At 41.8% G+C, this 144,179-nt stretch overlaps 6 protein-coding genes across 9 annotated transcripts in view; all 6 read left to right on the top strand.

The window, feature by feature from the left end:
- Positions 1-32,974: 32,974 nt before the first annotated feature.
- On the top strand, positions 32,975-35,102 carry gpx1a (glutathione peroxidase 1a). Its single transcript, XM_079509616.1, has 2 exons — positions 32,975-33,307; positions 34,162-35,102. The coding sequence occupies exons 1-2, from the start codon at positions 33,083-33,085 to the stop codon at positions 34,522-34,524; spliced, it is 588 nt and encodes a 195-aa protein (XP_079365742.1). The 5' UTR covers positions 32,975-33,082; the 3' UTR covers positions 34,525-35,102.
- A 990-nt stretch (positions 35,103-36,092) lies between these two features.
- Positions 36,093-39,783, top strand: brk1 (BRICK1 subunit of SCAR/WAVE actin nucleating complex). The gene is made up of 3 exons (XM_079511389.1): positions 36,093-36,345; positions 37,430-37,512; positions 38,753-39,783. The coding sequence occupies exons 1-3, from the start codon at positions 36,228-36,230 to the stop codon at positions 38,777-38,779; spliced, it is 228 nt and encodes a 75-aa protein (XP_079367515.1). The 5' UTR covers positions 36,093-36,227; the 3' UTR covers positions 38,780-39,783.
- Positions 39,784-40,541: 758 nt separating this feature from the next.
- On the top strand, positions 40,542-58,033 carry rbm5 (RNA binding motif protein 5). 3 transcript variants are annotated; one of them, XM_079509278.1, is made up of 25 exons: positions 40,542-40,688; positions 40,904-40,953; positions 41,606-41,795; positions 42,139-42,297; positions 42,669-42,738; positions 43,162-43,235; positions 44,358-44,441; positions 45,491-45,551; positions 45,907-45,972; positions 46,081-46,241; positions 46,524-46,621; positions 47,878-47,965; positions 49,128-49,199; positions 49,467-49,533; positions 50,078-50,133; positions 50,257-50,350; positions 50,661-50,752; positions 51,088-51,264; positions 51,406-51,549; positions 51,658-51,744; positions 53,017-53,205; positions 54,349-54,423; positions 54,543-54,646; positions 54,777-54,906; positions 57,080-58,033. In XM_079509278.1, exons 2-25 carry the CDS (start codon positions 40,937-40,939, stop codon positions 57,203-57,205), a joined length of 2,481 nt encoding a protein of 826 aa, XP_079365404.1. In that variant the 5' UTR covers positions 40,542-40,688; positions 40,904-40,936; the 3' UTR covers positions 57,206-58,033. The 3 variants fall into 3 exon arrangements, with proteins under 3 accessions (XP_079365404.1, XP_079365402.1, XP_079365403.1); XM_079509276.1 differs by having other exon boundaries at positions 42,130-42,297; XM_079509277.1 differs by having other exon boundaries at positions 40,546-40,688; positions 40,844-40,953; positions 42,130-42,297.
- A 1,137-nt stretch (positions 58,034-59,170) lies between these two features.
- LOC306929917 (uncharacterized protein) lies at positions 59,171-65,312 on the top strand (the record flags this gene model as incomplete). The annotated part of the gene is made up of 4 exons (XM_079510648.1): positions 59,171-59,455; positions 62,085-62,188; positions 63,336-63,567; positions 64,696-65,312. Exons 2-4 carry the CDS (start codon positions 62,093-62,095, stop codon positions 65,310-65,312), a joined length of 945 nt encoding a protein of 314 aa, XP_079366774.1. The 5' UTR covers positions 59,171-59,455; positions 62,085-62,092.
- Positions 65,313-84,991: 19,679 nt separating this feature from the next.
- slc38a3b (solute carrier family 38 member 3b) lies at positions 84,992-128,362 on the top strand. 2 transcript variants are annotated; one of them, XM_079509190.1, is made up of 17 exons: positions 84,992-85,254; positions 98,595-98,724; positions 99,817-99,837; positions 100,945-101,026; positions 101,132-101,247; positions 106,964-107,037; positions 107,796-107,888; positions 110,853-110,934; positions 117,098-117,180; positions 118,415-118,473; positions 119,951-120,118; positions 121,967-122,046; positions 122,497-122,597; positions 123,793-123,917; positions 125,300-125,444; positions 127,669-127,772; positions 128,204-128,362. In XM_079509190.1, the coding sequence occupies exons 2-17, from the start codon at positions 98,618-98,620 to the stop codon at positions 128,306-128,308; spliced, it is 1,545 nt and encodes a 514-aa protein (XP_079365316.1). In that variant the 5' UTR covers positions 84,992-85,254; positions 98,595-98,617; the 3' UTR covers positions 128,309-128,362. The 2 variants fall into 2 exon arrangements, with proteins under 2 accessions (XP_079365316.1, XP_079365317.1); XM_079509191.1 differs by lacking the exon at positions 99,817-99,837 and having other exon boundaries at positions 84,996-85,254.
- Positions 128,363-134,948: 6,586 nt separating this feature from the next.
- gnai2b (guanine nucleotide binding protein (G protein), alpha inhibiting activity polypeptide 2b) overlaps positions 134,949-144,179 on the top strand; it is a gene marked incomplete at both ends in the record, with an annotated part of 75,235 nt that continues 66,004 nt past the window's right edge. Inside the window, one exon of the mRNA XM_079509189.1 lies at positions 134,949-135,066. Coding sequence (XP_079365315.1) covers positions 134,949-135,066 — 118 coding nt within the window. The remainder of the gene's footprint in view (positions 135,067-144,179) is intronic.

The raw sequence follows: 144,179 nt of genomic DNA, 5'->3' as shown, positions 1-144,179 counted from the left end.
CGCACGCACGCACGCACGCACGCACGCACGCACGCACGCACGCACGCACGCACGCACGCACGCACACACACACACACACACACACACGCACGCACACACACACACACACACACGCACACACAGACAGGAGCGAGAGAATTAACATCTGTGTTGTTCCGCCTCTCCAGTTCACTGTTCATCATGCAGCTAACACAGGAATGATGTCCGAGCCTTAAAACACCCTGGACCACACTCCACACGTCCTTCACCCTTCCCTAAAACACCTTGGACAACGCTCCACACGTCCTAGACTCTTCTTTCTTCTCTAAAACACCCTGGACAACACTCCACACGTCCTAGACTCTTCCTTCTTCTCTAAAACACCATGGACAACGCTCCATACGTCCTAGACTCTTCTCCCTTCCCTACACACACACACACACACACACACACACACACACACACACACACACACACACACACACACACACACACACACACACACACACACACACACACACACACACACACACACACACACACACACAGACAGACAGACAGACAGACAGACAGACAGACAGACAGACAGACAGAGACACACACACACACACACACTAGTATAGACCCTTTGCGGTTAGTAGCTGTACACCTCATGAGGTGAAGACCAGGCAGTGACACGCACACATGCTGAACTGAGTCATATAGGAAGCTGTTGAGGAATCGCTGACACAAACACTCCACCACAGGCTTGTGTAATTGGACAGGGGATGGTGAAGAGTGTGCTTATTGATTACTGTTAGCTTTCTTTTTCACAGTCCTCTAGTGCAATATCACAGTGTTTTGGCACCCAGGAGAACGCCCCAAGCACTCCAACGTAACAGGGTCACCACAAGGGCTCCATAATCTTCATTCTACACACTGTACACTGTACTATACAATATGAGATAAGATGAGATGTAATGAACATTTATTGATCCCTGCTGTGAAATCTAGGTGTGTTGATGTTTGATTATTTTGTTTCTCTGACATTAACACTGCATTACCAATTGGCATGAACAATTCCACAAAGGTTAAGCAGTTAAGCCCTATATACTTTGATGAACGAAAATTACCAAAATATATAAGATCACAACGCGTCGCATTGCAGTGCGTTGTGAGCTTGTATATTGTCTATTTTTGCTGTATTTGTAAATATAACTAAATGGAAAATGTTTATTTTTTCTTTGTTTTGCCTAGGCCTACATGACATGGCCAGGGTTATGGTTTCCAGAAATAAGGACCATCAGTTGCTTTTGATGAAATGAATGTCACGACACAAACATGACCCTATACTACATAGTACACGGTCCAGTCTTCAGAGACAGCGAGTCCAATCGGACTAATCATGGTGGTTATTAATGCAAATTAACCACACTGCGCTAATTGCAATGATTATCCCACATCAATACTTCTCTCAACAGTGTCAAAATATGGTAGGGAAGATGCAGTTATCTGCTACTCTCAGTACTCTCACAGAAGCAACCAGAGGTGGAGTATAGTCTACTGTACTGTACTGTACTGTACTGTACTGTACTGTACTGTACTGTACTGTACTGTACTGTACTTCAATACTACTGTAACTGTAGCCCTACTACAATTTTGAGGGACTTTTACTACCTGAGTATTTCTATAATAATACAAATAAAATGAATGCTTTTACACCACTACACCTCAGGGGCAAGTATTGTATACTCATTACTCCACTACAATTATTGACATCTAGTTATTAGTTACTTTGTAGATTTGTAGATTAAATAAATTACTACAAGTAGATCAAGCCTGTACACCTGCTATTTCAAAAGATTATTAGTTTTATACATTTGAAAACTTGGGAAATGGGACATTCTTCATAATGAGTACTTCCGAGTACTTTTTGGTAATTTTCACGCCAATACTTTTGTACTTTTACTCAAGTAACTTTTGTATTCCAGGCTTCGGAGTATCCGAGTACTTCTACACTGCAGGTATTGATACTTTTACTTAAGTAAGAAATGTGAGTACTTCTTCCACCACTGACTGGAAGTAACGTTATCTCCCACCGGGAGTAAACATGTAGCCGCAGCCTGAAGCTTCACACACGTCAATAAGCAACCATGCTAAATGTGTTTCATATAGGCTGCACCTCCGAACACTGCCCTGGGACTGCTGCGGTTAACAGGTCGTGGGAAGTTTAATGCATTCACAGACACATGCTGTACTTAAATAAACGCTCTATACACTTGTTCTGCCGACATTCACGTGACAGGAAATCTGCATTCAAAGTAAACCTGAAGCTCTGAGCTCATACATGTGCATACTGTATATGCGAAATCATCCAAATTATGATTCACTCGCCCACAAGCGCACAAACCCACGCACCACATTACCACTATTTGCCATTTTTGTTGCTGTCAAATAGATAGCTATTTTGGGTGTGCGACAACAGCGTACAAAGTATAGTCTAAATCAAGCCTAATATAAAAAATAAATGAGCCTACCCATGAAACGAAGAAGTGGAACCATTGTTTATTTCTCAAATTATACAATATACTTGTGTGTATAGGCCTACTTGTGGGTATAGGCTCGCTGTGTGTGTCTATCCATAGGCCTCCTGCAACCGTTTGTGTGCGTGCGTGCGTGCGTGCGTGCGTGCGTGCGTGCGTGCGTGCGTGTACAGTATTGTGTTTGCATCCATCCCCAGGCACCCTGCAACAGCATCTTCCGGAGGGGGGGGAGCAGAATGGAAGATGAGAACCAAGCCCACAGAAAACAGCAGATCTTCAAGCTCACAGCACGTCACAGCCCACAGAAAACAGCAGATCTTCAAGCTCACAGCACGTCACAGCCCACAGAAAACAGCAGATCTTCAAGCTCACAGCACGCCGCAAATGGGCATGCTGTGAGCTTCCAGGTCTTCTGTTTGCGACTGAGCATAAAATACGCATGGAGCCAGTGTCGTCCTCTCTTGCCAGGTTCTTTGCCTTGAGGAAAAGCAGCTGCCTGTGGATAAATAAATGAAAATGCGCGGGGTATTTTTAGAGCTGTGGAACATGACTTCAGCTCCCCTCTGGTGGAACACAACAACACACTTAGCGAGCCCACGTTCTGGATGGATAAATGTTACTCATCCTATAACGCCATGAAAAGCTCATGGAATTATTCCGGTTTCATGTTTATTATGTTTATTAAAGGGATACCCCCTTTAGGAGCATGTTGAATAGGGCCATCAGAGATCAGGGGCTTAGCACCAGTCCAGAACATTACACTACATTATTAATTTGATTATTTTCGTAATATTTTTTCACTTTTTGCCGCTTTTGAATCCTACTGGCTCACCTGAGTGAAGAGCCCCCACCAGGAGGACGTGTAGAGCCTTCGCCCGAATCCTCCTCCCGCTGTTATACGTGTGTGTGTGTGCGTGCGTGCGTGCGTGCGTGTGTGCGTGCGTGCGTGCGTGTGTGCGTGCGTGTCTGTGTGTGTGTGTGCGTGTGCGTGTGCGTGTGCAGGGCTGGATTTACCACTGGGCTATATAGGGTGGGCTGCAGCCCAAGGGCCTCCGATTGAAGGAAGAAAGGGTTAGTATTGCAATCCAATTAGCCCTTCGCTAAGTCCCTCCCCAACCTGTCTTTGTCCAATAGGCACGTTAGCAGCAAGGAGACAGGTCAAGCTGTCCTCCCCCATACAGCACAGGCACCCCTGAGCGTCACGAAGATGCCAAAAGCCGCTCGTGGCCGGAGTCTCTTCCTGGTTTTTAGACAGCTGTCTAAAAACCCGGAATAGACGCCGGCCACGAGCGGCATTTTGTCCGCGCATGGAATCCTATATGTGCTTACACCCATAGAGATGCATGTTAAATGACGGGATTTCTCCATATAAATAATCGATCATTTCAGTAGCAAGAGCTTCAAAATGTCTTCTAAATCTAGTCAACCAGGCCTGCAGTATGCTATGCACTGGACATTATTTAAATAAACTAGAAATACGAGGAAATAACTTTTAACGACCACCCAACAGGAGTTTTCATGTTGCACAGTAAGACTACGGTCATTAGTATTATTGCCATCACCTGAGTGGGTCAGTCGTGTAACTTTCTCGACTTTAAGCTGTGTATATGTTCAACACCACAGCCATGCAAAATAACATTCACAGCTATGAGGTTGCGAAAGCTTGATCTGCATAGCAACAGTTGCTAAACTATTTGGATTGGAATTGGACAATCGCTTTTTGGGGTGGGATTTAGCAAAGCGCCAATTCAGGTGAGACTTGAGTTTAGTTATTGTATATTTAATTGTATTAGGGTGATTTTGTCACCTGCATGGCCGTAAGGGCCCGGGGGGCTCAAAAATTACTCTAGTCCAGGGGCCTCAACTCCTATAAATCCTGCGTGCGTGCGTGCGTGCGTGCGTGCACCACAACTGTGACACTGGTCCTCTGCCATCTCCGTTGTAAAGCCCTCAATCTTCTCCAAATCCTGAAGTGTTTGGATGGAGGGGAAGCACAAAGCCAACATTATAGCCTTTCAGCATCAGCACAGAGCATGTAATTCAGGGGCCAGTGACATTTGCAGGCTACGTGGAGTCCATGGTGTAATGACAATAATCTGTGTGAGATGGTCCGATGGATGCCTCCCTGCACCACTGCCAAACTCCCCATTCCACTGCTTGTATCGCTGATTGTCCCAGCATGGCACCGAGTGAGTCCTTCACACTTCAGCTTTATTTTGGTTGTTTTTTGTCTTCTTTTTATAGTCACGATCCGAATGAAATAATGGATGAAATACTTAAATCCTTCTCTAACTTGGAGGTGTTGATGGAGTAGCTTTAAACATCTCAATGTCTCTCTATTTGCTGTTTATCACTTTCAACAACGGGCACCCCCATTATGGGAATATCCCTAGGCGAATTAATCCAAGATTTGTAAAAGGAAAAAATCTTTTTAAAATGTCAAACATTTCAAAAGTTACTAAAATAGCCAATCTGCAAGCTCACTATAGTTTTGAGCTCGTAGCTCGACTATTTCTTCACTGTTTTGTTGTATGACAAAAGATATGCACTGAGGAGCAAAGCAATGCTCCGGGGGTTGGAGCCCTATATGCACACTTGACTGACAGTCCCTTACAAAACAGTGAAGGCTGTTTTTGCCACTACCCACAATCAAGGTTTCATTGAACACCATTCTATGAGCTTCATCCACTACTACTACACAAGGAGCCCTGGCACAGGGCTAAAAGTCACTTGAGCAGATCAGAGAAACACAAAAAGGCTTCTTCTTTATCTATGGCTATATGCCATTAATTCTCAACCTTTGTTTGTCTTAGTCATGCTCCCCCAAAAGTCAGCAAGCCCCCAAAAATCAACAGGCCCACCAACAATCTGAATGCCCACCCAGTGACGCCATGCGGCAGCCAAATGGCCTTTTTCTGTTTGCTTTAAGCATGATGTCATGTGGCGGATGATAAAAGGCGCCCCTCACTTCACACAAGTGTGAGGTTTGAGGGGCGATAGCCCCTCCTATGTCCAGCTCCTAAGTGTAGGCTATGTAACCCAATTTATTTCCCAATACAAACTTTAAATGCCATTGACAATGAATGGACAATTTTGAACACAAACATTGCGTAACACAAACATTGATGACGAAGGTTTGGGCGCAAATTGATTGGCCGGAATGAGATGATGTATGACGATTTACGATGATAAGAGCGCCCCTCACTTCACACGGGTGTGATTTTTAACCTCTTAAACCCCAGGGGGGTAAAGGGGTAAATCCGCAACATCAGAGTTGGAACCGGAGACCAATTGGGTCTCCATTGACCCGCTGAACGCTGTTCAGAGGTGGACAGCCGCTGCCCCAGGCGGCGGGGACAATGGGGCTCAATATGACGTAAATTAAACATCAAAACATTAAACGCCATTGACATTGAAGGGAAAACTTATGTCATATAATGTACGAGTAAATCAGCTAACCAATCACATGTTGGTGGGAGCGCTTGGCCAATAAGGGACCTTATGCACCTTATGTATAGCAAGCAATGTCAAATGTCCGCTAACATAAATTGATGTACGATGACAACAGCGGCGGTGGCTCAGGGGTAGAGTGGGGTAGAGTGGCTGGATGGTAACCGTAAGGTTGCCAGTTCGAACCCGGGCTCCCCCAGAGTTAGTGTCGAAGTGTCCTTGAGCAAGACACTGAACCCTAATTGCTCCCGATGTGCTGGTTGGTGCCTTGCATGGTTTCCGCTGCCATCAGTGTATGAATGTGTGTGTGAATGGGTGAATGTAATGCACAATCTATGTGTTGGATAAAGGCGCTATAAATGCACCATTTACCATTTTAGCGCCCCTCATTTCACACGGGTGTGATTTTTTTTAAATCAATGGGACCTATATAGTGTAAAATCCTCCTTAATTTAACTCAGAGAGTGTACTAATGGAACCAAATCCATTTGGTTAAGTACACAGGAAGCCCTGGCAGAATGCTTTTAAAGTCACTTGAGCGAAGAGAGAGAGAGAAGAAAAAAAAGTTAAGTCTTAAGCTTCTTCTCTATCTGGCATTTTCTTTAGCTAAGTCTGAAGGTCCCAAGCCCCCAGTACGCTGATTAGGTGCACCCCCCATCACACGCACGTACATATGTACACACACACACACACACACACACACACACACACACACACACACACACACACACACACACACACACACACACACACACACACACACACACACACACACACACACACACACCAACACCCCAACAACCTCGCACTGGACTCATACTTGACTGCTTTCGGAATTACCTATTGAATAGCTTTTGACCAAATCCCCCAAGAGCCCCCAAATCCACTTTGCATATTTGTCTCAAGGAACAGGCTGCTACAGTGTACATTTGGACCATTAACAGTGAAGATGTGTGTACTTTTTGTGTGTTGTCATAGTCACACTAAACACACAAACACACACACACACACACACACACACACACACACACACACACACACACACACACACACACACACACACACACACACACACACACACACACACACACACACACACACGTGAGTGCGCGCAAGTAATGAGCATACTTGAATAAAAAGTTTAAAAAATTGTCCACTTACTGCAGAACAAGACTGTTGGAACTACTTTTGTAGTACATGCAATTATAGTTTCATTATTTGACCACTTAAACCTATATACTTTGTTGTCCAGGTCCAGTATTTGACCCCTCCTTTTTCCCTGAATGTTTGTCTATTATGACATGCCTTTCAGTGGTTCTCAAGATGGGTTCCTGGGGACCCCAAGGGGTCCTTGAGGGGGTCCCCAGCTAAAGCAATTAATATACGTAGCTTCAGTTTAACCCTATTATATAGCTTACATTGGCTAATCAAAAATAGCCAATCTAAAAGCTCACAACGGGTCCCATCGCACCGCTTTGTGAGGATAATTTTGGGAGCGTAATTTGGACAAATCTTGAACAATCTTGAATCATCGGGAATCATTTTAAATCTTATCTTATAGAGTCCGTGGCCAAAGGCATATATCAATTTGGGGGTCCTTCACTTGAAAATGTTTGAGAACCAGTGCTGTATTTTATACTTTCATTTTCATTTTGTATGTGCTGTGTTGTTTTTCCATCAAAATATTTCAGAAGCTCCTGCGTTCCTGGGGGATTTTGGTTAGTGTTTGCTTGCATTTAATGAGACGGTGCCATATGTGCTAGACTGACAGTGCAGCTCATCTAGCAGACACGCAGTTCTGCACTCGCTTCATTAATCCAACAAGTACACTTTTCAGGAGCATGGGAAAAGAGGCTTAGATGACTATGCATTTGCTGCTTTGATTTTATTTAACCAAATGGATACCCTTTATTTAAAGGCAAAGACAGCCAGCCCACTGGATTAGTTCAAGGAACTGCACAGGTTTAGTTCATATCTTGCTTTGGAGAAGCATTGCACAATACTAGATTCTAATCGCGTAATAACAGGCCAGCATTCCATCCTACGTGGCAAGCTGGTTGTGTTATATGAAGAATGCTCAAATGAACATAGACACCATTGACTACATCAAACCTGTTTAGCATACGAGTAAACAACCACTTTGAGTTTAAATGCGTTGGATCCCCCAAACATTGCCTTGTTTAATTTGCTATTGCGCCCCTCCTGGCTCATCTTGATTCAGAGCATCAGAATGCATTTTAGATTAGATCAATCATTTGCCGACATGACATTTAACCAATGTGTGCAGAGTCCCAGCTGCACAGGGATAAAAGTCATGTTTGAGTATTTGACTGGCAAGCTCATCTGAGGCTCTTGTGAACAGTGATTAGCATCAATGTGAAAACCAAGCCACATAGGCAGGCACTTCAACAACACTGAATGACACTCATAATATGGAGTCAAATCCTCAATCTAACTATGAAGCATTTAACTCACATTGCAAAGTCTAAGTCCTGACTAATTTCAAATGAAAACGATTATTTGAGCAAAATGCTTTGCCCAATCCCTGGAAAGACTAATTAACTTTGCGACATGTTTGATAATTGAGGCCCAGTTAATGTACATGTCATTCTAATGCATTTCATACAACAGGACGGGTTAAAAGACGATCCATTTGGACTAGACTACTATATGAACTTCAGGAGAAATAACACTATAAGTGACATCTTTGTCATAAACCGTGGTAAAGGCTGTCAATATAATTTAAAACCATGGGTCTTCAACAGGGGGTCCGGGACAATCGCGCACATATTTCCCAATACAAATGCATACTAAAAAGCATCCACAAATATAGCAAAAAATAGAAGATTAATATTCATATTTTAGTGTGCCTTGGGTAAAAAATAGTTTGAAACTATACTGATCTTCCTTTGTCTCTTAGGTTGACTTGAGACAACAAAGACAGAAGTTTCGTTTTTATTTCCATTTATATAACTCTTTAATTGGTCACCTGCTGTTGTTGATACTAATGTGACAGAAGGGAATGGATCATGGTGATTTAGGAAGGATAGTTGGGATATTTCACAGCTGCTTAGTGCTTAGTCAACATAGTTGAGGAAAAGAAATAAGAAGAAAAAGCCAAATTCCTATTGTAAAAGATTAATAAATTGAAGGGTGCTACTTGTTGCAATGGACGCCATAGTAACTGCATGTGAACCAAATAACTGCATTCAGGGTTTTTCTGTTCCATTAAGTAAAATTGCTTCCATCGAGTATTTCAGCATAAAGCCCATTCCATTTCCTGACTATTCCAGTATGTTCACAAATAGCAGATCCAAAATCTCACAACATGTTGTGAGATTTTTTTCTGTGGGTTACATGTTGTAACCCACAGAGCCTAGTCCTTCCACGCACCAGAATGGTACCTCCCAGTCCCGGCAGAGTAGTTCAGGAGGAACGGATTGTATGGCCCTGGTTTTTCCCTAATGGGACTGATCGAGGGTAGCCACTGGGACGTAAGTCGGGACTTGATCACCCCGGCTGGGTCACCTGAGTGAGGGGTATGATGTTGCGAGACCCGAAACCCCGATGACCTTGGGATACATCACTGAGGATACGTCCCAGGTGCATCCATGTATGTATGTATTTTGTTTAGTTATTCTATTTATAGTGACTCATAGGAATAGACTACGTGACAACCAGGAATAGTCTGGTGACCACCGGAGAGACGGGTGGCAGCCGGAAATTAGACGGCACCCGGGAGCAGTATGGGTTGGCGCCCCAGCCTGTGTCTTCCGTGAGGAAGAAGCCCAACAAACCCATGGTGAGGCCTTTAGGAGGGCCATTCAAGCCTCAAGCGGAGCCTGCGGCACCACCAAGGGCAAGGTGGAGCCTGCGGAACTGTTGCGGCTCGAGAATCCACCATTCCTGAATAAAGTGCCTGGTGCTGGGAGTCTGGTGCAACGCACAGGGCCTGACCTGGTGAGAGCAGGAGTGGACCTGGTGAGACGTAGGAGGGGCCCGGACAGGAGTCAACCCACAGAGCCTAGTCCTTCCACGCACCAGAATGGTACCTCCCAGTCCCGGCAGAGTAGTTCAGGAGGAACGGATTGTATGGCCCTGGTTTTTCCCTAATGGGTAGCCACTGGGACGTAAGTCGGGACTTGATCACCCCGGCTGGGTCACCTGAGTGAGGGGTATGATGTTGCGAGACCCGAAACCCCGATGACCTTGGGATACATCACTGAGGATACGTCCCAGGTGCATCCATGTATGTATGTATTTTGTTTAGTGAGCTTGTAGATTTGTTCAATTTGAAATTGAAACTGAAGATTTATTTTATTTTATTTTTATTTTTTTCCCCTCCCACCTATAATGACATGCCCCAACATAAGGGACACCAGGATTAACAGTCCTGTGTGGACTGACCAACTGGTGGCCAGATCTTTGCCTGACTCTGACCATTGTCATCTTGGATAGAACGTGTTGCCATGCAGAGGTGTCACCTTATGGGCCCCAACATGTTTCATCCCTATTTGCACTGCTTTGCATGGAAATGGAAACATGTCATTGTTCACCTTGCCATGATCAGCTCACTCAACTAAACAGACATTTCTAAAAAACAAGGACAACTGCTTGATATTCAGCCCAGAACGTGTGACTCTTCTTGCCAAGAGACTTGAGTGCCCTCAAGCAAACAACTGGTCCACAGTCTGCCTTTCGCCAACCTTTAGCTCTTAGCTGTGTGTGAATGTCAACAACGCCACTGTTCCACCCCAGTCCCCAGTCCGTGTCTGCAGGCCTGACCCACCCACAGAACCTGCTGCCCTAGATGCCAAGTATCGTTGCTGTTGGGCAGAAACCTTGTATCTCCATGTATATTTACATTTTTACTCCCCCCCCTCAAAAATCAATGTCCTACTAGAGTGCTGCGCAAAAGTAGCAAAAATAGTCAAATCTCACACAAAGCATCACTTCGTAACACATTGTGAACTTGGAGATTGGCTATTTTTGCTACCCCTGACCCTAATCCTACTATAAACAAGAAAGGTGCAATTATGGGAAATTATAAGTATGGTTGCACCGACTACTTCAAGCTTTGAGTCTTCATGCATCTCCAGACCCACCTGACCGATGGGGTGTGGCGTGCTCATCACTGCCCAGAGGGAGTGGCATATGCCCATATATATTATTAGGCATATAGATCCAGGCAGACAGATGTGTGCAACAGTGGGTCTACAACGGCTATATTGCATAACTGGGTGAAGCATGCATTTCCAACTTGCATCGTTCCCGAGTCAAGTTTGTGGGGAATAAAATGAAAATTATAGGATTTATAAATATTAAACCAATGAAAAGTATTAACAAGGGCTTGTGACTAAATAATAATTATCATATTGAATACATTGGAACGTATGTTCTTTTTTCCCCATTTCCTGATGGTTTTGGACATACAAGGGTTCCACCCCGTCTCTCTACACATGACTGCAGAAGGCAAACACAGAGGCCGGTTCAATATAGCCCGAGTAGGCAAATATCATGGACCCCACCACCACCACAGGCCGACTAGAGAGAATACCATTGTGCCATGATGGCAGGTCGGGCGTGCTAAATGCTAATTAGAAGTGTATCTCTGAAAAGGTCTCACCACATGGGAGAGCCAAGGTGCCAAGCCATCACACACATGCTCTGCAGAGCACTCATTAGAAGGACGGAGGCCATTTGAAACAGTTTATGTACCTTTCAGACACTGGAGGAAAATCTGCATTTCAAACGCATTCTGTGTAATGTGGGGATTGTGGCATTCAGTGACGAGGATTTAAATTTGAGAAGCTGGCTTAAACTAAATATCAACATGTATTTGTCTTTATCTTGTTGACATTTAAAAGTGCACGCCACATGTCCCCTCTGATAGCCTAGAGCAGTGTTTTTCAAATGTTCTGTGCCTAAGGAAAACGAATAGGAAAGTCAATCTCAAGATAGACACGTGTATTCCTAGCGAAAACAATGAATCTACAAGCTATGCTATTTTCACGACTTCTGCAAAAACTGTCAAGAAATAACTTGGTGGGAATAATATGAGAGGATGACATCATCTATAATGGACAAATAATTTAAACTTCACTGTGGAATCAACACATTCACAGAGCTATGCAAGGGGTATATACTGGATCCCCAGGTGTTCACAGCGTTTTATGGCTTTGAACCAATCAGAGGAAGGTCAAGGGTCAGCCCTATATGTGAGACTGTGACCTCACCTATCAATGTAGCTTGGGTCTGGGTCTTGGTCTCAGACTCGGTCAATACCTTCACTCGGGCTATGTGAAGGTATTGGGAGTAATGAAGGTATTTGTGACCTTCCAAGGTCGTATCGCAAATTGAAGTTGTTCCTATTGTCTTTAATAAAAATGAGGTGTTAAAATGACATTCCACTGTTAAAAAAACTGTTTTTATTTAAATTAGATTTATTTTGGCAGCCTGTGCATAATTGAACACAGAAGCGTGTTCCTGGCCAGCAGCAGACCGGGAATGCACTTCTCTGAGTTAAATCTGGGGACCCGATGGCCATAGAGGTCAGAATCTAACCGTATAGGTCATCATAATGATCACAGAATAGAAGAGAACTGACCCCAATGATTGTGGGCATGTATCTTCAAGACATGATCCATCCCTACACCCCTTAATTCCCACTAACACAGGATGTCTGACCCTGTCTTCCCGACAACACCAATAGACTTAGACCAGTGCATTCCAAACGGTGCATCGAGCCACAGAGCTGCAGAGATGTTATTAAGCTTTGGGATTTTCTGACAACCACACTTTATTGTTGTAAAATATATAAAACTACACACGTATCTAGAGTACTATACCCTAAAAATATAGATTTAATGACTTTCAACCTGGGCATCCCAAATTTGGATAGGTGCATTTCTTTGTATTTGTTACAAATGTGTTTATTTGCTACAAATAGGCCTATTAAAAAAACGGCAGCATTTCGATCTTTTATTACACTATAAATGCAGGTGTGCTTTAAAATGTTCACTATAGTTTGAAAACCACTGGCTTGGCCTGCAAGTCAGAAATGCATTTTCTGCCACAGTTTGAAAGTTCCGCCTCACCACTACACTATAGCACTCCTTATTTTAGGTGCGAGTTCCGCCTCACCACTACACTATAGCACTCCTTATTTTAGGTGCGAGTTCCGCCTCACCACTACACTATAGCACTCCTTATTTTAGGTGCGAGTCAGTGGAGTTGGACCTAAAATGCAAGACAACAACTGGATACAAGAGCAGATGAGAATGCAGAGAATCAGTTTCATGCATAGCAAACTGTCCAAATACGGGCAGGCAAAATCCCATATGCATAGACGGGCACAAAACCACAGGAGGGACAGGAATACGTAATCTGAGGAGTGCTAGCTACTCACAAAATAAAACAAACTCCAAGTCTAGAAGGCTATACGAGCCAAAACTTTTGTTATGTTATCACATCACAACAGTGGGAATTAATTTCCATGAATTGCAGTATCAAAACATAATCCAAAAAACAGAAAATGTCACATTAAACAAGAATGATCAGGTTTGTAGTCTACTAAAATAAAATGGAAATAAGAGACTCTTAGCAGCAGATGAGGTATATCCACAGTCAGTTGGAAACCTTTGTTACTTTTCAGAAAAATAAAAAAAGAACCTGTGTTTCAATGGATCCAATATATTTAGTCACACACTCTTTCCAGTAGCTCAATATCAATACCACAGACAGACTTAACAACTGTTATAGGGTGCAGTCACACCACAGTTTAATGATATCTATGAGGTCTACCATTGCTTTTCAATGGGAGCAGATTTTTCCCTTTTTTTTTCTTCTTCTTTTTCAAGGTCTAAAGAAAAATAAAATTTCTTCCCATTGTAGAATCTTATTATGTTGGTATTTATTATGGGTCCACTTCCTATATCTTCACGGTCCACCAATGGTCCCTGGGCCACAGGTTGGGAATCACTGGTTTCAACAGATCTAGATTTGTCTAGTATAGGTATAACCTCTGCTTAATGCTTAAATTGAGGGTATAAACTAAAGAGATCAGAAGATCCATGTGAAATACATGAATCTATTTTCCTGGGGCAGGGAATAAATATAAATGCTTTAGAAGAATTTACACAAACACCCACAAGCAAGCTGCTTTTTTGTCACAGTTGACAAACGGACTGTGACATGGTCAAAAAATAAGACTCTGCATGTTTTGTTTTATATTCATGGGACATTAATAAAACATTAGTATTATAATACTTGCTGCTTGGACACCCCCCAAGGAATTTAGGAATATTTATTTCATTTCCCTTTTTTTAAATTTGAATTGCTGCACTTGAGGTTTTCAGCCATGGTTCCAGCATGAACAAGACCAAATAATATTAAATAAATAAATGTTGCTGTCAGCAAGAAACCTTATATCTCTTGTAGTTTAGTTTTTGTTTATTTGTACAGTATCGGGAACCATTATGTATTATAGTCCCTGCATGGGAATGTGTACAGAAACAATAAAATAGATCTATCTATCATCTCTTCTTCAAAAGAACCTCCAACCTAGTGACATCGCACGCACGCACGCACGCAAATGAAACACAGTTCCAGGTTATTCATGAAACACAGTTCCAGGTTATTTTTCATCAAAGTGTGTTTGGGGGTCACATCTCTCATGAGATTTGTTGGAGAGAACACTGTGAGAAGCATTAATTGAAGCCAACGTCTTTATTTTTGTTGGATTCTTACTTCCATTCTGACGGCTTTCATGAAAGGTACTGGACATTCTTTAAAGGTTTATCTGAGTGAGCAGGACAAACTCCTCAAACTAAATAGTCTGTTTCAGTCCGTCTAACACAGATAGATAGATAGATAGATAGATAGATAGATAGATAGATAGATAGATAGATAGATAGATAGATAGATAGATAGATAGATAGATAGATAGATAGATAATAGTTGGTGTGTGCTCCCTGGAAATTGGACTTATAATGAAGAAGCTCAGAGTGGTATTGCTTTAATGTCATTACTGGCACGGAGGAGAATCCTTTTAGATTGGAAATAATCATTCTTGCCTAACCTAAACCTCTGACTGAAGGATGTGATGTTATACTTAAGCCTGGAGAAAATTAAATGTACGCTCTGGGGTTATCAGGTGGATGCTAACTTAATTCAATAATTTGAGGAGACTTCTCGATGGCTCATGGGATTGTCTACGACAGGTTCTCAAACCTTTTCATGTCAAAGACTCCCAAATTGATTTTGTGTGTGGCCATGGACCCCATCTGAAAATATTTTGTGCAGGGATTTGTGTTATTTCTTCAAGCTTTCATTTCCTTTTTCTTTTCTTTTGTTTTACTTTGTCAAAAGAATACCTGATCTACAGTTCTACACGCTTGTGAGCTTTTAAAAATCGGTTGTAGTGGTTAAACCGTTCCTCATTTTGTTGGAGACCCCCTGGAACCCCCTCATAGACCCCTGGGGCCCCCAGGGGTCTATGAGGGGGTTCCAGGGGGTCCCCAGGCTGGGGGTCCACGGACCACTCTTTAGGAACCTATGGTCTAAAAGATTTGCAATTCATGACTTTGGTGTTCCCCTCCACCTCCTTTTATGTATTCATATGTGTTTGTTTATTTTTTTATTTAGCTTTCACTTATTTAATTAATGTATATATTTATGTAGCCTAAGTAGTTTTTGTTATACTGATTGTTGTCATTTTATTTTGTTTTATACCAAACATTTTGTTAAAAGAAATAGCTCTATGTTCTGATAGTAGCCTAATCAATCATTGGCCCCTGATAGCCTGGTTAAGGCTGTTACAGGGATCTCCCCATCTCTCCAATTCCCCATGGATCTTTGATCTGTTTCAAAGTTGCAGTGTTCCAGTTACAATTTTGTCAGCTCATATTTTTGTTTTAGCACTTCCAATTTCACTTCAGTCAGATAACTCCCAAATAGACTGATAACATTTTGGTTTCTGAATATTATATTTGATCTTGGCATTCAGCAATACATTACTACCTGCTCAGCACATTAGAAGACAACCCTTTAAGCAGGGAGATATGCAAGGGATATAGTTGTCAGCTTGCCATTATCCCGCTTATTACACGGCTACTTAATAAATTGACCCAAAAGTAAGAACAAACGAATATTTCCTTGCTTACTGTAATGAAAGTATTCCATACGTGTTGCGCTGGCCGTCTGCCCTGCGCAGTTGTGTTGATAAATAAGTGTTGATAAATAACAACAACAATAATAACAATAATAACATATTCAAGCTGCGTGGCAGGTGCTCTGAGGCTTTGATTAGACAGTGTGTTATAGAGCTGATCGGTCATTATTCAGAAATAACACACCGCTGAATTCAACGATTGACCAATCAGAATCAAGCATTGTCAAGCCATGTCATTACCGAACCGGTCTATTCATACTCCAGTTTTAGGTGATAAGATGAAATTAAAAAAACAGAGAGATGTGTTTTGGTGAGCTCACTTTTCACCGTGGCGTGAAGTCATGTTGTAGTTTTCGGTGGTCACCTTGTCACCTAAAACTGGAGAGGCCTTTAGGGAAATCAGAGCCTACTGGTGGTGCTGGGGTGGTGGCGGGAGAAAACAAATCACATACAACATTCAGTGGCTTTGACACTGAGAGGAAGTACGATGAATGAGGTGAGACGGACAGCTACTTGACACATGGCGTCACATGCATCTCCCTGAAGTACAGTAGCTTGCAGGCTACACACATCATTTGTTTATCCCCGTATGAACTCTCCTGATTAGATTAAATGTGTGTTTTGTGTTTACTAGATTGCTAGAGAGATTGGGAGACCTTGTAAGTGTACAAACACTAGCAATATGGCTGCTATCAGAATATCTATTTTCAGCTATACACGTACACTATTGTTACTGTACCAAGATAATCTCAAATGTTCTAGATGTACAGTAGAAAGAAATGTAATTGTAATCGTTATATATATTCAAGGTATATTCACTGCTATCACGGGGAAACCTCGTGAGAGATGCTTGAGAAATCGGATGCATGCAAAGTAATTCATGAACACTTAACCACGCACCACTTCGGTCTGTAAATTATGCATTTTGTCCATTTCCCATCCTTTGTGGAATGTGTGTCTGTGTACGTGCATGTGTGCATGCGTGTGTGTGTCTGTGTGGCATAGCTACATGAAGATGTGCAGACACCTACGCTAAGACTCTCAGCGATGACTAATGACCCTTCCTCGCGCTGTGACCTCCACACTGTCGTCCTTTGTTATAGCCTTGAAGGATGAGGCCCAAGAAAAGACAGTGGATACTCCCGGAGGTGCTTATCTCTAACTTATGCTTCGTCGTATGACGGCAGTGCATACCAAAAACAGCCAATCTACAAATTCCCTCAACGTGTCATAATTCAGCCCGAGCGGACCCCCTATCTATCCATCTATCTATCTATAGATTGACCTACATCGTGGAACGTTTCGTCCGGTTTGCAGTCCATTTGTCACGCGGGGAAAACAACAATAATGTGAGCTTGTTGAGGATAAACTAACCCTGAATGTGACCCCTGTCCTCCCCAAAGACAACATGGAAAAGGGAGGCTAAGAACGGCCGCCAATAGGGGGGGGGGGGGGGGGCAGAAAATATGCTGCTGAGCTCAGCACAGTGTGCAGACTGTCTCGGGAAGCTCCCATGAGTATTCATTTGTATGAAGAGAGTCTCCTTTTTTCTTTCTCTTTTAATGGGCACCAGGGTGCCCAGAAAGAAACCACAGATAATTGAAGCCAGGCTGCCAAATTCTTCCAATTAGTTTTCAACACTAATGAGAATCCCTTTTCATCGTGATCACCTGCCTGACATGGTAAAATATACAAATATATATTTATATATTTGTTTTGTTTCATCAGTCTCTTGCCTTTTGTCTGAGCACCTCATTAAATTGTCTCCCATTAGATCTGGGTCTTTATGAATCATTGAGTCAGATATTTCGAGTGGTATAAATGCTGCTGCTGGTGATATTGTAATGCTAATTGCTATTCACCAATAGCGTATCTACAAGCTCTCAACACGTCACAATGCGACTTGTTGAGAGCTTGTCAATCTTCAATAGCCTATTCAGCTTATGAGACTCAGTCGTGCGACGAAGCATGAATCAAGTGGTTGGTCTGGAACAGCAGGAGTGGGTATGGAGATGGTAGCTCCCCATCTGTGAGACCTAGAAGGAGTGCAGTGTAATTTGGAAGTCAAAATCACTGTAATGAGAGAGAAAGGGAGGGTCAGGAATGAGCAAGACAAACCAAAGGACGGAGGAGGAAGAGGGAAGTGTTATTTGAGGATGTGCATTACCGTGACAGACATTTTTAAAGAGTGGTGGTGGTGTCTTTGAAGAAGCTACTGTAGGCAAAAAGCGTGTGTACAGTTGAGAACCAACCTACAGTATACTTGTTGACCGAGGTCCCTCAGGGGCCTATACTTGACTTAAAATAAGATTACCATGGACTGTTTACCAGTTAAAAATAACGTAAATTCGTAATATAACAGGAAAACTTATTTTGGTAACGGAAGTAAGCTAATGAGTTAGTTTTGCAATTTATTAGTTTGTTACTTACGTTTCCAAAAAAGTAATCCCGTTACTATAATGTGTCCCGCCTTTTCATTTTGTTGGCAAGATTAAAAAATAAATAAAGCCCCGACTCCCCCGACTCTATTTCTCCTTCCTTATGTGTGATTTGGCCCCCAATCCCAACACGTATACATCCTGTATAAGTTCACTTAATAAATAAAACTAGTGTTGACAAGTGACTTTTATATTGAAGAGGAAGAGGAAGTCTGTTTCGGTTGTATAGCCAACAGCCATGACAGTTGTGATTCCGATGCCGGCCTGACAGGCTGTAAACAAGCAGTTTGTGGTTGTGGTGGATTAAACACTAGCCAAAGTTCATATATTTACCATTGACTTGTACACACTTGTACACACTTTGGAATTACGTTAAACATGGTAGATCCTCCGTGGTAGCGGAATTAGGTGAATACTAGTTAGTTAATTGTATAAGTCTAGTATCATCATCAACAACAGCTGCTGAAAAAAACATGAACAGGTTACAGGTACTGTAGAGTCTACAGTACCTGTAACCTGTTCATGTTTTTTTTCAGCAGCTCGCCCAGCCTGCCGTCACCCAAGCGGATGTGTGCACGCTTCTCGCCCTCAGGGCGTCTTACTGGTATAGCTGCATCTTTAAGTGTGAGTAACACTTCCAAAATCAAGCAGATGGTGCAGCTTTATGAAAATGGGAAGTGTTCAGACTGTGCATGTGTGCGTGCGTGCGTGCTTGAAGTGAGCGAAGAAAAAGCAAGGGTTAGATCAATATCTAACCCCTCGATATTCATTGACGTCAAATGAGTCATAGCATGAACACAAAAAAATGTAACAAATTTCTCCTTTTGGAATGCTGAAAATATCTTCTTCTGGAGCATGGTGTATGTGTGGGGCGGGGCATTGGCGAGGGGAGTCATTGAATGAAATGCATGTGGAGAAAAAGACAAGAAAATTAAATGACAAGAGAAAAAGCAATGCGGAAAGCAGTGGTTCCGGATGAGGGCCCACTTGAAAATCTTGAATCAGCCATTTCGGCCCATTTGACTGTGAGCTTGTGGATCAGCTGTCATTGGCATAACACATCAATATGGCTCAAATCTGCCATATTTTTTACATGCAAGTTAATGTTTTTATGCAGACAAGAACGTGTGTTAACAACAGGAAATATGTATCAATGGTGTATTTTCTTACTAGTTTGGACAATAAAGAATAAAAGTTGTAAAATATAAAAAGATTGAAGGAGAGTGGAAGAGATTAAGTTCATATTTAGCAGTGACTTCCCACCGCTCTCTCGTTGGCTGAGGGGTGCTCTAGGGATGCCGGGGGGAAATGGATCAGTGATGAAGGGTTTGCTTGATAAAGTTTAATTATGCTGCGTGTTACAGCACAGGTGGCAACACCGCGGGTAGTCTGATCCTCTGCTTCTGGGGCCAATGACATATAGCAGTGGTTTTCAACCAGTGGTCCTTGAGGGCGTTCCAGCCAGGGGTGAAAGTGGACCGGAGCGATCCGGAGCTCCGACCCGGTAAAACAATTGCACCCAGAGCTGACCGGAGCTGTCAGAAACTATATTAAATAACCTGCCTGTAAATGAGTTCGTTTGGATGAGGGCTAGGTGAACAGAAATGACACTCCAGAGATTTAGAAAATGTAGTTTTATTCTTCTTTTGCAAGCTGTTCAAAAATAATGTTCAAAAATCATTCTTCCGAAAAGAGTTTCACAAGAAAGGTAGTTTACGAAAAAGGAAACAAAAAACTTACAGACCTCTAATCAAGCCTAAGTTTAAAGCTGAACCTTTCACTGAGGGTGTGTTTAAAACAACACGACAGTCTAGCTATACTCTGTGCTACTGACTGTTCACTATAAGGGCAGAGCTATCCAGCATTGTGCCCTTCTCCTCCCTCTACTACCTGAAACTGGAATGCCTTCCCCACCCACAATCTGGGCCAAACCAACAGTCTTGAGCTCTGGTTTAAGACTATAGTTTCACCAACCTCTCTAGCCAAAATAAACACAGAAAACATTTCCCAAACCATACAGACATCACAATCCACAAGGTAACTATAATCGTGTTTTTAGCAAACAACTCTTCATTCATAATTAATAATATAAAGTTACACACACACCCCCATAAGTGGTAAGTCCCAATTAGGTTCCTCCACCAGCCTATAAAAGGATCCCCGGAATCAGCTGTGACTGTTTGGATGATCAACCCAAAAACAGGGAGTAAGTTTGGTTGAGCAATGAGCTTTTTCTTTAAATCAATAAATATATATTTCAACTGAGTTTGTCCATCATTTGTAATACATAAGGTGATTGTACTGAAACATAAAATACTGGGGGTACAAAGACATAAGTGGGAAAGTCAGTCTGTCTTTACCACACTGCCACTGTGCCACAAACGCATGTCCAAGGAGAAAACATAATCTACTAACATCAGATTAACACATTATTTACTATCTTTTACTATGAACCTGCATTTCCCATTTGCTTGTTCGTTCGTTTATTGCATCACGCATGCCTCACGCCTCGTGACATCACGCCTCCTATTATATGGTCACGTCTCATGACATCACGCTTCCATATATGGTCACGCCTCGTGACACCACACCCCCATATATGGTCACGCCTCGTGACATCACGTGACATCATGGAGACCCTTAGATCTCCATATATATATATCAGTCCAACCACTGCGGTTGCCGCGACGCGAGTCACACTTGCAAATTAACCAAGTTGGTACAACACATGGATCTCCATATGTGGAGCTGACTATCATCACTTTGATCTCCATATATGAAGATCACAACACTGACCTCATCAAACAGTAGGCATTTACCATTTATTGCAATGATATTGCATTTAGTTTGGCGGTGTGGCTCTGCTCATGTGATATTACAGATTACCTGTGCAACAACAATTAACCCTCCAGAGCTGAGCATATAAGATAAAGACATTACATGAACAACATAACAACTTTCAATTGTATGCCATATGCCACATAGATGCATATGATACATACACAGATATAGAACAATCCATAAATCACATTATAATAACAGAATTACCCATTACAGAAATACATGCACATATAGTACAACCCATAAATCACACAATCACCCATTACAGAACTAAATGCCACGGGTATAGGAGGCCGGGGAGGTGGAGGTAATTTGAATGCTGACATCTGAACAACTACTGTCTCGGCTAGTGAACGCAGAATAGTGACTGCTTAAATGGACCGACTGGTGCACTGTGGGCGTGCAGTGAGTTAGCTTGAGTGGAGTGGAGTGTAAAGAAAACTGTTCAGTGCTTCAAGGACACTAGGATACCACAAAGACATTAAACATAGGATCATCTGTAGTGTCTACTCTAAATAACATGCTATAAAAAGCACTTCCTTATTGGCTTCATATGCAGCGGAGTTTCCTTGCCACTTGAGATGGACACTGATGTTGGGCAGAATTGTTTGGCGATTGGGCTCTTGAAAGTTGTCCCTGTGTTAGCTGAACACACTTAAAATTCCAGTTATCGCACAGTATGATAAGATTTGTTGTCTAGTCCTCTCTTTTCTTCGTTTTGTCCACTGTTCTCCACTTCTCTCCATCAAGCTCAACAGGAATGAGTCTATTTCACAGCAGGGCGCATGGAGTCGATCATTATACAACATGCGGCTAACAAACAGTCCTGCCAACCCAATCTCTGTTCCCTCCCGCGGCGCTACACTGCTCTGATACACATGGGGCCATTACTGTATCTGGTGCAGAGACACCCAGCCGACCACATCACACCTGCATGGTGACAGACGGTAGACCACACCAGATCCTGTCTGCATGGGAAATGTGAAGGGTGGATTTGTTGAAGCCTGATAGGGCCTCTCTTCATCAATCGCGATGCTCCCTGCATCTACTTGTGTTCCAGATGAATAGAGGCCTGTCAACAGTGCCAAAACAGAGAGATACAACTACATGAGACATTTATTTATCTGTTATCAAACATTCACTCTATACTGTCTATAGGGCCCTATTTTGCCTGTCTTAAGTACCTGTTCTTATGACTTAACAGTTCTACTGCGTAACCCGTGTTCTCCACTATTTAATCCATGTGTCGGTGCTGCGTAATACGCTAAAACCGCTATTTGTTTAATGTGTTTAATTCGCCGTTTTTTTATAATTAAAAAAGAAAGAGCGGATTTGTCGCGGACCTGGTGACGAGGCCGTCGCGTTATGATGACGAAACCGGAAATCAAGCCATGGTCTGGTCTGAGGGGAAATGAGTTCAATGCAAGTGAACGGCTGGTTTGTTTGGACTACAACATGCTGTGGAGGCTGTGTTCGTCTCGCATCGTAATGGCGGCATGTTTTTCTCTTCAATAACAAACCATGGGACTATTTTCTGCCGGATTCTCGCTGATCAAAGCTGCAGATACTTTGGCGTATGCTCCAAAGGTAATAAGACAATCTAGGCAGCCTAGGTAGGATGCTGGTAGGATGAATTTAAAGCCCCGGAAAGTGTTAACTTAAGACTTGGAGGCGTGGCCAATGCTGTTTGGCCACTAAAAACAGCCAAATAGCATTGGCCATGCCTCCAGGTCTTAAGTTAAGTCATAAGACCTGGTACTCTTTTATTGCTATTAAGTATGAACATATTTGTGGTTCTATCTGGGCCTTACAGAGAACCATGCTGCATGGTGCAAGACAGTCAAGGGCAGATATTTTCAGCCAGCATACAAAGCAGTGCTCAACCAGTTGGTGTACGTCACTCAAACAAGTGTTTAGCTGAAAGCATAACCAGAAAAAGAAGGAAACATGAATTGTACCCTTTCATGGTGACCCCCAGAGGTACTACTTCCACACACCCCCATCCCCCACCCCTTCCTTTTTCCCCCTCTACACCAAATTTCTGCATGTCAACATCAAAAAGTGATGATGTTTTCCTATTACAGGGGCTCAGCTATACAGCTAGCTTTGTGCCCACCTCCATCAGACTCTTGAACGCCTAGGCTGAACCCCCCCCTCCTTGTTGGAATCTCTAACAAACAACCCCCCCCTTTCCACCTGATGGACTATAGTGAACGCATAGGTTGCATACAGTATATATTTAGATATTTAATTATTAGTACTTCTAGAATAGATTTTTAATATATTATGCTTTTAAGTAGTCTCTCTTAAAAAGTCATTTTTATGATCTTTTATATAGTAACTGTGTTTGTGTGTACTCTGATTTCTTGTTGTCTTTACCACTGCACAAAAGAAGTTTCAGAAAGGAAAAATAAAGTTCTTTGAAGTTTGAAGTTGAAGTTGACAGGGGTTCTCAAAAAATGGAAACTAGGACGACCCCATTTTGTGAGGGACATTTTTGGGTGACCCCACTCTTGATTCATAGTGAGATTTCGAAGATTTAAAAACAAAAGCACAAGTTTGTTTAGTGAATTAATACCCTATACTGCATCATACAAGGGTGCAAACGTGGTGAATATACGAGCTCACAGATCGTCGTTTATTTTTGTGAGCTTGTAGATCGGCTATATTCACTTTCAAATAAATTATGGAGTTAATGGGGAGGATACATTTCTCTTTTTTCAGTTGTCAAAGTGCGACAATACCTTCACCTTCCCGTGACCTTTGAGGACCTCTGTCTATAGCATATAGGGTAGCTGTAGGGTTCATGTTAAAAACCCCAAACTGGAGGTCCAGTAACTGGACCTATAAACTCTGCCCAGCTTTCAACTATCTCCCATTTCCACAATTGTTTGTCTAACAGCACGATGGCCCCAATATACTGTAGTCCCTGGAAACAAGCAGACAGGGACACACGATGACCCCAATATACAGGGACAACTTGCTAAAAACTTGCTAAAAAAAACCATCATCCTCAACTGAATGGGGGAAAAGCATCAGACTTGACAGTTTATCCTGTCCCAGTGCCCCCACTATACTGTGGAGACTACGGTTAGATCGTGAGGTGAAGAATAACCAATACTTTACTCTACTAGTAGTCCTACTGTACTTTTGACACATTTTAACTTTAATTGAGCATTTCTTATTTTTGAGTGGTGTAAACCACTCCTACAACTGGCTTTTGTGTGCAGAAAAAAATGAGCATGGTTGCTATGTTCAAAATAATTTCTGACGTAATTAAATCACACCCGGGTGAACTGGATGACCGTAGCAACCATGCTCATTTTTTCTGCACAAAAAAAGCCAGTTGTGAAATCACATCCGGGTGTGATTTCATTACGTCAGATCAGAGCTGATCATGCTATATAAAACCTTACACCACTCAGTTCACACGGGTGTGATTTTTATACTACAAATGTTCTATTTATTTTTTTACTCCACTAAAGTTATTTGACATATTTAGTTACTAGATACTTTGCATAATTAGATTAGGCTATTAAGATAAAACAGATATAGGGTTCAAACAGAGTACTGTTACTGTAAGTATATGTTGATGCCAATACTTTTGCATGACAACATTTCCACAGTGCGTGACGGTCCAGCCCTGCAGTGTAGCTGCTTCAGTGGCTCGAGAGACTGAACTTGTCCCGGTGTTGCTAGGCAGATTCATTGAGCAAGGCTATATGGGCAGATTAGCAGGGCCGTGAGTGGGGTGGGGTCAGATGTTCAGAACTGAAGAGTTCGGGCCCAGACCGCTGGCCTAATGGTCCAGGCACTTGGGCTCTGATAGCCTGACAGCTCGTTGCGGGTTCGAGTCACGTTCCTGACGCCTTTGATGTGTGTCTTCTCTCCCCATCTCATTCCTGTCCATCTTCACTTAAAAACAATAAAGGCAGAAAAGCCAAGAATAAAGAACTCTGTGGCGAACCACGTTTGGATAGGTAAGCCTTCTGAATAAAAAAAAAAGAAAAAAAGGAGTATAGGATAGCTTCACTATCACTATAATTAAGCGGCTGGTGACTGTTGGAGGAGAGTCAGGAGACACACCCTCCCAAGAACAACAAGTGGGTGTTGGGAACTGTATGATATACAATTTAGGAGAAATAAAAGAAAAACTATACAAAGCAGTTGATTTAAAAATAATAAATCACAATATCACACCCGTGTGAAGTGAGGGGCGCTCTCATCGTACATCATCATGACGTAAAATAGACACTGTGGCCCTCATTTATCAACGCGGTGTACATCCCAAATTGTGTGTACACCTGGTGTACAACACAGGTGTGTAGTGTAGTAGTGAGTCTGCTTAATGAAAGACATTCCCACCCCCACACACACAAAGCCTTTGAAAGTAACTATGCAAGGTTGTGTGGGGAAGCACAGTGTTGTGTAGTCTGCGTGCGTGCGTGCATGCGTGCGTGCGCGTGCGTGCGTGCGTTAGATGATGATCCACAGTTCATGCTATAGCTTGAACCTTAAAGCATGAGCTTCTCCCGTCCTGTAACCATGGTAACCATCTCGAGAACATGCAGCTCAAGTGCCTGTTGTGTTGAGATGTCGTGTATCTCCAGCCAGTCAACAACCGAGGACAATTAGACTGAGGACAGACGGAATGAGGACAGCAACACTATGACGTTTCTCATCCTCTCACTCTGTGCTGCTGAACATCCTCACTGCAACTCAACGGACATTGTAGGCTACATATATCATTGCTGTATATCATATTTCAACTTTTTATGTTTTTCCTTTTGTGTACTTCATCATACAAGAGTGTTGTGCGCAAAGGTTGCAAAAATATAATGAAAGAAAGTGAAAGAGGTATTGTGTGTGTACGTGCGTGCGTGCGTGCGTGCGTGCGTGCGTGCGTGCGTGCACGTGTGTGTGCGTGTGTGTGTGCCTATGTGGGATCCAAGGATCGATCGTCACCTTGTAGTGGTGGAAGGCCTTGTGTGTTCCAAATGAACCTGAGAGCGATGCCGCCGGGAGCTTCGGCTCCCGGTAGGGTCAACCATGGCGGTAAGGTTGAGGGGAAGGTGACAGACTAAGTACACAAGACATTCTGCATTCCCACCAGATATCTTGAAGTGGATTTTCTTTGTGTGTTTACCATGTTTTATTTACTGCAAGACTACAATCACATTTCCGCCTAATAAACTGTATTGAATCTTTTTGTCGTGTTGCCATTTGAGGGGAACATTTAGACAGATAGAATTGTAAAACACGGCCGGTCGACTGATAGAATTGTAAAACGCGGCCGTTCGACTGATAGAGTTGTAAAACGCGTCCGTTCGACTGATAGAATTGTGAAATGTGGCCGTTCCACTGATAGAATTGTAAAACGCGGCCGAAAACGCGGCCGTTCGATTGATGGAATTGGAAAACGCGGCCGTTCCACTGATAGAATTGTAAAACGTGGCCGTTCTCCTGATAGAATTGTAAAACGCGGCCGTTCGATTGATAGAATTGTAAAACGCGGCCGTTCGACTGATAGAATTGTAAAACGCAGCCGTTCGACTGATAGTATTGTCAAACGCAGCCGTTTAATTGATAGAATTGTGAAACGCAGCCGTTTAATTGATAGAATTGTGAAACGCAGCCGTTCCACTGATAGAATTGTGAAACGCAGCCGTTTAATTGATAGAATTGTAAAACACAGCCGTTTAAGTGATGGAATTGTAAAACGCGGCCGTTCGACTGATAGAATTGTAAAACGCAGCCGTTCGACTGATAGAATTGTGGGCAGCTCTCGTCAGCCAGCAGGACGCCAGGTGGTCCAAAACTGCGGTATAAAGACCAGCTGAAACTAACTCTGAAGAGGTGCAACATCAACAACAATGACCTGGAGTCAGCCGCAGCAAATCGGCCACACTGGTGGCGATCTGTATGTCACAATGGAGTCACACACCTAGAGGAGGAACGAACCCAACAAAGGATGGTGCAGCGCCAGCAAAGACACTGATCTAGGCCTCACATGTCCTAACTGTGGCAGGATATGTGGTTGCAGAATAGGACTTTATAAAGTGGCAAGATGACCACTGCCAAACTCCACACAGCATAAGGAAGCTACGTCAACTTCGACATCCATGGACTGCCAGAAGAAGAGAAGAGTGTGTGTGTGTGTGTGCGTGCGTGCGTTTATGTGGCCACACCCACCAGTTCATTAAGTATGCCTGGTTTTCAGGTTGGTGGCACCCTGGGCAAGACGTACGCTGAAAAGACTATCAGCGGAAGTTGCGGGATTTTAGCGGAAATATCGCCCAAGGAAATTACGTTGATGCTTTACAAATCAGTTTACATTCTCCGCGAATGAAACAAGTGTTGTGATTGGTCGGGAAAATATCGTATCCGGGGGAAATACATCTGACTGATGTTCCGGAGGATACATCCACCGATAGCTTCTCTGCCTTACGTTGTGACCAGGCTCTTCTTTTCGCAGAAAAGTAAGCCTGGGACCGAGGCTAGGTTGGTGGTGATCCACCCGAACTGAAGCCGCACCCACAGCTGTTGTGGTATGATAAAGGGGGAGAGGTTAGGGGAGGGGTTGATATTGTGATGTCACTAACGTGGTGTATTTCGATTGATTGATTGAAAATACACAGGGAAGACATACCTGTATTTCAATATTCTAACCACACCTGGGGGTCTATTAGACTTAGAGCAATGTTAACTCCATAGACACAAAGTCACGGCACTCTTTAAGTTACCTTAGCCACTGCCAAACAGCAGTTTCTCTATCTAAGAACACCCTCTGGGGGATTGATTCTGAGTTGTGACCTGCATGGGGACTGCTACGACATCCTCAGGGTTGGCTGCTGCAGTAACAAACTGAGATCATTACACCAATTAGATGAACTTAGATCACAACTTGGCTGAGACTGTGTGAAGAAGAGCTAGGGAACCAAGGCAGGCCTCAGGCAGGGGGATTGGGGGGGGGGGTGTGTATGGGTTGAAAGAAAATGTGTTTTGAAGTAGAGCAGAGAGGAGTCAGTTCTTCCATACACACACACTGTGAGCTAGACCTAAGCACTGCCACCAAGGACAGCCACATTGTTGGCCAGCTCTGGAATGTGTGAGAGATCAGCTAATGAAATGTTTTTTGTCCTGTAATAATTACACAGCCATATGTCCAAGTATATGGCATGACCTTCAGCTGACAGTCTCACAATGTCACATTGACAAGTGTAAAGTGTTATTTATGTATTTATTGTTAAAATAAGTCTACCTATCACGATAGTAATCATTGTAGTGTTTGTTACAAGGCTTCTACCGACACACCTTTTTAGTGAATAGAAAATAACATTTGGGAATCAAATTTCATCCAATTAAGAGAGATTCATACAGGATAGATAAGTTACATTGGAAGTGAAGAAACAAAACAATTACAGACAAAATGTGATTGATCCTGATTGGATGAAATTGGCAACCCACCTAAAAATTAATTAATTAATTTTCTTTCTATGAGATGGAAATAATAATAAGGGTAATAATAATACACTTTTATATAGCACTTTTTTAAACAATGTTCCAAAGTAGCAATCACAAACATCACAACACAAAAAAATATATAACAAAAAGATGTGGAGAACCCTGTTATTGAACAAACAATAATACGTTGCACCGTTGATTCTACCGATATGTTGTATCTGTCTACCTGTGTCCCTTTTGAGCCCATTGGGTTTGTTTATGGTTATGTCTGTGTAGTGATATGCAGGAGTGGGATTCGAATACCAGGCCCCCACTCGCCAAACCAACATGCAACCTACCGTGCCATATACTGCATGGGCAGACTTTAGCGGACAGCCGCGGACAGAAGAAGCTGTGTTTTACGTCATTTCCGAGTTTTTAGACAGCTGGTGGATGGAAAAGAAGCTCCACCCCCGCGGCTGACTGCCGCGACGGACAGATTCCCGGAAACGCTCTTCTCCGCGGCAGTCAGCCGCGGGGGTGGAGCTTCTTTTCCATCCACCAGCTGTCTAAAAACTCGGAAATTACGTAAAATACAGCTTCTTCTGTCCACGCATGGAATCTAAAGTGTGCTTAGGCCCATAGAGGTTCTTTCAGATGAGCAGCGATTAACGCACCTAGTAATTAATTTTCAATGAGACCCAATGAGGTCTGCTCAACAGGGGCGTGACAACGCAAGCATAAAAAAAGCCCAACAGAATCCAGGTCTAGTCAGTCGCTGCAGGCGTGTGCACGAAACAAGGTACGCGTAACACTTTTACGGGACCACGACCATGTAAATATGCTTGCGTTGTCGCCCCTCAACTTCTCTGTGCGTACAGAAAGAAAACGCAGGTCTCATTGAAATTACTAGGCACGTTAATCGCTGCCTGTTTGAAAGGACCAATGTTACGCTTGCGTCGTTGCACCCCTCTTGAGCAGACCTGGAGCATACCTGTTGTTGATCCAGGCGACAATGTCTGCGTTAATCGATGCCCGTCTGTGTTACGGCCCTTTAAACTTGGCTCAAACCAAGGGCTCATAACAAAGGACACAAAGTCAGATCAAAAGTTTACCAAAAATATAACAAAATGTATTTAAAATTGAAATCGGGAGGCCTGGGCCATGGCGGTCCACGCACCTTGGCTGGTAATCAAGTCTGGCAGTGTGCTGCGGGTTCGACTCCCGATCCCGACGGCCTTAACTGCATGACTTCCCCCCCATTTCCCATCAGCCTACTGTCTGTCCCTCCATAAAAAATATAAAATAAAGGCGAAAGCCACAAAAAAACATTCAAAATTAAAATCGGGCAATAAATCTCAGGAACTGAACCCCAAACAAGCCATGCATGAAAGAATGAATTTACACCACAAACCAATCACTGAATAAATCATGCAACAAGGAACAGCTGACACAGGGTGTGGCAGCCAGAGCCATCAGGTGATGACAGGTGTCTCTTTAGACCAGCAGAGGTCAGCAATATCACAGGCACTACAACAGAACAAAGACAGTAACATTAATGAACAGACCGATGATAGAGTATGATAAAGTATGGGTAGAGAGAGTGTATAGTGTGCCAGTACACAACACCATGCGTTGATGCCATGTGTGCATATGTGCAAGCACATAACAGTCTGAAAGTACCTTAGGGCTGTGCCCGATTGGCAGGGCTGTTGCGGACCAGGTCTTGGCTGGGGGCTTACAATCACCCCCAGTCTTTAAAACGCCCATATTGGAGTTAGAGTGACAGTCGGCTGTGGTCCGCCAGCCTCCAGTAGCCAATTTTAATATAGAATCAATAATACCAGGTACTCACTAAACAGTACTGTAAACTGTATGTCTACAGAATGAATTAGTAGGATTCTATGGTGGATATGAGCATACAGATCCTAAACTGCTTTAGTGGCCTATCCCCATTTCATCATCTTTTGTTTATTTTAGCTTGAACAAAGATAACTTCAGACAACTCATAAGGTATTTATTTCCTTTACAATGGTGGGATAAGGGATTGGATTGCACCACACGTTTCTATGGACACTCAGGGGAGTGTGCGAGATTAGGTGTAAAGGAAGATGGATCAAACAGAGACGTTTTTGTTCCTGGTAACAGATAAAAAAGTTTTGGGGGTGCTGAGGGGTTCACTCAGCGAACAGGAGGAGGTTTAAGAAAACACGCCTCACAAACATCCAGGAGATTGATCACGTTTCGGGCAGCGTCCGTGGACAAACTGGACATGCAAAGCAACAGTGGACACTAGAGCCAGACTGATATATCGGTCTGATATTGGCCACTATTTAGCCACTATTTTTGATCGGCAATATGCACATGTACAAGCTGTGAGCTTGTAGATCAGCTATTTTTTAACAGGGCTTAAAGGACCACTTCACCTATATTTAACCTTATTTCTTCATATAATCCTCACTAATGTTATAAGATGTTACAATTTATGTTTATTCATTCGCATCTCAGACGACGGCTGTGGACAGTTCAGAAAGACGAGTTTGATCATTTCAGATCATATCAGAATTCAAACTTTTGTATATTTTATTAACTTTCCAGGTTGTTTATTATTATTAGCTTGGACTGCCCCATTAATAAGCAGGTTACCAAACTGCCCACACATATATATAAATATATAAATAAATATATAAATATAAATAAATATATAAAAACTTTATTTATAAAGCACTTTTCAAAACAGAGTTACAAAGTGCTTTACATCGGAATATAAAAATGCAGTACACCAGCTTAGAGGCACTTGGTGGAATAAGAACAACAAAATCATTACTGCAGTAGGCCTACACAGAAGCAATAGAATAAAACAACACCACATAGTAAAAACAATAAAATAGATAGGGGAAAGCCTGTGTGAACAGGTGTTTTTTTTAACAGTGATTAAAAAAGAGCCACTGAGGTTGCGTCTCTCAGGTTCTGGGGTAGGGCGTTCCACAGATATGGTGCCCTGGCTGCGAAGGCCCGATCACCCATAGTGACGATACCATATAACTCTGAGGACCCCCTAGGGGCCGGTGTACAACTCCAAAGTGTGGATCGCCATCACTCCATTAAATCTGTCACAGGTCGAGACCATTCAGCTTCACTCACATAACATGCACAAAGGACAGTGTTTAAAGCTAGCCCAATGAGCCTTGACCCCAGGTTCATGTACACTGCTGGGGGAATACATCTCAAGACCTTGAGATGGAAACACCAACAATTGTCATGGACACTGTACCATGAAAACCGATTCCAGAAAAACACACACTCCAGATGTGAAAACACGAGGTAAACCTTTGGCTATAGTACACCCTATACCAACAACAATAGAACCCAATACAGAGGGAGACATTGAGGGAGTATTCGATTCTATAGGCTACTGCTCACATGATGTCTCTTGATGACAAATAATATTCCCTGACAAAAACATAAAATATAGTTGGTTTCAGAATATCAGACGTGAAAATTCAATGCATGTGTTGTGGCTCAAAGAGCATGACATCAACGCCATCTAGTGGACGATCACATGCTCTAATTAGAACAATCAGTTGAAATCCTCTGTGTGTGAGTGTGTGTGTGTGTGTGTGTGTGTGTGTGTGTGTGTGTGTGTGTGTGAGAGAGAGAGAGAGAGAGAGAGAGGGGTCAAGGGGTGTGGATGAAGGTTTGATACAAGCAGTGGTGGAGGGATTTATTTTATTTTTTATTGTTTTACATGTGTTATGTTATATGTAGGCCTAGCTATTATTGTTTATTGTTGTAGCTATTACAAAAAAAGAGTAAAGCTGCAAATAATAATTGTTGTGGACTCTGGAGTAAAAAAAAAGTGCAATATTTGCCTCTCAGATTTTTTTCTAATGAAAATAGTCAAGTAAAGTAAGTAAAGTAAGTAGGCCTACCTACAACAGCGTGTCGTTATGACAAGGCAAATATCAACTTCTTATCTTGAACGACTGATGATTCTAAACTGGCTAAACTGGCTCAGTAGGCCCGCCTATAGCCCCATATGTGCCCTCTCCCTACGGCACATATGGGGCTAGCCCGCCTACTGTTAGTTTCACTGTGGGTTGGACTTAACCGTTTAAGAATCCGGTAGATAACACAGTATCTCTTATTTTCAGTTGCAGCTAACTCATAATCTGAAACACATCACACGGCCGTCTATTTCCAGTTAATTTGTTGGAGTGGACTCGCACAACAACAACATGGCTGGAAGCGTGAAAAGGTTTTACGATCTCACCGCTAAACTCTTGTCTGGAGAAACCCTGAAGTTATCAGCTCTACAAGGAAAAGTTGTCCTCATAGAGAATGTCGCCTCCCTCTGAGGAACAACAAGCAGGGATTATGCCCAGATGAACGACCTCCATGCGCGCTACGCCGCGCACGGACTGGTTGTCCTGGGGGTCCCCTGCAATCAGTTTGGACATCAGGTAGGCCTACAGTACATTATTTTACACTAAATTACTAGTAGGCCTATACGTTTAGCAAACGATCTTAGATTTAGGTTTTGAATTGATTCAAGGAACCTGGCTGGCTGCTTGGTACTAGTAGCCCTGGTCCAGTGCTTACAGCGAGTCTCTCTCTGACCTGTGGAAGTCCCTTCCGCAAGCCCTCTAGTGATATTCTCACTCCCGTGCGCGGGTTTTCAAATCCCAGCAAATAAACAAAACGACGTAACTACTCACCGAAACAAAGCCTGCTAGACCTTGGTAAAAGGCTATTCTCGTAGCTGGGAAGCGTCTCAGGTCCCCAGCTTCTCTCTAAAATGCACTTCGTGCCATTTTAATAACGCAATGTACCCTGAATTTACCGGTGTGGGAGTCATTTCTTCTACTACGGCATTTCCGGGTTTTGCCTGCGCCGATCTGGTTGGATTTATTTTATTTAATGATTAAAATAGTGCATTTTAGATGGGGGTACCAAGAGGTGCATGCATAGTCGAAGAAACCTTGTACGAGGGCTCCTGTTAGGGTCTTCAAGGTGTTTTTGTTGACCAGTTTACCGGTTTAGACCTGATCATCAGTGTTATTTTAACTCTGACAGCGATCCATTTGGACCCTTGGTGCCCCCCTGACCATACGTTGGGAAACAATCTATTTTCTACAGTCTATCTATGGAAACAATGCTCTAACTAAGATGTACAATCTCAAAACCTAAATATCGGTTTCAAAATATGTAAACTGGCTAAGCATAACTTAAGCATGTATTATTTAAGTAGGATTTACTGTGAAGATAAATTCAGTCTGTGTGTAATAAACTGATTCTGTTCTTTCTTTGTGAACAGGAAAATTGCAAGAATGACGAAATACTCAGATCCTTGAAGTATGTCCGTCCGGGCAATGGTTTTGAGCCAAAGTTCCAACTCCTTGAAAAATTGGATGTGAATGGAAAAGGCACCCACCCCCTGTTTGTCTATTTGAAAGAGAAGCTGCCATTCCCCAGTGATGACCCCTTGGCTCTCATGGGGGACCCCAAATTCATCATGTGGAGTCCAATCCAGAGGAATGACATCTCCTGGAACTTTGAGAAGTTCCTGGTCGGTCCTGACGGGGAACCCTACAAGCGCTACAGCCGGAAGTTTCTCACCAGTGACATCGAGGCAGACATTAAAAAGCTCCTAAAGAGGGTCCAAATGACACCATTGTAAAATACAGCCAAAGAGGAGCACAAGTGCCCAGACCAGTGGTTCTCAAAGATTTTTGATGTATTTGGCCACGGTCCCCCATCTGAAATGGTCTTGTGCCAGGGACTAAGAGAAGATTTGTGTGTTCTCTTATTTTTTCTCCACAAAATTGTTCACAACACGTCACAATGCAACATGCCATAGCTGTGAGCTTGTAGATTTGCTGGCTGTCTTCAAATAGCCAAAGTATATAGGGTTAAAATGATTTTAATCCTAAATATATAGTCATTAATTTTACTGGGGACTCTCTCTGTAACATGCTCAAGGACCCCTGGGGGTCTCTGGTCCCCACTTTGAGAACCACTAGCCTAAACAATTTAATTTGTCTGTATTATATATCTGTAAATGCACGTTTGCTACTATATTAGCATTTTATCAGGTTTTGTGACATGCACTACAGTTCAGCCTGTTTACTAAATGAAGACACTCCTTGAAATGCTTTGTCTGGGGAGGGTTCTGATGATGATGTAAATGTCTGAACCTAATGTGTATTATGTGACTGTCACAAATATCTTGAAAGGGAAAATAAACACTTCATTATATGCATTGTTATTTTGTTTGTTGTATATACTATATTCAAATTGCTGTTGGTCGATGGTGGGTGCACCATTGCTCCGATCAGCACCAACACAAACACTGTTCAAATCAGGGGTCCAAGATAGTCACACCCTTGTTGTAACTAGATATCTCTGAGTTGTCTAAAATTATTAGTAAACCTTATAACCATAGGGAAGTTCAATATAGATTAAGGCTTTTAGCAGATAATATTTTAATTGTGCATTTTTCATTTTTGCATTAAGAATCATAACCAGATGGAAATATTCTCAACATCAGTCATATTCTTGCAACATCAATAAGATAGGTATCTACAACCTTTCCCTTGACATGACCTTGAGTCAGGCATAGTGTGTTTGTGTATAGTGCAGACACTGCTGTATAGGTCTACATTGGGAGGGGTCGTGACATTGATTGAGCAATGAGCCTGGAAATAATTGTCTAATGGAAAATAATTTAAATAAATAAACTTGTAGAAGATTACTATGTTTAGCTTGCCAAAAAAGGGGGAAAATACTGGTTGTATTATTAGGCTAGGTTACTCACAAGGCACCTGCTGAAGTACTGGTCTATAGTACTTGAGGAATGTGTGTGCTTTTCTGACTTCAAGTGTTTCAACATGTAATTGACTGACAAATAGTCAAATAGTGATCCAGATAACATGCTTAACCAGGCATTTATTAAACGGTTATAAATGTTGTAATACAACCTTTGTAACCTTTAAAAGGGTTATATATTTATACAACCAATATATACCGTTGTATAATGATACGTTTTGTCCCAGCTACATACCGGTATGTGGGGTTTTTTTGTACAAATTTAGAAACAAAACAAAATATTACATTCAGGAAAGTTGATGCCCAGCCACAGTGCTGTTTGCAACACCGCCGATTCTGAATTCCCTTTGCGGGTTGTACATCCGGTCTAGAACAGAAACGGATACGACAACGGTCTGTGCCTGGTCTGTGCCCGCTCTGGAATGCAGTAGGCGGGTTCTGGACGGGATATGAGCACCGACCAGTAAATAGGAACCAGCCTACTGAGCCTAGTTGTACTGTATCTGTAGGCTAAACCAAACGCGACAATTCTCCCAACACAGAACACAAACAAAAATGGCTGGCCAAGAAGACCCCGTCCAGAGAGAAATCCACCAAGACTGGGCTAATCGAGAGTACATAGAGGTTATAACCAGCAGCATCAAGAAGATCGCCGACTTTCTGAATTCATTTGGTAATGAAAACCTGTGAAGTAAAAATCCTGTCCATCTGATTCAGACACGGTGATGTGCATGATAATGCTAAGATAGCATTTGTAATGCTATTTCTACGGCCACTCCCCAGTCAGACATTACTGTGTGTTAGCCCATTTAGCTTCGGTGTATTGTTAACTCTAAGATAAGATATGGCATGGTTTAGCTGCAAAGTGAACTGCTCGTGTTTTGGTCAGACATGCTTGAAATAATGTGACGAATGTATGTTAAATGATCGCCATGTCGCATTATGCTAGTGTTTTTGATCGCCATTACTGATAAATCACAGGCCCCATCAATGGCATAACAGTTCATACAGGAACTGTATTATTTACTGAATGTTTGGCCTAATTCATTTTGATTAACGATGTCTGCATAAAGTTGCATATTTACTTTAGTGAAGTCAATGATGCTCTGTATATTATTTAGCCTGGATCCCAGCCTGATTCACTACGTTCTGTGGAGTTTGTTATTCCACAAGAATGTAATTCTAATTATATATCCTTTATCCTTTATTCATCCACTATTTTTCTCAAGTACATAGTTCTAGTAGTTCTGCCTTGTACAGTGTACACAATGATCAGACCATAGGCCTACTAAATTATACTCAAGATAAGAAAGAAGCTGCTTGTGTACAGTACACAAGCAAAATAGGTACCAGGTCTGTTTTTTTGTGAATTAAATCCTAGTCCCTACTGCTTGATCACACTACATACAAAAGTAGCAGATCTGCCAGTTTGACATTTGGCGCAAGGTGATGCGTTTTGAGCTTGTAGATGTGCTACTTTTGAATTTGAATCCTGAAAAGTATGTTTTGGACATATGAGGAGATATGACTATATCATAAAGGCTACACCTTGCCGCTGGTGAACACCATAACACATAGGACATAATTCTACCAGTACTACCTAAATTCTTCCTCACCACCTTATTTTCTATTTTTAATTGCCTGGCTACTTATATAAACACTGTAAAACAGTGTGGACTGTGGAGTCTGCTGCACCATTTCAGTGCTCATACATGTGACAAATAAAATCTTTGTCTTTGGGTTTCTTGCACACACAGATATGTCCTGTCGGTCCCGTCTAGCAACCCTCAATGAGAAGTTGACGGCGTTGGAGAGGAGGATCGAGTACATTGAAGCCAGGGTAAGTATCTTGCATATCCAAATATTAGGGGACAAAAGTCCAGAACTGAACGTGCTCTACTGTCAATAGATTAAGGTGGTCTTTACACGAGAATGGTGTTCATAGAAAACGGCACAATAAAGTATCGTTTGCTGGGGTCCCTTTAGACGAGAATGGTGTTTTCAGGAGGTGAAAACGCAACAAAGTGAAACCACCTTCCAGAGTGGAAATCTTTGAGAACGCTGTTTTATCCCTTCTCCGTGTAAACAGGCAAAACGGTGAATCCGCAAAACTTATGACATCATGGCTCACAGCGCATATGTTTATTACATTGATGCAGAGCCATATATGATATAATGGCGTTCCTGAACAAGCCTTCGTTTATGTACGGCTAATGTATTATAAAATATATACCATCCGTGGCGCGATCTGCCTGCATGCTCTGTGCTGCCTGACAGCCTGTCTGTCACCTCGATGCATTAGGCCTGACTCACACCTTTACAACGGATTGATGTATGGCTGATGCATGAGACTTATTGACTGATGCAAGCTCACAATGCATTTCCAATGGGAGTCACATGGTTTGACACAACATTTGTGTTGTATGAGGGGGTGGGGGGCAGTCGAAACACAGCCGAAAGCCGTACAACACAAATGTTGTGTCAAACCATGTGACTCCCATTGGAAATGCATTGTGAGCTTGCATCAGTCAATAAGTCTCATGCATCTAGCATCCAACAATGTTGTATGCTAGATGCGAAGGTGTGAGTCAGGCCTTAGTAGAAAGCAGGCAGCGAGCGACGGCCACAACCACGTTGTGTTCTGGAAGCAAAACCCTGATAGGGTTGCGTGAAGGGGTTCTTCTTCTTGTACGTGGGTGACTGGTCTATTTGGCAGCCCGTTACCGCCACCTAGCGACATAGCGTTTTCATTAAGTGTGCGTTCTCGTGTAAAGGGTCAATAAAAAATGAGAACGCAACGGGACTTTGACGTTTTATCTGGAGATGGTCGCCATGTAAAAAAGGCCTAAGAGAAGGACAGACGGGTGTCCACCTAGTCAGGGCCAGAGTACCCGAAACACGTCCGTTTGTCATGAGTGCTTCTGCGGTAAATAAAAAACATTCAAATAAAATTCACTTTTTGAGTGCAGACTGTTTTCTATAGAAGTATCTTACATAACAAGGCAGTCTATACTGGCAATGCTATGTGTATGTTAAATGTTATGTCATTAACAAAATCTGAATTTGTCTTTTTCTTATAGGTGACGAAAGGCGAGACTTTAACCTAGAAGTTGTCCTTTGTTGTGGATCTACCATGAAGCCACCGCCTCCCCCATGACCCCCTGGACTTCTGGGTTATTACTGTGATGGATCTGACCCTTCTTTGTGGGACCATACATGTGGATAATTTTATAATATGTGGTATATATCATCAACCTCATGCCAAACCTCACTGAAGGACACAATTCTCCACATTAATCCACTTGTCTAAGCCTTCATTGACCTCCATATTCTACTCATATGTTTCCTTTCCATCATCCTCTTTCCCTTTCTGTTCTTCCGTACTCCTCTCTTCCTCGTCTTTGCTTGATTCCATTTCATCCATCATGGACTTGATAAGAGTGAAAATGCATACTGTATATGTTTTTTGTGTATTATTTGACCCATGACACATTTCTACTGTGTACAGCCATTTGTGTGTGACATGGGTACCAGTCACTCAAACACCACCTGTTACTGTTTTGTCGCCATCGGGTGGAAACGGTATTTTTTTAGGAAATGGACAAAAGAACAGCTGATCCAATGTAGGGATTATTAGCCACAAGCTATTGTTAGTACTTTTCATTGGTTTGACATTGCTAAACCAACAGAGAATATCTGATCTACATGCTCATACACATTGTAGTGCATTGTATTAGGATGCACTGTGAGCTTGTAGATCGGTTATTTTCCACTAAATTCACGCAACACTCATGCGACAAAGTAGGCTATAGGATATTAATTTGTGAAATAAAAAAATGGTTTCCGCCTGACAGTGACAATTTGCTCTAGTTTTTGTTCAAAATAATTTTGTGCAGGTCACTAATGGATCTGGCATCAGCACAATTCACTGACCACCTTTCTTGTCTGTATAACATCTGCGGTGTCAATAACACAACGAAAGGATAACATTCCTGTGTGCTAAGTTGATCAAGTAGCTGTGTTTGTAGTTGTCTTTATTATGGACTGGCTTGTACATTGAATTGTTTGGTGATGAAAATGTTTAAGGATTAAAATATTGTAATAACCATGACCATGTTTCATAAAGTGAATATCAAGTCGGATCAAAATTATTATTTTGTTGTGTGTCTGGTGTTATTGCTTGCTCTACGCCAGTGCTTCCCAACCTTCTGGATCAGTTTCTGTAGCTAGCCACTTAACATCTGAATTGAGCAAGTTCATTTTGATGATCAATTGTGTTCCAACTTTGAACTATAAAACTAATGTAGTATAGGTGTACTTTGAGTTCCTTTTTTTTCTGTATCACAATGAAAATGATAAAATCTTTGTGTTTTGCAAATTATTTTGGGGCCCACTTGCAATATCTTCACGACCCACAGGTTGGGAATTGCTGGATGGGTTTAATTTGTGTGCAAGAACAAAGACCAAGACTGAGTTTGAACAAAACGTCATTAAAATGTGTTGGATCATCATGTGATGGCAAGTTCCATTCCATGGGGAAAAGTTTAACGTATTATTGTATTGGCCCACCTAGCTCTGGTCCATAGCCCGCCTAATGCTTCTATGATTCTGCCCTGCAGGGCAGAATCATAGAAGCATTTGGACCCTAGTTATGGCCCACCCATATAACTGCTGTTGTAAGCATTATGTTTTTAACAGTTCAAAAAAGTTCTAAAATACAATAACAATTGGACAATAAAGATGAGAAACACTGTATAATCATGTGATGTGAATCATGTGACACATAAATTAAAATAAACAATGTACCCAGGTAAGATGGCCGCCATGTGTTACCAAAATTCCACTGGATGAGTTGAATTACCCATCCTGCACCTCGCCACACTTCCAATGCAATGCATCTTGGGACGAAGAAGCTCCAGTTGTTGCGTTGTTTGTGAATAGAGTTGTCGAGGAACATTAAACAGATAACATCTACACAACATAGTACTGTTTTTATAAATAACTAAAACCAGAGCGGTGAGTTTTTAGTCAGTCTTTAATGCATGTTAAGCAGAGTTACAGTTTCTCAGTGCGTAATTTGCTTTATTATGTCGTTTTGATACGATGTATTTACTGGGAATGAGACCCTCCATTGAACAGTTTTGTGTAATTTATCTGTTGCGTTTTTACAGTGTGAGGATTGAGGAAGCAGTGGTATTTGATGAATATACTACATCGTTTCTTTCTAAAAGGTTTCGGTTTCGGCTATCTTCCAGTAACAAGAAATGGGCGCTGATAAGCGGTGAGTGACTTGAGAGAGTGCTACATTTTTGCCAATACAGTGCCATTTTGTTTCATGATAGGCTATGTAAATAATAGTTTTTCACTAGGTCGTCAGTTATGTCTTAATATGTTATTACATAATAATAATAATAATAATAATAATAATGATGATACATAAATAAAAATACGTTGCAAATTAGCCCTTAACTTTGCAGGATCAAGTGTGCATAATTTGCAATGTTTTCACCCCATTCTTAACTGGTTTGTTGTTAAACAAGTGCGAGGTAGCCTATAGGATAATTTAATTTAGTCTTTGGTAACATCATGTTTTAGAGACATTTGCGTGCGTGTGTTTGTGTGTACGTGCGCTCCAGCCTTGAGGCCTCATCCTGTTTAGCCTGTTCTTAGTAGTAGTCAGGGGGTTAAAACAAACCAAGACTGGAGACACGAGACAATGTTTACACTTTTCAGATGTCTTACTCTTACTACATTTTCAGCCAAAAATAAATAATAAATGCATTCTATTACATTGTATTGTTGAGATGCACTGTGATGAGTAGATATGATTTACTTTGGTGGTACAGCTTTGTTTTGTTTTACCTTTACCTTCCTATATCTTGATAATGAGACATGTGGCCTCAGTGACCTAAGTGCTGTTTTATTGTAAATAGGCTTGGCCGCACTGAACGTACTGGCAGGTATGGCTCCTCTGACCAGTCACATGATGACTCAGAGCGGCGCGAGAGACGCGACAGGGACCAGGAACGCAGTCACGACTCACGCCGCTCAGGAGAGGACAGACCGGACAGGCGAAGTGACCGCCACGAAGGAGAACGCCGCAGCAGCAGAGACAGTCCGGAGGTAATATCACTGGGAATAATATCACTAATCATTAAGCCTGTGATTTGTTTTTGTTTTTGACATTGAACATGTAAAAATTAAATTTCTGTGTAAAAATTGCACTGGGCAGAGATGGCAAATAACTGAAATATAACAAAAAAAGTGACTGAGATATTTAATAATGAGACAAGCTCACAGCATCGTCCTGAGCTTGTGGATCTGTTTTAAATGTATGTTTGAAAGAGTGTCGATTATCTCCAATATGCCATTATGTAATAATTGTGACAGGCCCAGTGGCATCATGTGTAGTTGTTTGTATAGCTTTGTTTTGATTACATGTTGATTCATTGACCAGTGCCCACAGCCACGAGGGAGGAAACGGCGGAATAGCGATCGATCAGAAGATGGTTATCACTCTGATGGAGACTACCCCGAGCAAGATTACAGGAGAGAGCAAGGGGAAGACAAGAAGAGCAAGACCATCATGCTCTGGGGTCTGTCACTTCACGCCACAGAGGATGATGTAAGGCTTTCTAGATCACTAATAGATATTTACAATTTAAGGCGTTTAGCAGATGCTCTTATCCAGAGCGACTAAGCGATTGCGGATAATCAGAATATACAAAGTTACACATGAATTATGGGCAATAAACAACAAGGTAAATAATAGAGGGAACTGTGATACCAGTTGCACAATGAACCGAGCATAATGGAAAGGTAAAAGAAAATATATGTTAAAGCTTAATGTGCACGGCTTTCAGGAGCTGTAGTTACTTCAGAGACTCTTAAGTAACATTCAAAGATTGTGGATTAATTGTCTGGTTTGAGAAACTACTTGTCAGTTGCATTTGATTTATTTACAGGTCTAACTTTAATGTTTGTCTTATGTTTTAGATTCGAGCTGCCATGGACCAGCTGGAAGGCCCCCAGCCAGTGGATGTCAGGCTGATGAAAAAGAAGACAGGTGAGAACCACGTGTACCATAGGGCCATTCCTTCCCCCAGTCTTTGACCATAGGGCCAATCTGCTTCCGTTTTCAGACCCGTTTTGCCATAGCAACTGAGAATTACTTTTCATGAACTGGCTTAAAGAAAACATAAGAAATGTAACATTTAAATGTGGATCTAAGAGGTAAGTGAGAGGAGCAGGGATATTTCTATTTGGAGAAAGTAAAAATGCCGGGAGTCACACTTTTTGGTTGAATGTGGTTCTTGCTGTGGCATTCAGGAATTTATGTTTCTTTTCTTTTTTGCTGTGGTAAAACTCCTAAATGGCCCGTTTTACTAAACAGGGCCTGGGTCGTGAAGCAGTTTGTGACAGTTTGCATAATATTGCCCATGGACTCTGACTAACACGCCTCCCGTCTATATTTGAATGCTGTCCCTAGGTATAAGCCGTGGTTTCGCCTTCGTGGACTTTTATCACTTGCAAGATGCTACCCGATGGATGGAGACCAATCAGGTTGCTTCATAATCGCCAAGTCTAGTTTTTGGTCTTGGGGATCTGGAACGATAACAAAAAATGCAACCAAAAAAAAGAAGTATCAAGGGAGTGTGGAGTTTATACAGATCACATCTCTGTTTACAAAAAGAAAAACTATATATAAAAAAATAATCCTGAGAGATATAAGATATGTTTACTGGATTTTACAGTTATATGCACAGCCTTGTTGCTATCAGTTTAGTTACCCATTTAAACCATGCAGTAATACAGGCCAGGAACATATTTTATTTTCCAACCTTTTAAATGTGGCCCTTAGAGAAATTACCAGTTAACATTTTAGAGTGGAACTTCTATTCAGTTTAATTCCAACTGGCAGGAGCTCGTTTTATTTTATTTTTGTTTTGTTGGGGGTTTTTGGTTGTTATCTTTGTCTATAAATAATACTGTGAATAGGACATATTTTTCCCCTTGATATTGGGTGTGGGAATTCAATCCCTGGTTTTGTCTCTTTCCACTGTATGGTACTGGCTCCACTGGACTCGACTCTACTCGTCTCTTTTAGGGTTTTCTATTAGGTGAAAGTACCTGGTACCTACAAAAGTTGACATGAATACACTGCAGACTACTGATAGATGAGAGAGAGTCAAAGGACTCCCCCTTCATGGATGCTCCCAAATACTGTTGACAAACTTATAGTAAATGGATGAATGAATGTTAATGAATCATGAATGAACAATTGCATGGCCAGGCCTACCTCATTCCTAAAATGTTAGCAGTTTGTCTTGGACACTACACTACATACATTACTTAGCACTCCTATCTGCAGTGGGAAACAAAGCAAAGTGAGTAGAGTCGAGTTGAGTTGAGCTGGTACCATGCAGTGGAAATGTGACTTTAGAGAAAGCAGTAAAAATTGTCTTATCAGGGTCACATTACACACACTGCTCCAGCTCTGTCTGGGCACTCGGGTCCCAAACACATTAAGAAAAGCCCTGTCTACACCATCATGCTCACATACACATCAAGCACCTGTCGGGAGGGTCCCTGCCCCCCTTCTCTCCCTTCCAACACTGCTTGCTCTATTGGTGAGATCCACTCCAGCCATGAAAATGTTGAGTAATTGTTGTCGTCCTCTTGCAGAAACGGCTGACCATCAGTGGCAAAAGTGTGGACATGCTGTACAGTCACCCCCGGAACAAATATGAAGACTGGCTCTGCAACACTGTAAGTTAACGTTCTGGCCACCGTATCCACAACAAACTCCCTCAAATGGCAGGCCTTTATTATCTTTGTACAATGTCCTAGGGATGCACAATTAATAATGTATCTCATCAGTATTAACCGATGTTTACTTAAAAATGCGATATCGGTATCTGCAATATAATCCACATATCTTTAGCCAATATTTTATGTTGTAATTATGTTGAATGAAAAACTGTAAAAAGCTTTTTGTGATGATTGAAGGCTGTAGATTCAATCAATGTTGTCTTGGGAAGCTTTCAAAAGATTCTGCCTGTAGAACAAATACTGTAAAAGCAAACAAAGCAAAAAAAATATTAAGTAAAAAATGAATGTTAAAGCTGCTATAAGCAATATGTCAAAATTGTTTTTTGTTTTGTTTTTTTCAGACGGCCAGCAATGAGTAAAACGCTCCCAAAAAATGTAGTCTCTGTGACACATCTAGGGGCCACAATCTGCATTCAAAGATGTTCCTAGAAGCTTTGTCATTGGTCGAAAAAAAACCCCGGTTGAAAAGATGTGTCTAGATGTGTCACAGAGACTAAATCTTTTTTGGGAGCGTTTTACCCATTGCTGGCTGTCTGAATACGAAAAAAGGTCACTTTTGACATATTATTGCTTATAGCAGCTTTAAGACTTTACAACATTAGGTTTATTGATTAGTAGGCCTAATAATCAGATAATACGAATTCACCATGTGTTTTAGAACTCTGCATGCACTCAGAATCACAGTTACTGTATAGCAATAAACCCTACTGGAATCTTGTATTGCAATATCGCCATCGATTGATGTGACCATGCAATTAATCCGTTAATAGATATAGGCCAAAATTTCAACATTGTGCATCCCTATACTGTTGAGTAGATTTATTTTTAAAACCCTACAAATGGGCATGTAAGCAGGCACAAGTGGTAAAGGTTAAGGTTTTTTCACAGGTAAGTATGGTTATATTGCGCGTAATCTAAGGCAGCACTGTTCAGGGCCTTAGTAGCTGTGTAATCAATAAAAAAATGATTTGAACGGTTACTTGCAGTGTGGCCTGTACAATTTCCGGAGGAGGCTGAAGTGCTTCAGGTGTGGAGCAGCCAAAGCTGGTAAGTAGTTCATCAAGCCAGAGGCCTCTAACTGCAGCCACCCGGACAGCCTGTGGCGCAGTGCTGAAATGCAGCTCGCAATTTCCTGTTGCCACAAGCTGTAGAGGCCCATAAATACTAATCTGTCATATCTAGGAACTACATATGGCAAATGGCACACACATTTTGTTTTGCCTAAAGGCAAAACGATAATGGAAATAACACACAATAGATCACATCCAAGATAGACCAGGTCAAATGCTAAATTAGAGTTGACTTGGGTTTTGACAGTGTGTCCCTTTCTCCCGGTTTAATTCGACTCCATTTCGGGAGTTATAATAACGTCCCTGTTTCCTTTCTGTCCTTCTCTCAACAGAGTGTGAGGCCAGCATTGCCACTGGACCAACAGAAGGCCAGACCAGTCTAGACTTCTATGGTGACAGTAAGGAATTCATTACTGTATAGACTTCACGTAACGATGGATAAAAGTTACTCATGGTTGTGTAATCATGTGAATATACACATTAATTATGGTCTTCGTTCTCTGTAGCGATCATCTTGAGGAACATTTCTGCCCTGACCGCAGTGGAGGCCGTCATGGCTGCCCTGGCGCCGTATGCTAATCTGTCCGCTAACAACGTCCGCCTCATCAAGGACAAGCAGACAGGCCAAAACAGAGGCTTTGCCTTTGTGCAGCTTTCCTCCCCTCTGGTACAATATATTCTATTATATGCGCATACAATATACGTTTTTCTATATATTCTTAAATTATATTAATGCTCCTGATTATCTTCAAGTGATGTGATTTGCTTATGCCAACAGCCAACTACATACTGTAAAATTCTTAATTGGACTCAATTGACCTTTTCAGTTTTCATAGTACTAGTACTGCCATTCACTACCGCTTTTTCTTCCTCTCATTTAAGCCTGTTTTCATGTCACTTTAAATGTGAGATGTCTAATAGAAGAATTGTCCCTCTGTCTTTTAAACAGGAGGCGTCCCAGCTGCTCACCATTCTGCAGGGACTACAGCCACCACTGAAGCTGGACGGTAAAACCATCGGTGTGGACTACGCCAAGAGTGCCAGGAAGTGCGTGTTTTCTCTGTGCCACTTCTGTTTGGTTTGTGATGTATGACGGAGTGTAGGGTGAATCAGGTCTTGACCACACATATATGGGTATTTTTCTAAATGGGTGTTTAAATATAAATGTCCACATGACCTTAGTTTTAAAAATATGACCGTACACATAAATGCAAACTGATCAACAGATCAGGAATGTGCTTCTGTGTTAAATTTGGCACAGCTGTCCAAAAAACAAATTTTAAATGTTTCACAGCAGTATTATTTATTTAGTTTACCAGCCTGTCTTTACCTAAACACATCTATAGGGACTCTGGACTACCGTAACATTTGTATACGATGTTCAGAAGTAGGTCAAAGATGGGCCATTTTGTCCAGGCGGCCCCCAATTCTGGATGGCAATACCAAGTGGCCGAATCCCGGAGCTACAGCAACTGGCTTTTCAGTCAGACTTTTCTCAGTAATGATGCACATACTTGAAATTTGTCCTCTCATCTATCCATACAAACTATTAAGAACAGTGGGTGCTATTAATACAGCACTCGCGGAGCAGTTGGTGGCTAAGTGTCTTGTTCAGGGACACATAGACTGTACAGGCCGGGGGGCCATCCGGTGACCTTCCCATTCCCCGGAGGTCTCCTTACCTACTTGGCTGCAGCTGCCCTTGTAGTGAATGACATTTAAAAATATACAATGAAATCTAAGTATGCACTGCATAAACATATGTAGCCTACACAAAATGTGTGGAAGCTAGGGGCAATCTCTAGTAATGGCTAGAATTAAGCACCATTCACATTTAGCACTATAACTAAAATTATGTGAGCATACAAGCTGACTATACGTTCTGTAAACTAGCAGTAAAGGTGCTGTGCAGTCCAGCTGTGTCGGAGCCCACACAGAGAGGTGGACAGAGTGCTGAAAGACGTATGCAATAGGATGTATGGATAACCTGTCTTATTATTAATCATAAGGAGGTCAGGTAGTGTTACCCTACCAGAGGTAATGACAGTTTAATAGCCCAGAGCTAGTGTTAGCATCTACTACATTAATAACAAAACTGACAGTGACAGATTGCATCCCACATGTCAGATGGATTTCGAATGGCTTTCAATTCTTCTACGTTGAATGTGATCCAAACATATGTCCATGACTATGGTTGTCATTATAGTTGTGGTGTGGACGCTGCCATACATTTCAGTTGGAACATTCTTTTTAAACAGTATTGAAATAACTTTACATATCCTATATCTCTTTGATTCTTTCAGGGACCTCTTGCTACCTGACGGTAATCGTGTCAGTGCCTTCTCAGTGGCCAGCACAGCCATCGCTGCTGCCCAGTGGTCCTCCAGTCAGGTACACTAGTAGGCCTTACTTTCTCCAACCAAACTATGATGCATAATCTGTAACACCAAAAGAGGTTAACACCCTGAACGCCCAGGACGAAGTTCTTTGTCCTTTCTATTAGTAACGCCCGACGCTCAGGACAAAGTATTGTCCAAAAGACGAAGTTTATTGATACGAGAACAGATCGCATGACTGTATAGCCCAAGCGCGCCTGCTGGGCTCTCCTCGGTGACGCGCAAGAGTGAGACGTCATCGAAAAACTCCCCCCCCTGTTTAGCTGATGAAAACGAAAATCTTAAAACGTTCATAACTCGCTGGTGGTGTGGCTATTGTTAGCTGCTACACACACATCAACCACTTCCGCCCGTCCGTCCGGAAAAGGGGTCCGTGTTTATAAATCGACTGGGCGCATGAATGTAATGGATTAAATAACCCTGGCCGCTTAAAGTGTTAACAGGGTCCCTAGCTACATGAGTGATCGTTAGGAATTAGACTCGCATAGTCGGACAACTACAATCTCCGAATGCTATATAGAGTCTGAAACTACACCTCCTGAAATCTGAGTAATCTGTTTCTCATTTCCGTTCACAAAAATATATTCATATACTGAAGACGGCATAATGTTTGCCGAAAAGTTGGTCTTTCAATAAAACGTTTTTTTGCATCGTGCAACCTCTACTTCCTTTACACAAAAATATCTTTAGAGGTTATTTTTTATTTCCATTTCTGCTAAGCAGCAAGCTATATATGGTTAGATGATTTATATTTATATTGGGATAAATCTGCGTGACTGTAAAGACAAAACGGAAGTGGGGAGGAGGCTCCACTTCCACTTTATCGCTTACTCAGGATAGAGCTTCCATTGCTCCAGACTGTATGACGCAAGCATTTGAAAATTGTGAGAGGCAACAGTATGACAACGCAAGACTAGTTAGGAATAGGAACCAAAATCTACCCTGTGCAATTTGTGATTTATGATGCCTAAAATGCAAACACAAATACAAATTTGCAAGTAAATACACAATTAATCGGCAAATGAAATTTGTAATCGTGACAGCCCTACGAGTGTACAATGGTTCCATTTCTACACACAAATATCAGTATGTAGAAACAATTTGGATTTGTCTCCCATCTTAGCAAATGCTTACTGAGTGTGTCATTTTACCCCTAGCCACAGCATGGTGCAGAGACACAGCAGTCAGAGTACAGTTACCTGCAGGAAGGCTATTCTCCCTGGTCACAGGTAAGTGGAGGAAAGTGGATCAAACTAAAACTGTTTTTGTTGTTGCTTTAAACACTTAAACTTATACTTGGCCTCAGGGGTCTATACTAGTTCCCCTCCTTTCTTTCCTTCTACACCAAATCTCTGTTTCTGCTAAATGTTTGCCTATTTTCGCAGAAAATTACTTTATAGTGGACAATATATTGACAATTTGACCTTGTTTCGATGGTTTTACAAGACAAATCTCTTGACATGTTAAGACAAACACGGGATATATTTTGTTGTCAGGAGTACCAGGCCTATCATCAGCCAGGGATGGTAGCAGATGCTTCCCAGGGCAACGGGATACTGGGAGGTAAGAGACACAACAACTAAAAGGGCAGTTACACATCAAGCACCATAACTATAAGGAGAATGTTGTGAAAAGTGAAAACTTAAGTGAATGGCACTGTCCACTACAGCTGTAGCGACAACATCTGTGTGGATGCTCACATGATGATCATTTGTTATGTTATGTTAGTTATGCTTGATATTGTGCCTATTACTGGCCAGACATCGTTGCTGTCAGGTGCAAACCTTGTATGTCGAAAACCGTTCCTTTTTTTATTTTAAAAACGTTTTAAATTAGTGAAAACAGGCGATCTGCAAGTGAGCTTGTACATGTGCTATTTTCTCTACATTTGTGCGAGACTCTTGTATGAGAAAGTAGGGCATTAATTTACGAAAACAAAAACATTGAAATATGGAGACAGGTGGTTTCTGCCCAACAGCAACGACATGATAAAAGAAATGGCTTTTCAGAAATGGAGAACATTTGTAAACATGTTCCTCAGTATCGTATGTGGTGCATGTGTTCTATTATTAGGTTTCTTACAGATTTCTTGCTTTCCTTCTCTCAGCAGCCCCAGGTGGGCTAGTCTACCAAACCCACATCATCGGCCAGCCTGGTGTCCAGGTAACACATGCATTGGCTTTGGCACCATTTCTTTATTAGATATTTTCTCAAATGGTTAAAAATGTTGACTAAAATGTGCTAAATTTCCACATAATCAAACTATCCCATAATTCTAACTTGCAGGCTCTGCAAGTCGCCCAGCAGTCGCCCATGCCTTCACTATTTTCCACAGCTACCATCACATTGGCATCGTTGGGTCAGACTGCTGACAACGGTGGTATGTGTGCGCTTGTTTTTAAAACATGTTCTGATGTCATGTCACTGTGCCTCTGAATTCTTTCTTTGTGGTAGCATTGTTAATCTTCACAAATTAATGGAGTGGACCATCCACCATATTCACATGGCTGCCGTTTTGCACTTAGGTCAAGTGCCACCCAGCCGGGGTAACATTTCTTCCCAATGAGCAAATAGGACGTGAGAGCAAAATGGCTGCTGTGTGAATGTAGTCAATAGTTTTGATGTGACGTTTCATTTTTGTACTTTTTGTCCAATAATGCCTGACATGTTGTTTTTTGAATGATCGACAGCTGTACCTGATACGTCCACCTATCAGTATGATGAGTCCTCTGGTTACTACTATGACCCCCAAACTGGCTTCTACTATGACTCCAACTCGCATGTAAGACACAGCCAAACATCAACATGTACACAAGAGGTCTTCAGGCTAGGCACTCCTTAGCTGAGAGAGAGATAAAGCTAGGATGCCCAAAATTGTATTGCATATTAAATGTTATGTATTTTTTTGGGAACGCCTTTGATGTCAACTTGATATGAGGCCTTTAAAACTAGCTCGCCATATTTATCTGATTGTCTCACCAATGTCTGTTGACCGTTGAGAGAATTGAGACTTGCTTGGTAGTATTCCACAGGTTTTGATTTGAAGTGCAGACTACATTACAAGCATTATTGGTGAAGATAAGTTTGAATTAACACAGTGCATTTTATTACTTTCAGTACTACTACAACCCCCAGACTCAGCAGTATCTGTACTGGGACAGCGAGAAGCAGACGTATGTCCCGGCCGAAGCTGCTGGCACTGGGAGTGACAACGCAGCGGCCACATCAACGGGCAAAGAAACTAAAGATGGCAAGGATAAAAAAGAAAAACCCAAGAGCAAAACTGCTCAGCAGGTACAGCAAAACGGAGACAATGAAATGAAATCAATAATAGATAAATGTATTCGAAAAGTCATGGTAGTCATGACTTTTCGGTGAGACCGTGTGAGCTGTTCTAGAAGGTGGTATTGAGGATTCATAATTTGTTTCCTTCAGATCGCTAAAGACATGGAGCGATGGGCGAAGGGTCTGAACAAGCAGAAGGAGAACTTCAGGAGTAGCTTCCAGCCTGTTAGTCAAGAGGAGAAGAAAGAGGCAGCGGCTGCCGACGCTGGCTTCACAACACTCTTTGAAAAGAAGGTATTAATGAATATACTGAGACCTGTTAATTGTTTTTTTTATAAACTGTTCTTCAGTGATTTCAAAGCAGAGATGGACTCAATGACTTGAATACATTTTGTTTTGCAGCAAGCAGCAGCCCTTGAAAGACTCATGCCAGAGACGCTCAAATCTTCTGAAGAAGAGCCACCAACTACTTCTGCAAATTCGTCCAAGGTGAGAACTTGATATTTTTTGGAAAAAAGAACAAGCCGTTGCCATATTATCTTAGTTATGGTCAAGCCAGGTTCAAGCTAGCCTTGTCCATATGGTCTTTAGCGATACGTCTTGTGTACAGGTAGAGTACATTTATTTTTGTTTGGCTCCTCTGACATTGTGGCAGCATTGTAACAGTGATAAAGACATCAGTAATATGATAGGAAGAACAAGCAAACATTTCAACAATTTGCTATTATACACAATAACGGCCACTAGAGGGCAAAAACATTAGTCAGCATGTAGAATGCTGTAAACATGACCTGTGCCATTGTCTTTGAGTGGTATTACTGTTTCACAAGCCTATAAAATAGCTAAAAGCTGCTTCTCCATGACATTTTTGAACAGTTCCCCCAGTTTTTTCACAAACATTTGGCCTCAGACCCCTTAACTCTTGAGTGCTTACAAATGGAACCTGTAAATCTGTGTTACGGACCTGTAAGGGTCCATTTCCTAACAATTTAGCTGGGGAACCTGTGGAAACGACTGGGCGTGGCCGGACCCCACTTTATAAAACATTGAGTTAAGAGACCAGTGTCAGACGATATAAGGGTGGGCACATAACCTAAAAAGCATCACAGATGAGTAGTCGGGTCGCCTGGTGTATTTCCATTGATTTTAAAAGGATATTAAAAAATTATTCTGGTGCCAGCAGGAAAACCAATGCAGGGACTTCAGTAATGTAATGTGCGCTGCTCTTTGTCTGGTCTTTGTCAGCACACTGACAGTGCTGCTGCATAATGCAATAGAACTGTGAGTGTTCTGTGTACTAGTACCAGTGATTCTCAACAGTTTCCATTTTTCCCTTTGATATGCATTAGGCCACAGATTCTGTAATAATTCCACAATCTCTGAATGCTACATAGTCTGTAACTACACGCGCACCTCCTGAAACTGAACGGAAGTTGTCACCTGTTTGTCAGTTAAAATAAAAGATGAAACAGAAGTGGAGGAAGGAGGTGGGTGTCCACTAGTTTCTTTAGATGTTCAACACTTCTGTTGTACAGACTGTGTATGGCAGAAGCATTGGAAATGCGATGTGAGTCAACAGTCTTGCTTATATAACTCTGAGCGCATGCAAAATGGTCCATGTGTTTCCATTTGCACGGTCTTGGATTTGCCGCAAACCCGTAAAAGTGTACATGTTTGTCCCCTGGTGGTAACCTGACCTGATGTTGAGAAACGGTGTCCTATACTGACCGTGTTGCCCTGTCCTTGCATGGTGGTGGTCAGTGTGGTCTTGTGGCAGCATACAGCGGTGACAGTGACCCAGAGGAGGGAGCAACGGAATCAGAGAGCGCCAGTGACGACTTCCAGGATAAGATGACAGACTGGAAGAAGATGGCCTGTTTGTTGTGTAGAAGACAGTTCCCCAACAAAGAGGCTTTATTACGTCACCAGCAGCTCTCAGACCTGCACAAGGTAAAGTACTTGGACGTACACGGTAAAATTGACATTATCAGTGTTCATCTAACTTGGGAGTATAAAGATTGAAGGGTCCATTTCTTTTCATTTGTATACTCCACTTTAGATACCTTTTGGGCTTGTCATAGGCTTACATTTTCTGAAATGGTAAAAATAGCACAAATAGCCACAAGCGATGGGACGTGTTGTGAATGACATTGTCCTACTGATATTGTCGTCCTAATGCCCGAGTATGTTTTCAACCAGTCCATGGTTAAAATGGAGTTTGATGTTAAATTGACAAGAGGGATGCCAGTTGGAACGATGCAAGTTGTCAGGCATGCTCACATATGGAGTCTATGATGTCAGAACATCATTGTGATGTCAGAACAAGCCAGCTCCATATATGGAGATCTAGGGGTGATCAGGTGTGATCAATTGGCTAATTTGGGCCCTGGGCAGGGGCCCTGTCCAGAGCCTGGGCAGAGGCTTTTGTGCTGGTCTGGACGGGCCAGGCACTGCACTCCCTGTGGTGGTGTGGAACGTGTGTGTCAAATTTGAAGTCTGTGGGATGTACGGTTCTCAAGTTACATGGAATACAGATGTACACAGAGACGTGGCACATTTATAGATACTAGAGAGGCACCTGTGGGGTGTGGGCACTGGCCTACTTGGAATGATGCAAGTTGGAAATGAATGCCCCACCCAGCTTGTGGAGTTCTGTCAGGCATGCCCAAATATGGAGTGTTGTGAGGTCAGAACAGGCCAGCTCCATATATGGACCCCAGGCAGGGGCCTTTTGGGGCTTCTGGACAACCGTGGGTCCGACCGACTCGACCAATTTGAAGTCGGTGGGGACGGTTCTCGAGTTAATGTGGATTACACACAGACAGACCTTCAGAGACTTGGTGCATTTATAGATGGATAAGATGTCTATAGGAGGGGGTCTAGTAAAATGAATATCAAATATCTAAAATATGTCTGGGGTAGGTCATTGTAACATCTATGCAGGCTTTTTAAGTTGCTTGCTTCAATATTTTAAGTTAAATACCTTTGAAATGAACACTGATTTGACTGCACATAACCTAATGAGCTCTAGAGGGCAGTGTTGCTCACAGGTTATTGCTGCATCTGTCCTAACTTGCCCTTTCTCCATTCCAGCAAAACCTGGAGGTACTGCGCAGGTCCAGTCTCAGCGAGGCCGAGCTGGAGGAGCTAGAGAGAAAAGAAACTGAGGTTTGCCTTAATCGATATAAAGACTTCCAGCTAATACTGTTAACTGTCTGTGTATCTTATTACAGTGATTTGAAATGACCTAAAGCAGGACATTAAAGTGTTCACTCTCTTGTGTGTAGATGAAATACAGAGACAGGGCTGCAGAGAGGAGAGAGAAATACGGCATCCCTGAACCTCCCGTACCTAAAAAGAAGAAATTTTCAGCAGCACCAGTACCAGTTGTGTAAGTTTCTCTGGTATATTGATTTGTTTGTTTCAATGACAGTATATTTGTGCTGTTCTTTCTGTCTTTGTCTGGAATTATTGTCTTTTCAATTGGCTAATAATTTTGCACTTCCTGTGTGACCCTGCAGCAACTATGAACAGCCTACCAAAGATGGCCTTAACAGCGACAACATCGGAAACAAGATGTTGCAGGCAATGGGCTGGAAGGAGGGCAAAGGTCTTGGCCGTAACCAACAAGGCATTACTGCACCTATTGAGGTAAGCAAATTAAGCAATTAATCACCAATAAATCCAATCCACTTTGTTTATAGAGCACATTTAAACAACAGTGTTGAACCAAAGTGCTGTACAATCAATAACAAAAAAATGCTAAAATACTAACGGCAAAAAACAATACCATATAGAACACATTGCCTAAAGGAAACAATTAGCCAATATTAGATTACAACGCATCACGATGCAACGTGTTTTGAGCTGTTGCTATTTTTATAGGGACAAAGAAATGATACTGTGATTGATATATTGTCGTACTTCCTCTTGCGACATCTTATCAAGTATCTACATTATGTTATCAAGTATCTATTATGTCATCAAATATATATATATTATATTACAACAAGCAGGTGATCTCTCTAATATGGATTCGGTAACGGGTACCGTCGCACATAATCCAATTTGCCCTCGTTTTTTTCTGCCAACCGCTCGGTGTGGCAGTTTTTGTATTCTTTATTTAGTTTTACTGAGAATAAGGTTAGAATTAAGTTTAGGGTTAGGCATAGTTTTACTGGGATTAAGGTTAGGAATAAGGTTAGGATTAACAGTTTAAGCATAATTTACTTAGGTTACTTTAGAATACCAGGCTGAGCAGTTCCACTGGTTGTACGCCTGGTGCAAGTTGGTAAAAGGGTGACTTTGTTGGTATTCATGGATTCCCCTCGTGTGCAAACTCGAGACACAAAACCACTGACAGCTGTGCTCAGATACTGATCATCCTATCTCAGTCAGAGAGAACTTTCAAACATGCTGCACTATTTGAAGAGGATAAACACAGCAGAAAAAGATGTGCTGGCTGGCTGGCGGAGATTATTACAATCCTTGCCGTCTACTTTACATTTCCTTGCAACTCCTTTTTCCATATGCTTGCTTAAAAACATTGCTCTGTGCTTCATAAGGTAATACAAATAAATGGAATATGGTGCAGTATAGAGAACTGCGGATGAGCTTTTTTGTCACCCTAATCCGCCCGTACATATTAATGATCCGCCCGTTATCCGACCGCATTCATTAATTAATCCAATTTATATATCCGCAACCACCCGAAATCCGCTGCAGGGATAGCCAATCTACAAGCTCACAACGCGTCGCTGGCTCGCTGCGACGCGTTGTGAGCTTGTAGATCGGCTATTTATAAGTTGTGTCACTCACCACTGCCGACAGTTCACCAAAGTTACGGTTGTATATTCCCATTTCCATGGCAACAAGGCTGCCGTCCGTTCAGTCAGTCACGTTCGCACATCGCAACGAACGTCTTTTCATGTGGCATATATCCAGCCCTCGCTCCCATGCAGTCCCATATGGCACCGAGTCCCACGCCAAACTTATATTCTTCCCTTCTGTTTCAGTTAGTTGTAAGTTTCTTTCATACTCTCAGCTGCCTGTTAGCCTAGCAGCTAGCAGCCCACTCGTTGTTGTGGTCCTTCTTAGCCAATATAGGCGTCTAATTTGTGCCTGATGGAAAATATTAAAATACTACTAACGCACGCATGCTGAGATTTTGTGCCTTTTAAAAAATATATTATAAGACTATAGATAGATAATGATATCATTAATTTATTTCCGTTTTAAAAGTTATAAAGCCTATAGATAGATGGCTGCCATTCATTTATTATTTCCAGCATTATTTCACCCGCGGTTTATCCGATATTAATTTATAATATATTGAATTGACCCTAATCCACCCTAAACTGCGGTTCACCCGCGGCAACCGCGGCTAAATCCGCCACCCGCTGGTCTCTAGTGCAGTAATATAATCGTACCAAACAGCCACTGACGTTTAAAAGGGAACCGTTGTTTGAATAGACATTGTTATTAAATCGATCATTCTAATGTTTTCACCTTTGGCATCTGGGTAAAACCATAACCTAATTCATATTACAAGCCAGTCGTTTATGCTGGAATGTAATTATTGAGCTCCGCACTGTAACTCCCCCCGTGAAAAGGTCTTTTTTCTTATTCAGTTACACAGACATTGTATGTTGAGTTACTCCTATCATCACACCCCTAATGACATGCACAGAACACCAGGGTTAAAGTTGTTAATAGATTATTTGTCAATTTATACATGCGTATTTAAAATGGTATGACTTATGTTGTCAACATGTGAAAGTGGGAATAAGAATGATTGTCAATATGTTATTATTTTATCCCCCAGGCACAGATGAGGACGAAGGGATCTGGTCTGGGAACCAAAGGCAGCAATTACACCCTTGCCGCCTCAGACACATACAAAGATGCTGTCCGTAAAGCCATGTTTGCCCGCTTCACTGAAATGGAGTAACCCCACACGCCTAACCCACAAATGGCCCAACACCTTCAGGTGCTGTTCTCCTACCCGGATGGAGCCATTGTCTTGATCGTCTTGTCTACAGCTCCCCTTCACTAAATTCACCTGTGAGAACTCTTGAGGAACTCGTGAATCCAGAGACAAGTTGATGTATATCGATGGCAGTTGAACCTTGAACTGCATGAAAAGTTCAGTTGAAGGTTCTTCCCCGCGACCCATCATGGACGTACGTACGTATGTATGTATGTATGTATGTATGTATGTATGTCCACAACGGTCCCATCGCTGTGAGTTTTCTCACCACGTGACAACAAGGGAGGCGCGCCGACAGCACGTGGCTGAGCAAGTGCCCGCACTGAGCAGCACATTGACATGTACAGTATGCTGTTGGCAAGATATGGTGGACAGAATAGTTTATCACCTGTTTTCTTCACTTGTCTTTAGCTAATTACATAATGCAAACAGACTGGCGGACGTCACTTCCAAGTAACCAGCCAAAGGGTGGCATGGCCTTTGAAAACATTATTGGTGGGTTCAAAACACATACATGTATCATGGACCCTTCGTTCTATGTTAGATCACTAAGTGTTATCGGATTGTCATCCTTGTCATCACGATTAGTTAACTGTAATGGAGAAATATTTTGTTGGAGAGTTACATAAATTATGATTTGTATATAAGTATAGTGGATTTAATCCCTGGTTTATTATACTATTAAAAACTTTTGTCTTGGCATGTTATGTTTACTGAATTGTACAGTTTCTATGGAAAACTTGTCTCATTTTGTACAAAATAAATAAATGCGATTGAATTTAGTTATCAGTGCCTGGACTTAATATTATTTAATCAGAGACCGTGCATGCCTGGCATTCATCACTTAGCTTTTACAAGCTGATTATCTGGATACTGGAGACACTGGAGGAGTGATGAATAACAAATGGAAAATATTCAATGGTGAATAATTCACATCCAAACTATTCATTTTATTTGCACTGTTCCTGCTCAGAAAAATATCTACCTTATTCCGAATAAGAATGCCGCATTATGATAATAATATTCCTGTTCTGTGAACATATGTCGACACAAACTGCTCAGTGGTTCTCAAAACTATGTAATATCAAGGACTCCCAATTTAATATGTATTTGGCCACGAACCATCAAATGAAAACATTCAGAATCACAGGAGTAGAGGTTCTATGATTTTAAGAGTGTAACTTGGTCCACCATTACAAGTAGCTCCATCTGTAATTCCAAATATAGTTGGTGGGTGGTCTAGTAAATAATAAAAGGGTAGGTGTATTTGTTATTTGAAACATATCAACAAGACTTTTGTGTGCACCCAGCTTCCACAAATATTATTTTAAATAATCTTAATCGATGTGTTACGGTTTGTTTTTATAGAACACCATTTCCAAATTCCTCTTACTGTTTCGTCTGACAATACATAAAATATAAATGGGATCCACATGGCAACAGCGTGGCTTCAATGAAGTCCAATCAGACTTAATGTGGCCAGCGTGACGTCAGTCCTCTGCTCTGTCTGACATACCGGTAGGTCTGTGACATTAAATGACTCCAAATTTGGGCACGGTTCCGATCAGAGCCCATTCCATTTCCAAAAAGTAGGTAGGCCTATAACGTGAAAACAATTATTAGTGGATATGTTGTAACCTACTAAATAGTCTATTGGCATTTGGCAGTCGGTGTGCACTGCACGAAATGTGGTACTGATGCTCAAGCGCTTTTCGAGATTAGGTCAAAAACGAACACAGACCGACAGACCCTCTTCTAAACGGCTCTGGCTGGCTCCACGTTGTTAAAATAAAATAGTGGAGGTGCTAAATTAACCCACTGGCAGTGTGCACAAAAAAAATGCGCTGGTCAATCTGTCCAGCACAGCAGTTTGCGAGATTAGCTCACTAGTCTCCGGACTCCGGGCACACAGTCAGTCAGACTCAGACGGACCGACTCACCGACCTACTGTCGACCCTCTTGACGACGGCCAGCTTGACTCCTGCAGAGCCACGCCGTAAAAGAAAAAACCCGGAAAATATTTAAACGGCAGTGACAGCGGGAGAGAAGGGTAAAACACGGGAGAGTCCCTGGATAACCGGGAGGGTTGTCAGGTATGCATTAGAGGAGAGAGAGAGGACGACTTCACGGCTGCTGCTTTTCACAAAGATTTGAGGAACTACCGTTGAATGCTGGACTGGACATAAGCAGAGGCATCGAAACAGATTTTAGGTAGGTAGGTACACACCCAGTTTGAGCTTACATTTGTATCCAACTGGAATAGCCTAAATATAGCCTAGTAACCCAATTCAAATATAATTAATATTTCTATGTTAGATTATAACCTTACTTTTAAGAAGCAGATCAAGGAAATAGTAAACAGTCAAAGGCAACTTCGAATTTCAGGCTTTTTTATTTTATTATTATTATTTTTTCCACTGATGCTGCAAATATATGCAATGTTTGCAACTGTATGATCTCACATGTCATAGCAGGCTACTGTGTAACTACCTGCGGTAACAAGCTGGAGCCTGGATATAAACTGCTATCAACCACTGCAATCTCTATGCTCTGCACTGCAATCTCTGCTCTAAAAACCCTGTATTGACAAGAACAGCCTCGTCGCTGTAACATAAGCTATACTCAAGAGTCAAGAAATACAATTTATCCCGAGAGTTTTAGATGTTATTCAAAATGTGCGTCTGATGTAGGAATGGTCATGTATGCATTTATGAACGGCTGCCCCCGCCTCTGTGTGAGTTCATCACAACATTCCACACAGACACTGCAATGCCAGATCCAGCAGCACTTCTTCCTGCATGCCGTCTCTTTTTAAGGACAGTCTACTCACACAGATGCGGTGCCGCGCCCATACAAGTGCATGCTGCATTCACAAATGTCAAGTGATGGAGACTAGCGTAGGCTACAATGTGGTGCTGGTGCATGAGGGCTGGACAGCACTGCAGCCACTACGGACGGTAGACGGTAGTCGTACCGGTACGTTATGGAATACGGACGGTGTGTCTCGTTTATATCGCAAACCTCGTAACTTTGGAAATTTGCATCAATTCATATTCAATTTAATGCAAATGAAGCCCGTCCGGCGTCCGCCGCAACACAGCAAGGCCCAGCGCCCCACTGCCAAAAAGTCTGAGAAAAAAACCCGAACGCCGGACCGCGGGAACGCGCGTAGGCTATTAGAGCTATAATGGCCCATTTTAGCCATGCTGTTATCTGGATGAAGTAGGCCTATCAGGCATGAGATTGTATATAACTCATAGTAGTAGCCAATCTATTGTTTCCCAGTGCACGTTTGGTTTGTCTGATTTGCTTGATTCATGTGATTAATATAATTGATTATAATTATATATCATTAGGCTAGCCTATTTCATTATATAATAGCCTAGATGAGTTGTGTAGAAAATGAAGCACTTTTGAATTTATCCTGCTCTTTGCCATATAACTTTTACCATGTTTAAATATATTTAAATATATTTAAGTGCCACAACTTTGTATTTCCTCCTAAATCATGATCATTGGGTATTATTAGGCTATTAAATATCAAGGAAAGCTCTCTTTCTTTCCTTTTGTTTAAGTGCATGTATTAAAATGCTGTTTCTCAGTCACACACCCCACATACATAATTAATTCCAAGTTTAGGCCTAGAAACACCCACATTATACATATTTCATGTGTGCTGCAACTTCCACAAGAGACTGATGTACTCTGCCTTTTTGGTTATTTTATTTATTTATTGAGGACACACCTTATTCTTTTCGCTACAGTGACTTCACGTCGTGCAAATAGGGGAAGGTAATATCATGTGAGTGTTTTGAAGGTGCCAACAAGTGATTGTGTGGATTTGGCTACATTTTATGGCCAGAGAGTTTCAAAAGTGAATATTTGGATGACCTGTCTTAATTTTTGAGTGGTGCAGCCACTCCGTTGACCAGCAATGTGTGTCCCTGGCTGGGTCCGAGCACAGAAATGTGTCACTGTTGCGCAGCCTAACACACACACACACACACACACACAAACACACACACACACAGACGTACAGCAGGCTACAGTATAGCAGGGGTTCTCAACACGTGTGTCGCGATCCCTCGGGGGGTCGCCAAATTATTGTGGGGGGTGCCCAAATAATAAAAAATAATAATATATATATGTATATATATATACTTTTTTTTTTTTTTGCAACTGAATGGCTGGAAAATGGAAATTAAGAGTTTACATATACGTGGTGCAGGCATAAACGTTCCTTAATGATTATATCTGGTTTCAGTATTTATATATTTATGATATATTTTCTCTATTAACGTTATTTTTGCAGTCAGTTTGTATTGGGGAGGGGGGCGAGGCGGGGGTCACGAGACATGGCCAAAGCATTTCCGGGGGTCCCCAGCCAAAAACGTTGAGAACCCCTGCAGTACAGTACAAGTACAGTACAAGTACAGTACAGCACCACTCAGTTCAACTTCAGACAGGTCTGTTTTTTATAAGATGGGTGGTTGTACAAAATAAATAAATGAGATGAGATTGAGTTTAGTTATAAGCTGCATTATAACACATGTTAAACCATAGTTTTGCGCTACCTGTGTTGTTTGCACTTTGCACCTCTGAGACAATACCAACTTTGATGAGGCGGTACTGCATTGTTTAAAAATATATTCATTTGTTTCCCATTTCCTGAAGAAAAAAATCTATTTTCTTTTCTTGGGGTCCCTGGCACAAAACCGTTTCAGATGTGGGTCTGCGGCCAAATGCATATCAATTTGGGGGTCCTTGACATGGCTGGTTTGAGAACCACTGTTATAACTTATCGATTATTATAGCGCATGTGTATTTTATGTTACCAGAGAAAGCGCAATGGGAGCCCGGTGGTGTCACAGCTTGGGGGAGGAGTTCAGCGCTCAGAAACTGCACTTAACACCCAGCAAACCAGAGCTGCTTCTCCAACCTCAGGTGAGTTAGCAGGAAGAACTAGAAAGGTGTGCTCCGCGGAGCAAGCTCTTCGGTATGAAGGGGGACATCACAGGCCTCTCCTTCCTTGCAGTCTGGAGGAACTATTTTGTTTGCAGTAGTTACTTCACAAGAAACATCACATATATAGTTGCTGTTAAACTCATGCTGTGTGACCTTTTAAATTAGTAATTTGTTGTTGATATATTCTTGACAAGTTCTATAAACACTATTAAATACTATTTCTAATCACGGCTGTCGGCCCCTGGCACTCACATCACAATGACGTAGGCACCAGAAATACCTGAAAATGTTTTTATTTATATATTTTAACGCGTTGTTGCGTTCTAAAATAACCTCATGTGCTAGGCCCCATGCAACATTCATTTTTGAGTACTGCGTCCACATAGTAAAACGCTGATAAGGAGCTACCAGTAGGTGTTTCCAAAAAAATGACACAGTATGACTTTAACTGGGCAGTTGCTTTTTTGGGTAGTATTTACAAAACGTTTGGTGCTGATTGGTCCAACAGTTTGTGAGATTAGCCTTTGAATACACACACGCACACTACAGACTGACAGGGGTGAAAATGTAATCTCTTGATAATCAATCATCAAGGAGGGTGAAAAGTTTAAGGGTGCCTGGTTAAAGACGTACTTCATCCCCAAATAACGAATGCAAGGAAAATACTGTATTTTTTTTTTAACGGTGAATGAAGAATCCAGTGATCAAGAAAATACTTGATGAATAGAAGTAAATAGCTGGCCAAGAACAACACAAAACTATATAAAACATAATTTTATAATTTCCAAAACAGTGCTCAGTGCAATCCCAAGTGTCTTGTATCCATATGCTCGGTACTTCCGAAACATTGCTTTAAACTGAAAAACAAAAGGTAATAATAATACTAATAATAATAATAATTCCTTCACTGTGTGAGTAATTGATGGGGGGTGGGTATTATTTGGCTGAAGTACATCTTTAACAGGGCCTCCAAACATGATTTAGTCAACATGTTAATAAAGCTGCATGGAGCCCAGTATCACCTTGTAAGTAATTACACATAGGGCTGGGATGACAGGATGCAAACTGCAATATGCTTTGTACAGTTTTGAACTCACCACAGGCTAATGTGTCTTCCTCCCCTCAGTGGAACATCCCACCGTGTCTCTGGCTGTTCTACCGATTCTTTATTCTGCTCTATACACTCAGCTGGTGTGTGTATACTGGCTTGCTCTTCAACACCCCCAGGTGGCTCATATGCCTCGCTAACGTTAGCTACTGTCTGATGGGTCTTTACTACCTGGTTGCTCTCATTAACCTGGTGGCAGCGTTCGCAGTCGTCAGGCGCCACTGTCAGACACAGAAGATCAATTATCCAGGTAAGATACTACTCAATATTAAAGCAAAGTAAAGTAAAGCAACAAGACATAAACCATGTATCCTCTATCTTCAACCACTTATCCGAAGATGGGTCAGAGGTAGCCATTCCAGAAGAGAACCCCAGATAGAATTCTCTTTCCCTGGCCACATTATCCAGCTCTGACTGGGGGATTCTGAGGCATACCAGGTATATATCGGGTATACCTGACGAAGACCCACACAGGTCCCAGGCCAGCATAGAAATATAATTCCTCCACCTGGTCCTCAGTCTGCCCCACAGCCTCATCTCAGCTGCATGTGTCTGGAACAGCTTGGGGAAACCTGACCAACCGGCATAGTACATAGTACCTACCTACATACATACCTATATGTACCTGCCTGCCTAGCTACCTACCTACATACATGCATACATACATTTATTGATCACAGGGGACTTTTAGTTGCCAAAGGCAGTACAGCAGTTAGAAACACAGGGCAGATATATCAAATGGGCTAAAACTGGGTATAAACAATTCAGAAATTTAAAACATAACAGCATCACAGAAAAAACAATCTTCATATGGGATGGTATTAGGATTGGTTTTCAAAGCATTGGGGTGCAGGTTTGGGGTGCAGGTTTTCTCAAGCATTCAAGCCGATTCAATGAATTTAGATTTCCCCAGATGCATGAGTAGGCGGAAATCTCTGGTCGACTATACCAGACTAAATGAAAATGTATTTTAGACGGACCGTTGTTAGCCCTCATTTTAGTTGATTTTGTACTCTACAGTATACTTGGGTGTTTTGCTAGTTGCTTTCAAATTGACATGAATATAACATGACTTTTAGATCACATCCTCGGGCACAGTGCGCTATATTAGGCCTACAATTTATGAATTAAATGACAAAATATGACATCATGACATCCACCAAACACTCAGTCCTGCTGATGCAGCAACAAAGATTGCCCTCCTCTCCCAGCTTCCTTCTCGTGAACATGGTTAATTGTGTGCTCATATGGATGCTCGTCCAAGCTGGATGCACCGTGGATGGTTCAAATCCCTAGTCTCTGTGTAATGATCATCAGCAGCAGCTGCAGCAGCATTATTATTATTCCTACTACTATTGTGAATTTGTTTTCTCTGAAGGTTCGTTGGCTGTGCTTCCGCTGCCTGGCTGCCTGGCCCGGTCTCTGTCATTGCAGTGGTTTCTGCATATCGCCCAGGGCTCCCTGTCCCTCACCGTCTCTGCCCTGTACTGGAGCGTCAGCTTCCCCGCGTCCCGCCATCCACTCACCGCTTTCAGCCTCAACCTCCACGTGGTCAATACCCTCCAGACCCTGCTGGACGTCACTTTGTCCTCCATGCCCATCCACCTCGGTCACTGCGTGTACGTCCTGATTACCGGCTGCCTCTATATCCTCTTCGTCGTGCCGTACTGGCTGGCCTACGCCAGCGACATCAGGGGCGAGGTTTACATCTACATGGTGGACTTCGGGGAGCGCCCCGCCACCCACGTGCTGATCACGTTGGCGCTGTGCGTGGTCTGTCTGCCCTTCTTCCACTTCGTCCTGTGGAACATTGGCGTGATACGGGAGGCGATGGCAGAGGACGACGGCATCAACCCGGCCAGGTGGTGGTGGCAGAGGGTGGGTGGCATCGTGTACAGCCCCGGCGCCCACTTTGACCGGGATGGTTCTGTGTTTAGAATCAGTCCCAGCAAAGAGGAGACTGCTATAATCGAACAACAGACCACCTACTATTGACCCCACCCCCCCCACCCCCAGGTACCATATGGTTACATCCTCTGCGCAATTGAAACATTTACTGAAAATTTCTAGTGAATAGGGCTGTTCACAAAGTATAACTATAACTATAAAGTTAAAGTTTTAACCACTTAAACCAAATGTCTTTGCCAAAAATAAATGATATAAAAGCTCAAAACGCGCTGTATCGCGTTTTGACCTTGTAGATCAGCAATTTTTTGGCGAATGTTCCCCCCAGTATAGGCATGCTGGGGTTCAAGTGGTTAAAAATCTCAAGTGGATGAGTTACACCACAACTACTGTATAAGGAAGACAATGGTGAAGGACTGTTATGGTTATAGTTATCGTTATGGTGTGAACGGCCCTATAGAATGAATGTTGTGGCATGTCTTACTGGAAATTATCATGTTGCATCCTATTATAAGTGTTACTGACAAATGTGTGTGACGAAGAGACTGACGCCACAAGGAGGCAGCACAATTCCTTACAATCACAGTTAAGAGTTTATCCACTTTATGGTGAATTGGGAATTTGTTTTTTAGGTTATGTGTATGCACAACACTGGTCAATAAAAAATAAATAAAACTATTCCTTTTCAATATAATACAATTTTGTGAAATGCTTTTCCTCAGAGGAAATACTGAATGTGTGCTATCTAATGTATAATATCAATGTACAGTACTATAACTCTGTCTTGCTACATGATGTTTTGATCTCTTGAAGGTCATGAATCATGATAAATAGATCATTCTGTATAGCCACGTCCTGCATGAGTCATACAGGCTATTATGTCTAACAATGTAGACTAGAGGAAGTTCTTATGCATTTTCTCTTTATTCCTTGTCTTCTACTGTTGTTATTTTAAATGTTCTTAAACCTCAGACTACCGCCTTCGATCACTATCATTTTGATGCCTGCTTGTCCTGTATGGATTTATAATACTTGGATGTATGAGTGCCCCCAACACGTGGCACTCGGTTTACACACACCTTACACTCAGACCACCACGGAAACAAGCTCTCAACTTTTATTGTGTTTATCTCCTTTTGATAGATATGTGCACTGCAAATATATGTTTATGCATATGTGTTTTGTTAATAAAGATGTCAGTCAATCAATGAGTTTCAAAGGCACTTAAATTGTAACATACCGTATGACAATTGCACCAAGGATGAGTACCACATTTTGTTTTAATGTAAAAACAGTATAAGAAATTAAGAAATATTTACCTATAGAATCTGTACCTAACTACTACTAGCCTATGTAAACCGACTAGCTAACATAACCCTAAACTTATATTGTTATTACAGTTGGATAACCCAAAGACAATAGGTACCCTAATAGGTGCTTTTAGAAAATATATGTTTGCAAACTAGTTATGCCATATTACAGTATGTCCTTTATTTTTATTTTTTACAATAGCTTACGCACAAAAATGAAATGTAACATGCAGACAGTTAGTGGAAACCTAACACTAAAAACCTCAGACCAGATCTGCACAACTAGGCTACAAGCACATTCTCAGCCTCACACCTTTTGCAAAACACTACACATGTATGTGTTTTGCAAAATACTATAGCACACTTCTCTAGTCTCTACATTAGACACAGAAATCTGACATGATGTCACTTCTTTGCCATTTCAAAGCACTGCCTTTCAAAATCAGGTGTACAGACACTTAGGTGCTTAAATGTGAACTCGCCAATCAGGCATAAGCACTGGAAAGGCAAGAGGTGAGTGTACCTGTCTCTAGAACAACAGAAGGCAGTATTCTAGTAAGAGGAGGGAGAGGGAGGATGAGAACATCCTAAAAGTGGAGTGTTGGGCAGAGGAAAAGTCTGTCCCAGGATGGCTTTGTCATTCAACAAGATTCTTCCCTCACTGTCTGCGAGAAAGAACATAGAATGTAAACAAAGTGCTACAGCCGAAACTAGTTCAATGAAATTATGTGTATTTTCTTTCTTTCTTTCTTTCTTTCTTTCTTTCTTTCTTTCTTTCTTTCTTGTACATAATTCATGCTTTTTATTGTTGTTGTTTATGTACTATACGTACATTTAGTTCTTTTCAGATTATTTTGTGTCTGTGTGCAAATTGCAAACTTTCAAAATGCATGGATGTATTGACTGATTTTACAATATTGGGAAATGTAACTATTGTATTTATTTGTATGCAGTACTGGTCTTGTGTGTTATGTTTGGTCAATATATATACACATATATATTAATGTACATCTACTACTACTAACAATATCTCTGGAAAAAAATCGATCTCAAACTATATCGTTAGAAGAGTGGAAATGTTTTTAAAAAAAGCGTTTTCGATGGAACACAGCAATGTGCAATTAATTTCAAACAGATTCAGATCATATGAACAATGTATGTGCCATACAGTGACAAAGTTGGGCTTTTATAAATTGTTGTATAGTTTTGAATGAAGTGCTTCATTTTGATAAAGATCTGAGGTGCTCTGCTACTTGTGTGAATTGTGTGTAGTGCTTAGATCAATGAGCACTGTTTTCAAAATTGTGCTTAAAGTCATACTATGTAACCTTTTTCTTTCTTTTCAATTAAACAAGTTATTTTTAGAAGCGAGTGTCTGCCCCGATGCTTGTACCAAAAATATATGTATTTATGTATTTTAATGTTAATTAATAGGCCTACAGAGTACAGACCGTTTCTGAAAAGGTTGTTGCCTTCCAAAATATCCTTACACATTATGACTTTAGGCAATAAAAAAAATTAATTCCATTCCTGCCATATGTCATTACAATGTATTGCAAAAATAAATATACAATTGTTTGTACTTCATACCATGTTAATGGACTACAGTTAATAAATCGTGAAACTTGAATGTTGGATTTGTGCTCGGAACATTACTTCAGTTAACTATTTGTGTGGAGCTTCCTTTATGTTTGTAGGCAGCAAGTTGGTCTTGCGATGGTTGCCAAATAGGCAAGACAATTTCCTCTCGGCATCAAGGCTCTTTACCTATGTCAGTGTGGCACAATATGATATTGACATGATACTATCTGACATTATACTGACCATGTATGATAATGACATGATATTGACCATGATACTGACACTATAATGACCATGATACTGACATTATACTGACCACCCGACCCAACATTCAGTAGGATGTCAAGGCTCTGTATCGACAGCCTGAGGGCATTAATCTCATAGTCTGTAATGGGTGTGAAGGGTGTGTGTGTGTTGTCCAGTCCTCAGCTATTTGAGAGAGAGGCCTTCTTTACTGTCTGTTTCTTGTGGATACTGCTGAGTGGCTCCTGGTCCTTCCAATGATCTTAACAACTCTTTCGAGAGGTTTCAGGTTGAATGATGGCACGCATCATGCCAAACCATGCTGTGATGTTGAAGGTTATTATGTGTATTCCACATAGGACCAGCCTCTGGTGGAGTTCTCACTCGAGGCATCACCAATGACCGACAGGTGTTTGCCATCACCACTTAACTCAAAGGCCAATGACTGTCCTGTCCAAAATTAGTAATCTCAGCAAGGCAAATGGCTTCTTGGTTAGAGTGTGTGACAATGTTATCACACGTAAAGATGAAATTACCTACCTAGGTTCCATCCTGGAGGCTAATCTTTCCGGTGATAAAATGGCCACCAACGTAATCAAAAAAGTCAACCATAGAACAAGATTCCTCTACAGGATCTCCTCACTGGTCAACAAAAACACCTTGAAGACCTTAACAGGAGCCCTTGTACAGGGTTTATTTGACTATGCATGCACCTCCTGGTACCACAGCACCTCAAAGGCCCTTAAAACCAGGCTCCAGACTTCCCAAAACAAACAGGCTCCTACTTGATCTAGCCCCCCGAACGCACCTCACCCCTGCCCACTTCGACAGGCTGGAATGGCTTAGGGTCGACGACAGAGTACAGCATCTTGCAATGGGTCTGGTCCACAAGATTCGATACACCACCAAGATACCCATGTACCTGTCTAGATACTTCCTTAATGTTAACGAAGTCCACACCCACAACACCAGAGGGAGTGCAACGAACCATGTACAACCCAGATTCGGCACAAACAAGGGACTAAATTCTTTTCGCTCCTATGCCACCAAAATGTGGAACGCCCTACCAACTGTCATTAAGACATGCGAATCCCTTGACTCCTTCAAAACCGCTCTCAAAGGGCACCTACGGATGGCTGCAATTCGAAACTGGCCCCCGTAAAATCTGAATCCCCCCCCCTTTTTTTCCCCCTCACTGTATATATTTCTTTTTCCCTTTTTACCTCCTTTATGATGAATTCCTGTTCTGTCTATAGAAGTGTCTATTTGTACGTCTCTAAATGTTTTGATGATTTGAACATGGTGGACCCTATTGGAAACAAGTGTAATGCTTAATTGGGTCGTCCACTCACAGTTAACAGCCTTTGTATTGAGTTTGTGCTTGAAATGTACTGTAATTCTGCAAACTGTTAATAAATTCTTCAATCAATCAATCAAAATCCTTATAAGCCCTCATTCAGACCACAATACAGCCCTCACTCAGTGCACAGCAGTCACTCAGTCCACATTATTCTACAGCGCCAACCCAGGCAGCCATGCAGTACTTGTAAGCCTTTACTTCTGTTCTGTATTGACTGAAAATACATTGATCTCAGTTGTTATACTTACTTTAACTTTGCAATATAATTGTTCTATTGTTTGAATTCTAATCGTTAATGTATTCCATTTCTTTGCTTTGTGGAAACCATGGTGAATGGGAAATAAATGCTTAAACCTGTGAAATATACTTTGGTGTCACAAACCTCTCTTTGATCGGAGAAACTTGGGTGGTCAGCTCGTATCCAACTTAACACAACAATAATATTTAATACTAATGAATACTGACCATGATGAAATGTCAGGCCCTGCCACAGGGATGCCTGCTAGGCCCTGTGTAGCGTCAAGGCTCATTCATAGTCTGGATTTTCGGTGGTGGGGTGACCACCGAATACAACATGACGCGGTGAAGAGCAAACCACCGTCCACCGCCCCAGCCCTTCTCTCTGTTTTTACTCACCACCGCTCAACGTTATTTCAGCTCTGGTGGTCACCTCACCACCGAAAATCCAGACTATGAATGAGCCTTTAGTCCGACATTCCAATAATCCAACATTACTAACCCTAACCGCACACGGAAGCCACGGTTGAGTCTTAGGCTAATAATAAGCACTAGTTTAATGTAAAATCTGACATTTAGAAATTGATGAGATGTTTTCTAAATGATATAAGCAACACACATTATAAAAATAAAGATTACATTTTAATTGTGTGTGGGGTATAGGGACCTGCATATTGGCTGGCCCCTGCTCTATAGCAACAATTCCTATCACAATATAGAGCTTTAACCTGTTAACTGAAAACTTTTTGTTTTAACACTTCCTGTAAGTCCTGAAACTGTAATGAAAATTATGAATTATGTAGATGTTTATTTTTTTGTGTTCAAAATATGTCAATCCTTCAAAAATAGCCAATCTACAAGCTCACGTCAAATCGAGACGTGTTGTGAACTTGTATAGAAGTATAACATCGAGCTTAATGTTTATTAATACAAATCTAAATTAAAAGTAAAAAGTAAGTAAAACAGCACAATATTTAGCTATCAGATGTAGTGGAGTAGAAGTATAAAGTATCAAACAGTCAAATAAAGTACTTTAAAAATGTACAGTACTTCAGTAAATTACTTTCCACCACTGTGTGTATTGCTGATTTTTCCTGAGTCACTGTTGACTAAACTTTGGCATGTATCGCTGACCCCCACTTGAACCTCGGTTCCCACCAAAGAAACAGACAACACCGTGTTGTTTGATGTTCCCCATGATAAGGCTTTAAGGGTTACTCATTTTATAAATTCCACTCCTTTATCGTATTGAATTCCTGTCAAACTTTAGCAACTTCCACCTACTGCCACACTTTTAAACCCACTGCCCAGTGTTGTAGTGCTACTTCTAGAAGTGGGGGGACGGCCCATAAGGCACGTGCGCGCAGCGCACACATGCACGTGCATGTGCGTTTGCGTGCGCAACGTGCACAGACACAAGAAACAGCTAGGGTTACAATGCTTAATCGTATCAAAAAAGTTAATGACAAGTCAAAAATCATATTTTTGCCCAAAAAATAATTTCAGACGTGAGAGAAGTGGGGGGGGATGCTCCCCCGCGTCCCCCTCCGCACTACACCCCTGCCACTGCCCCAACGACTGTGTAAACTAAAACAGTAGTTCTGCAATTTGCAATTTTCCATTTACAATTTTACAATTTAAGCATTAGCAGACGCTCATATACAGAGTGACTTACAATAAGCAAGGTAAAGCAAGTTGTAGAGAGACGGTGTAGTGCCTCAGTAAACTAGGATCACAGGTAAACCAAGAAACTAGAATCAGTCTAAACAATGCACACATCAAAATAATAAACTGTACATTGGACATTCTGGCTATACTTGAAGACCGCAAGCAAGCGCACTCATGGGCCTGGCGGCTTTCAGGAACATTTGGAGGGGCTTACGTTCACATATGCCGCGGGTTCTCAAACATTTTCATGTCGGACACCCAAATTGCATATTTGGCAGCTGACCACCATCTGTAAATGTGCCAGAGACTCCCATAAGAGAATTATTTGTGTTGTTAAAAGGTTTCAAAATATTCCAAAATAATTTGCACTTGCTCACTGTAGATAGATGGGCTACTACTGTTGGTTTATAAAGCATTTCATAGTTTAGGGCTAAAATGACTTTCTACGGTACATTAGCGTTTATGTAAAGCATTTTGAATAGCCTTGGCGTTGAAATGTACTGTACAAATAAACTTGCCTTGCCCTGCTCTCTTATCTATTATGGATGTGTGTATTCCTGTACATAAATGTATATGCTACTATAATACTGTATAAATACGCATTCCATCAGCTGGTCTGTGTGTTTGCAGACACAAGCACATAAGTAAAGAATATTTTACAACTAGAAAAAGTGCCCCTCGGGGCACAGGTCTCCACCAGGGCAGGTCAGGTTGTGGCCTCCTGGTGGCGCTATAATAGGCCAATGTGAAAAGGGTGCCATTTCTTCATACGCCTTTGATGGCAATTGGATGATTTGAGGCATTTTGTCCCAAAAATGTGTTTTGCAAAAATCAACCTGTTGGTGGCGCTATAACAGGCCAATGTGAAAAGGGTGGGATATATTCCTCAGCCTAGTAAGAAAATGTGTGAAAGATTTCACGTAAATTGCATGCTGCGTTCATGATTTGAGGCTTTTGTTCAAAACGGGGCAATCTTGCAAACTGTGAAAGCCAATTAGGATGGAATATGAAATATCGGACAGATCCGACTTGAGCACATGACCATAGAGATACTGTGTAACGATTTGTGAGATTTTTGGACAGAATCTGGAGGAGTAATATCAAAAAATGTGTTTTACAAAAGTCGGCCTCCTGGTGGCACTATAAAAGGCAGATGCGGAAAATGCAGGTCAAAGGTTTATCCTTGGCCTCTAGGGAGTGTGCATGGAACGTTTCACGCAGATGGTGCAGTTTTAGGTAAAAAATGTGAAAAGCTGCCTCATGGTGGCGCTATAACAGGCCGTTCTGGAAAATGTGGGGCAGAGGTTCATCGTTGGCATCCAGGGAGTGTGTGTGCAAAGTTTGGCATCGACCAGGTTAACGGTGCCGGAGATTAGCTGTTCACAGACGGACGGAAGGACGGACACACACACGGACGGAGTGCAAAACATACTCTCTCCCCATCCCATGCCTTCGGCCTGGTGGAGACAATAATTGATTGATCACACATAATGGGAATCACAATGGAACGGGTCAGAATAACGGGTTTTGATTTGCTGGTGGAATGGAGTGTGAATCCACCCCTCTGCTTATGTCATTCATTCTTATGGCCGGTGGGGATATGTTTTATGCCTGCTTCTGGCCAGACTGAATTAAATACATTCAGTTATCAAACATATTTATCAAACATACAAATGTTTGATAATTTCACTATTTAAAGCTTCACTATGTCACTTTCTTTTAATAAATACATTTTTATTTTCTCAAATCTGTATGGACCAGAGTACAATATCCCTTGTACAATAAGCCTATCTCACAGAATTTCCCCGCTCCCTTAATACGCCCCCTTTCGGGATTAGTGGTGATAGCGTGACGTCACTCCATAGACGCTACATGTTAACAGAGGTAATTAAGGAAGTCTACAACTTTTGTTTTCTCAAGGTAAGGTTTGTTCTATCTGTTCGAGCTGATTTACCATCTTGTTTGCTTCATAATAATATTGGTCTGTCACATTTTTACATTAGAAAATGTACTTAGATTCTCCAGAGAAAAAAACGTGTAAATGCTAATGTTAAATGACACCACTATTTACCGGAAGTGGGCGTGGAAAGCGGGCTGTGAGATAGGCCTATTGGGGTGGTTGTATTTTGTCTCCATGCTCTTTATTGAGACATTTATCATGTCAAACATCGTCTCATCTCATCTAGACACAGGATGCAGCACAAATTTTGACCTGATGGTCAAGATTAAATTCATCCCCTGAGCAAGCAGGCAGGCTCTATTAGCGCAATGGTATACATTGTCAGCACCTTTCAAGTCCTAGCTGGTGGAAGAAGAAAGTTCCATAGTGCAGCTTTAATTTATTGTTTAATTAAAAATGTATGTGAACCACATAACCTAGCTGACATCCCTATTTTCGTCAAACTTTATCATAAGTGAATGTCAAAAATGATTTGCAATGCACAGTGAGCTCATAGATGGGCTATTTTCCTTATTTGTCATACAAATAAATGGGACTTGTGGTTAAGACTTTTTTGTTTTTTTACATAATCCTGGATATCCTTAACTGGAATCTTTGTTGGCAAGCTTGAAGAAAAGTGTTATTTATCAAAAGTCAAGTTTATTTGTACAGTATGGACCTTAATCACTGTTAAGTCTCAAAGGGAAATTACTGGCCCACAATGAATAATGAATTTTAGCCTATAAGAAAAAAAATAACTATACTGTCTCTCTGCAACTGAAGTATGCGTTTACCTTGCTTATTGTAAGTCGCTCTGTTAATAAACTCAAGGAATCCGTTGGAACTCCACTCCACACTCAAGAGAATGTCCCCGCTACCACCCTTAGATCTCCATACTGTATATGGAGCTGATCTATTCTGACATTCCATATGTTGATCTGACCTGATCAAACCCTGTACACAAGACATGCTTCTTATACCCCATGCCAAAGCGCCAGCACTCGCCCAGCAGTCTACCGTCAACGAGGCTGATGCGGATTATGGTGGAAATATTTAAGTATATCTTTTGTGCAATATTCTAGTGCGAATTGAAAGCAAATGGACTGGGAGGTTATGTTGGGGGGTTCTGTTTGCCTTGCCTCTATGTACATTTTTGTCCTCTAAAGAGATCATTGCTCTCTGGGTCTTTGAGATCAAGGTCTTGACATACATTTTCATTGATCCCCCCCCCCCCCCACCCCTTTTAGGTTTATGACCTCAATTACACCCAAAACAACCTGCACTTTGAACATTCAGTAGATTTTCTGTGGTCTGGGGTTTTCTGTGTTCTGAACTTTTTAGCTGCACAATTTGTCAGCAGATGTCACTGCAGTGTTGAGGGATTTTGTCTGTCAATCATCACCTCTGCATCACCTCTCATCCCCTCTCCCCCAGGAGAGGGGTGGAATTAGTGGACGGTGACATCACCATCCACAGGCAAATCACATAACTTTTTTTGCCTAATTAAATCACAGAAAATCCACTGAATGTTCAAAGTTCCGATTTGTTTTACTGCAATTGAGGTAAAAAAAAATGAAAAAAAGGATGTCACCAGACCTTTAAAGTAGACATAAAAATATAATACATCCGTTTTGGTGCTTGTTTTGTTGATTTCTGCCACGTAATGTAAGGTTCAGGAAAAATGTTCTGAACCTTACATTTGCCTCTGTTACATAATGTTCTCTCTTATGTCCTGTAGTAGTATCCCGTAAGAACTGCTGACTGAGCTGTTATGGTACCGTTCCATTTCCTAGTCATACTCTTTCAGTTCTTGGAAGCACCATATGTATCCAAACTTCAGCCAATGAAAGGTGATCCCTCCTGGGTATTTAAACCTCTGTTTTTATAAAGGCACTATGAAATATCATTCATCTAAACAAACACTGATCTTGAGGTTGTTGGGTTTTTTTTTTGGCTCCGGTCCATGTTGAAGGCAGGTTTTCCCAGTGGTGGAAAGTAGCCTGAGTAGTTATACTTCAAAAATAGCAGCTCTACAAGATCAACATTTTGGGAGGGAAATCTTCAAAACATAATGTGCGTGGGCACGGCAGGGCACTTTAGGTACAGTAGCCTAGTTTAAGTACATTTTGATGCTAATACTTTTGTACCTTTACTCAAGTCAAATGTTGAATGCAGGACTTTTACTTTGTGGTAGGCTATTGCGACTTTTACATAAGTAGCAAATCTGAGTACTTCTTCTACAACACTGTAGGTCAGGTTCCATGTTGCCAGGGAGCAGCTGTGTCCTGGGGTGGCACAGACAAAGGACCTCTGTGTTCAAGGTGTTGGTTTGTACAACTCATCAGACAGGCAGCGGAGCATCTGTTTTGCTAAGGAGCAGGAGTCAGAGTTTGGTTACAGATGTCCTAACACATCATATACCGACTATTGATGTAGCAGGGTTTCCGTAGGCTCTCTGTAAATTCCTATATAGTGCCATTCAAGGTCTCTTCTGGAAAAAAAGGTATGAAATGGACCCACAGCCAACTGTGAGCTTGGTTATACTGTATCTGTTGGTATCCACTGTGAAGCAATGGTGCAAAGAGCACACGGTAGAATTAGGTTAGTGCACTTTAATATTGATCAGATCTATACTTCTCTATACGTCTCTTGTGACAGTCCATGGATATAATGAGTCATTACAAAAGTATGAATTGCAAAACCTTGTAACAATTTATATTTATAGCCTAGGCCAACACTGTTTGGGAACATAATGTTTGCCCCTCCAGTTGTGCAATATCTGCTGTACCATTGAGTAGTGTGCAATACACACATAGTAGTTGGGGGGGGCAATGACGTCTGTATGGGCATAAAAGGGACACAGACAGACAGACAGATTAAGAGATCTCTATATTTCGGGAACATGCCACCACAGTGCCAATATGATGTCTGAAATTCATATGGAAGCCACGCTGGTATTAAACCCTGTCTAAATGGGCGGCTGTGGCTCAGGAGGTAGAGCAGGTCATCCAATGATCCCTGGGTCGGGGGTTCGAATCCCGGCTCCTCCTGTGCACATGTCGAAGTGTCCTTGGGCAAGACACTGAACCCTACATTGCCTCCAATGAGTTGGTCGGTGTTCATTATAAATACTTTCATGGGATGGGTGTATGGAAATGATGGCATCTTTATTTTGTTTGTTCCTTGCTTCTTGGGGGTACAGTACCTGTATCGTGAGAATGAAGTGGTAGGGGATGGAGTTTGAAGAGGAGAGTCTTCTTGTCTGGGTTCAGCTTGAGTTTGAGGTGTCAGTGAGATGTCAGCCAAACATGCAGCGATATGCACTTGCACCTGCATGCCAGAGCGTGGTTTTTGATTCATAGGGGGATTTTTGATTGAGCTCATATACGCCCACTACCTCCCTTGGCCAAGAGTGGATGCCTTGGGATGAGCCGGATATATTCCATTTCCCATGCAGGACACCCAGCTTCAAGTTCCAGGTTACATTTGCTTCTCAAACGGTACTGAATCATTAATTTGAGGGACTGCAGGTACAGTCATTCTGCTTCTCAAACGGTACTGAATCATTAATTTGAGGGTATGCAGGTACAGTCATTAATTTGAGGGTCTGCAGGTACAGTCATTAATTTGAGGGTCTGCAGGTACAGTCATTCTGCTAAGAAAACTGAAAGGTAATTGAATACCGGTACCTTTCATACAGAAACACTCACGTCAAAGCAGATTAACCATTTATTGCAACAAATGGAATACAGTTTAACTTGGCGTTACAGGCTACGCTCTGGGGGACGTTCTCTGAATTTTGTCACAGCAGCATGCTAAGCAAAATCAGGGAACATTAGCAAACCCCCCATCGTTTTTGGCTAGGGTTACTAGGTTAGCCAGCCTTCATCCAATCAGGATGAGTGGGGCCTTCCTCCAATCATGATCGAGTGGGGGCGGCTTGAGTCATGCAAACTTGACACATACAACTTGAATGCATTTTAACATTAAAGCCATAGAACATTGAATCAGATTAACATTGAATTCTAGTTTACTTTAGAGCCATGCACATGAGAATTTCACTATTTAGCTTGAATCAGCAGACATAAATTCACAAGTATTTGAGTCTATTTAAACAGACCGCCTTGTTTGAAGTATGGAAGTGTGACGTAAGGATCAGCTGAGATGTGAATGAGGAACAGGAAGCTAGGCTGATTGATACAATCAGCTGACTGACAGTTGATTACCGCTGAGGCATGCTGTCAGGGTATTCAGGAGGACTCAAATGCAGAAAATAGCAGGCAACAGGCAGGATGCAGATAACTCAGTCTTTACTTAATTTCTCAAAAGGCAGAACAAAAGTCAATACCATAGGTATCACATAAAAGGCAAACAAGACAAGGCAAAAGGCAAAATCCAAAAACTGGCAGTCGGCTTCAAAGTCCAGGATCAGACAGGGAAACAGGTGGTTCAGGCTGGAACAGAAAACAGGAGTTACACTGTTTCCACACCTAAGCGCAAAACGGTCGACAGCCGCGCACTTCTTAAGCTGTGCGCAGCTTATTTTCCGAGTTTTTAGACAGCTGGTGGATGGAAATTAAGCTCCACCTCCGCGGAAGACTTGCGCGGAGGAGAGCGTTTCCGGGAATCTGGCCGTCGCGCAAGTCTTCCGCGGAGGTGGAGCTTCTTTTCCATCCACCAGCTGTCTAAAAACTCAGAAAATAAGCTGCGCACAGCTTAAGACGTGCGCAGCTCTTTAGATAGTGTGGCAGCACCTTTACGACGACAAACTGACAAATGGGGATGTTGAAGTTCACTTACTTAAATAGCCTCAAACTAATTAGAGCAACAGCCAGCAGGTGAGTAGAAACAGGCAATAGGCTGAACACTGATTGCTAGGAATGCAGGGGGGCGTGAACACAGAGGCCAGGTCTAGGGAGGATTCCTGACACATGCAAACTAAAGCTGGGCCTGTGCTTCATTTATACCTTATTACATAACCGGTCGTTATTGTAAAGTGCTACCCATTATTATATAATGATAATATTTTATGTTGGCATATCAGTACACATTAGGGGCCACCCAGGCATGGAATGCCCTGACCCCCTCCCTAAAAAAATGCAGATCACTTACATCTTTTAAACAGGCCTGAAAATCTAACTTTCAGCAGGCCCAGTGGAGAGAGAAACACATATACAGTGTTTTATTTTTTCCTGTAATGATATAGATTTTTTTGTTGTTATTGATGATATTGATTTTTGTTCATGGCATGTCTATGAGTTGATTGAGGGCCTAAATGGTGCTGGTGCTATGCCAGTGTTTGACATAGCTCTGGTCCATAGCTCTAATGCGTTTCATTTAGAGCTATGTTACTCTCAACTTCCACCGCTCACATGAATGCAGACCAGCCTCTCCTCTTTAGCGTAAATAAAAATAACGTTTTTGCTACTCACCAAAACAAAGGCGGGTTGTGTCATTAGAAAGCCTACTTTCCTTAATGGAAGCACTCTGAGCCCCCCACCACACGTATAAACGGTACTTTTTGGCCAAAAACTACTAAAGCTTGGCGACATTGTTGTTGTTGTTGTATTTATTAGACATCTACATCAGTATGACACTTGAAACAAAATCCCCCACACTGCTTCCTAGGTGGCAGCCAGACCATTGTTTGCAAGCTATTAGATGTAGTGTACACACAGTATGGATGTTTCCATAATAAGGAGAAACCCAACATTATCGCCGTCTCTTCTCTTTATGTTTGTTTACAGTAATTACACTAAGTTGAGTTCAGAAGAAGTAAAGATCCCGTGTCAAATATTCCGGGCGTGTCTTTGAACAATAAATATTTTATGTGTGTCATGATGGACTAACATGACACAGCTATTCAACAATAGTTGTTTCTGACATGGTGCCAATTTCTTTCCACGTTCATTTCATCAGGTTGTTGTTGGCACAGCCGCATGCCAGCAGCTTCTCCATTTAGTAGCAGACCCTGCATCATATAGTGACTATCCATAGATTCCAGACACATACTGTACTGTAGACGGAGGTGTCAAGGAGATTATCATTCAAGTCAGAATGTACAATGATTTTGAACTTAATCACTTAACCCATTAAGACCTGAGGCCGATTCTACAAATGCCTTCTAAATGAGTAGTTCTCAAACTGCCAAACATTCCTAATAGTGTGTGTGTGTGTGTGTGACAAAAGTAATTCTATGCTTACTGCGTTTCTGGCGGGCTCCATGTTAATTGTATGTCAGTATCACTCAAAGAATGTTTTTTAATTCACTTTTTTGTTATTATACTGGTTAGCGTCACCCTCATGCAGTATACACTATAAATTAAGCTTTTCTTTAATCAAGCTTAAAGAAAAGTGACATCAACCAGGTCATTCTCAAACACATGAATCCACCCCATTTAGGCTTCGATGACATATGGTAGGCATATATGATCGTAAAGCATTAAGAAAAGTTTAATTAAAGAAAAGTGACATCAAGCACGCCATTCTCAAACACATTAATCCATCCCATTTAGGCTTCGATGACATATGGTAGGCATATGTTCGCTAAGATCGTAATCTAAAATAGAACTTGTTAAAGCTTCAACCTGAACTCATGAATGCAATTATATTTTAATCTATCTGTATGGAGAGTAAGTAGCCTTGCCAAGACATGTGGCCCATAGATCAGGAGCCCATCTCCTAGTGGGATGTTGATTCACAGATAAATCCCATGGAAATTATGCTAGTATGTTGCAGGGATTTACCCTGGGCCTGAATCCAGCCCTTGATGCTAATCAAGGCATCAGGTACCACTTTTATAGTCTTTGGAATGTCCAGGTTCCATCCTGGAGGCAAATCTTTCCGGTGATAAAATGGCCACCAACGTAATCAAAAAGGTCAACCAAAGAACAAGATTCCTATACAGGATCTCCCCACTGGTCAACAAAAACACCTTGAAGACCCTAACAGGAGCCCTCGTACAAGGTTTCTTCGACTACGCTTGCACCTCCTGGTACCAGAGCACCTCTAAGGCCCTAAAAACAAGGCTCCAGACTTCCCAAAACAAACTGGTCAGGCTACTACTTGGCCTCACTCCCCGAACCCACCTTACCCCTGCCCACTTTGACAGGCTGGAATGGCTTAGGGTTGACGATAGAGTACAGCACCTTGCAATGGGTCTGGTCCACAAGATTCGCTACACCACCAAGAGCATGTACCTGTCTAAATACTTCCTTAATGTCAACGAAGTCCACACCCACAACACCAGAGGGAGTTCAACAAACCATGTGCAACCCAGATTCGGCACAAACAAGGGACTAAATTAATTTCGCTCCTATGCCACCAAAATGTGGAACGCCCTACCAACAGTCATTAAGACATGCGAATCCCTTGACTCCTTCAAAACTGCTCTCAAAGGGCACCTACGGACAGCTGCAATTCGAAACTGGCCCCCGTAAAATCTGAATCCCCCACCCACCCCTGTTCCCCCTCACTGTATATGTTTCTTTAAATTATTTTCCCATTTTACCTCTGATGATGATTTCCTTTTGACTATATAGTGGTGTATATTCGTACGTCTCTAAATGTTTTGATGAATTGAAAATGGTGGGCCCTATTGTAAACAAGTGTAATGCTTTATGGTGTCGTCCACTCACTGTAAACAGTTTTTGTATTGAGTTGTACTTGAAATGTACTGTAATTCTGCAAACTGTTAATAAATCAATCAATCAATCTGCCGGGGGATGGAATCCCCCACCTAAATTCTTCCTGCAGGATCAATATAATCTGGATTGCATCTTGGGTGAGAGGTATAAATGTGGTCACAGGTTGGCTGCAGCTTTAAGAATAAATTAGTTTTCTGTGGAAATATCATCATCATACTATAATTCACTCAATGTCTGAATGTTTGAATGTTTGAATGTCTGAATGTCTGTCTGTCTGTCTGAAACACTGTCGTAGCTCCTCACTGCCTGCACCAATCACTCCGACTTTTCACACAAGCATTGACCAGAATATTGCGGAGGTCTTAACAAAGCCCTTTTTTCAATTTAACAAATTATTAATTAATAAAAAATGTATTAGTGAATAAAGATTTACCATCGACTTACATGGGAAACTGCAAAAACAAACATCAAGTCTTTTTTCCCTCAAACCGTCAGAGCTACAGTTACAACACTTGGATGGGAGGTTCATAATAATTATTAAATTAATCAGTCCTCAGGATAGTTTTCCGCCATTTTGACTTTTCTTCAAAACACACTTTTTGCTCTTCCACCTACAGCTTTTGTGCAAATCTCACAAAAAACAGTACACATGATCTCTGGGCCTGTCCGATTTAACCACCACAGGCAGAATTTCTGCCTGTGCCACAGGCAGAGTCTGTATCGTTCGGCTGTAATCGGCGTCCAAAGTTAGTGGGAGGGGCCTGTTTTACAAAAATGACACAAATCACCAACGGAATGTCCAATCCACCCCAAATTTCATTCACATGTCGAGGGTGTCTTAATCAACAGACAGCCCAAAGCAATTCCATTTTCATCCATAGGGGACGCCGCAAATGCGGAATTTTAAAACATTATTGCAAAAACATGCTTTTCTGGGGATAAATCCGCTATGTTTGCCATAGCGTAGCCTACGTGCGCTATAGCGAGACAGGACTATTCCCTCCCAATCAGTAATGTGATCTATTACATCGCATTACCTACACTGTACATCATTTGGTGTTCATATATTCAGAAGGGCTAGTTCAATTAAATCAATTAGTAAACTAGCCTATTACAGTCTGTTAGTCTGTCACATCTGACAACCTCTGCTCTCAGGTCAAGCCATTGTTCCATTCTGGCTCTCCATGGGACAACTGTGTCTATCTGCATTCCAGAGACACATTCCCTCATAGGACTTTTTTTTCATAGGAAAATTTCAGCGCTTGCCAAATTGATTAAGTCATTAGGTTGATCAAATGAATATAAACTGGGCTAAAAGGAAATGGAAAGTTCAACATCAGATATCATGACATGTGATTGTCAATTATTTAATGGCTCGATTGACGGCACCCAGTAACATGGGGGATAGAGGGTAGAGCTCGCACTTGCTTGGGCCCAATATATTTGAAGATCTCATCTTTCAGCCAAGAGGGAAGTGGAGGAAGGAAGTGACATCAAAGATGATTACAGTCATTCAACACGTATCTTTGAGCTAGACAGTTACTGGTTGTGTGCTCCAGATGGTTTTTAAAAAGCCTTTTGCTTTTTATGCTGTGCATCTACAGTATTCTCTGCCAAATCCCTTGACTGATTGGTTGAATACTTTATTAACAGTTTGACAGATGTATACAAAAGGATGCTAAAAGGGTAACCCAAAAAAGCCTAGTCATTGAGATGTTGAGACAAGCAATAACATATTCATATGCAAAAACACCATATAAATCCCAAAAGTCCCGTTGGGGAAAAAGTCCCGTTGGGGAAAAAGTCCTGTTGGGGAAAAAGTCCCGTTGGGGAAAAAGTCCCGTTGGGGAAAAAGTCCTGTTGGGGAAAAAGTCCCGTTGGGGAAAAAGTCCCAAAAGTCCCGTTGGGGAAAAGTCCCTTAGGAGGAAAAGTCCCTTTGGGGGAAAAGTCCCTTTGGGGGAAAAGTCCCGTTGGGGAAAAGGTCCCAAAAGTTCCTTTGGGGGAAAAGTCCCTTTGGGGAAAAAGTCCCTTTGGGGGAAAAGTCCCTTTGGGGAAAAAGTCCCAAAAGTCCCTTTGGGGGAAAAGTCCCTTTGGGGGGAAAGTCCCTTTGGCGGAAAAGTCCCAAAAGTCCCTTTGGGGGAAAAGTCCCTTTGGGGGAAAAGTCCCGTTGGGGAAAAAGTCCCAAAAGTCCCTTTGGGGGAAAAGTCCCGTTGGGGAAAAAGTCCCAAAAGTCCCGTTGGGGAAAAAGTCCCAAAAGTCCCTTTGGGGGAAAAGTCCCGTTGGGGAAAAAGTCCCAAAAGTCCCTTTGGGGGAAAAGTCCCGTTGGGGAAAAGGTCCCAAAAGTTCCTTTGGGGGAAAAGTCCCTTTGGGGAAAAAGTCCCTTTGGGGGAAAAGTCCCTTTGGGGAAAAAGTCCCAAAAGTCCCTTTGGGGGAAAAGTCCCTTTGGGGGGAAAGTCCCTTTGGCGGAAAAGTCCCAAAAGTCCCTTTGGGGGAAAAGTCCCTTTGGGGGAAAAGTCCCGTTGGGGAAAAAGTCCCAAAAGTCCCTTTGGGGGAAAAGTCCCGTTGGGGAAAAAGTCCCAAAAGTCCCTTTGGGGGAAAAGTCCTGTTGGGGAAAAAGTCCCAAAAGTCCCGTTGGGGTAAAAGTCCCAAAAGTCCCTTTGGGGGAAAAGTCCCGTTGGGGAAAAAGTCCCAAAAGTCCCGTTGGGGAAAAAGTCCCAAAAGTCCCTTTGGGGGAAAAGTCCCAAAAGTCCCTTTGGGGGAAAAGTCCCGTCTAAAAGTCCCTTTGGGGGAAAAGTCCCGTTGGGGGAAAAGTCCCGTCCAAAAGTCCCTTTGGGGGAAAAGTCCCGTTGGGGAAAAAGTCCCAAAAGTCCCGTTGGGGAAAAAGTCCCATTGGGGAAAAAGTCCCGTTGGGGAAAAAGTTGTGCTTTCATGTGAAATGAATTCTGCAAACTGTTAATAAATACTTCAATCAATCAATCAATCAGCTATTTGAAAATTATAATTAAAGTTCACAATGCATCATAATTCAATGCATTGTGAGCATATAGAGCAGGGGTGCCCAAAAGGTAGATCGCGATCTACCAGTAGATCACAAAGGCTGTGCAGGTAGATCGCACATGACATGCCCCTAAAGAATATTTCAATTAAATATATAAAAGACAATTAGACTTGAATTAAAGGTGACTTGATTGATTGACATCAAAAAGCACCATGTCAGCTCTAATCCACAATGCAACATTTTGTTTTCAGTTTTGCTGTGCACAAACATCGTAACATTATAAATTAAATACAAAAAACCCTACCTATTCCATTTCTCCCCCTCTTATTTCCCATTCCAACTTCCAATTAAGCACCGCTATTATAAAGCCCCCTCAGGTACATATTTAAACTATTGTCAGGTGCTCTCAAGTAAAAAAAAAAAAAAGGGTGGGCACTCCTGATATAGAGCATGTAGATCCGCAAAAATGGGGGTGGGTGTCTTTTGTTATTATTATTCGGAATATAGTTTTTTAAACAAACATTTTAACAACACTTCTTATGAGGGGCACGGTGGCACCGTGGCCCCACAATATTGTCAGATGGGGGTCCGGGCCAAGCTAGGCATAGCTATAGGCCTACTACCGGTACATACATTTGTGGGTGCATGTATTTCACTGTCACTGACATGAAAAGTTTGAGAGCAGTCAGAGCACCAGGAGAAGAAGCACTCATAAAGTGACGAGAGGCTAACGAATAAAACAGAGGCAGAGGAGGAGGCGGATCTAAAAAAAAAAAAAAACATACGACCCCACACTTCAGCTTGAGCTGCTCAATGCGACCATTTCTCTCTCAGTCCACACACTTTTCCCCTGAGGTTGAGAGAGCCAGGCTCCGTGTGCGCCACCGCGCGCAAAATATATACAAGATTGTAAACCCAGAGGAAGCAGACAGAGGAATCTATACACTCAAGGAGATCGTGATTGGAACACATTTGTGAAATTGTCAAGTTATTATTTCCACTAAACCAGTGGAATTAATCTGAAACCAGCGGAGAACCACGAGCCATTGGGTAAGAGAATACATCTGTTGCGTTATTTTGGTTCCAACTTTGACATTTTTCCACAATGTGATGCAATGCCAATGTGTCTGCCATGCATGATGTTCTGTTTTTGTCACGTTTTTCTAGCATAAAGATGCGTAGACTAGCCTATCTTTGAAACATAATAGTCAACGTGCGTTTATATAGCCTAAATTACACTAAATGACACAAAGGCGATAGGAACGGGAAATGGGTGTTGAATGGCTATCTTTATAGTACCAATTATCGAACTATTTCGATCTATAGTCTCTGATCTATCATCTATGACGGATTGGTTGTTTCCTTTGGGGGGATAATCAATGATCCCCCTGCAGCGAGCGCCAAGCGCAGATGTGACCACCACCAGATCACCATGTGCCTGCCTTGGAAGGAGTTGTCATGCACTCATGCTCATTGTTCTTCACCACTGGTCTTTGTGTGCAGAAGCATTGATATGGGTAATGGGTTAGTCCAGTGAATTTCAATCTTTTTCATAGGACGTCCCCAGTTTGATATGCATATAGTCTACGAACCCCATCCCCATCAGATATATTTATTTAAAATTGACCCGTGAGGGTCAATTTTGGACCCCTGGTGGGTACCTGTACCCGACGTTGAGAAACATATTTATTTGATATAGGACATCTATTAAGTCTGTGTTGGAATAACTGCAAATAGACATAGAGCAGGAGGCAGGTTTATTTTTGCATAATGATTAATGTGCTTTAGGCTACTAAAATAGACCAACCAGCAGCTTCATCTCTGAAAGTAGCCTACACTGATTATTATTTTTTTGTATTGCATGTAGGCTAGCCTACTATAACTACATCATAACACAATTATGGTGATATATGACAGTCAATCAGTCATTGACAGAAACTATTGCAATAGGTAATTTTAATTTAAGAAGTATTAAAGGACACCCTCACCCATTTTCAACATATCTTCATATAATTGGTCCTCACTAATGCTCATTTATAGGGTAACATTTTTGTCTCATGTCTCCGAGGAGTGCTGTGGACAGTTCAGGAACCGGCCTACCAGTGACATCATCATTGATGATGGGGTAGTGTCCAAGCTAATAGAAATGGAAGGCTTTATTTTCCTGGAAAGTTAGCATGCTATAATGGAAGCCATTGTTCTCGTGTTAATAAAAATAGAAATATATTTTTAAATGCTTTTGGAAAAATATATCTGTCTGACGATTGATGTCACTGGTAGTTCTAGCAGTTCTTTGAAGTGTCCACAGCCCTCTTATGTGACACAGACAGAGTAGAATGTTTTGTTACCATTTTAATATGAGCAGTAAGGACCAATTTACGAAGATAGGTTGAAAATGGGTGAAGTCAAGTATGTTGAGAAGTAGTATCTGATTGGTATTTGATTGAGTCGAAACAGATTTGAGAAGTGTCATTGGATTAGGACCCTTTATAGGTGATACATAGTAAATACATTGTGTAAATGTAAATTGTGTACAAGTGTATGGATTCTTACATTGTGCATAGATGGGAGTGGCACTGTTGAGAGTGCTGCTTTAAACGAGTTTGATTGTTCCACATGTGGCTCTGCCATTTACCAAGAGTACAAGAAAGATGCTGTGTAACTATACGTTTGTGTGGGTGTGCTATGTTTTTGACTTTGGCCTCTGTCTAAACACCAACAACACCCTACATGAGAGGCATCGTGTCATGCAGGTTCACAAGGGTGGTGGGCTGTGGGTTAGATAAGCAGGAAGGAGTCATTGACCCCAGCTAGGAGGAGAAGATCAAAGCCAGCTGACCAGGGGACCGTTACAGGTGGATGGTAGCTACAGTAGATGGGGCCCTCTAGCTGCATGGGAAACATGGGGGAAACAGCCAGCTGTGGTCATCTGTCAGATACAGTTCTGCAAATATCTGTACTGTAGCATGGAGTCGGAACAGTGTTAAGTGTCAAGTATACTGCAGAGTTTATTATTATCATCCCCCCCCCCACACACACACACACACACACACACACACGCAAATAAGCCGTAAATAAGCATTGAAGTTGGACCTGACCTTGCCATGTGCCTGTGTTCTATTTATGCGTTTTATTTACGTCTTTGTTGATACTCTGTGCTGCAAACTTCATTGTTTTGGCCGTTGATGGAATTTCGACTAGTTACGCAGCCTGAAATTAACTGATCTACAAGCTCACAAAACGTGGCATTTCGTTGTGAGCTTGTAGATCGGTTACATATGTCTTACTTTTCCGTCTCGATGACACATACAAATACTGAACTATTCTAACGGAAGGGAAACTAAACTGTCAGTTCAGCTCAAATTATTTGATTAATAAGCTGATATGTTACCAGTGGCAATGTCATTGCAAAACGTGACTGGCAGATATCTCATGTCACCTGAAACCATTAAAAATCCTGTTCCTTCTCATGTGATCTGTTTCTTCTATAAACACGCTGTATAAGTAGCTACACTGACAGACTTCACAAGACTATCAACAAAAATATTGGCACACATGCAAACAAATGCTAGCCTCTTGACTTTGTTTTAAATGCAGTTCAAGGCATTGGTACATCATGGAACGTTTGGGGGAGGAAATTTACATTTGATATTGCAAATATAGCCTGCATTTATTCAAGGCTAAGTATTCTATAAATATATAAAGTAATCAATAAACATATTGATTACTTAGCTATTTAATTATTTATGTTTTTTTTATGTGAGTTTTTCCTTACTGACATTTTTGTTCCTTACAAAACACACTTTTGATTCTACTGGAATCAATAATAGTACACCCCTGTCAGGTGCAAAGAAGTGGCTTGGACTCCTCATGCATTGAAGGAAGAATGAGGTCAGTCCGTTGCTCTCCCCTGGTTGGCAGAGGGAGTGTGGAGCCCAGGATTACATTAGATAATTGATGCTGGGTGAAAAAATGGGTTACAAAATCGTGGGATCAAAAAAAGATTCTCAAGGTGGGGTCCAGAGACGCGGGGTTGGAGGGGCCCCTCAGCTACTTGATAGTTAGTTAGGAACCAAATAATGGACCCTTATGGAGTTGTAACTCTGAGAGTGAACAAATGGAAGATTATACAGTATAGATTGAGGTCCCAGAGATTTAAAATAAAAAATGTGAATGTGAGTCTGGCCTATATCAAACTGGGGGTCTGCAAAATGAAAAAAGACTGAGAATCACTGTGCTACAGTTTCTAGTGAGTTTCAGCTGTGTCTGATCCTGTGCTGTTCTTTGTCTCTGCTTTTCACCTTCTATTATGTTTACAATTTACACGCATATGCATAGACACATGACGTGCGGTGCCCTGTCGGAACCTCCCATGATGTGCTGCATCACAACATGAGGCTGGAATAGCATGAAGTCACGTATCACACTGGCTGTCATTAATGTCATCCTGTTGGCAGGGTTTAACTGGTTAAAGCTACATTGTGTGAATTTCCTCTTCTACCCCGGATTTGAACCAGTTTGCCTGTGTGCTGACTTTTGTACCATTGAGCTAATAGAGTCTGCCTGCTTGCTCAGGGGATGAATTGAATCTTGACTATTAGGTCAAACTTTGTGTCAGATCCTTCCTGTCATCCTGTGTCTAGGTGAGACACTGGAACTCACCTATGCTTTTTATGGCATAGGCAGCTCCCGGCAGGATCCACCGAGAGAAACTAGACACAGCTGCAATGCATGAGACTAATTCATTGGAGTCACACAGAGAGAGAGAGGAGTGTGTGTGTGTACTGTGTGCGTGCACTTGCGTCAATTTTGACAAAGGTGCAGACAGAGAGATCGACGTTTGCGCTACTGTATGCCGAATTGAAGTGACACAATCTAAAGCCGATTTATTTCACAAATGCGATCTTTACTGTGATTTAAGTGATCAGATCTGTGTGTTCAGACTGATATAAACAATGTCAACCCAGAGGAAGTTATGCAGGAACGCCTACTGAGTGGCAAAAAACTACTTTCTGGCCTCAACAGCCCATACATCCACACAGAAAAGTCATATCTGATTGCATTAAACAATGTTAAACAATGTTAAACTCACTTTAAGCATGCGCATGCCCTCTATAAAAGAGTAGGGAGACAAAATACAAACCCAATTGTAGGTTATATTGTATTAACCCACCAGTATCCCACCATACAGATACATATTGTTTTAGTGCCCCTTTAAATGTGTAATTTATTATTTTTTGTTTTGAACTAGCACTAATAATATACACTTCAATCCTGTACTGATTGACTCAAATAACCTGTGCTGAAACCTACACTGGCAACTGAATTCCCCCCACAAGATCAATTAAGGTCGGTCTGTCTGTCATTCTATTTCAAAATCTGGCCATTGAGCAATGACAATGTAGTGGAACTGAGTGAATTAAGTTCATAGAATCATTTCCGGAAGGAAGATACATTTGAATGTTAACTTGTACAGTATAAAGAACAGCTTGCCATTACAACATCAGTTAGATCTGAGTTGACTCATTACTTTTTTGTTTGTTTGGATCAAAATGTTTGCTCACAAAGAAAGAGGCCTTTCTTCTGACTAGGCATGCAGAGTTTAGCAGATTTTGGTATAGACCACAATTCAAAACATCACGGTAATATTTGTATATTATTTGGCTACTGTATTATTTGAGTTTTGCCAACACAGAAATCTTGTGTGGTCATATAATGAAACCTCTACTATAAATACACCGTGCTTTCTCCTCAAATTTTACCATCAAATTCTATAATCGTTGCATCCCTACCTCTAACGGCGGCAGTGGCTCAGGGGTAGGGTGACCGGATGGAAACTGCAAGGTTAGTTCGAACCCAGGCTCCCCCAGAAGTGTCGAAGTGTCGAAGTGTCCTGCATCGGTGTGTGAATGTGTGTGTGAATGGGTGAATGTAATGCACAATCTCTGTAAAGCGCCTTGGATAAAGGCGCTATATACATGCACCATTTATCTAAAAACATTTATTATAACTCAGACATTCTAACTGGCTTAAAACATTTTTGAGTAGTCAAAAAAGTTCAACAAGTTCAACAAGCAAACAACACTTTTTTGTGTGACATGTTGACTTAACAGAGTGAAAGCGCACATAACTACCATGGCCACAGTGGAGAATGTTTGGGTCAAGTGACTGTCAATATCGTAGGACACAACCACATGTCCCTCTGTCCCCTGCACTGCGGGCACGTGGCGGATAAGCTGGCACTGCCTGGCTCTCTGTCTCTCTCGGCTGAACCTCGTGCCTGTTCTGGACACTGAACTGGGCACACTCGTTTTCATGTGCCCACAACGGGCCATCACCCATTACCACCACCCCTGTCCCCATGACACGTGCCTTGTGCTACCGCCAACCATCTCGTGACAGAAGATGAACCACTTAAACCCCTCTATTGATAAAACGGACCTGAGTTGTAACTGTGCCTACTTGGTATTTTGTGTGTATATATACACAAAATCTTGTGTTGCAGATCTGCTTTTTTTGGCGGACATTCCCCCCAAATAGTGATGCTGGACGGTTCAAGAGGTTAAATTGGAAATACCGGCAAAGTGCTTCTCACTGCCCTGAAAATGACATTTGGCTCTGTGTAACTAACTTACCGGTAGCTAGTTCAGCCAGTTAGCCAGTCCAGCCAGTTCTGACCTAAATATTGATGTTAGACCATTCTCTCAGGAAATGCAGTTTTAAACATGATAATGGTTATGTGACATGAGCCATGGGTCATATCTCCTCCATAGTGCTACTGCTAATGGAAACCAGAACAACTCATAAATTGGATAATGCAGTGCTTCTCTCGTCCAACAAATAAATTAACCTGAACCTGAACCTGTCCTGAAAATCACATTTCGGCAGATAATAACTTTTTTTGGCAGATAATAATAATTTTCCCCAAAACTATATTTTGGTGAATATAGCAAACTTAAAAGCGCACCGCAGATGTGACGTGTTCTGAACTTGTAGATCTGCTATTTTCGGTCTGCAACTATAGCATATTAGTTGAATAGCAAATTAACTCAAGACAGCAATACCCATATTTTAGAGATGCTCAAAAATCTAAAAATACAATATAACATTTATTTTAATACATTAACAATGCATATGAATAATTATGCATATATGCATAAAAAATTAAACTGGCATAAAGTAGCATGTGAGTTCAGTGGTTTTTGCCACTCACATCTGGCCAGGCACAATTATATATCATTTAAGTCCAGTGACCCAGAAAGGGACACAGTCCTACATCATCACTCTCTTGGGCATACATGCCGAATCTGTTACTCAACACAGTGTCCCACACTGGACTCAAGTCAGTATCATGTAAGGTGACCCGCATTGTCCTTATAGCTTATAGAAGTGGTAATAGACATAGAAATGTTTCTCAAACTGCAAACAATGTAATGTAAAAGGTATGCATGTTAGATTACATATTTCTGTCCAAGGAAAGGAAATATGTGTCAATATGACTAGGCTTTAGACTCATGTATTAGCTTACAACACACAACCCAAGAAGTATACGAACAGCCCCTAGCTGTCAGGCACTGGACCAGCCAGCAAAGATGTAGCCTGGCTAATAAGCCAGACTAATATCACACAACACTGTCGCGGGAAGGCAATTTTGTTTTTGCCAACGGCTGATTCGGTCTGGCTTATTAGCCAGGCTAGCAAAGATGGCCCTTCCGCCTGCCATCCCTCCCCCAAACGTGTTTGCATAGAATAGAGGCTCGGCCTAGTCGCATGCACCGCGGTGCATTCGAACCCCTATGCTCTGCGGTGCTGGTACTTTTCCTCTGTACCACCCAAGCCCCAAGTTTGTGTCAATCCTACAGATTCATTATGTTAACTAAGTGTAAAAATGTGTATCCATGATCATCACTAATTATATTGGAGAGCGCAGCAGGCATGTATATGATTATGTATGTGGTACTTTACAGTAGCTTAGAGACATTAACTCTGATGTTAGTGTAGTTATTTTTAGATGTACTGTTACTGAATGATTTATTACTTACCTGCATGTCCCGTTTTGAACTGCATGTGAATGTTTTTACAGTTAATGGTTTAAATACACAACACAATTGATTAGGTTTCACATCAAACTCTTTTTGTCTAGTCTTTAACTTTAAACACAGTGGTTAACTTGAAACAAGCATGGGCTTCATCTTGGTAGCTTACATGAGTGATTCTGAACCTTTAAGTCCCCCCAGTTTGATATGGATAAGGCCATGGCCCCCCATTTGATTTACATCTGGGAACCCAATCTATATACTGTATGGTTAAATCCTCAACTCTGAGAGTATACAAATGGAACCAGATTGACCCCTTAGGGGGTCCACTTGGTTCCTAACAATCAATCATGTAGCTGTGGGGGGGGGGGGGTAGGAACCCCCTCAAGGACCCCCTGGTCGAGAACGTACAGGCACCCATTTCACCTATTGTGACAACTACTGTATTCCAAAATCTTCAAATGCTATGCTATGCAATGTCTATGCGATTGGAAGTTGTCAATGACAGTTGACAGTTGTCAACAGTGGTCACAACTTCCATTTATGCTAAGCAGCAAGCTATATGCGTAGACTAATTCGATTTACAGCAGAACAAATATACGCGACTGCAATGACGAAACGGAAGTGGGGCGAGCCAAGCGGTGGACATTTGCTGCAGTTCGCCTTTCCTCCGCTTCCTGTATGACGGGAGCATTTGAAAATGGTGAGTCAACAGTCTGTGTCGAGAGACTACATGGTGTTCTCTCTAAATAGGGAGTTAAGGTTGGGCGATATAGCAAAATTATCCTATCGCCCATCGCCTGGCCAAAAATCGTCGATGGACGATATATTTGTGCAATGTGATTAGTTTACAGCGGGTCACGAGTCGAAAAAAAGACAGATCCACAAGCTCTCAATGCGTCGCGACAGTGGCGGTCCGTGCTGAAATGAACTAGGCCTTCTACAATCTAGAAACCGTCCGGGACGGTCGCGGAACGGCCGCGTGCGTGCGTGAACCCCCCCCCCCCCCCCCCACACACACACACACACACGAACAATAAACAACCTGTCACCAGGGGACTAAACAGCACACACGCAGAAGTGGGCACTGCCGCACTGAGTTTGAGAGAGACTCGGCCAGTGAGCACCAGCCACAAGTTCACAACAACCATAGCGCCAGCGCCCAGCCGGCCCGGGTCCATCGGTCCCAGCCAGAGTGAGAGTGAGCGGACTGAACTTCCCCTGATGCTGTTGCTGGGACTCTGGGAGCATACCATTATAACGAGGAGGGGGTTTCCAGAAAAGAATTGCCCGATATTGGGTTTAAACGTGTTTCAACTGGTCAGCCAAATGCGATATCGGCAAATAAGTGATATTACACTAATTGTAAATATGCTCTAGAGGTAATTGTTTATCCCCCCAATTTGGCCCAAATCACTAAGGCTAATTTGACCTTTGGGATACACAAATAAGTTGGTGTGTCCAAAAATGTACTGCACTTTGGCTTTGTAGGGCAGTATAGCTGTCTGATTTCTTTTTAAAGCTGTAGTGGTGATCTATTACCCTCTCTAGCTGTCTGAATAGCGGCAGCAAATGATCTGGCAGAAGGGACACTTTGGAAACAATTAGGCCGCTGTATGCTGCTGTATGCTGCTCTTCTCCCCGGAAACCGATCATAATACACCATTGTTCTTTACCACTCAGTACTGTATGGCTCTGAGATCACACTGGGAAATGGTAAAGTGGCCATCATTGTCACCGGGGTGACCAGTGAATTGGTGCTATACAAAAGAAGAAAGAGTAAAAGAAAATCACACCCGTGTGAAGTGAGTGTTGCAACTCCGTGTGGGGTCCCCGGAAGTTCCAGACCCACAGGATCACAGCCAGGGTGCCAGCCCGGTTCCGGCGAGCCGCCCCACGTCCGAAATGGTAGAGAAATGAGAGAGTTACCATGTGGGGGTCTCTGGGGGGGCCCGGGGAGTCCCCAGAACATCCAGACCCCCAGAAACGTGTCCAGGGGGCCGGGCCGATTCCGGCGAGCCGTCCCAAGTCCGAAACGGTTGAGAAATGACAGAGTTACCGTGTGGGGGTCCCTCTACTGTACTGTACTGTACTGTACTGTACTGTACTGTACTGTACTGTACTGTACTGTACTGTACTGTACTGTACTGTACTGGCACACCCGACATCATCATATATACAGTTAATATGTGTGTGTTTTTTGTGTGTGCGTTAGGTTGCCACAGGTGTTGAAAAACAACCATGCTATTTTCGTGCTCATACCCAGGCACCCAGGCAGTGACCCAGGCACTCAGCCACCCAGCCAGCCACACACATAGCTCCGTAACCACTCAAAAAGAAAATCAAACTTTTAACTTAAATCAGGGGTTCCCAAACGTGTTTCACCTCCATACCTAAAAGATACATTTTGTGTCACCCCAGGACCCAAACTTACAAAACTGCATTATGAATTAATCACATAGGCCTTTACGGGCACCCACCATCCACAGATCCACTATGTTTACAAAACACTGTCCTAAATCTTTTATCCTTCACTCCTTACCACCACACTATGTCCTCATCAAACCCTTCCCTGCTGTTCTTTAGTGGGGGAAGTCCCTGTTGGGATGTATCATTATAGCATTAACCTAATTACTGTTTTATAAACCAGAACTTTCTCTGTAATTCAGGGCTTCCTTGTTATGAGGGGCTGCTTCTTGTTTTGTTTTATCACCTAGTTTTGTTTGATTCACAGATTTGTTGGGGTGGGGGGGGGGGGGGGGGGTCATTGGTCTGTAACAAAGTACATATTCTTGAATATGTGTATTTTATTTTTTATATATTTTTTTACATTTTTTAAGGTTATGACTTTCTCTCCACTAAAACTCCAATACTAGCTCTGTGGTCTTGGTCATACCAAAGACTATGGTACCCATTGCCTCCCTGCATGCTTGGCACTCAGAACCAAGGGTTGTATTGGGTGAGTCCCTGCGACATAGTAGCATCATATCCAGGGGGTGTAGTTTTACATCATGGCTACTTGTACAGTACAGTACATCAAGCTATACCTCACGCTACAGAAACAGGAGATAGGTTCATGCCCTATGGACCACATGGCTTGGAACCCTTGGTTCCCGGGGCTGCCTACTTATTTCTAGGAAGGGACCACCTGGACTCAAACTTAGAAAAATACATAATGAATTAACTACTTGAGCCCTATTTCAAAATCAGTGTAAATCAGGGATCTAGAAGACTATGGTCTTGCATTGATATTAATAGAAAATATACTACGTTTGAGTATTTTTAAAAGCAAGTACTCCAGTACTTTAAATCAAGTACAAGTTTGATCGAGCAATTTTCGCTTGTGCTTGAGTAATATTTGACCAGGAGTATCTACAGTTTGACTCAAGTACTGAGGTTAAGAGTACTTTGTCCGCCACTGGTCTGTAGGCTTGTGCCATAACTGTCATTACCCATAAAACACAGCAATCAAACAAACAAAAGTCATCATAGGGTGGTCTCACCTTGACCTTTGACACTTGGGCTTCAGACTTGTTTGCTTTGCTCGGTAATGAAGTTCTGGCAAACAGCAACATTGTCATGTCATCCTGTGCTTTATCTCAGCTCAGTCATTCATAAATGTGGCATTCATGTCTGTGTGTCAAATGCTATTTTAGTGAATGAAGAGAGTGAGAGAGTTCACAGGTAGGGTGTAGGGAGTGACTGTGTAAATACACAACTAGAGGCGTCGTAACTACACATTTATTGTGATTCAGATGAGCAAAGTCACAGTAGGGCTCAACCCTGCAAAGATATGTGCATCATGCATTGTGAGATTTTGTGAAAGTCGAGGATAAATGAAACCACATACAGGATGAACTGATTAACTGAAGCAATTGAAGGTTTTTTATTGCAGTTTTCCAGTACCATAAGAGCTTCTGTGGAGTTACGGATTCCTTACCTCTTCTGAAGAAGTTCAATTGAAATGATGAGGAAATGATACTGTGATGTACATTTTGTTTCTGTACTGCTCAGCCCTACATCTTTGTCACCTCTCATTTATTTGAGCAATTGCAATTATTTTGTATAATCATTAGAATAATAAGAACTGCAGAAATGTCATTTCCATCCATTTTAAATTAGTTATGGTAACAACTGATGAGGTACTTAAGAAACTGAGTGCCCTCCAACCCCACAAGGCCACTGGCCATGACAATATTCCCTCCAAATTTCTCAGAGACTCAGCCATCTCTATAGCTCCAATCATCACCCACATAGTAAACCTCTCCATCAAACAGGGACAGGTCCCCCTAGATTTCAAACTGGCCAAAGTAACCCCCCTGCACAAGAAAGGGAGTAAATTAGACCCTGGCAACTACCGCCCTATTTCTATTCTAAGCTCCATCTCGAAAGTGATGGAAAAAATAGTCTATGAACAGGTTGAAAAGTATCTTGCCACCAATAAATTACTGTACGAGTTCCAATCTGGCTTCAGAACATCCCACTCCACTGACACATGCCTTCTCTATTTGAGCGACCACATCAAACAAGAGGTGGACGCTGGCAAATACTGCGGCATGGTCATGCTGGACCTCCAAAAGGCTTTTGACACAGTGAACCACTCCATACTGGTTAACAAGCTAAAAGCAATTGGTTTCGATAGCACATCAGCGAGCTGGATGCAATCCTACCTGGAGGGGAGAGAACAGATGGTGGAAGTGAACGGAACACTGTCCCCCCCCCTCCCAGTGAGCTGTGGCGTTCCACAAGGAAGCATACTAGGGCCTCTACTGTTCCTAATATATGTTAACGACATGACTTCAGCTTGTGACTGCAACTTGTTCCTGTTCGCAGATGACTCGGCACTGCTGGTCTCGGACAGGGACAAACTGCAGGTTGAAAATGCCCTCAGCTCTGAACTCGGTAGAATCTGCACCTGGCTCGCTGATAACAAACTATCTTTACACCTGGGAAAAACTGAATCCATTCTCTTTGGATCTAATAGTAATCTCAGCAAGGCAAATGGCTTCTTGGTTAGAGTGGGTGACAATGTTATCACACGTAAAGATGAAATTACCTACCTAGGTTCCATCCTGGAGGCTAATCTTTCCGGTGATAAAATGGCCACCAACGTAATCAAAAAAGTCAACCAAAGAACAAGATTCCTTTACAGGATCTCCTCACTGGTCGACAAAAACACCTTGAAGACCTTAACAGGAGCCCTTGTACAAGGCTTCTTTGTCTATGCATGCACCTCCTGGTACCACAGCACCTCAAAGGCCCTTAAAACTAGGCTCCAGACCTCCCAAAACAAACTGGTCAGGCTCCTACTTGGCCTCACCCCCCGAACCCACCTCACCCCTGCCCACTTTGACAGACTGGCATGGCTTAGGGTCGGCGACAGAGTACAGCATCTTGCAATGGGTCTGGTCCACAAGATTCGATACTCCACCAAGATACCCATGTACCTGTGTAGATACTTCCTTAATGTTAACGAAGTCCACACCCACAACACCAGAGGGAGTGCAACGAATCATGTTCAACCCAGATTCAGCACAAACAAGGGACTAAATTCTTTTCGCTCCTATGCCACCAAAATGTGGAACGCCCTACCAACAGTCATTAAGACATGCGAATCCCTTGACTCCTTCAAAACCGCTCTCAAAGGGCACCTACGGATGGCTGCAATTCGAAACTGGCCCCCGTAAAATCTGAATCCCCCCCCCACCGCCCCCCCCTTTTTTCCCTCACTGTATATGTTTCTTTTCCCTTTTTACCTCCATTATGATGAATTCCTGTACTGTTCTTTGTCTATATAGAAGTGTCTATTTGTACGTCTCTAAATGTTTTGATGATTTGAACATGGTGGACCCTGTTGTAAACAAGTGTAATGCTTAATTGGGTCGTCCACTCACAGTTAACAGCCTTTGTATTGAGTTTGTGCTTGAAATGTACTGTAATTCTGCAAACTGTTAATAACATTTTCAATCAATCAATCAATCACATTATGACACATTGGGCAGTATTATGCGTGTCTTAAGTACCAGGTCTTATTACTTAACTTAAGACCTGGAGGCGTGATCAATGCCATTTGGCTATTCTGAGTGGCCAAACAGCATTGACCACGCCTCCAGGTCTTAAGTTAAGTCATAAGACCTGGTACTTAAGACACGCATAATACTGCCCATTGTGACTTTGTAGCTTGTTGCCTGTTTTTTATTTTAATTATTCTTACAGACCATTGTCAGTCATTTCCTTGTATATGTCAGTAATAGGCTTTGCCTAAATGTATGTAATTTATGTGTTCCAAAGTTTAATGCCAATAACCATCAGCTATAATTTCATGATCGTGACAGCCCTACTCTCTCACCCTAGAGATACGCAAGACAGCTGTGACCATGGAGCCCGCCCAATCAGAAATGAGCATCTTAACCAATGGGAAAAGACACGATTCATTGGATGACTCCTGCGTACCAATGAAGAGCAGCCTGCCGGAGGACGATCAGTGAGTGTTACCATGACAACAAACACACGCTGAGCTATACAGGCGATAGCATTTTAACACAGCATGTACTGTAGCATGTAGCCATGATTGTCATAACGCAGACCTCGCATAATTGGCTCTATGCACAGCAGCCATATTGGAAAGAAATTGGACCTCTTCTTTGCTTCCTTCATAGGTGTTATCAATGGCAGCCTACTAATGAAAGGCTCTGTTCCATTCTGGTCAAACAGAGTCAGTGTGCTGCTGATATTGTGCATGTTGGCTCAGTGGAAATACTTCTACAGCAGTCACTGAGTGGGTCTCAAATTGGGGTCCAGGGACCCTCTTGGTTCTTTGAGTGGGGTTCCAAATAGCCCCTTAAGGGTGTGTTACTCGTACAAAATGACCCGTAAGGGTCTATTTCGTTCCATTATGTACATTCTCAGATTCATGGGGGTCCTTGTCTGAAATTAAAAGGCCTGAGAACCTCTAGGCGGCATAATGGAACAGGGCTTTCATTAGTATCATTGGTAATACCCCTATGAAGGAAATGGAATAGGCTGCTGTGCATTAAGTAGCCTATTCTGTATCGGACACTGAAGGTATGCAGTGTCTGTGTCACCTTCAGTTGGTATTTACTGCACTTCAATCGACACTCATGTGGATCATTATTTATTCAAAGATATTACAGCCATGCCCACTGGTGGAAAGTACTCAAGTACTGTACTTGAGATACCTCAAGTACTTGAGTTATGTACTTTTACTATACTTGAGTATATCCAGTTCTTGATACCTTTCTAATCCAGTACTCCACTACATGGCAGAGACAAATATTACTTTTACTTTTTAACTCACTTCATTTATTTGACAGCTTTAGTTACTTTGCAGATTTAAATTATTAACAAAACATATGTTCACAATCGTTTCAAGCATGTCATGTTTGCCTTTCTTGTGATAAATGCTCATATAGTCATTAATAATGATTAGGATAATAGATATTAGCATGACGTACAGTATGATTGTTTCCTGCCTGGATAATGTTTGTGTTTCTAACTGCATGTTTTTTGTCTTTGACTCAACCGATGCTTGACCGGATACTTTCTTGCCATACAGCAATGGCACTCAAACAGTCAGGTATGTTTCTAAATATCTCAACCAACGGGTTGTTGTCTGCATCCTAAATCAAATGTAATCTGCTAACATTTTAATTTATACCAGTGGTCCTCAAAGTGGGTTAGGGTTAGGTTCCAGGGGGACCTTTATACTTATATAAGAGAGTGTACACTCTGTGTCCTATTATGCCTTGAGTCATGACTAATCTTATTAAGCATTTTTTATTATTTTGAAAAACATTTTAAAATAGTGAAAATAATATGTTTTTCAAAATAATAAAAATGCCTAAATAAGATTAATCATAAGGCATAAGACACCGCGCAGAGTAGGGCCCTCTGAGTTTATGGGGCACCGTGGCCAAATGCATACCAAACTGGGTCTTATTGAAATTAAGAAGTTTGCTAACCAGTGTAAGTTGTGTAACCACTGATGTATAACGTATATGGTGGTATTACAGCTGCTATCCACAGCTTTTTGAGGGGCGCTAGCGCCTCCTATGCCCAGCTTTGTGTGTCTGTGTGTACCACATTTGTGATGATTTGATTGGCTGAGCACGGAATGTGATGCTGTATGATGATAAGAGCGCCCCTCTCTTCACACATGTCAGAGTATGATTTTTTGTAATCTGTATGTCTATACAATATAACACAAATGCAGTGCTTGCTTGTACTTGGTCTGTCTGCTCTTCCATTGAGACATGATCCTGTAGTCAGGACCACTGCTGGTTGACAAGTGGTAGGACATAGAAGATACGGATTGTGGGTTTAAGATTATGGGAAAGTAAATTGGTAAATGGTGCATTTATATAACACCTTAGGTGCTTTACATTGTGCATTACATTCACCCATTCACACACACATTCATGGCGGAGGAAACCATAAGGCACCAACCTGCACATCGGGAGCAATTAGGGGTTCAGCGTCTTGCACAAGGACACTTCGACACTAACTCTGGGGTAGCCCGGGATCGAACTGAGAACCTCACGGTTCCACGGTCCATGGACCACCTGTTGAAAACCCATGAATTAGAGTGAATACAGTTCTACAGCTTATAGAACAGTATGTCAACAATAGTCCAAGTTGGTTTAAGGGAGCATCTAGTAACATCACTTTTCCATGTGTTCTCTAGATTCGATGATGCAGATGGAATGCTGGAGTGTACAGAGTTCTTACCCAGTGCAGATGGAAAGAAACCCATTCGCTTCACAGATGTGAGTGACCAGTATTCATACAGACAATCACCAAGTGCTTGTGGGTTGAAGTGCTTTGAAGTATGTGTATGTGTCTTATTTTTTATTTTATTTATTTTCTTCCAGTTTGAGGGCAAAACCTCTTTCGGTATGTCTGTGTTCAACCTGGGGAATGCTATTATGGGCAGTGGAATCCTGGGATTAGCCTACGCCATGGCCAACACTGGTATCCTCCTCTTCTTGTAAGTCAAACACTCATAGCAGGTAAACATCAAACCTAGCACCTGTCTAAATAACATAAACGGACTACCATCTAAGTAATATCCTCAGCATCTGTGGAAGAGCAAGTAACATACATTAGTCTAAATAACAAGAAAACAACATAACTAGCATCAATCTAAATACGCAGCAAAGGAGTGCTAGGACCCCCTGGGGTCCTTGAGGTAGTTCCAAGGACACTTAACAGGTCAATTTGGTTCCATTTGTACACTCGCAGAGTTAAATTAACACCGAAGATCTTACAGTCATAAATGGAGAGTGACATTACATTATGGCATGTGTGTGCATCACATGTACCCTATGTAAGGGTCTAACACTTTAGCCTGCAACAGGTTTGTCACCGGTTGCCTTTGTCGGCCGTCCAAATAAACACAAATACAATCCAGGCGATTTGTTGGCGGAGATGGGCGGAGTTATCCGATCCTCTGGCTATGTGAGACTACTTTGGGGCTATAGCATGAACGGCAGGCATACTAACTGCGAAATAACCACAGGGTGGAATATGTTAAATACAATGGTCAGAGGAGAGTTGAAAATAGAAACAACCTTTATTGTAGCACTGTGACGTCCTAAGAATTCTTTCCCAGTTGCTGCTATGGAGTGCTTTGATGGGGTGATTAGTCTCACTCAGGGGAAGGGCTAGGTGATAACTGGTCCTAGTAACATGACACATCCTGTACCATGATCAATGTTGCCAGATTTTACGAGAGAAACAAGCAGACAGGTCTATGAAAACAAGCCCAAATAGATGCATGATCATGGCCACATGATCATGCACACAGGGGGTCACCAGCTAAATGAGTTAATATAGTATCAAGATCAGGTTTTAGCACTTTAAACCTATAGGCCTATTACATCTGCTATGTTCAAAAAGTCTTGAATATATTTATTTTTATATTTGGAATATGTTTTAACAACACAAATCTTGCATGGCACAAAATATTTTCGAATGGGGTCTGCAGACACATAAATTAATTTGGAGGTCCTTGAAAACAAACGCAACACGTACCAATATTTACAACGAGTCGTTTATAATAAGCAGGTATGGCAACACTGACCATGATATACCTAACTCTCATCACCCCCTCCAGCCCCTCTGCCCCCCCTCCTTGTGGCATTTAGGACCCAGAAAGGCCTTAGCCCAGAATAGCCCCACCTCACTCCAGACTGTGGCCCCTGCTAGGTTTGTGTTGCTTCCAGGATCAGGATCGGTATCAGCCTCGGCCCTCTCTGCCACAGTGCCTGGGAACAGGAAGAATTCACTTCCAGTTGGCTCCATGCCAGAGATTCTTAAAGGCTTTAACGTTAGAGATTTGAGTCTATAGGTATCCTGGCAGTGGCCGTCCTGATCATGTGGGTTCACAGATGTTCCCAGGATGGCCAATGCCAGGCTAGTCTAATAGGGTCGTCTACACCATGAACGGTAACTATAATGATAACTATGAATATGTTGCTTTAAATATTGATATTGTACTAGTTCACTGTGCAGGAGGATGCTAAACGCACACCAGTCTTAGTAGTGGTGCCAGCTCACGGCAGAAACATCTAAAGAGTTAAGTCTTAAAAAGACAAAAGAGTGACACACTGATAGCCAAAGTGCCGATTATTTATTAGGATGCAGAGTAGGAACCAACGTTTCGGCAGGTACAACTGCCTTCTTCAGGGTATGGTACTAGTTCACACCACAACTTATAACGACAAGTCGACGGCTGTGGTGAACAATATCGTTGTGATCACATTCAGAAACCCTGACAGCAAATCAGATCAGAATTGTGTTGCTCTCTGGACAAAATCTGTTTATCAATTTTTATTTAACTTTCTATGCTTTTTCATAAATTAATGCCCTACTTTGTCATACTGCAATGTCACACAAAAGTAGCAAAAATACTCGATCTACAAGACATCGCTGCGTTTTGAGCTTGTAGTTCGGCTATTTTAGAATAGTGTTGGGCGGCCTTCCTCTCCTGATAAATATCGAAGTCACATGTATAAACATAAACAACATTGTAATATGTAATATATGTGTGGCCCTCATATGTAAGAGCACACAATGACTATTCTAGGGCTCATCATTGTACCAATTGCGTATTCAGCTGATTCCCAAAGAGGCACAGCAATAACCTTCTAATGAGAACGTTGGTGCCTTGCAGAATATTCTGCAAGTCAGGACCCATTGAATAGCATTTCTCTGTGATTCAGTGGGGCTGATAGGGCGTACACACCCACTCTGTGATATTTCATAGAGACAAAAGATATTTTTTTTCATCTCTTAAAACTCAGCACATGTTTGGAGGGTTGTGTTCCAATAACCTCTTTACCACCTACACTTGCAAGGATCCTTGGCTGTATGTATAAGGCCCTGGTTCGTTCAGCAGCAGAGAGGTCTGGGAAAGGTTGTGGGATTGGGATCCCCCTCTGACCGACCTTCTAGGAATGCTGACCAGGGCACCCAGTGCTGCGTGACCTAGCGTCCAGCCGTCCACTGCTTCTGTTGAGAGTGGACCACAAATCCACTCTTGGGGATGAAAGGGTTGTGGGAAATGTCCTTTTCACCTACACAAGTAAAGTCCTCCCTTTGGAGGTCATTTGGGTTACACTCGCTAACACTGAGGACTTTACAGTGTATGAGTAGGATTACTGACCCTAACTGGGAGGGATTTTATATGCCCTCAAGATCTCCTTTCCCTGGTTCATGATGTAGCTATGTGTTCTGTGGGCATTGTGGTGCCAGATTATACTTGCTTGTTATACTTACACTTATTGCACATAGCAGCGTCATGCCGTAAATGTTGTCACTATCTAACACCGTGATTATCAAGCATTTTCATTTCAAGGTTGCCCAGTTTGATATGCATTAGGCCATGGAACCCCTGTTTGATACAAGTTTTTTATTTCTAGCACCCCAAGCTACACTGTAAAACTCTCTGTGCTAACGTAACTCTGAGAGTGTACACTCTAACGTAACTCTGTGTCTGCAGACGTGCCTTCTCCATTCTCCGCTCTCAGTAGTTACAAATACAAATCACTGATGTTGGCCTACAAGGCAACCAAAGGCATGGCACCCCCATGCCTTCAAATCCTGATCCAACCCTACAACCCCTCCCGCTCACTCAGATCAGATAATACAGGGAAGCTGTCTGAAGTTGACTCTGAACCTTCCCTAAAACAACAACACTCCACACATGCCAGACTCTTCTCTCTCCTGGCTCCCAAACTTTGGAACAAACTCCCCATTGCAGACAAGTTTCACTCCTGATGTTCCGCCCTAATCTGAATAATCACCTCTTCAGACTTCAAATCACCTATTAGCCTGTAGCACTTGACCTAGTGTTGACTACCATGCAGACTTATGCATGGTTAGGTTAACGCATTGTCTGTGGTCCGCCTTATATGGATCTGAAACAGCACCTTTAAAAAACAACTTTTAGCCCTGAGCCGGTTGCTAGGCAACCCCTTGCTCACCGCCGCACGCACAGAACGTGCTTGCGCATGTGTAGACTACTGTTATAATTGCGTATATCTTTTCTACGTCCGAGCATAGACATGGTAACGCCCCGCCTGCCTCTTATTGGCCTACCGACACTGCCAACCTTACCAGAGTTTCCTCCGAGGTGGAAGATACATGCTGGATAGTCTGCCGCGGGGTTACTCCGTGGTGGGAAATAAATAAATAATACAAGTACGATAGGCCTATAATACAAGAGAATGACAGCTTGGCACGTGCAACGGTAACTTTTATTTTTGTAGAAGAAGCAAACAAATATTGTTTATGCCATTGGCCTGTTTATTTGTATACATTGAAACATTATTGTACTGTAAAAGGGTCTCTTTTCCCCTGATCTTTATCTTTTTTTAGTATAACAGTATTAGTTTACTATAATTAGATTAATACCTTGATCTTTATCTTTTTTAGTATAATAGTATTAGTTTACTATAATTAGATTGATACACGATAATCAACACTAACACTTTAATTTAGAACAAATCAAATCATAGTACATACATGTTCAATCAATTATTCAATCAAAGCAAACGGCACAAACAATATTAGTCTTCTACAAAAATGTAAGTTACAAGTTACTGTCACGACAATCTGATTTCAGATTTTTCGCAGCATCACGATTGAAATATGAACGTTTCTAGAGAAAGATAGCTAGCGTGAGCTAATGCTAACATTAGCCTTTTCTTCTCCCCTCATATGCCGAGACGGGAAAATGGAAGTACTTAGCAGTAATCTCCCCAATTCCGGTCCGCGCAAGGTAATAGTTTACTGAGGCAATACACTGTCTCTCTAGTTATTATAAGCCACTCTGGATAAAGAGTGTCTGCTAAATGCCTACATTGTAAAATTGTAGTAATAATCACAACCATGTCACTGTCTTCATACCCTCGCAGATACTCAGACGCTGCAACCATAATCGGTTTTAATACCATATACAGTAGGCCTTGCCAAGAAATGTAAATGCTTGCTGACCATGTGTGTGAGCTTTGAAGTTTATTTTGCTGTGGCTGGACATGGCCCTTGGTATAATGAACTGTGCCAGGCTTCATAAAGAAGTACCGGTAATCTCTTTATTAATACATATTAGGTGGAACGTAAAGCCTTTAGGATTAGTTCTATGATCAGGTAGGCCGGTAGGCCGGGCAACGTGTTAATACCCTGTACTGCAAGCTTACTGTATGGCCTCTCCTTATGAAACCCCCAGCAGAACCTATTTCTTTCCTAATGGGTTCAAAGAGCTGATTACAGTGATGTTCTTTTGTTAAAATAACTGATCCACTATTATTCAGCGCACGACACAATAAAGCAACGTAGCATATTATTAAGCAAATTGGCTTATGAGCTGTATATAAACTGAATCAATTTGCAGCTACTGCAAAATCGGGTATTGAATGACCTTTTGTCTAGTAGAATCAGAATCAAAGGTTATTATCACACCACACTATATTAACAACTTGCAAGCACTACCACATACCAGATTTCATAGAAATGGAAGCGATTTCAATGAAAGTGGAAACAACAAAGGACTATTAATTACAAATTCAAACATTTTATTCTCTATTGTAGGTGACACTAACCCAGGGGGAGCCAGGCAGGGATCGAACCAGGAACCTTCCAATAGAGATATACGCATAAATTGTGTGGCAAATCGAGTGGCAGAGCGAGTTTAACGTTGTTTAATGCAATCAGATAGGACTTTTCTGTTTGGATGTATGGGCTGTCAAGGCCAGAAAGTCGGTTTTTGCCACTCAGTAGGCGTTCTCGCATAACTTCCGGGTATGGTGACGATGTCACGTGTATAGGGATGGGTAGCGTTAGAATTTTGCGGGGGTTTGATACCGATTCCGGCTCTGCTTATCGATTCTGGTTTAATGTATTATATTTATTGTATGCACCTATGCACCTGGTGTGCATACTGTAGCCCTGCTGCCTACATGATGAGCCTATAGCCACAGTGCCTACAGTATATCTCACACTATTATATCTCCCTCTTGTGTATTATTGCTTAAATATATAATGCTGCAGGTCATATTTCACACTTTGTGTGATTGTGATCATATTATGAATTATTAAAACAAAACCAAAAACGCAGTTTTTTGTATAATGGTACAAAAAATATAATGTGCGGTAAGTATGATTTGCTGTGAAATGTTTTTCCTTTCTTTATGTCCTGGCAGGTTTCTACTGACCGCTGTGGCTGGCCTCTCCTCCTACTCCATTCACCTGCTGCTCAAAGCCTCTGGCATTGTGGGTAAGCTGTTCTATATGACTCACGCTTCAACGCCTACAGACACAAACCTCTTCACGGTTCAACACCTACAGTATCAAGTCATCTGGGTTTGGCCAGATCGACCTGACACTGTGCACACACACTCCCTGGGTGGCATTTTTCTGTTTTTTTCTTTTTCAGATTGGACTATTATAGCGCCACCAGGACCTATTTTTAATATTACATATTTTGTCCAAATATCATGCAAAACACTATGTCTATAGCTATATGATCAAGAAGGATTTGTAAGATTTTTCATATTCCATCCTGATTAATTCCAAACATTGCTGGCCCACAATTACCTACATGACCTGGAGACCTGTGCTCTGAGGAGCACTTTTTCTAGTTTATTTTGTTTATTAAAAATGATCAGCAATAGCTGACTCCTAAACGCCCCATGGCAGTGATATACAGTAAATTGTATTTAAAAAATAAAATGAGTGTGTGTGTGTGTGTGTGTGTGTGTGTGTGTGTGTGTGTGTGTGTGTGTGTGTGTGTGTGTGTGTGTGTGCGCGTGTGTGCGTGCGTGCGTGCGTGCGTGCGTGCGTGCGTGCACGATAAATAACACAGTTTGCAGTTTCCAATGTAAAACAAAAAGAAAAGAAAACCAAAATAGCTTACACAATTAGTTTGCCTTTGCATTTTCATGTAGCTATGTAACTATTAATATCTACCACTATATTATCATCATCAACATCACTATATTGTGCATATGTTGCTGTTTTGGCACCTGCCTCCAGGAATCAGAGCTTATGAAGAGCTGGGATACAGAGCCTTCGGGACACCAGGGAAAATGGCTGCTGGCATCGCTATCACACTGCAAAACATTGGAGGTGAGTCATGCAGCGAGCCACTGTCTCTGCAGGTGTTCTTCTTTGGCAGTGAAAAATCACATCATCTTATATAATATATTCGTTGCTGTCGGGTGGAAACCTCATATGTCCAAACAAAACTGTTACTTTTCAGGAAATTCATAGTAAATATATTCAATAGTAAAAATAATAGATCCACTAACTCAAAACATGTCGCAAGGCGATGCGTTTTCAGCTTATAAATCTGCTACTTTTGTGTGACACTATAGTATGACAAAGTACAGAATTAATTTAAGAAAAAACATTAAAAAGTTAATATATGGAGATTTCTGCTCGACAGCAATAATATAATATAAAACTTCCTCAAGGTAAATTCTTTCAATTTGAAACTCTGATTTACAAATAGTTCATTTAAACGTTGTAGTGATATATTTTGGTTAAAACAATAAGTTCTTCATTAACACTTTCAGGGCTTTAAATTGTTTAATCAAGGGTTCCACCGCACGTACTGTAACACGCTAAACCCGCTATTTGTTTAATGCGTTTAATTCGCCGTTTTAAAATAATTAAAAAGAAACAACGGATTTGTCCCGGACGTGGTGACGAGGCCGTAACGTTATGATGACGAAACCGGAAATCAAGTAATCCTCTGGGCTGCTAGGGCTTCTGGGAAATTGAGCCCTATGCAAGTGGACGGGCCATTTGTTTAGACTACAACATGCTGTCCATGGTGGTTTTGTTTCGCATTGTCATGGCCGCTGGTGCTTCTGATCATAACAAACCAACGGACCATTTTTCGCCGGATTTTCGTGGTTGAAAACTGCAAATACTTCAGCGTATGCTCTAAAGGTAATAAAACAATCTCAGCAGCGTAGAATATTGGATTAAATAGCGGGGAACGCGTGTTTCGCAGTAGAACTGTTAAAAATACATTTTCAGGTTGGTCAACAATTTCATCTAATCAGGAGAGAGAACCCATTTATCAGCTTCAGTTCTTCTACTGTATATTGTTCCCTTTTTTCTCTTTTTTGTTTCATTACTTCCACTTGTTCTTCCTATCCTGTGTATGAGTTTGGTCGCCCCGGATTGGATGACATTGGTGACAATCTGTTTACTCAATACTCAAGAGTGTCAGTCAGTCATTTCCATCGATTTGAGAGTGTAAAGTGGAGCAAGATTCCGCCGCCTCAATGGGACCCAAACTGGCGTGTTTGGGTACATTTTTACCCTTTCAGAGTAACACTGAGGATTTGAGTGTGTGCCATACTGGCATTAGTGAGAATTCCTGGCACTCACTGAAAACAACAAGTGTGGTCTTGCTGAGACCATCTGCCAGTGGTGGAACTGGAAAGTAACTAAGTACATTAAGTCAAGTACTGTATTTAAGATTTTGTGGTACTGTACTTTTACTTTACTGAAGGATTTGCATTGTTGATATTTAATACTTCTACTCCCACAATACATCTCATATGTACTAATACTACTAGTTATTTTGCAGATTTAGATTATTAATATAAAGCACATTTAACAATCAATTATGATATATTGTTAATCTACTCTGAGCGCTTTTACAGCAACACCCTGCAGACATAAACTCATTAAAACCTGTGAACTGCTCAGTACAACCACAGTCTGACCACTGGAGAGGTTTGGGGTTCAGTGCCTTGCTCCAGGTGGTGGTGGCCGTTCACTTCCCCCTGATTTGGCCGGTCTGGGATTTGGCCTGCCGGTCTGGGGGATTGAACCTGTTGGTTACAAACGTGCACCTCTAGCCACCGTTGCCCCAAAACATCTTACACAATCAATCAGGGATATTCAAGGTATATTACCTACTACATATATTACAATATTCATATTGAACTTTTTCCATTGATTTCATAGATAGCTTCAGAGTGATGTGTATCTGATTTCGGTATCCAGAATATGGATGTTAAAGTTCAAGTGGGTTCCTGTGTTGAAGACCCATTCAATAATTTATGGAGATGATTCACAGACACTATGAACATAAATCACATTGTTGTTGTTGGGCAGAAACCCTGTATCTCCATATATATATTTTGTAAATGAATGCCCTACTTCATCATACAGTCGCACATGTGTAACAAAGATTTAAAATTACCCATGTAACTAAAGGTTCTCGATGCATTTTTTTAGCAAGTAAGTGTGGTAAAGTGGGTTTTATTGAACCAATGAAAAGAATTACCAAGAGCTTCACCAAAATAATAACTACATGGGATCCTTTGTAACGCAGGTTCTTTTTTTCCCTTTTCCTGAAAAGTAATGTTTAAGTTTTGTACATACAAGGTTTCAACATGACATGTTTTATTAGCTTTTTCAGCCTCTTCCACAGCGAGGTCAGGTCACAAGCAGCTAAGTGGGGCTAATGATTACAAATGGATTTCACATAACATAATCTCACACAGTGAGTCATGACCTGCCCTGTTGGGGTTGTACATCACTTATGATTATAATAAATGGTTATAATGATACTGTATACATGGCAGTACATTGCCTTGCCCCCGGTGAAGACCGTCGCTCAGTGTTGAGGCACCATATAAGCCCTATGAGCCTTCAATCAGCCACTATTCCTACTAGAAATGTATTCCTTCCATACACAAACATAATAGAATATCCACACACCGTTCTTGCTGCTCCCAAAGGGAAATTACATCTCAACCTGTGTGGTTTTTGGTGGGTCTCTCTCTGTCACACACACACACACGCACGAGCGCGCGCACACACACACACACACACACACACACACACACACACACACACACACACACACACACACACACACACACGCAGTGCCCCGTTGTTGCCATAGAGTTATGTTATTTGTCCCAGCCAGCTCGTGTGGTCTGAGTCTGACACACACGCGACACATCAGCGGATGACACACACACACACACACACACACACACACACACACACACACACACACACATATACGATAGACGTTTAAATGCACTGTTTCTGTTCCAGCCATGTCCAGCTACCTCTTCATTGTGAAGTCAGAGTTACCACTTGTCATCCAAGCATTCCTGAAAGCAGACCCCAGCGCTGAGTGAGTAGCCTACTGTCCTTCCACTGGAATAACCTCTCTACACCTGGTCTCTCTATTTGTCATTATAGGTGAAAATGTTCAAAATGTTATTTCGTTCCATATTTTGTTTCAAAAATAGCAGATCTACAAGTTTGTAGATAGGTTGCTGTCGCCACATGACATGTCATATAATGTTAGAGTTGCGTCAAATATCACAATATTTTGGACCGATATTGGATATTGTGAAGATTATTATTGTGGTATGATAATATCAATTATTTTAAAAACAGTTTTAATGTTTTTTTTTATTGTAAAACTATAAAATAGAGCATAAGTGATTAAAAGAAGGATGAGCAACACTTATGGCACAACTTTACAATACCCCCCCCCCCAAAGAAATCGTGAACAAACTAATGTCATTGGCCCACTAGCTTGTCTGTCAACTGATACCTGGCCCAGCCCAGAATTGGGCCTATCACCGCGTTCCAAAAGGCCCAGGGGTACCACCCACATGTTTCGACCTCCACCCTCCCGGCCCCGGTTTTTTTTGAGGAGAGGAGAATTGCTGCAGGAAGGCGTGTGAGGAGAAGAGTAGAGAAAGAATTCAGAAACAACGGACAAACAAGGAGAGAGCATTATTTGATCAAAGTGATCATGGATGAACAAACTTTCTGAAACATTGCAAGCAAGTCACTTCCTTGGCATCACGATTCACAAAACAGTAAACATGACAGTAACGTAAAGTAAAGTAAAGGGATTATTTAGGCTACTAAAGCTTGAATGAGATGCAAAGCCAGAAATACGCTCAAGCCTACTTGGTTTATGCTCTGTAGTATCACGGTGTCGTGTACCAAAAAGAGAAGATCTACAATGCTTATTGATCCATTGATAGCTTGTAAATGTATCACTTGTCTGTCCTACATTCAGTTCAGCGAGCTACATCTCTGCATGATGGAATAGATTAAGTATGCTTTAGGAAACTATGGATAAACGCAGGAACAGTGCAGTTTTGAAAGGAAGCGCCGCACCAAGGTGTCGCCTCGCCATCAGTGGAGTGATGCACAGTGCACACGTACTGTATCTGCAAACACACACATATTAAGGCCAGTCAATTTAACATGTTCTCTAGTCTGGAGTCTGGAGATCTTGTCAGTCACGTTGGCCAGTCATAAAAATGTCACCACCCATGAATCCAAAGCACGGGTGTGACTACATTGGTGGCTGGTTATTGGCTAAGCAAAAGGAGGGGCCCTGCAGGTTTTGGAAAGTATCAGGGAATGTGTTCCACTCCACAATGCATATGTGGTAGTGCACATGGGCCTACATGGCTGAAGTGGACCCAGCTTAACTCACCTGGCCAAATCTAAAAACAAGCCCTCGAGTTGGCAGGCTCATATGGCAGAATTGCCCCCCCCCCTTCCCCACCCCCAGTACAGCCCACCAATGTTGGCAATGTTTAGGAAACACTTATCCACTAGATGGAACAAATTACTTGTAGGTCGGTGCGACCTGATGGCTGAATATTTGGGGTGCATACCACATGGCTGCAAAAATCCTTCTTTGTGTCACCGGTTTGACTCCTGGTCGGCGGAACAGGTTGCCCTCGTGTTACCCTGTGCTTTGTCCACCTTTCCTGTCTCCTTGTTACCCTGTGCTTTGTCCACCTTTCCTGTCTCCTTGTTACCCTGTGCTTTGTCCACCTTTCCTGTCTCCGTGTCACTGTAGCTATTGAAATAGAGAGTTCATGTAAAGGCATGCCACTCATTTTTGACTATGCAGGGTGCTAAACGGACAAACTCACACATGTCATTCACACACGTGCACGCACGCACGCACACACTCGCGCGCACGCACACACACACACACACACACACACACACACACACACACACACACACACACACGCACACACACACACGTGTAATCGTGTATGCTTAAATGACAACAGCAGCTGATAAGATATGGGTGCCAACCCCAGAGGTCAAGTCTAACAGCTAGCAGCCCGTGGTCACATACACAGTTATACAGAAGCCAGCCACCAGGGGTGGAAATGAACTAATACAGTATGTGCCTACTGCCTTCATTTACTTTTGAGGTACTTTTACTTTACCCTTTAATTGAGGTCTATTATATAAACAGGATTGTGTCTCAATAGAACAGGGAGACCAAATACAGCCACTCCAGTTGTATACATTGTATACAGGTTGGACAAAATAAAATTGTATTCATACACAAAAAAATTACATACAGTAATAGAGCTTTAAGTAAAAAAGGAAAAAAATAAATCAGAGTACTTCCACCACGCCTCCGGGGTTTCCAACCCCTCCGTGGCGTCAGAGTTCCAGAACAGAAGGAGACAACTGTGTTTATGTCCTTTAAATAGCCTGTGAGGTGGTGTGGGTGGCAGATAGACACGGGGCTCCATTTTCGTCACCGCTCTACCCCTTATCCCTAAACTTCTTTGCCTTTTTTTACTATTTTGCAAAACATTTTTGAATAGTTAAAATGGCCAGTCTACAAGCTCACAACGTGTCAATGTAGATTGGCTAGTTGAACTATTCAGAAATGTTTTTTCAAAATAGTAAAAAAGGCGAAGAAGTTTAGGGATAAGGGGTTTAGCGGTGACGAAAATGGAGCCCTAGATCTCTCACTCTGGACTGTAAGGGAGAGGAGGCTACGTGGGTTCATGCCAAACATGGGGGTTCATTCTCATTCACATTATTTTTGTTCAATATATATATTTCAACTAAATCGATTAGTCTTATTAAGCCCTCTTAAGCCCTATTTTATACTTTATACTTTAAAAAAGAAATCATAATAAAATTAATAATCAATCAATTGAATTGATTTGTTTAATTAATCTGTTGAACCATATTCTGAGTTGAAGATTCAGCAAAAATAGCAGATCTACAAGCTCTCCACGTGTCTCAACGCAAGGCACTGGGAGCTTGCTGATTGGCTATTTTCGGCAAAGAAATTTGGTGTAGAGGGCAAACAGGAGAGGACCTACAGTAAAGCATAAAGCACTGAGGCAAACAGGAGAGGACCTACAGTAAAGCATAAAGCACTGAGGCAAACAGGAGAGGACCTACAGTAAAGCATAAAGCACTGAGGCAAACAGGAGAGGACCTACAGTAAAGCATAAAGCACTGAGGCGACCTACCTGGGTCAACTACATGCCTCCAAAACAACAAAACACAAATAATTTGAACGTGAATGTGTAGCAACAACAAGTCTCCATGAGGTGAATGCATCAGGACGTACAGTATGACAGCTGCAGTGAGATGAGTGTTATTTCAGTGTTATCTATCAAGTATGACGTCAAGCGTGATTCCAAACAGGTGTTTATTGTAAATAAGTATGTAGCCATGGGAACCAATGGTTCATGGGGCGATGTGGCACATAGGTCTATCTCCTGTTTCCTTAGCTTGATGTACAAGTACACCTCATGGACATGGCGTTAGTATGTCAAATGATGTACAAGTACACCCCCTGGACATGAAGTTTACAGCCATTATTTACACCTGTTGCAACTGTCTCTGTTTTGTTGCAGAAACGTCATGTCATATGACAATGACCGTTAAACATGGTAATCTTTGGTATGATTTGGCCAGGGATTGAACCTCCCAGTGTCAGGTGGGACACTAACCACAAGGCCACTGAGCTGATGTTTATTGTAATATAAACATATTTATAGGAATAGGTGATAATCCCCTACTGCTATTCATATTTTTATATATAGATTTATTGGGGATACAATTTTGTACAGTACTTAGTACTGTAAGTGAATGTACTTAGATACCTTCCACCATGGCCCTAATGAAAACTGATCATCTTGACCCGCTGACCAACGGCTCCTACAAAGGACATGGGACTTCCTCTGCTGTCAAGGGACATGTCCTTTGCACCCCATCCACCCACCACATCCCACACTTGAACCCTGCACAGATCAAGTGGATCAATGGAGCCAGTAGCGAGGCGATCGTTGTTGAGAGGGTTAAGAATAAACTGGCTCAACATGGTAACCCCCGGGGCTATTATGTCCTGCCTCCGATAGCCAGGATCTGAGAGACAACATGAGTCCAGTGAGGGGGTTTAATCCTCTTGGCTGAACACACAATGTGTGTTTAACCATGCGTTATTATAATTACTGCTCTGCAAAGCTGTGGCTGAAGCACATATCGTCGCAGTCAGGCTTAAAACCTTGTATCTCCGTATTTCAACTTTTTACTTTTTTTGTTTTTTGTAAATGATCTACTTCGTTGTACAAAAGAGTTGCACAAAAGTGGTTAAGTGTGTCTGTGGGTTTTATACTATTAGCATTAACATGAGCCTTAACTAAATATTAACTATAGTGGATCCATTGGAACACAAGTTATTATTATTTTTCCTAGTAAAGGTTTCGGACATACAAGGTTTCTGCCCGACATCGACAATATGATACATTATACAATTTACAATTTAGGCATTCAGCAGACGCTCTTGATCCAGAGCGACTTACAATAAGCAAGAACAAAAAGCATGGCAATACATCACATACATAAAAGAGGTTATCATGAAACATGCGTACGCTAAGAACGTAACAGTGGAATATCTATATAATGAAACTATATAGAAATAATCCCCAAACCTAGCTGATAGCATGTGGGCATTGTGTTCCCTATTGTGCTTCACAAATAGCAGATTAGATACAAACCTTTGAACACGGCCTGTTATTGTTTTATATGAATGGAGGTGTTCTGCTACTCACATGTTCTGTCACACCTCTCCTAGTCTCGCGTTACCAGACTGTTGCCTCTCGCAATTTCCAAATGCTTTCATCATACAGTCTGTAGCAATGGAACACATTGTCATGAGTAAACTATAAAGCGGAAGTGGAGCCTCCTCGCCAGTTCCGTTTCGTCTTTGCAATCGCGCACATTTTTCCTAATATAAATAGAAATTATCTAAGCATATATACAGTAGCTTGTTGCTTAGCAGAAAATGGGGGGGAGCTCTAAAGATATTTTAGAGCTTTAGGGCCCTATTATGCGTGTCTTAAGTACCAGGTCTTATTCCTTAACTTAAGACCTGGAGGCGTGGTCAATGCCATTTGGCCACTCAGAATAGCCAAATGGCATTGATCACGCCTCCAGGTCTTAAGTTAAGGAATAAGACCTGGTACTTAAGACACGCATAATAGGGCCCTTACTCTGTGAGGTCAATGGCTTCAAGAGGGCCAGAATGTTTGGGTGGGACATGTGATGGTGATGGCGATAGTACAGTGTGTCTGGAGGGGTTATGGCTGCTTGGCTTCTACTTATGTTGTTTGGGTTGGGGGGGTAGTGTGACATAAAAGTGGCTGACAGTGTCGGTGTCATGTACATGTATATGTTACCGTCACTCTTGCCGTGCCTCTGAGCTGTCACACAACTCTTCAGACTTATGCAACAAAAAAATGTGTCCTTATGCAATTTGCCTTATGCAACAAAGATCTCCCGTCATCAGATTTCAAGCTGGAAATGAATCACTTATTAATACTCCCTACGCCCTATACTAATTAACAACAGATGTTGTGTGATGAAAACAATTTAAAAGATCACAACAGTGTTTTGCTATTTTCAAAGGCTTTTTAAATTCGTTGAAAATGTGGGAAAATCTTCCCCTATTATTACATACAACATAGGGATGCCAGGTTGAAAGTGGTTCATTGGTTCTTATACTCTTATACAAGAGTAGGTATGCACAATATTTCTCCTTAAATTAAGGAGAAATATTGTGCATACCTACTCTTGTATAAGAGTATAAGAACCTAAATGTGCTACATTGCTCCTAATGTTGTTATTGCTGAGTGCAGCAGCCAGCAACATTCACGTGCATGTCAGACATTTTGAATATCATGGTAAAGTTAATGTGTGCATGTAAGGAATATGTAAGGAAAATGACACAAATTAGAAATTAATAATAATAAAAAAGAAATGTATAATTTTGTTTTCAAAAATGTATATTATTATGATTTAACTTAAGGAGTTCATTCATTATAGGTGGACTTTTGAGATATTCTAACGTACTGGATTTTTGATTTTCATGAGCTGTATGCTGCAATCATCAAGTTTAAAATGAGGAAAGCAAAGGCTTGAAATATTTCCCTTTATGTGTGAATCTAGAATAATATGAAATATTCGCTTTTTGAATTATATTCCAGTCTGTGGTACCTGAATGGCAAGTACCTAGTCATCATGGTCTCTATCAGCATCATCCTGCCCCTGGCTCTGATGAAACAGCTTGGTGAGTACAACCCCTCCCTGCTCTCATCTCACCTAAAGCAGTGCTTCTCAAACCTTTTCATGTCAAGGACCTCAAAATTGTATTTGGCCGCCGACCCCCATCTGAAAATGTTTTCTGCCAGGGAGCCCCAGAAGAGAAGATTTATACAAAATAATAATTATTATCCAAACTATTTCCATATTTCAAACTTTGTCAACAATAGCAGATGTACAAGTTGATGTGTTTGAGCTTATCTGCTATTTTTGAATCACTAAAGGTTTGCCAAAGGTTTGCTTGGGACCACCTGGTAATCCCAGCAAACCTTTGAGAACCATGCACTGACCTAAAGTGACTGCATGTGACCAAAATGAACCAGCATACAGGAAATACACACGTCATCTTTATTACATCTTCAAATACCCCCCCTTCATATTTACACACTTACACACTATGGGTTAACTATCTCAATTTCATTGATGTCTGGTGGAAACCTCATATGTCCAAAATACTATTCACTTTTCAGGATTAAAAAAAACAAAAAACTAGAGATGCATTTTGAGGTTGCAGATCTGTTATTTTTGCCCTTTTGTGTGACACTGTAGTATTTGTAGTATACACTGTAGTATGTAGTAGTTCTTTTGTGTATTGTCGTCATATGTCCAGCTCAGTGTCGCAATGCCACGCCATTGTCTCTGGAAAGAGACCAGCCTCTGAAGGAGGTCTGTACAGAGGACAGGTGGTGATTATGTGGTCGGCAGTCTGCTCACGCTCACCACACTCGCATGCTGCGCTGTCTGCCAGGCCCCACTCCTTCATGGACGATTAGAAGCGACCAACCCCAGTATGGAAGCGGTTCAGCAGGGTCCAATGCCGGCGTGGTAGATGTTCTCCTTCGACTCCATCTCCCGGGTCTTAGATGTAGCGGTGCAGGCATGTGGGCTCAGCCGACTCCCATTACCGCTTCCAAGAAGTTGCCAGCCATGTAGTCAACCAAGCATCTCTTGTGCTGTCCTGTTGTAGGGGTAGCGGGACTTGAGTCTGCTCGCTGCCTTAGTTGTTTGCATGAAATAGGCCAGGGCATTCATTAAAAAAAAGCATAAATAGTTAAAATGTGGACATAAGAGGTTTCTGCCTGACAGCAATGATTTAGAAATCATAATACTCCCCCCCCCCCCTCTCCCCCTAGTCCTGTCCCCTGAAGTCCAATATAGGGAACTGTGATTTTTAAAGGCTGCCATTCGTTCCCCGTCCACAGGTTACCTGGGCTACACCAGCGGCTTCTCTCTCAGCTGCATGGTCTTCTTCCTCTCCGCAGTAAGTGGCTGGATGCTAGCTCTTCCTCTGTCCGCAGTGGTGGGCAGTAATTATTCATCATGTATTTTTGTATGTTTGGCTCCCATGGGTGCCTTCCCAGAAATGTAGTAGCAATGAGAACTACAATAGTTGTCTTTGAAATGTAGTGGAGTGAAACTGTGAAAGTCATAAGCTTACAAAGAATTACTTTAGTACAGCAGCAAAGTAAATCTACCTAGTTACTGTCCACCACCAGTAGCGCAACACCGGTGTGAAACCAAGCATAGTGAGGCATTTCCCCACTGCAGTGAGTGCATGGTGCATGGCAGTGTTCCTGGCAGGCAGGCAGTCATTCGTCACGGACTGGCGCTCTGTATGGGGTGGTATATTTTTGCTGACTTGTCTGATTTGGCATCACTTTTTAATCCCTCTACACAGCTCTGTTTGCAGCACTATGTGGTATTTGCACTCAGGTTGATAGAGGAATGTTAGAGCTGCTTACAGGACATCAAAGGGAGAATGGGAGGGAAACCAAAGTGCTTAGACTGACTCACACTAATATGCCGTGAAATGGTTTTTCTTAGCCACCCTCGCTCACCTCCCCTTTGGCTTAATTTACACACAACAGTGTGACTTGCCTGCAAAAAAAACATTATTCTAAGTGAACAACGTGTTGCAGCATAATGTGTTGTTAGCCTGAAAATCTGTTTGTTTCAGCAAGCTACACCATTATACTACGGTGTGTAAATTAGGCTTTAGTGTTAAAGTACCCTTTTCTATGCGTTAGTCTGCCTCTTCATGTGATGCTGATCTCCAAAAGATGCCGTTTGTTTTCTCTGACATCCCCTGATGCCTGCTCTTTATCCACTTTCAACCTGGCATCCCTATTTTTGGCATCACCTTGTAGATCGTAGTTTAAACCGCATGCCATTACTATACGACAAAATATAAAATAGGACAGAGGAGCACTTCACCTATGTTCAACCTATTATCTTCATATAATTGGTCCTCACTCATCCTCATTATAAGATGCCACCATTTCTGTCTACTCATTCTGAGGAGGACTGTGGACAGTTCAGAAACCTGTCTACCTGCTTAACAGTCAATTGGCCCGGTTTCCCAAAAGACACATGGTGTAAGAGTTATGGTGTAGCATGCTCAGATGCTTCAGAATGGTAGACCTGAGGCCTGAGGCCTACCATACCAGGCCTGAGGCCTACCATTGCGTGGCACATCTATGCACGAATGTCTATGTTCACAGGCTTCTGTGTGCGGCCTAGAGGGCATCTGAGCATGTGCTACACCATACCTCTTACACCATGTGTCCTTTGGGAAACTGGGCCATTATCTTTATTGATGCAAGAACAATGGCTTCTATGTTAGCATGATAACACAACACAGGTTTGAGTCCCAATCCTTTGCTGCATGTCACGAAGGTTTAAGTGCTTAACTAACCCTGCCATTCCCCTCTCATGTTTATGTCCATGTCTCTCTGCAGGTTATCTACAAGAAGTTCCAGATTCCCTGTCCATTCGAGGAGTACACATCTAACAGCACGGCTGCATACCTCCACCTGAACGCCTCCGCCATCGCCCACAACGGCCTGGTGCACGAGGCTGAGGATGAACACGACTGTGGACCGCGTATGTTCATCATGAACTCAAAGGTAGACATGTGCACCATGAACTGACAGGTAGAGATGTTCACTAAACTCACAGGTAGACATGTTCACCATGAACCCATAGATAGACATGTCCACCAGCATGAACTGATAGGTAGACAAGAAGCCAGAACCATCATATTTAGCAAAGAAACTTAATTCGACCATCATTGTTGACACAAATGTTCAGATACTCAGAAAACCAGCACGCCGCCGCTGCTCCGAGCACTTATTCTGAACGATTTAATGATTGATTGATTGATTGATTGATTGGTTAATACTTAATTAACAAGTTTGGTTACTGTACGGCAGTACAGTAAAAACAAAACAACTGTAACACAAAAAGCCCCGGGGGCTTGTTTCCATTGTGGTACCAACAATTACAATTACAATTTACAATTTAGGCATTTAGCAGACGCTCTTAATCCAGAGCGATTTACATTAAGCAAGAACAAAAAGCATGGGAATACATCACATATGTAAAATGCATTTATCGCCAAACATGCGTAAGCTAGAACATATCTATATAATGACACTATACATATAAACTATAACTAGAACATATCTATATAATGACACTATACATATATACTATACATATATGCTATACTATGCTGTACATATATACTATGAAGTGCTATGACTACATACAATGCACTTATTGTGCTGTCTACATGACATGCTATAAGTCTGTTTCAAATGCTATATAAGTCTAAGAAGTGCTGTCTAAGGGGGTAGGGTAAGTGCTATGGGCCATGATGGAGTCTGAAAAGGTGGGTTTTCAGACTACGGCGGAAGATCGGGAGTGATGCTGCAGTTCTGATTGCAACGGGAAGTGCATTCCACAGTTTTGGGGCCAGAAGGGAGAAGAGTTTGGGACGTGTGGAGCGCTGTCCCGGCGTTTTTAGTGAGGGTACTTCTAGCTTCCCTGCGTTGGCTGATCTGAGTGTGCGGGAGGGTTTGTAGGGTTCAATCATGCTGGCAAGATATGGGGGAGCAATACCTTTGGTTGCTTTAAATGCCAGCATCAGAGTTTTGTATTCTGTGCGGGCAGCGACCGGGAGCCAGTGCAGGGAGCGGAGCAGGGGGGAGACATGTGAGAATTTTGGCTGGTTGAAGACCAAGCGAGCTGAGGCATTTTGGATCAGTTGGAGAGGCTTCAGTGCACATGCCGGTAGGCCAGTAAGGAGAGAGTTACAATAGTCAAGTTTTGACAGGACTGTTGTCTGGATTAGGAGCTGGGCTGACTCCTGGGTGAGGAACGGTCTAATTCGTCGTATGTTATAGAGTGTGAACCTACAGGATCGAGTGACAGCTGTGATGTGAGTTTTGAACGAGAGCTGACTGTCCAGGACAACACCAAGGTTCCTGGCTGTTAATTGGAACAGACGTTACCAGGGCGTTGTCTACGGAAATAGTTAGCTCCCGCATAGGGCAGGATTTAGCTGGGAAGAAGAGAAGCTCAGTCCAGAGAACACCTGTGAGCACTCCAGCGCTCTCATTGAGCGTATTTCCGAACACACAGAGGGGGTACCTCATATTCCAGGGGTGGCACGTGCCACCTCAGGCCATGCCACTGGAGCAACAAAATGCCAAACATCAATATCAATTCACATTGTAATCTTATGTCACCAAGGAAGCATAATGAGGTGAGGGAATAGAAATACTTTGACACAAACTTTCAACGGTAATCAATCAGGTTTTGTGGACTTGTGTTGTGATTTGACGATACAGGGTATTGTGTCATTGCAAACAGAATGACATACTGTACTTTGCATAAAAACAGACGGCTTGTTCCAGTCGTGTCTCATGTAATTAATGATATATGACGTATGGTTGTGCATGTCATTATAGACGGCGTACACCGTTCCCATCCTGGCCTTTGCATTCGTGTGCCATCCAGAGGTGCTACCCATCTACACTGAGCTCCGCAAGTAAGACACTTCATTTACAATGTCACACTGTGGCACCTGCTCTAATTCCTTAAAGGGGTTCACCACCAAAATGTTTTCCCCTAATGATTACTCACCCCATGGAGATTTGAATTTATGGATATTTTTTGGAGACTCTTTGTGTCTCCATAGGGAACCACTGCTGGTCATCAAAATATTGGCTTAGGAATGCGACAAAAACTTAAAAAATATCCATGAATTCAAGTCTTCATGTGGTGAGTAATCAATAAGCTTCAAGGAGGTTTAACAGATATTCTTTGGCTAAAATAAGTGTTAAATTGCTCTGTGTTCCAATAGCAATCATTGAATGTTTGTTCAATAAGTAGCTCTCTATTAATGAGCTCAGAAAATCATTTTCAAATTGTGCTTTCCACACATGGTGGAACAGAATTGTCACATTCCCCTAACCGTCCTTCTGTGGTGTCATTTCAGTCCCACTACGAAGAGGATGCAACAGGTGTCTAATATATCCATTCTTGTTATGTACACCATGTACTTCCTGGCTGCCCTCTTTGGCTACCTGACCTTCTATGGTAAAAGCATATCACCCCTGGCCTTTCTCTACACACTCACGTTATGCTGCGCTGTGACACGTTGTGTGCTTGTTCGGTTTGATCGGCTATTGGTCACTATTTTTGAGAATCTGGTACAATTTTCACCTACAGTATAATGACATATCCAAAATCGGGATGGTAGGTTGAAAGTTGCTACAACGTCTGTCTGTTTCGTATCAAATAGCTGCAGAATTCTTCATTGAATCCATTGGAACAGTTTTTTTTTTTTTTTTTTAATTCCTGAAAAGTTATGTTTTTGCAAGGTTTCTGCCCAACACCGACAATATCTACAGTATATGAGGTTATATATTGTGGTTCCAGGACATATTCTTTGGTTTTGTGTTGCTTTGTAAATGCATGTCCCTTGCTCCCTCTTGTGGTGCATTGATGTTGTTTCACCTCATTTCCAAACAATATAATGAAGTTATAATAATAATAAGTAATTTATCCTTATTTGCATAACACCGTAGCATCGAATATACCTTCAAAAGGAGTCATACTGCATAGCATGTGCAGTTCCTTGTTAGATAGAAGAAAACGATACAATTTGCTTACTTGTGTAATTTGAACTAATTTCTAAATATAAGGTCCATGCACCCTCTTGTGGTGAATCTATATTGTTTAACAGCACTTAAAAACAATAACATATACAAATAATATAAGTAACCTTATTCGCATAGCACCTGTGGAACAATACTGGTTCACAAGAGGTACTTCCTGAAGCTCAAAGCGCAATATCTCTGCTGCTCAAAGGGGCACTGATTGATTGAGATTTTTATTGAAACAAATATCGTTGCTGTTGGGAGGAAACCTTACGGTATGTCCTCAACTGTTACTTGTCAGGAATTGGGGAAGAATAACCTGTGTTCCAATGGATCCAATACAGTTATTGTTTAGTCACTGGGTTAATACTCTTGTTAATACTTTTCATTGGTTCAATATTTATTACTGACAGACATAACCACGTTCACGTTCAAATGTTCACAAAAGTAGCCAAAGTAGCAGATCTACAATGGGGTACTAATGTACTGTATATCAAACTCGGCATCATTGAAATTTAAATGTGTTGCGAACCACAGCTTTACAGTGTTCAGAAACTACTATTTAACTAAGGTGTTGTTTCAGGATAAAGAGAAGTGTGTCCATGAAATGTTGTGTCTTTCCATCCCCATAGGTCAGGTGGAGCCTGAACTGCTGCACACATACAGCCGCATCGACCCTTACGACACTCTGATCCTGTGTGTGAGAGTGGCCGTACTCACCGCCGTCACACTGACTGTCCCCATTGTGCTGTTCCCCGTAAGTTAGATCTCCGTACTAGTACAACGTGTTGCTTGTCAGCAAGCCACTAAGTTAGATCTCCGTACTAGTACAACGTGTTGCTCGTCAACAAGCCCATTGTGCTGTTCCCTGTAAGTTAGATCTCCGTACTAGTACAACGTGTTGCTTGTCTTCAAGCCACTCTGTGGCTTGTTGTTCCCTGTAAGTTAGATCTCCGTACTAGTACAACGTGTTGCTCGTCAACAAGACACTCTGTGGCTTGTTGCGATCCAGTATTGATATGTACCATGCAGAGCAATCTTCATTACTTGTTCAAATCACATGCTTTTGTTATTTAGATTTGTTTTGCTTAACTTTTTCGCTGCTATCTACGTTTATAAACGTAGCTAGGCTATAGCCTATCGGTACCTACTGGTGCTATCTACGCGTATGTTCGTAGACAACCGTATACTCCATATATGAAAGCGGCGACCGTCCATTTACCTTTTAGCATTGCTCCGGTTAGTATGGAGAGCCTCCGTCCCCACCAGCTATGGGATTTTTAAATCCAGCTCCATTGACCCTCCTTATAACAGGATTTTCAAAGCGCTGTATCTCAAAAGGTTCGAGCGCTGTCCATGGTGAGCCGCTGCATCGCTGAGCACCTGTAACTGGTTACCTTCCTGAATAACCCGTAAAGGAAACAAGGATCGCAGAGTTAGAGTGGACGGGTGGCACCTATAGACCTAGTGGCAGCTATAGATTTAAATGCACAGAATGTTATTTCGATTCACTGTTACCTGATGACATAGTTTCTTTGAGGCACTACATTGTTCTCTCTGCACTCTACTTATGTGAATGCATTTATTTCATTTTTTCCCCCTTCTAATTCATGAAATTTCATTGATTGTTGTATATTTATGATATTCTTATGAAATATATTTGAATTCAAGCTGCTAAGCAACGAGTAAAACGCTCCCAAAAACATTTAGTCTCTGTGCAATCTGCATTCAAAGATGTTCCTAGAAGCTTTGTCATTGGTTGAAAGAATCCCGGTCGAAATGACTAACCAATCAGGAAGTAGACAGGCAAACCAATGACAAAGCTTCTAGGGACATCTTTGAATGCAGATTGCAGCCCCTAGATGTGTCACAGAGACTACATTCAGCTTGAATTCAATTATATTTCATAAGAATATCATAAATATACAACAATCAATGAAATTTCATGAATTAGAAAAGAAATACACTTGTAATTGTGAAAATAGCAGATCTACAAGCTCACTTTTTGGGGTCTTGAGCTATAAAAGTTTGGGAACCACTGCTCTAGATAAGAGCGCAGCCCTTCTCAATGGCTGAATTGTATAAGACGTAAATGAAGTACTGTATGTGTGCTCATGATGTGGTCATTTGCGGCTGCAGGTGCGCAGGGCCATCCAGCACATGCTGTTCCAAGGCAAGAGCTTCAACTGGCTGCGGCACATCGCCATCGCCGTCGTTCTGCTCAGCGTGATCAACATGCTGGTCATCTTCGCTCCCAACATCCTAGGCATCTTTGGCTTCATCGGTTAGTACCGCATCCGGCTGCTGCTTCTTGGGCTGGTGGATTAAAGCGAAATAAAATCTCACGACTAAGATATGTTGTATTAGTCACGTCCTAATGTGCGTGACCATATAAGGAGTTCCTCCCTGTCCCGAGTTAACCCCTGGGGTCGTTTTTGGCTAGGTGGCCCAGCCTTCATCCAATCAGGATAGAGAGGGGCCTTCCGCCAATCATGATCGAGCGGGGGCGGGCCTTGGTGTGTGTGCTGTTCGCCTGTTGCGTGTCCCCCCACTGTAGTACCGGGGGGGTTTTCCAAATCACACAAATCACTGAATGCTCCTTTAAGTAATAATGTTTAGCTTTTTTGTAATTTAGTCCTGCTGTTCTGCATACTGGAAACCAGGTGAAGAAATCATAGATTGAGGCTTTAACTTTTTCTTTTATGAGATATCCGAGACCAGGTTTTATGGAGGATGTGTCTGAACATATTTCTAGTAGTTTGACAACTTCAAATGTTGTAATGATAAAATATTAACCGAAAATAGGCTTCCCTTCCCTGAACATGTTCTTATGCACTTTGCTACTGTTGTTATTGTAATATTATAAGTTATTGCCCAACACTAGTTGAGGGGGCGTAGTTCCTGATACCTCTTACCTCGTCTTAAAAGGAAAACTAAAATGCCATGACGTGTGTGTTGCATCAGCCTGGTATAAACACACGGACAAATCAATATTGTTGTTCCACAGAGTTCACGGAACTGGTCACAGCAACAGACTTTTGCTTTCACACACACGCACGCACGCACAAAATATGTATTGCATGCAAATTTGACACACACTGTCAGTAGGGCAGACAGCTGTTGTGTCCTCAGTTCTGTGTTTGAGCTCCAACAACCAGTGTGCCTGTTTTTAACCATTTTCAACGTGGCGTCCCTATTTTGGCCATGTCATTAATTTAAAGGAGAACATTTTCAAGAAGTTAAAAGGGGTTTGAAAGCATTTTGTTGTTGTTGCTGTTAAACTAATATATTCTGATAGAGAGAGAGTTATAGACTGTTTGTTATAGATGGGATCTTCCCATCTCCCCAGCTCTTTAGTAAGCAGGTAATACCTGTTTAGGTCTTCATACCAAGACCTAAAATATGGGTGAAATTGGACGTGATAAAAAAAGGAGCAGATGTTTTTACTGTATAAACAATATATAAAGTTTAAGTTTATAAATGGGTTAGCCTGGGTTCCAGCCTGAATCGCTGCATTCCGTGAATCTGTTTTGTCACTCGCTACTCAGTCTTGAAAGGGTCCCATCTCCAAGGTAGGCAGGACATGTAAAAGGGTGAACTGGACTCATGGCTTCTGATTGGTCTGTGGAGAGGCTAGGGAAAAAAACGCCAGTTTGACATCGTATCAATGCGCACTGCGCAGCTACTGCTGTTGCCCTGCAACGTCTCCTTATCATCATCAGTTTTTACTCTCGAGCCTCGAACTGGCGCTATTTTTTCAACAGTGAGAAGCATGGATAGAGTGGCGCTGGCTGATGACGTATCAGCAACAAATATGTAACAGGTGACGTTATGAAATGCGAGTCTGCTGCCTGCTGGCCAGACTGAGTAGCGAAGTGACAATTATAAATCCACAGAACGCAGCCAATCAGGCTGGAACCCAGGCTATAAATGGGTGCTCTTTCCAGATGAAATTGGTGATGTATTTTCTGTTTACTGAAAAAATGCAGAGCTGGAGAGATGGGGTTAGGTTTAGAACACTGAACAAAATATTCTAAATGCCTCACAGAAAGAGCTTTTTTGTTTGTTTGTTTGTTTGTTTGTTTGTTTGTTTATTTGTTTAACAAAAACAAAATCACTTACAGCACCCTAGGGTAGGTAGGTACCCTTACAAAAAGCATGTAATCCTCCTGGTCTCTATACTGCCTCCCCCTGGTCAGCTGGGGTGCCTGATGGAGGGGAAAGGAGCTGGTTGGAATAACGTGTTCCTAGTCCTACCGGGGATACTCCCCCTTGTCAGGTGATGAAGCGGCCTGCTCACTCCTCATGCATTGAAGGAAGAATGAGCTCAGTTCGGGGATCTCCCCAGGTTGGCAGAGGGAGAGTAGCACCACAGGTGGAAAAAAAAGAGCTACAAAAGTTGTGTGATAAAAAAAAATTAAATGTCAAAACAATTTCAACAAATCTGATAGGCCTATGTTTTTAAAAATACCAGATTAAGCGGTTAAATTCTGCCATTCTCTGACCAGGTGCAACATCTGCTCCCTGCCTCATCTTCATCTTCCCAGCTGTCTTCTACATCCGTATAGTTCCTAAAGATCAAGAACCAATGACGTCTAGACCCAAGATAGTGGTGAGCATCACACCATCATAACATACCAACAACAATTTACAATTTTACAATTTAGACATTTAGCAGACGCTCTTAATCCAGAGCGATTTACATTAAGCAAGAACAAAAGCATGGCAATACATCACATACATAAATAGTAGTTATCATGAAACATGCGTAAGCTAAGAACGTAACAGTGGAAAAATGAAACTATACATATAAACTATACATACTATACTATACTATACATATATACTATAAAGTGCTATGACTACATAAAATGCAATTCTATTGCTGTCTACGTAACATGCTATAAGTCTGTATACAATGCTATCTAAGTCTACATAAAGTGCTATCTAAGGGGCTAGGACTATTTGAGAACCACTGTTCTAGTTATTGATGAATAAGTACCATCACGGGCCAATGGCATTTTCTGTTTTTCTAATGCACAGGCTTCCTGTTTCGCGGCGTTGGGTGTCTGCTTCATGGTGATGAGCCTGGGCTTCATCATCATTGACTGGGCAACAGGGACTAGCAGTTCTGGAGGTGGCCACTAGAGCGCACCGCTGTCATACGTATGTGTCCGGGTAGACTTAGGGATGGGTGATGACTACTGCAGAGCACACTACACAAACCATACGGACCTGACTCACACTGGGCTTGAGATACTGTTCAATATACTGCTCAGCTACAATGGCACACATTATTTGAACAAAAATACATTTCATAGTCAGTGGTTCTCAAACATTTTCATGTCAAGGACCCTCAAATTTATATTGGGTCTCCCATCTGAAGAGAGGGGTTTGTCAATATAAAAAAATCTACAATCTCACAACACAAGCTTGTATAGTAGATAGGCTATATTTGAATAGCCCCGAAAAAATCAAATAGGGCTTAAGTGTTGACAACTGTTCCTCATTTTCTTTCTGAGGACCCCCTGGGACCCCCTCAAGGACCCCTGGGTGTCCCCAGACTCCACTTTGAGAACCACTGTCATAATGAGTGTCTATAAATCTAAATCCTTTCTATTTAGAACGAGAGCCCGCTTTGCCCCTGTCCATTGAGTTCAATGGACAGGTGGCGCCATCTTGGGAGGTTTTCAGCTATTACTTTCAATGGTGTGATGTCAAGTATGTATTTATGCTTTTTGGAATAATGGTGATTAAGCAGGGTGTTTTTAAAACAAGTTGTTGTGACATAGCATTAATGCGTGTGTCCAATCTGTCCATAATGGCCAAAAGAGGTTTATCCTGTAGCTATGGATACTACATTTCTTATAGTGGCCACCTGACCCACCCATCTCCTGTTGCCTCCTATTTATTTATCTATATCAAAATTATGGATTTCAATGTGACATTTTACACAATAACTGCAGCTAGTACTGTAGGTGACCTCATCAATATAATATAATGTAAAACTGATGACAGGAATACATCAGCAAACACACTATAAATGACTGAATAAGTCATATTTTTTTTAAATATGCGGTATTACTGCGCTACTCAGCCTAATCCTAAATGTCAATTTAACTGGAACTATATAGGTAAATATTGACACTCAAGAGTTAAATTGACAGTCAGGATGTGTCTGTGTAGCATACAGTGCTGCTGTATAGCTCTGGTCCATAGCATTAGTGACGTCTCTCTGTTTTTCCTTACAATGTCTTTAGTAGACCGAAGCAAAGACGGTTGTAGGTTGTTGAAAGCCATTGTATAAGTATAAATATATGTTGGTCATTATGCTCAGGGGAACTTTATGACTGACTAAGTATGGTAGTGTACATTATCATAAGACATGAAACCCAGCCAATGAAACAATAAATAGTCCCTTGCATAGCGTTAGTGAGAACCTGCTAAATAGTCCCTTGCATAGCGTTAGTGAGAACCTGCTAACGCATTGGACCAGAGCTAGTGCTGCTGCATGTTTGGGGGATGTCTGTAATACAGTCAGAGACTACTGTAGTCTTGGGTTGCCAGACGACTGTAAATTATATATCTACTGGGGACTTCTAAATGCAAGACAGATGCTAGGACAGCAGTTCCAACAGACAAATGTCTACTGATTTGGCATCAAATCATATTCCCAGAGTTTGATTTGATTGGGGGGATGCCAACTGTCTGATGTGTTTGATACTTTACCACATTAAGTCACTAACCCTAGCGTCTGTTTTTGGCAAATTTGTCAAGACTTGTAAAAACAGTTTTTCTATCTACAAGCTCACATTGTCACATCGCGACTCGGCGTGAGCTTGTAGATAGGCTATTTTCACTATTTGTCTTGGGCTTTTTTTCTTTTAACCAAATTAAACCCCCAACCAGCACACAGCACAATTATTAACTATCTTTCTATCACTATGTAACACAGGATAATTGCTTTAAAGTAATGCTGGCATAGAATGCAATGCACCTGTGGTGTTTATTTACCAAAGTTATGTGTCATGTACAGAACAGTTGAATCCACATATCATCCAACTTTCTACTTCAACCCTGGTGCCTTTAACATAATGGAGCAGCATGCAGACATATTGGAAAGAAACAGTTTATATTTATTTAACTACTATATCTATGTTTTTAATTTCATCACGTGCAAAATATGCCAATGAACAGAATATTTAACTACAGTATAAGATCTTTGATTAATGGTTTGTTATGATACTTGTGATACTTTTTTATGTGTGTTTGTGTTTGTCCATTTCGGACATAATGACTTTTTTTTAAATGATTAGGACAAATGAGAGAAATATACAGATATGGATTTTAAAACTTTGTTAAAATAATGTAATAATAATAATTTAACAAAAATAATGTAATGATTAGACACTAATGGTTTTGAAACCAGTAACGACCTGTGATCTCAGTTTTCCCTACCAGTTCACTGCTCCTTATTGGTTTGAATTAATATGATAATAATGATAACATATTATATTATACAGTACATTTGATTGGCTTTTTGTAATTGGGATCAATTATTTCACTTTCGATTAACCTGATGAACCCTAGCCTGCCTATTCTGAGCATGTTATGATCGGGCGGCGATCACTCGGCAAAAACTAGGCAAATGTTCGGCAAAATGAGTATCTGGTCTCTGTCGGGTAGAAACCTCAATTGTCCAAATCTCTTTCAGGATAATAACAAAAATAGCAGATTGACAAGGTCAAAATAAAAATAGCTTAACCACGGCTATTTCCACTATTTATTTATTTTCCTTTTTTTATTGCTATTGCTATTTAGAAAATGTCAAATAATTCCAATTAGGCGATTATGTAATAATTGTGACAGGCCTAGGCCTAGATTTGAAAACCAATGCTGATATAATCCCATATGAAGGAACGCCCTCATGTCTTTGCATTGGTTCTGTGATGCAGTTATTTGAATTTCCAAATTTACACCCAGTTTTAGCCCATTTGTGACATTTAGATAAAAGATTTCACCAGACATATCAGTAGACAGAGATCTTTGATTGTCTGGCTATGCGAGACTACCTTGTGAACGTGTAGAATACTCAACATACTCTTTTCGCTAATTGATGTACATCAAAGTATATAAGGGTTCAAGTGGTTAATATTGGTGCCAGCATGCACAGAACCAAATCGCCGCAATACGCTTTTGAAGCGTATTTATTGTGTTGAGCTCTAGTCCAGTCAGTGTTCTAGGTGTTGGCATGGTGAACTGTGATGCAGTGGGGAAACCCCTGCAGTACTGTGATATTGGATGTCTCAGAGCTTAATATACGTGATGATATTATTGTAATACTGTACATGATGACATCGTGCAGTGCAGTGTATTGACGTGCAGTGTGTACTGTGGTGATTTGTACTTGAGGTGCAGTGAAAACCATGAACTGGACAGCTGATGAACTGCAGAACACTGTTTGCAACACACACATTACGGACAGCGATTGATCGTTTAAACCAGTGGTTCTCAAACATATTCATGTCAAAGACCCCCAAATTGATATGTATTTTGCCATGGACCCCCATCTGAAAAGATATTGTGCCCCCATCAGAGAAGATTTGTGAGGTTAACATTCTTCAAAATGATTCCCAATATTTCACAAGCATTGTAGATGGGCAATTTTGAATTATAAAATATTGTTAAAATGTTTAAACTGTTCCTCATTTAACTGGGGACCACCTGGAATCCCCTCAAGTCCCCATAGCCTTTGAGAACCATTGGTTTAGTGATCGTGTAGAACAAAACGTAATAGACCCATAACGAGGTCACATGCCAAAATGTAGTTCAAATGTCATGTGTAAACCAATGCATCTTTTCTTTTTCTTCTCCCTGTTCTTTTATTTCATAATCATGTTGTTTCACTTTGATTGCAAACAAAGAAATGTTTTTTGTGTTTATCAGACTCTGTTCCCCCCCACCCTTTCTTGTCAGTGGATATGATGGAAAGGACCATTCCTTTTAGGAATGGTTAAGCCTGAGCTCTCAGCGCTTCGCATTAGAGCTAGACTATGGGCCCTATTTTGCGTGTCTTAAGTACCAGGTCTTATGACTTAACTTAAGACCTGGAGCGTTGCCAGTGCTGTTTGGCTGTTTTGAATGGCCAAACAGCATTGACCACACCTCCAGGTTTTAAGATAAGTCACAAGACCTGCTACTTAAGACATGCGAAATAGGGCCCTATGGCTCTATGGTAGATTTATAGGTTTGATGCGTATCATGATTTTGAAGAGTCTTAGTCCTAGATTACAGATGTGTTGACCAATATATGGTCAAAAGGGCAAAATCAATTCTAATCAAGTAAATATACTGGCTGATGAATCGGCCAAGCGATATAATGGTCTGGCTCTACTTTGCATTGTGACGCGTTGAGAGCTTGTAGGTCTGTTCTTTTCAGCGTGCATCACGGGTGTGCGACGGAGCATAAATCAGGCAAAATGCCTAATTATGATCCACTGTGTGATGATGATGTCGCAAAATAGCCGATCTATAAGCTCACAACAGCTTGAGCTTGTAGATATCGACCAATTTACGAGTGCAATATCGTTGTATAACAGAGTAAGCCTAGGCTATAAATTAAGCATTATTATTCACTGTCTGGGATTGTGCCAAAATTGCAACTTACTACCTAAAACTTTGAAATGTCTATCTTTGTAACTGCATTAGTAGAGCAGTTTTAATACTAGAAACAATTATATCAAACATACCTTTTTATGTATCTGAATCAACAATATTTTATTAAAGTTCTTCAGAGGTTTATATAACTATGGAAATGACCGGACTATGAGTAAAGAAAAAAGTTCTACGTATTGTAGGACGGTAAGAGTTGGCTTTATATAAATAATGTATATAAATGTAAACCATTTATATTTGTGATGCATATGCTGCTTGTAAAGTGTAAATAAATAGCAGGGACAGTTTTAGTTTGGCAATAAAACAATTGTAGATGTTTTTACACTTGTGTCTGCTATTCTTTTATTACCCCTCCCACCATCATTTATTTGCTGTAAAGTCACTCTTTTGTTATTGTTAATGAAAGAATGGCGCAATATTCAAAGAGACCTTTTAGAGGACAGTGTATTTGTCTTTTGGTCATCATTTTCATCCATGTATTTTCTCTGGATTCTAGTTTGAAAAACTGTAGCCTAATAATTACACATAAAAAGAAATGCAATTGTGAATAAATTAAGGACATTTTCATGAATGCTGTAATTTACCTCCAAAAAACTAGATTTTAGTCCATTGCTCAGCTCAAAGTCACTGGATTGGTTTAAAGATGGGGTTTCAGAAGAGTTAAGAATTCAGAATCTCAACAAAAGACACTGGCATCTACATGACAAGAAAGAGACAGAGGAGAAAGTGGTACAGACAACTGGGGCATCCACTGGGCATGACATTTATTTGAGGGGCACAAGGTCAAACTGAGGGGCAAGGGCAACAATGGCCATGACCTTCGTGGCCTCACTGAAATTCCTGCCCTGGCAGTTGTGATGTGCCTGCCGAGTTTGAAGACGGTTGGTCCCATATATGCACATGACCATGGCATGGGCATAGTGGTCAGATATTTGGCTCTGGGTAACTAAATATATATATGTATTGTCATAGTGAAGTTACATAATGCCTATGGGTATATTGGGTTTGTTTATGGTTATGTTTGAGTCACAGTGACGTGTCTGTGGTCTTGACTATATGTGGGCGTATCACATTTGTTTACGGTTATCTACTGTAACTTACAGTAGATACAGTAGACTTACGTACAGTCTGTAAGTCAGACTGACGTGGTCCGTAAGGGAAAGGGGTATGTGCAGGTGGAATATTGTCTTTCACTCCAACTGTATTTTGGCCACTTGGGGGCACTGTTGATCAGCTGTATTAGTAAGTATAGGTTCAACTGGCAAAGGACTGTCTCGATTATACTATTCAAACACAACACAAATGACACTATATGTTCCAGTGTCATTTTAGACCTATAGTCTGCATACAATTCCACATACAGCGGCTAGATCCAAGTGTAGGTCCAATGATGTTCGAAATCATCTAAAACTAAAAGCCTACATTCCCCATAATGCAGAGGGATGATGAGGTTGGCACAGGCACACAGTGAGTGAACTCAATCACACCTCGGCGATATCCACATGGTTTAACACTTAACATAGCTTTATGCGCACCCTTTGAAGTCGGGCGTGTGTAAATGGATAATAGTGACACACATGATCTAAGTGTCCATGTCATGGTAGGCTACACTCACTGTCAAATAATATATAGGCTTCACTTATAATAACTCCAGCTTTATTGGCTACAGAGAGAGGAGCACACACACACAGTCGACATTCATTAGCATGCCCCATGGGCCATGGAAGAACAGTTGGAAGAAAGAGCAGGAATCAGGATGGAGTGGACCTTCTTTGAATGGATAGTATGCGAGTCGACTCTGTGATGGCATTACCAAATGGACCTGGGCTCCAATCGGCTATAATATCTGCTGTGCAATGTGTGCATGCAAGCGTAGTCTGATTTGGTGTTTATTAAGTCAAATGACATTCAAGCTTGAATAACCGAATTGGACATCAAATTGACTTTAGGAGTGATATCCGGGCTTAAATATTTTTGGGGTTTTTTAGCCTACTATTAGTGTCACGGTTTTCTCCCAAAGGTGTACAGTCGGTTTATTTGGACTGCACATTGTCATCATCATAGCAGCGGTTTGCGCGCTGCCTGCTGTTCTGTTGGATTAGAACCGTCAACCATGGGCTGCACGGTGAGCGCCGATGATAAAGCCGCTGTCGAGAGATCCAAGATGATCGACAAGAACCTCCGTGAAGACGGCGACAAAGCGGCGAGAGAAGTGAAATTGCTTTTGTTAGGTAGGTAAGTTGCTTATTTGACCCAGACAGTTCTAGAGCAACATGCTATCTTGAATTGTCTCTGGCTCATGGCTACTAACTTCATTGTAAAGGTTTGGGACCCCAAGTTGTAGGAAACATCTGGGCTGGGATAATGATGCCCTCATTGCCCTGCAGGCAGCACTGTAGGGATGCTGTGATCCTGTAGCCTAATCATTGTCATGTCAACATTAATTCGGATAGATACCCCCCCCCCCCCCACACACACACACACACACACTCACACACACTCACGCGCGCGCGCAGTATGTGCAGAGCTTTTTCATGGGTTGTGTGATGCATTGAAAAGGAAGGGATGTCCGCACACTGTTTCTCTGCTCCCAGGAAAATTCTTTATTGAATATGCATTGCATTTGTATTGCTAAACATCCCTAGTAGTAGCAACTATTAGCACTATTCAGGTGAATGATTTTTACTTTTATTATTTATACTTTTTTCCCCTCATATGATTGGACAATATACGGTGACATCACAATATGTATTATATTGTCTATATTCTCCTATATATGCCTGTGTGCAAATTCAGATCAATTGCTCCAGCCACTGAGGAGATTAAGGGAAGACAATCTCGTTATGAGGAGAGTGTTGTGCAATGTCTGATGACATCTCTCCCACTCTGCCACTTATATTGACTCATGTGGTACACCTGTTATGCCATGCTCAGCCAATCACGATGCAGGATGACACACCTTCCAGCCAATCACAGGCTCACAGCATGAAATATCTGATATTGGCTCATGTGGAACAGCGTGATCTAGTATGAGAGTGATGACTCTAGCGTTGACTCCCATTGTAATAATGTGCTCATTCTATCTCAATGCGGTAGTTACAATGTTTGGAACTATAGTGCACCCCGCTTTGTGGCGAGATCAAAGCGTGTCGCGACTCTCTTTTACGGCTCTGATGTGGCACACCCGTTATGCGATGCTCAGCCAATCATGGCACAGAATGACACGCCTTCCAGCCAATCATTGTGTGTGTGTGTGTGTGTGTGTGTGTGTGTGTGTGTGTGTGTGTGTGTGTGTGTGTGTGTGTGTGTGTGCGTGTGTGTGTTTTATATAGCACGCAATATATTGACACACACACACACATACGCGACACACCTCCATCAAGCTGCAGTGTGAAGATTCTCACCCTTGAACTATTGTTCGAGGGAGGGGGAGTCTTCATCCATGACTGCTGTTAGAAATTACCGAATTACATGATGGTGTCATGTAATCACATTCTCAACAGACAACAGGACAGATGCATTTTACCCTAATCTTCTGTTAATACATGCAGTGCCAGTGGCATCTTCCCTAAAAGACTGGCTTAATTTTACACACAACTAATCTTGATGTAACCGGAGGCACAAGTTGTTGATAGTCGGAGCCTCTAGAAAGGTCTTCTCCATTGATATATTACAGTGTTTTCCATTATCCCCAACCTTCAAGCAAAGGTCAGTACATGCCACAAGGCGTTGTTTGTTTTCTGAATGCACATTTGGAAATAACTATTCCTACTTAGTTCCGTGCATCTTCCGACTTCCTTCACAGGTGTTACCGATGATACTAATTAAGGCTCTTAGTGTACAGGGCAGACCCTCCCTTCGTGGGGCAGAAAACGGGGTTGCGGTTGTGACAGCGGTCTAAAGGTGCTCTGGGTTCAATTACACTCTCCTCCTCTGAAGTGGTTGCTGAGTGAGACGTATTGGTGCATAAAATCATTATTGGTTAACTACCTCTTGGGATCTGCTGGTGTGGCCCCTTTTCTCTTTCAAACAATGTTCCTTATATAATTCATTCTGATTCAATAGTCATTCAGACCCAGTGTTCCATGCTAATGGTTTTTGCCCAAATTGATTTCTCTCCCCAACTACTTTTGCCACTTCAGTGGACTTGCACTACCCATTCATTGTTCAGTGTGTATTAATATACTTGTGAGGGCCAAATGTCCCCATAAGTATAGCAGACTGTTTGAAATACACATAGCGGTTTGGGTTGGAGTCCCGCCCCGTGTCGTCACTGTTGTGCACCAAAAATAGTTGATTTGCAAGCTCACGACTGTAGCTCATATGGGGTTAGGGTAAACCGTCCTACACCCTAGGCTAGGGTTAGGCTAAAAAAAGGAAATTGTGTGTGCGCACATGCATGGCGTGCGTGCACAGCGCATGTGTGTCTGTCTCTTCATATTGGTGACTGTTTATTTTTATTTTATTTATACATGAAAAACATGAAACCGTTGCATTGTACATAGGGTTTATAGCCAAGGCTAATTTGCAACCCCAGTCCCTTGCCTTTCTATACAAATATCTATCTATACTAAAAACAGTCGTTTACAAATATACATGCATCTAATCTAAAGTACAAAAGCAATAACATTTCCCAATTACACTTCAATGTTTTAAAATGAGTTTAACTTTATTATTAAATAATTTGAGATCAGTTTGTCTTTTTATTTCAGTTGGTAGGTAGGGCATTCCACAGTGTATCCCTTTTACTGAATAGGATGACTGACCAAATGTGGTGTTGCACTTTGCTAACTTGAGGTTGCCGGCTGCTGTGTGGCAGTTGGTTAGTCAATGCTGCTCCATGAGCGCATGCTTTGAAAAGCCAAATTTACAACCACAGCACAAGTGCAGCAACTCATTTAGTTCAACATCTCATGACTCCCTTGCTACAGTTATTCACCACTTAAATCCGATATACTTCAGTTGGCCAGTATCCCCCAGGAAATCCCTTTGTGAAAACAGATTGGTTATTTTCTATTAATTAATTGTTGCCAATTACGACATGCCCAGGATGCTAGGCACGATGGGATTGTTGATATGAGATCTGTGAAACACACATGCACACGCACACACACACACACACACACACACACACACACACACACACACACACACACACACACACACACACACACACACACACACACACACACACACACACACACACACGCACACACACAAGGAAATTGGGGGATTTACAGGGCTTTTGGCACTTATCGGTCCAGTGGTTTTCAAGATTAGCCCTGCAGACAGACAGACAGACAGACAGACAGACAGACAGACAGACAGACAGACAGACAGACAGACAGACAGACAGACAGATAGATAGATAGATAGACAGACAGACAGACAGACACTTCTAGATGGCATGCCATAAAATTGTGTTGTTTAATAGTGAAAAATATGATGATTTATTTATCAGATTATTGAAGGTAGGGTAAGTGATATTTGTTGGCAAAAACACAAAGTTGTTTGCTACAAGTTTAACACTGCATTTATACGATAGTAATTATTGCTATGGAAGTGTTTGTTCTATAACAGGGGTCTCCCCATCTCTTCAGCTATTTAATAAACAGAAAATACATTTTCAGGTGGGTTGCGAATTTCAGCCAATCAGGAGACAATGCCCATTATCACATTCAATTTTACATTGTTCAAGTTCAAATTTTGTCTGCTCATTTCTTTGTGTCAGCACTTTCAATTTCACTTATTTAATCCCCATGCATCCTGTGTGAGTTTTCTCTCCTGATTGGATACAATTGGTATCCTGACCTGAAAATGCATTTTTCTGTTTAATAAAAAACTGGAGAGATATGGAGACTATTGTTAAACACTCTATTGCAATGATTAATTCATTACTATCAGACAAATGTATTAGTCAAAATGCACTGGATGTCGTTCTGAAGCGGCTTCCAGAGCACAGCAGCTGGAATAGATGCTGGGCTGATATGGAATAGATGCTGGGCTGATATGGGAATAGATGCTGGGCTGATATGGGAATAGATGCTGGGCTGATCTGGTCAGATATAATGATGTTGGCATGTTTAATTATTCATTGGATGAAGAGGGATTCTACTGAGGGGACGGGGGAGTGATATTTAGAGCCCGGCCGATGCCAGATCTTTGCCTAGACCACTGATTATGATATTTTTGACTGCTATTTTGTGCAAAAAAAAAGGACTAAATCAATTCTAATACATTTTAAAAACTTAGCTTTGATTAAAGTTTGTCAAAAATAGCCGAACTGCAAGCCCACAACGCTAAACCTTTGTAAAGGTTTGAACATGTTTGCATATAACCGACATGCCCAAAATATGACGCCAGGTTTAAAGTGGTTAAAATCGGGACACATTGAATGCATAATTGCAGATCCGATGTCTATAAAATGTATGGCCAATTATCGGCCAAACCAGCCATCGGTCTGGCTCTTTAGGATGCTCTTTGTATAATGAGCTGCATTTTGTGTTGTGAGTGATGGTCCAGATTATTACTGTACCAAACTGTGATGGATGATAAGCGAATACTTCCAAGGAATTTGAAACACTCCGTTGTGATGCGATTGCAGTTGATGTGAATAGGCCTTTGTGTTTTTCAGATGCCATGAGTTTGGTCATTCCCTTGTTTTTGCTGAGCTAATCATGGTGTGGAGCTGGGTCTTGTTGACTGACTCCAGTAAGTTTGTGTCATTTGTGTATTTGTTCTGTCATTGGATGCAAGATGGTGTACAGAGAAAAGAGCCATGGAGAGAGTACACATAGACTTGAAGGGCGCCAGTGAGACCGGGCGGGAGGGATGCATGATTGTTCACCATCACCCTTTGTTGCCTATTTGACATGGCAGCTCTATATCCAGATATAGATAGAAGAGTCAGTTATTGACTCAATTGAGTTTCAGGGGGTTTGATAGTACTGACATCCTGGAGACCAGGTGTTCTAGTGATTGATGCAATGCAAAGGTGACCGCATCCTCCACGGAACGGCTAATTGAAAGGGATCCAGAGATGAGAATTCTTTAGGTTAAAAAAGGGGGAGTTTTATAGCAACAGAAGTAAGAGCTAATGGACTGAAATCATTGAGGCGGGAGTATGCTGGGAGATGTTTGCCCAGGGATGATGGTGGAGAGTTTGAAATATGATGGGACAGGGTGCACTGACTTAATGAGGTGTACAATGCTGGTAACAACCTGGACCATTTGGAGCGGCACAGTGATGAAGTGCAGCAGTGCTAAGCCTGTCTACGGCTGCTGCCGGCCTACAGTCATTATGAGGCATTATGTTGTCCGTCCCTCCTGCTACTGTACGTTTGCTGTTTTCATTTTTGGAAATTATTTCTGAAAGGTTTTTATCTAGAAAGACATGGAGTACAGGTATACTATTTGGAGGTCAGAAGGCAAAATTCACACAAAAACTGCTCAACTTTTTTGATTGATTGATTTATTAAAAGTTTGCAGAATTACAGTACATTTCAAGTACAACTCAATACAAAAACTGTTAACTGTGAGTGGACGACACCATAAAGCATTACACTTGTTTACAATAGGGCCCACCATTTTGAATTCATCAAAACATTTAGAGACGTACGAATATACAAACTATATAGTCAAAACAGGAAATCATCATAGGAGGTAAAAAGAGAAAAGAAACATACAGTGAGGGGGAACAGGGGTGGGTGGGGGATTCAGAATTTACGGGGGCCAGTTTCGAATTGCAGCCGTTCATAGGTGCCCTTTGAGAGCAGTTTTGAAGGAGTCAAGGGATTCGCATGTCTTAATGACTGTTGGTACTGGTTGTTAGGATGCAGAGATGGTTTGAACCCAATGTGCAGAGTCACAGGAAACGGTGTCAAAGTATTTAATAATGAAATAATGGCAAAAATCTTACACTGAAGTAGAACTCAGGAAATCAAGGCATAAGTCTCACACTTGAGTAGAACGCAGGAACAGGAATAATTATCACTCAGGAACCAAACAGAAAATGACATGGTAGTCAAACTGGAAACATGCACCGACAACATCAAACTATGAACTGACAATGCATGCTTGCTATGAGTCCAGTCTTATAGGGGGAAGGTTGATTGTAGAATAGTTCACAGGTGGGATGACGAGGGAGTTGGAGACAGGTGAGTACATGGGACTGCAGTGTGGAATGGAAAGTGGGAGTGGCCAGGGCTGACATGGTCTGTGGAGAGACAGATCATGACACTGGTAGGGTAAAAAATGGTAAATGGTGCATTTATATAGCGCCTTTATCCAAGGCGCTTCACAGAGATTGTGTATTACATTCACCCATTCACACACTGATGGCGGCGGAAACCATGCAAGGCACCAACCAGCACATCAGGAGCAATTAGGGGTTCAGTGTCTTGCTCAAGGACACTTCGACACCAACTCTGGGGGAGCCCGGGTTCGAACTGGCAACCTTGCGGTTTCCATCCAGCCACTCTGCCCCTGGGCCACCGCTGCCCCCCTAGGGCCCCGTAGGGCGTTCCACATTTTGGTGGCATAGGAGCGAAAATAATTTAGTCCCTTGTTTGTGCCGAATCTGGGTTGCACATGGTTAGTTGTACTCCCTCTGGTGTTGTGGGTGTGGACTTTGTTGACATTAAGGAAGAATTTAGACAGGTACATGGGTATCTTGGTGGTGTAGCGAATCTTGTGGACCAGACCCATTGCAAGGTGCTACTGTACTCTGTCGTCAACCCTAAGCCATTCCAGCCTGTCAAAGTGGGCAGGGGTGAGGTGGGTGAGGGAAGTGAGGCCAAGTAGTAGCCTGACCAGTTTGTTTTGGGAAGTCTGGAGCCTTAATTGTTTTAAGGGCCTTAGAGGTGCTGTGGTACCAGGAGGTGCAAGCATAGTCGAAGAAACCTTGTACGAGGGCTCCTGTTAGGGTCTTCAAGGTGTTTTTGTTGACCAGTGAGGAGATCCTGTATAGGAATCTTGTTCTTTGGTTGACCTTTTTGATTACGTTGGTGGCCATTTTATCACCGGAAAGATTTGCCTCCAGGATGGAACCTAGGTAGGTAATTTCATCTTTTTTTTTCATATTTGATAATATTGTCACCCACTCTAACCAAGAAGCCATCTGCCTTGCTAAGATTACTATTTGATCCAAATAGAATGGATTCAGTTTTTCCCAGGTTTGTTATCAGCGAGCCAGGTGCAGATTCTACCGAGTTCAGAGCTGAGGGCCTTTTCCACCTGCAGTTTGTTCCTGTCCGAGACCAGCAGTGCTGAGTCATCTGCGAACAGGAACAAATTGCATTCACAAGCTGATGTCATGTCGTTTACATATATTAGGAACAGTAAAGGTCCTAGTATGCTTCCTTGTGGAACGCTACAGCTCACTGGGAGGGGGGGGGGGGGGGGGGGGGACAGTGTTCCGTTCACCTCCACCATCTGTTCTCTCCCCTCCAGGTAGGATTGCATCCAGCCCACTGATCAAAACCAATTGCTTTTAGCTTGTTAACCAGTATGGAGTGGTTCACGGTGTCAAAAGCCTTTTGGAGGTCCAGCATGACCATTCCGCAGTATTTGCCAGCATCCACCTCGTGTTTGATGTGGTCGCTCAAATAGAAGAGGCATGTGTCAACGGAATGGGATGTTCTGAAGCCAGATTGGAATTCATACATACATCTTTTTTGTGGCAACTTTTCAACCTGTTCATAGACTATTTTTTCCATCACTTTCGAGATGGAGCTAAGAATAGAAATAGGGCGGTAGTTGCCGGGGTCTAATTTGCTCCCTTTCTTGGGGGACCTGTCCCTGTTTGATGGAGAGGTTTATTATGTGGGTGATGATTGGAGCTATAGAGATGGCCTAGTCACTGAGAAATTCGGAGGGAATATTGTCATGACCTCCTCAGTTGTTACCATTGTCAGCTTAAAATCATAAATCATTTACAAACACCTAGGTTTTTGTAGAAGGCTTGGATGTGCTCTACACCAAAGCGCCTGAATACTGAATATTGGAGGGTATTTGGGGGGTATTTGAATATCTATGCCGAATTGAAGTGGACTCGGTCCCAGACTTTTATTTTTCTCCATGTAAATAAAAACATCTGTGTTTCCGAGGCTATATCTCTATTGACTGCCACTCATGTATGTTATTCATGCCTCATTGCCTACATATTGTCTGCCACTACAAAAGTGTGATTTATACACTTTAACATTCTTTAACCAAAGTCTACAACCTATGACACGATGTATGAGTAAGAATGCATTTCATGCTGAGCTACAAATCAGTTGTGTCCTGGTTTTGAATAATATTTGCCCAGGAGTATCTATACTATACTGACTCAAGTACTGGCACGTTGTTCCACTGCTACTCCAATACATGCAATTCAGAATATCCACCATGATGGCTGCTCATTATAATGCCCTCATGGGTTACACATTTCTATTTCAGAGTTCAGAACCGCTATAGCCAAGACAAGATAAACAAGCGTTAGAGTTTGACATTATGAAGTGTGTGCGTGCGTGCGTGCGTGCGTGCGTGCGTGCGTGCGTGCGTGAGTGCGTGCGTGCGGTGAACTCAAAATACCTCAGTCTGCGGGAAATGTTATTTTTTGGATCAATGGTTTCAGGGGCAAGGTCCCGCAGGGAGGCGCAGTCGGTAGCGCTGTCGCCTCACAGCTAGAAGGTCCCGGGGTCGATTCTCGGCAGGGACGCTGGGGGCGTCTAACAATCCGTGTTAGTTTATTTTCCTCCGCTTAAATCATAGAGGCTTAAATTCAGCGGGTCCTCTTGTCTGATCTGAGGTCGTTGTAGATAGGGGGGCATCAGCGCACATAGGTGGGGTTGGCGCAAGGGCCTTTCTGTGTGGCGTTTACATGTTCGCCCCATGTCTACTGTAGGTACCCTCACAAAAACATGCAGTAATCCTGGTCTCTATACTGCCTCCTCCTGGTAACACAAAATTGTGTTCAAATTTTTGCAAAATAAAAAAATAAAAGATAAATGTTCAACATTATTGTATTTGGAATTTAATAACTGAGCTTCAAAACAAGTGTAGTTGTAACATACAATGCAATTATATTTATATGTAATATACATAACCACTTATAATAATGTACATCATTGAGTGGTTGGTACTTCGGCCCCCTGCTTTTTTCCCTGCTACAGAAAATATCTTTGTCAAATACAAGAACAAGCATTGTGCTTCAGCCTACAACATTTTTTGGTCATTGAATTTGGATTTTGTGTGCGAGTTGATTAGATATGTACATTTGTGGTGATGATCTTCTTGTAAGTCCACACAAGTGTGTTTTTATTCGTTGTAAACAAAGACTGAAAATCATTCATTAATTCAT

The sequence above is a fragment of the Electrona antarctica genome (genome assembly GCF_951216825.1).
Source record: "Electrona antarctica genome assembly, chromosome: 9".
Taxonomy (NCBI): domain Eukaryota; kingdom Metazoa; phylum Chordata; class Actinopteri; order Myctophiformes; family Myctophidae; genus Electrona; species Electrona antarctica.
The sequence above is the reverse complement of the archived record's forward strand: the minus strand, read 5'-3'. Positions and strand labels throughout refer to the sequence as shown.

Excerpts from the sequence above, each read along its gene's own strand:
- slc38a3b (XM_079509190.1), top strand. The coding sequence starts at position 98,618 with ATGGAGCCCGCCCAATCAGAAATGAGCATCTTAACCAATGGGAAAAGA. Across the intron at positions 99,838-100,944 it reads AATGGCACTCAAACAGTCAG|ATTCGATGATGCAGATGGAA; the intron begins GTATGTTTCTAA and ends TGTGTTCTCTAG. Across the intron at positions 127,773-128,203 it reads CGTCTAGACCCAAGATAGTG|GCTTCCTGTTTCGCGGCGTT; the intron begins GTGAGCATCACA and ends TCTAATGCACAG.
- rbm5 (XM_079509276.1), top strand. Across the intron at positions 43,236-44,357 it reads GATGGATGGAGACCAATCAG|AAACGGCTGACCATCAGTGG; the intron begins GTTGCTTCATAA and ends GTCCTCTTGCAG. Across the intron at positions 45,973-46,080 it reads TCTAGACTTCTATGGTGACA|CGATCATCTTGAGGAACATT; the intron begins GTAAGGAATTCA and ends CGTTCTCTGTAG.
- brk1 (XM_079511389.1), top strand. The coding sequence starts at position 36,228 with ATGGCTGGCCAAGAAGACCCCGTCCAGAGAGAAATCCACCAAGACTGG. Across the intron at positions 36,346-37,429 it reads CGACTTTCTGAATTCATTTG|ATATGTCCTGTCGGTCCCGT; the intron begins GTAATGAAAACC and ends TTGCACACACAG. Across the intron at positions 37,513-38,752 it reads TCGAGTACATTGAAGCCAGG|GTGACGAAAGGCGAGACTTT; the intron begins GTAAGTATCTTG and ends TTTTTCTTATAG.